Source organism: Xenopus laevis, chromosome 6L (genome assembly GCF_017654675.1).
Source record: "Xenopus laevis strain J_2021 chromosome 6L, Xenopus_laevis_v10.1, whole genome shotgun sequence".
NCBI lineage: Eukaryota > Metazoa > Chordata > Amphibia > Anura > Pipidae > Xenopus > Xenopus laevis.
Window position 1 is genome coordinate 131,100,199 of NC_054381.1, and position 144,179 is coordinate 131,244,377.

At 39.2% G+C, this 144,179-nt stretch overlaps 2 protein-coding genes across 2 annotated transcripts in view; one reads left to right on the plus strand and one right to left on the minus strand.

Moving 5' to 3' along the window:
- The first annotated feature begins 38,258 nt into the window (after positions 1-38,258).
- crispld1.L (cysteine-rich secretory protein LCCL domain containing 1 L homeolog) lies at positions 38,259-102,087 on the plus strand. Its single transcript, XM_018268083.2, has 15 exons — positions 38,259-39,093; positions 39,717-40,045; positions 61,398-61,516; positions 61,592-61,724; positions 63,851-63,966; positions 64,196-64,296; positions 69,021-69,206; positions 71,515-71,575; positions 74,617-74,683; positions 77,514-77,644; positions 79,075-79,118; positions 79,220-79,292; positions 91,060-91,135; positions 99,768-99,901; positions 101,543-102,087. The coding sequence occupies exons 2-15, from the start codon at positions 39,788-39,790 to the stop codon at positions 101,592-101,594; spliced, it is 1,551 nt and encodes a 516-aa protein (XP_018123572.1). The 5' UTR covers positions 38,259-39,093; positions 39,717-39,787; the 3' UTR covers positions 101,595-102,087.
- Positions 102,088-143,618: 41,531 nt separating this feature from the next.
- Positions 143,619-144,179, minus strand: part of LOC108718586 (protein kinase C delta type) — a 16,720-nt gene continuing 16,159 nt past the window's right edge. Inside the window, exons 10-11 of the mRNA XM_041565667.1 lie at positions 144,092-144,179; positions 143,619-143,936 (exon numbers count right to left, since the gene is read on the minus strand). The exon at positions 144,092-144,179 is cut by the window's right edge and continues 46 nt beyond it. Of these exons, the coding sequence (XP_041421601.1) occupies positions 144,115-144,179 (65 nt within the window). The 3' untranslated portion in view covers positions 143,619-143,936; positions 144,092-144,114. The remainder of the gene's footprint in view (positions 143,937-144,091) is intronic.

A 144,179-nucleotide genomic window follows, 5' to 3' on the forward strand; every position in this document is an offset into this window, starting at 1 on the left:
AGATGACAGCCCCCTGTGGCCAGCTTTGAAAGCATAAATCATTTGTTTGATTAGGCTTGTGGTGCAGTAAGTTCATGTTTATTTTTAGTATACAAAATAGAGCATTTCTAGCCTTATTCTATTTTAGACTTTACTTCCCATTTAAGGAGGCAATACTTGCAAGCATCACTTTATAATGACTCCTAATGACTTTTCCCTGTGAGAGGGGTAAAGTATTTTTTATGAACGTGTTTGTACTTGAGATGCAGCTTCGGTTGCACATGATTTGTACCTATAAGTCTTGACACCTGTGTTTAGTGCAGTCGCATTCAGTTGAGCACAAATTGTGTGTGTTTGAGGCATGTTCAGAATATATTCAAAATAGAAATGATTGTTGAACACACAAATATAATTGGACCCTCTCATTCAATATGATTGCAATGAATAGGGCTTTCTGTCTATTGTTTTAATTAAGAAAAAACAAGCTTTTTGCTATTTCTGGAGCTAAACAAGGAAATGGAAAGTACTCCATGTTTGGTCCTTGCGAGCAGTAGTGTATCGATAGAGGAAGCAGACCCCCTGCAGCTGTGGGGGGCTGGGGAACAGGGGGGCTCAGACCATAGGGTCCACTTCCTATAGTGCTGAAGAATCTCTCCCCAGCTGCTCACCCCAAGGCCAGAACTAGGGATAGGCAGAAGAGGTACATGTCTAGGGCGCAGTGGTGGAGGGGAGCTTGGCACATACCTCTCCTATTACTTACCCCTAGTCCTGACCCTTGTCCTCTCTCTGCACGAACACACACTTGTACACACGTGCAGTCGAATATGGTGTCACTTCCAGTTTATAGCTTTATTGTCTGATTCATTTGGCTCAAGGCATTAGTGCCTATTGATTCAACTTGGACGTGGAACACTGGTACACAGAGTACTGTTTTATTATTATTATTATTATTATTATTATTATTATTATTACAGAGAAATAATAATAATTGTTAAAAATTTGGATTATTTAGATAAAATGGAGTCTATGGGAGATGCCCATTCTGTAGATGATAAATATTTATCATCACTATGTCAGTATGGTCCATTGTACTCAGCCCTCATTGGCTGGTCTATCTGATTGCGAGCATGTCTGCAATATGGTAATAGGATAAAATGATATACATCACATATCTGTGATCTGCTGTCAATTTCCATTTAGAGTTTTCATTTGCAAAGCCCCTACATACTGTTCTCTGTCCTGCCTATAGTCTGAATTGGCATTATTATTCTTGCCAGTAATAATACTTATTTTTAATACAGGTATGGAACCTGTTATCAAAAATGCTAGGTACCTGGGGTTTTCCAGATAAGAGATCTTTCCATAATTTGGATCTTCATACCTGAAGTCTATTCGAAAATCGTGTAAACAGTTAATAAACCGGATAGGGTTGTTTTGCCTCTAATAAGGGTTAGTTATATCTGAGTTGGGATCAAGTACAAGGTACTGATTTAATGTACTGGAAAAAGGAAATACATTTGGAAAACTGGAATTATTTGATCATAATGAAGTCTATGGGAGAGGCTTCCCATTATTCAGAGCTTTCTGGATAACATTTTTTCCAGATAACGGATACCATACATTTACCACATTTTGTCTTTCCCTTAAAATGTATTAGGGATTAAACAGCATACAAGCAGTAATGTGAATGGAAAACATTACTTGTTATAAAGTGGAAGTAAAAAGATCATATATGTGAATATATACCAAAAATGACCATTCATCCCCCTTTATCCGAAAAAAACCCAACTTTCTTTAAATAGTTCCTTTAGTCTTATCACTTGCTGCCATCTGTTGGTACCATAATACTTCTGCAGTCTAAAGCATTTAGAGATATTTTATTTAATTCGGAAAAAATTAAAGCTTAAGCCTTGTTTTTTAAAAAAATAATCCGTTAATAGGAAATGTGTTGCTCTAAAATATATAACATTACACCCACCTAAAAAAGTATAAAGGTGTAAGAAGGTAAAGGTAATAATGGTGAATTGTCATTTACAGTAATGTACTCTCTTCAGCAGTTCCCACTCTCTTTATTCGCGTTTCAAACAGGCCCTGCTAGAATGAAAGCATTATCATAATTTCCAAACTAGAGTGGAAGGTTGGTAGGTTGGGAGGGAAAGGGGTTCACGTGCCGTTGATCCCCCCTATGAATTCAGAGTGCTGCTGGTTCCATTTGCAGAGAGTTTATACCGGAGTGATTGGCAGTTCATTATAATGATGCCAAAGTCAGTAATATGGTACTGAAAGAAAAATGCAATAAATTGCTTTATTTTTTTTACTTTTTAATTTATAAAAATGTTAAAATACACCAGCACCCAGTGTATACTCTACTGCTGGTCCTTCTACATTACCAACCTATTGCTTGTACTTCCAATTGCTTATGTACATGGCTCTATCTATACCTGTTGGTGTTCTCTCCTGCCTCTAATGCCGACCATTGTCAAACACACAAACCGGCATTGCCCCTTATGTTGCTTATATCATACACCAGAACACATAATAAAGTGCGTGTACCAGCCTCAGCTCATAATCCAAAAGAGTCCGTGTCATTATGCAGAGGTGCAACTATTTACTTATTTACTTCTTTCTTTTGGCGTAACCCTTCCTTTGCGCCATCATCTATAATTTCCTGTGTGCAATGCCTACTTTATCTATAATCCCCCACAACAGTATGGTAATAAGCAGATGCTATTGAATGTCCCAGAACAAACATCAGGATAAAATTCAGTGGCTACTGTAGCTCTTTGCAAACTGTCGACTCTGTACAATAATATACATATAACAACAGGGGTGTCAATCATTAGCTTCCAATTAACTAACTTTCCACTACTGGTCAAACAATAAATTGGATAGTTCCTGCCTAGAGTAAAGGGTATCCCTCTGTCATCTGGACTTTTCTAGGCCTCTTTATAAATACTGTAAGCAGGTATGAGATCCTTTATCCAGAAAGCCCCAAACTATGGAAAGGTCATCTCCCATAGCATTCATTTTATCCAAGTAATCTAAATTTTTAATAATGATTTTCTTTCTCTCTGTAAAAATAAAACAGTAGCTTGTACTTGATCCCAACTAAGATTAATCCTTATTGGAAGCAAAACCAGCTTATTGGGCTTATTTAATGTTTACATGATTTCCAGTAGACTTAAGGTACAAGATCCAAATTATAGAAAGATCCATTATCTGGAAAAACCCAGGTCCCCAGGATTCTGGATAACGGGTCCCATACCTGTATAAAGCTATGAATATCTTGTGAATTATATCCTTATAAACGGTGAGTTCTGATGTCATCAGTTGTAAACGGTGAGTAGTGATGTCATTTCTGTCACATGAGCCACTAAAACTTGTGTATTATAATAAATAAAGTACCCCTAGTTGCAAAATATGAGGATATTAGAAGTCACCTCGGCGTTCGGCTTCGTGTTTTTATATGGTTATGAAACTCCTCGGTAACTTATAATATCCTTATATTTTACAAGAGGGGGTACTTTATTCACTATATATTTATTCTCAATCAATGTCTCTAACTCTTCCCGGGGGCTTATTGATGTGATGTTGTACAATCAGTGATCATGGAGTTGCACTTCTGTGATCCAGAGGAGATGAAAGATTAGGTTACTGGGGGTATTAACTAAATGGTGGCTGAGAAAAGCTTAAATATTCTAAAAAAAAGCCCTTTTCTATACTACTCACCAAGGACAGTAGTTTTCCACAGACATGTAAAAGGCTCCACGAAACATTGAAGTGTTTTAATATTCATCCCTGAGTTCTTTTTGAAGACGCTTGTACTGCAGTTCATCTTTTTTTTTTTTCCTAAAGCAGTTTTGGCCAATATTTTTCCTCGCATGACAAGTCAAAAAGCAAATAGAGTTCTGTGAATACAAGTACTGTGGTTGTGCCACTGTGGGACTGTGGTTGAAGTGGTGATGGGTATACCATTTCACTGCCCAATATGACTCTCTGACTAGTTAAACAAACAGCCTGATGTTGTGGTGAGGCCGGGAGCCAACTAGCGCAAGTTAAATTCATTACATGAAAAGTCATTCTGTTTGCTACCAGCTTTTGGCCATAGTTAGATTCTAATAAAGAAAGAAAAAAACCTTATAGGCAAGTGACGCACTACAGAGTGTCACCAAACTTGATCCTTTTATTTAGTGATATTGCACATTTGTGTTTTATTAGCAATTTCCTTTCCTTATTAAAGACAGAGTTTGTTTGTTCCTCCAGGATCAATTTTGAAATGTTTCCTTATAATAGACCTTTACCGATAGATAAAGTCAATATGGTTTCCAATGCATCTACAGAGCTCATTTCCAATTGTAGCCACAGTTGCAGTCAATTAAAAATGGAAGCAGTTGTAGGGCAAATTGATTTAAGGGCTGAACTCCACGGTGCGACGGCTTCAGATCAAATGCGCTGAGAGAATAGAAATAGAAATATCGCACCTACAAACTGCACGACATGTTGAATGAAGACTGAACCTGTCGCGTTCCCATACGAAAATCGTGTCGGATGTATGCAGTTTGTAGGTGCGATATTTCTATTACTTCGTCGCATCCATCTTGTCGCATGCACTTCCTCCCAGCGAGGTCTCAGCACCATGGAGTTCAGCCCTACAGGTACAGGTATGGGACCTCTTATCCAGAGTGCTTGGGATCTCCGGTTTTCCAGATAATGGATCTTTACGTAATTTAGATCTTTGTACCTTAAGTCTACTAGAAAGTAATTTAAACATGAAATAAACCCAATAGGCTGGTTTTGCTTATAATAAGGATTCATTTTTAAAATTTTTAATTATTTGGATAAAATTGAGTCTATGGGAGATGGCCTTCCTGTAATTAAGAGCTGTCTACATAACAGGATTCCAGATAACGGATCCCATACTCACTTCCCTATTGTTGTGCTTGTTGATGGTGCATCTGTTCTGCCTCCTCTTCTGAGTCTTGCACAATTGTGTCTGTGATAAAGCGGAACCCTGGATCTATGCCACACTTAATTTGGTGCAGACGCGTTGCAGCAATGAGGCGAGTTGAAAAAAGCCACTCCTTATAACTTTAAGAGTCGAATTTTAATTATACAGCTTTATTAAGGAACATCAGTATAGGTGTAAGTGAGACCCCATGCCTTCTTACTGTGGGTCAGACTAAGCTTCATTACTTTTCATCATATTTTTGTCCTTTTTCTACATTGACAGGAGAGGGCGGTACACCACCGTTGCTCAGTGTGCATGTGCTTGTCATACAGTATGTACTGAATCTAGTCAGTTAGAAGAATATATAGCAGATTCTTCAGCAAATGTTCAAGCATAAGTTACATACATAATTTATGTTGAAAAAAGACAACATTGAAGCATAGAATCTTGTTCAACCCCTTCTTTCTCTCTCTATGGGGTAGATTTACTAAGCGGTGAAAATGACGGCTTCGAAGCCATCAAAACACTTCTCCAGGCAAACATTCGCTCAGACAAGGCTAATTTACAAAAATGCAAAGTTGTGTCCAGGGCGCCGAATGCTGGCAAATTTTTGCTAGCGTTACTTTGGCAATGCGAGCAAATGAAACCAAAGATGCGCTAGCGTTCAATTCTGCGAGGTCCTTGAAAACGGTAACTGTGGCAAATCTTTGCCAGCGTTGGTCACTTCGCCCTTTAGTAAATCTGCCCCTATATATCCAAATATCATACGCAAGAACCACTCTTTAATGCATTTAAATAATCAGCCATCACAGCATCACATGGGGTTAGGGAATTCTACAACCAACCTCACTGCCCTCACCATTAAGACCCATTTGTGCTGCTTCAAATGAAAGTTCTGTTCCTCATGTCTAATGGGGTGGACTCTGATTCTTTTTCCTTTCTATGTGAAAAAATAACTTCTACTATGTGTCTATAGTGTCCTCTAATGTACTTGTAAAATGTAATTGGGTCCCTTAGCAAGCACTCCATGACAGTCTTCCTTCATAGTTTAATAACATTCTTTTTACCAGTTTAGTTGCACCTGCCTGCATGTTCTCTAGCTTATTAATATGCCTTTTAAAGACCGAAGCCCAAAGCCTTAGGTGAGGGGAGGTGAGGCCTTACCAGGGACATATAAAGAGGCAAAATAGTGTTATAATCCCATAATGCCAGACTGTATATTATTGACTTTAGTAGCTGCCAACTGACACCGCCAAGAGTTGCACCGTCAGTTGTCCACAAAAATCAATTCACTACCATGTATAACTAACAGTAGGTTATTTCTACTGAAGTGCATGCCCAAGCATTTAACAAGATTGAATAGTTACCAAGGAAAGACACCGTGACAAATATAAAAACATAAAATTACTGAATATGGTATACAAAAAATTAATAAAAAACATTTTTTGATATTATCAGAGATACCAAACATGTATATATTGTCCACAGCATCCTATTGAAAGGACTTAATGACCAGTAATGGGTGTCCAAGACACTAAGGGGGTTATTTACTTAACTCCGAATGCAAAAATCATGGAAAATTTGTGATTTTTTTTTTTATAAAATCTGACTTTTAAAAATAATCACAAATTTTTCGGAATTTCTTAAACCTAGAGGATGGAAAAGTCAGAATCTGAAAGTGTATTAATAAAAAAGACCAAAAAACCCATGCGGATTTGGTCTGAGTTTTTTCCAGAAAGTATTGAGATAAATTCGGACTTTGATAAATATCCCTCTTAGTCTGCAGTATACAATGGTTTTCCAAGAGAAAGTGAGGTTGGCCTTTATGTTTTATTTTTTGTGGTTTGAATGATTTCACTTTTTTTTTTTTACAAGTCTCCAGTTTGAAACTTCTGTGCCTATTTCGTTTTAGGGGTCCCACTTGCCTTATCAACCAGGCAGTGGTGCAGAAGTCAGAACAGATGTACGGAGAGAACCATTATAGAATAACAAGTATGACAAAGTATTTGTCCCTCACCTACTCTTTTCCTACTCTGCCTTGGTGTTTGTACACAAATAGACAGCTGATCTTAGAAACAGATGCGAACTTCAGACAAAAATTGATCAGTCTATATTAAGTAGTGATGGGCGAATTTGCGGCGTTTCGCTTCGCCGAAAAATGTGCGAATTTCGCACGAAATTCGCAAAACGGCGAAATGTATTCGCTGGCGGCAAAACGCGCAAATTCGCCGCAAATTCGCGCCTGGCGAATAAATTCGCCCATCACTAATATTAAGCAATAGTGTGGATATTTTATTATGCATGAATTCTTTTATCCCTTTTAGCCATTAAACTTATAGCTCAGCATGGAGACCCTTCCTACATTATGTCTATGAGGTTCCAGTTTGGAACCCAGGAGTCACATGTTATAGAACTGTACCCTTAAAAGCAGCTGGAAAATGTGCCTCTAAATATCTGTAGCGCTGTTTATAGATGCTCCTTTCAGTGAGGCCGTAGGTCATAGTACAGGTATGAGATCCGTTATCTGAAAAACTGTTTTCCAGAAAGCTTCAAATTACAGAAATTCCAGCTCCCATAGACTCAATTTTATCCAACTCATTAAATTTTTTTCAAATGATTTCCTTTTTCTCTGTAATAATAAAACAGTACCTTGTACTTGATCCCAACTAATATATAAGTAATCCTTACTTGTTTGCAAAATTGGGTTTATTTTATGTTTAAATGATTTTCTAGTAGACAAAGTATGGAGATCCAAATTATGGAAAGATCCATTATCTGGAAAGCCCCATGTCTCTAGCACTCTGGATAACAGGTCCCATACCTGTAGTTTCTTTTGAGTAAAGAACTATTAGTTATAGCCACGTACAGCCTTATGCTGCCACAGTATTCAGACATTTAACTACAAGCCTTAATACCACCAATGTAAATATAAGACATATCTAGTATAGGTAAATCTAAAAACAACTGGACTTGCTGAGTAATCAATGAAGACGTTCATTGATAAGACACGTACTCTTAGGGGGTTATTTATCAAAGTCCGAATTTATCTTTTTATCCGAATATCCGAATATATATTTTTTCTGCGATCTCCGATCAAATCCGCTCAGGGTTTTTGCGCTTATTTATTTTTACATTTTCCAGGAAATTTGCTTTGCAGATTTTCGAGATTTTTCCGGATTTTTCATCCGATTTTCATCCGAAAACGTTGGGGTATTGCACAAAATCCAGCTCAAAACCCAGATCAAAAAAATCAATAATTGGGACTTCTCCCATTGACTTATTTGCAACCTCGACAGGTCTGAGATGCGGATTTTCAGATTCTGACTTTTCCATCCTTGATGTTTAATAAATTCCTAAAAATTCGTGATTTTTGAAAAGTCAGATTTTATAAAAATATAACAAATTTTTCGTGATTTTTGCATTCAGAGTTTAGTAAATTACCCCCCGTAAACTGCACTTTCATGCAAAGTCAGGTAAAAGAACAAAAGAGAGGTCTCAAATGACAGAATGCAAGAGGTGGAATAATTGTGTAATTACAATTTTTTTCACATTTCCGATCTGCCCCTGATTTCATAAGTAGCCGAGTTTCTATTTTCCAAATTCAATTCTTTTAGTGTAGAGGGTACAACTGTGTTCTCTGCATAAGTGATTCCATCCTCATTCTGGTTCTAGCAAGTGCTGGAGGGGTGAGAGGGTGGAATCGGGAGAAGGGCCAGAGGCCATGATTGTATAATTAAGAAAGAATTACTTTGCATGTGTTCCCCTTAAAGGAGAACTAAACCCTAAAAATATATATGGCTAGAATTGCCATATTTCAGCATCTCTATAGTAGTAATGATTCAGGCTTTCAAAGTTATAACAGGAGTTTCCCATCTTGGATTTTGTTAGGACTGTCAGTGTCTCGATTCCAGTTTTCGAGTCAGTACAATTAGTCCGAGTTTTAAATATTCTATTTTTTTTTATAAATAACCCCCAGTCGAATTTTCTCCGAAAAAAACTTGAATGTCAAAAATTCTACTAACATGTCCAAATTAGTCCCTGAATGTCTCCCAGTGACTTATACGCGAACTCGAGAGGTTTTAAGTGGCGAATAGTTAAATTCCAGTTCTTAAGGGCCAGAGTATGATAATTCTTGAAATTCAAATTAAAACTCAAATTTAGTTTTGATAATTCACAATTCGAATTTGAGAGTTTTGACCATTTTCAATTCGACCCTTTATAAATCTGCCCCTACTGTTTTCCGAGCTGCCATGTACCAATAAGCTGAATGAATGATTAACTAATCAGACTTTTTTTGTGACATTTATATTATATATATATAATGTATATTGTGAGTGGGTCCCTAAGCTCAGTAAGTGACAGCAGCACAGAGCATGTGCAGTGAATCAGCAGAAAAAAAAGATCGGGAGCTACTGGGGCATCTTAACGGACAAAGATCTCCAGTGCTAAAGAGCTGGGTTAAAGAACTGGTTGCCTTGAGCTGATACAGAAGTCCAAAATATAATGTACAACATTTTTGCCCTACTTCTTTAGTTAAGTTTTAGTTCTCCTTTAAGTAGTTAAAGTAAAAGTAGCAGCTGCCTATGTAAATGGTTGGGCAACCCCCTCATGAGAGCAGCGGGCCTTTTGTAAGGCAACTAATGGTTAGTAATGTTAGTGCCCGTGCCAGGAATCTTTTTAAAGTGATACTGGCACATTTCTGAAAACACCTGGAACATGTCAGCATCACTTTAACTCACACTCATATCCCATTACTAGCTCCTGTTTCAGTGGCAGCCGTTTCCAGGTTCCCCGTTGATTTGTTTTGAGAAAATGCTGATTCATGAACTAAACGGTCATTCCCTTGTAGCAGCAGCTCTGTCCCATTCGGGTTGGATGTAGCTCCAGATGTGGAACTGAAATTGTTTTTTGTCTCCATAAGCTGTAAAGAAAACTTCAGCTAATTGTTTTCTGTTCTCTTCACACCTCTGCAGGTTTCACGTCATTTTTATTATTTCATTATTTCCATAAACAGTTTTTGAAAAACCTCTTGGGATTGAAAAGGGATTTTTCTAAACAGCCTATTCTTCCTTTTATTAGTCAACATAAACTATTTACCATTATATCCAAACTCTGTTTAAAATAAATGTAAACGTTCTTTGCTTTTCACAACCAGTTTGTTGGTACCATTTCTGAAGCTCCACGTCACAACAGTAGAAAATAAATATTTACATCAGTTGCCCCTTTCACTACTACAGGTATAGGACCGTTATCTGGAAACCCGTTATCCAGAAACCGAATTACGGAAAGGCAATCTCCTATAGACTCCATTTTATCCAAATAATCCAAATTTTAAAAAAGTATTTCCTTTATCTCTGTAGTAATACAACAGTACCTTGTTCTTGATCCCAACTAAGATACAATTCCTTATTAGGAGCAAAACCAGCCTATGGAGTTTATTTAATTTTTATATGATTTTCTAGTAGACTTAGGGGCAGATTTATCAAAGATTTATTCAAAAAAGTCAAAAATTGAAATTTATCATGTACTGTCTCTTTAAAAGTTTGACAACCATTTGCCATCTAAAACCTGCCGAATTGCTGTTTTAGCCTATGGGGGACCTCCTAGAACCTATTTTAAGTTTTTTTTGGAAAAAACTTTGATTGGAATTCGATTGAATTCGATATTACTTCAATTAGTTCGATTCGAATTTGGCCGAATACGGACCTATTAGATCGAAAACTGACCTATTCGGCCAAAAAAGACTTTGACTTAATTTCGGTTGGTCTTTTTGAATTCAAATTTTGAAGTTTTTCAAATTTGAAATTCGATCCTTGATAAATATGCCCCTTAATGTATGAAGATCCAAATTACAGAAAGATCTGTTATCCGGAAAACCCCTGGTCCCAAGCATTCTGGATAAGAGGTTCCATACCTGTACTACTATTGTCTTGTGCTGTTCCTGACTCATCAAACACAAAAACTTCCATATATTTCCATCTTGCTGTGTTCCACATATCTTAGAGTTCTGACATTTTTGATTCCTGAACTTTGCAGTGTAACATTTATAAAAAACATTCCGCTATTTGACCAGGGAAGTGTGAAATTAGTTTGTCTGCCCTCAAAGTGTACCTCAGGAACCAAAACCCAGACAAGACCCCAGCAGTAGTTACATTACTGGGTGCTAGTGATGTGCGGGTTGGGTGGATTCGGGTCGACCTCGCACTCCTCTGCATGAGTGGCAGGTGGGTGTGGGTTGCGCTCCTCTCCTGCTTTCCCCTCCTGCCACCTTCAACTGCGGGCTTACGGCTTTAAAGCTATGCGCCTGCTCGCCCCGCCCCTTTTGTGCTGTCATTGGCGGGGCAGGTCAGCGCGGGTCTATAAAAGGAAGCTGGTAGGCAGGTGCGGGCGGGCGCGGGTGGAGGGAGACCGGGCTTTGGGCTCGATGTGGGACGGGAAAAACCTGACCCGCACATCACTACTGGTTACTGAACTGAACTCTTTTGTGCAGGGGAACCCTAGCCACTTTCTCGCTAATGTTTGGCTGTTAGAGAATGGCTCACCCAGTATCCAATCACCACTTCCCTAATACAGGGAACACACTGACAAATTTGCCCTCCCAGCAATCTTGTTTTTGCATCTCACCCCAAATCTTGCCCTAAATGGCCGCAGACTGACACTATTCACTATTTGAGAAGGAGGCATGAAAGTGATATACAGCAGTTCTAAATGGATTAAAGGTGGCCACATATTATAGGATCTGTGTGTAGATGAACCGCACCTCTCACCCTTTCCACGATATTTCCTGCCCTGGTGGTGCAGATCTCTCGGTCGTCACTCATCACCAGTACAATGTAGAAGATTTTAGAGAATAGCTCAACGCCATGTATGTTGCAGGTGGGGAGCTTACCCCTTTGATTTAAATTGACCACCTGTGCATCAACGTTTCGGGGGGGGGGGGGGTTAACCTTCCCTTCGTCAGGATACAAACATTTTTAAAGCATAGGGATACATAGATTATCTTTGCCAGTGGGAAAAATGAATGATAGAGGTAATGGAAAAACTCCTGCTGGTCGTAAGTAGTAAAACCTAATATTTGGTAACCAAGTGTGTTTATATATAGTAACCAAATTGGGATAGAATGGTTCAAATATGCATTTATGCTTGTTTTTTGATGTGGAACTGGACATTGGACAATAATACCAGGACATGGACTTTGAGTGTCAAACCTCACTTTGGAACACCCTGGTGGATTATGGGTAATTGGGCGGAACTCTATGTATCCCTATGCTTTAAAAATGTGAATCAGGGAGATTAGTTGCCCACCGATAAATCTTCTCGGCTAAAATGTAAATAGCCGGCAGGAGGCACTCGCCGCAATTCATTTTCCGAAGTCCCCCGAAGTTTCCACATCAGGCAATTTTGGGCGACTTCGGAAAACGAATCATGCCAAGTGCCATCCCGCAATTTACATTTTAGCCGGCGGGAAGGCAGGGGGAGGCAGTTCGGGGAGATTAGTCGCCCCGAAGAAGAGGAGATATGTCACGGGCGACTAATCTCCCCGGATCTGACTGAGTGCCCTGACCCTAAAGAACCCAAATCAGCATCTTAAATCTGCCCATCTATCACCACCTTTAGTTGAAGGCTCCTGAACTGCCCCTTTCTCACTCTCCTCTGCACTTTCATTGGCATAAAAATCCCCATAAATACTTGTACAGATACATTGCTAGCTGCCTTTATACATGGGACCCACATCTTCAGTGCAAGGGAGGTGTTTGGTCAGAAGGCCGAGAACTTTAACTGTGAATACCTGGTAATTGAATGTCAAAATTTTCATTTAACACCATTTAAATCAATAGGTAGAAGACTAGTAGGAGGCATACAAATTTAAAATTTCATGCTAAAATGCCGCATATAAAGATCTTGCACTTATTCCATCTATTACCATACACAAGACAAATATCTCTAACACTGAGGCATGCAACATTTTGCAGTGTATTGCAGTAGGTGCAAAACTGCATTATGGGAAAAAGATTTTAGACTGTGCCACTTTATCCCTTCAGCACAATGTCCCGTTAGTCAATGTTGCCCGTGATCTCTTCTACATGCTAAGAGCATGGCTAACGTTTGAGCTTAACTGGCGGCTTCAATCTTGTGTTTTACTAGAAAGTGGTCTGGTTATGACATCACTGAAAACCACAGCCGATTGAGGTAATTCATGGGCTGCCCTAAAAGTAAAAACAGGTGCACAAACAAAATCGGGTGACCTAGAGAGCACATTGAACGTAAAAACTCTGTTCATTCATTCCCTGCTAAATTAAACAGCTTCTACTGAGGTCATATCAGCTTCCCCAATGCAATTTCCTTTATTTATAAAAATGTTTTTCACCAATGCAGGCACTGAAAGAAAAAGAGCTGCTGTGTTCTTAAATGTCTCAGGGCAAACAAAGCATTTTTTTAACTCGTTCCGGGTAATAACAGAAAGAGGGAGAATCTGTAGCACATGCCTTGGACTAGTAATCCTTCCTTGAAACTTCCTCTTGGGGCAGTAAGGTTTCATACTATTCCTCATATGAGTTTTCCTAAAGGATACTTTTTGCTAGTGATGGGCGAATTCGTCCCGTTTCGCTTCGGTGATTGAAGCATCAATTCGCGGGCGTCAAAACTGATGCCGGAGAAAATTTTACATGCATCGAAGTCAATGGGCATCTGTTTAATTCTCGACGGCGTCTGAATTGTTGTCAGGGTTGGAAATCTCGCTGGCGTCAAAAAAACTTTGACGCCGGCGAGTTTTCACCGCTGAATTTTGTGACAAATTCGCAAATGTATTCGCTGGCAGCGAAACACGGAAATTCTATGCGAATTTGTGTCTGGCGAATAAATTCATCCATCACTACTTTTTACATCTTGTTTGTTCTATGGACCATGCTTATTGGATTATTGGATGTACGCTTATTGGATTATTGGACGAGATACAGGAAATATATTATTGAATTTTATACTGATACAAAAGGCCAAAACCCAAATCCTATCCTGGATTCTGTACATACTTATTCAATAGTGATGAGCGAATGGTATCCCTTTACTTCACAGAAAAATCTGAGAAACCTCCAGCAGAATTTGAGTCAATGGGAAAATTATACTAAGGTTACAGCGTTTTTTTAGGGTTGATTGGGATGGTGCGCTGGGTTTTGCTTAGGCTTCCTCTTCCTCTGCTTGACAATTGGCAGACAACAGTATGAAAATGGCCATTTATATAAAAATCCATTAATTTGGTGAGGTTGCCAATGGCGATGCACCGAATCCAGAATTTGGTTTGGGATTCAACCAAATCAGAGCCTTTTCACTTGGGTGAATGTAAGAATCTGGCCAAATCAAATGTGTGTTAAAAACGCATGTCTGTTCAGGAACATGTGTGTCAATTCTTTTCTGCAGAACAGTGGTGTAACTTTGGTGTGTAACCCCTGCCCCCCCCCCACACACACATACAAAACAATATACTGAGGGGGTCCGGTGTGAATAGTCCACACCCTCAGTCCTCACCACGCACCACTTTTTTAAAGATATGAGAAGGGCTGGGGAGGGGGGACTACGATGCACTAGACTCCATGGACTGGGCCCCCCTACAACTGCGGGGTTTGTGTATAAATAGTTACGTCACTGCCACAGAACACCTGTTTGCGGCCCCAGGGAAAAGATTCGGATTACGTATTCCTGTGTTTTTGGATTTGACCAAATCTGGAAAAAGTAGAATTTGGTGCATCTCTAGTTGCCAAACAAGCAGATATTTCACCAACATGTCCACCTTGAGGTGGCTGACCATGGGCTGATCCGATTGTTTGGTCCTTGGTGGGAAGATTGAGGCTGCACTGTAGAACATATGGCCGCTCACACATCTGGTTATAAAATGTCTTCTTATATTTGCCAGTAGGCCTCTGCTTACATCTTGCAAGGCCATTATAACACAACTGCAGAACTGTGGGATGTGATCAGGAAGGAATCAGACAAAATGGGTTCTTAAAGGTAAAGTATACCCCCCAAACAATGTAGGTCTCTATAAAAAGATATAGCATAAAACAGCTCATATGTAAAACCCTGCTTCATGTAAATAAACCATTTTCATAATAATATACTTTTTAGTAGTATGTGCCATTGGGTAATCATAAATAGAAAATTGCCATTTTAAAAAATAAGGGCCGCCCCCTGGGATCGTATGATTCACTGTGCACACAAACACACAAAACAAACTATACTTCACATGAGCCAATTAACAGACAGAGTTGTGTCTTTTGCTTCCACACTTCCTGTTACAGTTAGAGCTGCAGTATTTCTGGTCAGGTGATCTCTGAGGCAGCAAACAGACCATCATGAAATGGGGGTTCAACGCAAGAGATGTAAAAGGGCAAGATTTACTTAAATATATATTCCAGTTTGATAAGATTCTTTAATGTGCCACTTAATATGATATAAACTGTTGCTTAAGTATTCATTTTGGGGGTATAGTTTTCCTTTAAGCAAGGTTAAAACATCATGCTAAGTCAGCAGCACCTTAACAAAAAAAGGGAAAAGGAAATACATGTCCACAATTAGCAAAGAAATGAATGTAAAGCAGCAGCCCTTTAAAAAACATTGGCTATGCTGCATGGTGGCCCCTACTGAAATGCAGTATTTTTGTTATTTCAGTTATGTGCGTTTTTTTTCTTTTTTTACAACTGAGTAATATCATATGGCACGCTTAAGCTTCTACATGGTTTTGCAGATAAATGGCAGCTATATAGCCGTTCTATAAACTGTTTGGAAGCTTTATAAGTATATATGGAAACATAGCACAGAAGCCTATTCAGTATAGATTTTCTTTTCCTATATTTACTTTTTATGCATTCTTGTACTGTAGCCCTGTCTGTCCTTTTGCCTGCTTTTATTGATTTTTGGTTTTAAATTTAAAAAAAAAATTATAGGTCAGCCCTGGATGCTGCAGGGTGTTGACCTTACATTGTTGGCCCAAGACAGACATAATTAATATTACTGAGCATAATTATTCATAAGTAGCGTATGCTGCAAGTTTTGTATGATTTACTAGTGTGAATGCTAATAGTTTCTGTGTGTGTTAAAGGGGATGTTCACCTTTAAATGAACTTTTAGTATGACATAGATATTGCTATATGGTTGCTCGGGTCTTGAATAAGGTTGAATGAGTGGTTTGAATAAGACATTCACATATAAATAGGCCTAAATAGAGAAATAAAGATTAAAAAGAAACAATAATAATAAAATTGTAAGCTTAAAAAACAATAGTTTTTCTACTGGCAAGGTTAGGGACCCCATTTAAAAGCTGGAAAGGAGGAGGAGAGGAAGTGAAATTGTTAGACTAGTGTGTGTACACTATCAGTTAGCAACAAAAACCTTCACATATACTGTGTTATACTGTTGTTTGTTTCTGCCAGTAGGTGTCAGTGTTCATATTGTTGTGTGTTCATAAAGTTTTATTAACATGTGCATTCTGGGAATAATCTCCATGAGGTGATGTTATATCCTGTCTTCTTCTGCATGTTGTGAGGAGAATAAAGTCTCAACCATGCTTGCAGCATCATACTGGTAAGAGTCCTGACTGTCACTGCAACTCCAGATTACCCAGTTACTCTGCTAACAGGTTATGGGCCCAGATACAGCCTGCAGATAAAAGCTGCTAGATAAAGCCTGCAGATAGAGCTCACAGATACAGCCCACAGATACAGCTAGCAGATACAGCTCCAGCTATACATCTGAATATTGCTGCAGTTACAAGCACAGCACAGGCACCCAGCAATCAGTCAGCAAAAAAAAAAAAAAAAAAAAGGTCACAAGCATAAGTGATGGCTGCTAACAGCGCAAAGTTTTCAGTAGCTAATCTGACTAACCAGAACTACCAGTCTTGGAAGTTTAAAATAAAGATGCTGCTTATCAGAGAAGGGACATGGAAGTGTATACAGGAGGCCAGACCAAATCCACCCACAGATGAATGGCTAGAGAAAGATCAGAAGGCACAAAGCACTATTTCTCTCAGCATAGATGATGATCAGATTGTGCATATATGCAAATGTGAAACTGCAAAAGAAATGTGGGAGGAGCTACAGAAAGTGCATGAGAGGGCAAATCTCAGCAATAAACTGTACCTGATTAGAAAGCTGTACCAGACTAAGCTGATGAAAGGCCAGCATATGCAGGATTATATAAGATGCACCTTAGAAATGGTAGAACGCCTGCGAGGAATAGGAGAAGAAATTAAAGACTTTCATGTTGCAGCATTGCTGCTTAGTGGTCTCCCAGAAAGTTATGAGACACTTGTCACAGCACTAGATGCACGCCCAGATGATGAGCTAACACTGGAGTATGTTAAAGGCAAACTTGTGGATGAATATAAGCGGAAAACAGAAAGTGCAAATGACAAATCTGTGACAGAAACTGTACTAAAAACTAAGGATCAAACTAAAAATCCTAATATTCAGTGTGAAACTCGTGAATGTTTTGTTTGCAAAAAGCCAGGTCATTTAAAGGCAAACTGCAGAGTCTGGAAAGCTAGAATGAAACAGCAAAAGAGTAAAGTTAACCAACAGCAAGCCAAAAGTGTTAAAGGAGAAATGGAAAACACAGATGCAGAGTGTGCTTTTCACTCCAAAGAGGATGGATCATCAAGCCACAGCTGGTGTATCGACTCAGGAGCTACAAGTCATATGACCAATGATAAGGAATTCTTCACTCAGCTTGATCAAAGCAAAGCCGAAAGAATTGCTACAGCTAATGGGCAGTTCATGGTCTCAGAGGGAGTGGGGGAAGGTTTTCTTCACTGCCCTGTCTCCAAAACAGTCACCAGGAAGATACCTGTCAAAAATGTCCTATATGTCCCAGCTCTTGAAAGTAACTTGTTGTCTGTGAAAAAGCTAACTAAGCAAGGAAATACAGTTACATTTAAAGGTGATGACTGTGTTATCACTAAAGGGAATCGCATACTCGCAAGAGGAAATATCAGAAATGAACTCTATCAGCTGAACTCTAAGGAAATGGTTAAGGCTGCCAAAGAGGAAAGACATGGTAACTGTATTCACACATGGCACCGTCGCCTTGGGCACAGAAATCCTGAAGCAATTAAAAGGCTAGTTCAGGACCAGCATGCCAGTGGTATAAAAATTGATGCATGTAGTAAGCTATTGAAATGTACTAGCTGCATAAAAGGAAAAATGACAAAGAAACCTTTTCCAAAATCCAGCAACAGCCGAGCTCAACAGCCCTTGGACCTAATTCACACAGATCTATGTGGTCCAATGAAAACTCAGACCCCAGGAAAGAAGAAATATTTTCTTACATTTATTGATGATTTCTCAAGGTACACAATACTCCACCTGCTGCATAGCAAGGATGAAGTTCCAGAGAAGCTTGAAGAGTATCTTGCTCAAGTAAACAATAAATTTAGCAAAATGCCAAAAGCACTCCGTGCAGATAATGGGACTGAGTATACAAGTGGCAAAACACAAGCCATTCTGAGGAAACATGGAATTATGTTTCAGACTACTGTACCATACAACCCAGAGCAAAATGGTGTTGCAGAGAGAATGAACCGCACTTTGTGTGAAAGTGGAAGAAGCATGATTTTCGATGCAAACATACCAACCACATATTGGGGAGAAGCAGTTATGACAGCCTGCTATCTCCAAAACCGCTTACCCGGCAAAGCAACAGAGAAAACTCCATATGAACTATGGAATGGGAAGAAACCAGACCTGAAACACATAAAAATCTTTGGAAGCAAAGCCTATGTACATGTTCCCAAAGAAAAACGTACAAAGTGGGAAGCGTGTGCTGAGGAAGGTATACTTGTTGGTTACAGTGAATCTCAAAAAGGGTACAGAATCCTGCACCAAAGCACCAACAAAGTAACAGTCAGCAGGAGTGTGGTTATTGACGAAAACTCTGTATGTCTAAAGTTTCATGACGTGACATCAACTGCAAAATCTACAGAAGAGCCCCAATCAGTACTAGAGAGCACTGAGACTGTGGTCAGTGTAAGTGATTCAGAAACTGAAAAGGGAGAAAGTGAAACCTCCACAACTTCAGTCAGAAAGTCTACAAGAAGCAATAAGGGCATCCCAGCTAAACGTTTGTCCTATATGGTTCGTCCAGCACCACAGCCTGAACCAGCATCATGGGAGGAAATTCAAAAGTTGCCTATCCCTGAGAAGCAAAAGTGGATTCAAGCAGCTGATGAAGAGATGTCTTCACTCAACCAGCTTCAAACTTGGAAACTTACTGAGTTACCTCAAGGTAAACATGCAATTGGATGTAAATGGGTTTTTAAAGCTAAATGTGATTCTGAAGGTAAAGTCCATAGATACAAGGCAAGATTGGTTGCAAAGGGATTTTCACAAAAGTATGGAGAAGATTATGATGCTACTTTTGCTCCTGTTGCCAAGCAAAGTACTTTTAGAACTTTAATGGCTATTGCAGCTGTAAAGAATATGATTGTGAGACATCATGACATCAAAACAGCCTTTCTCAATGGTGACATATTAGAGGAACTGTACATGACACAACCAAAAGGTTATGTGAAAGAAGGAGAGGAACATCTTGTGTGTAAGTTAAGCAAATCACTATATGGGCTGAAGCAATCAGCTAGGGCATGGAACTCAAAGATGAATAAAGTCTTGTTAGATGAAGGCTTCACAAGAAGTAAAGCTGATCCATGTTTATACTGCAAACACACAGGTGAGGAGTGGATGTATTTACTACTCTATGTTGATGATTTGATAATTGCTCACAAAGAGTATGAGGAAATTTCAAAGCTCAACAGAACTCTCAACAAGCATTTTGAAACCAAGGACCTAGGAGATGTGACCTACTACCTAGGAATCCATATACAAAGAGAGCATGATGGAAGTTTTCTGTTAAATCAAAGTAACAAAGTTTGTGTTATTCTCAATCAGTTTGGCATGACAGAATGTAAAGGTGTGAGCACACCAATGGACACAGCATACTTAAAATTGGAAGGAGAAGAAGATCTTCTGCCAAACAATGAAAAATACAGACAAGCAGTGGGGGCACTCTTGTACATTGCCACCACTACACGTCCAGATATATGTGCTGCCATGTCAATTCTTTGCAGATGTGTAAGTAAACCTCGTCAAAGAGACTGGAATGCAATAAAAAGAGTAATGCAATACCTCAGTCAGACCAAAGACTTAAGTTTAAAAATATCTTCAAGTGGTGACCTAGATCTCACAGGATATGTGGACTCAGACTGGGCAGGTGACCCCAGTACTCGCAAATCTACAAGTGGCTACTTGTTCAAGTTAGGTAACAACCCAATATCCTGGTCTAGCAAAAAGCAAATCTCTGTGGCATTATCTTCTACAGAAGCAGAATACATCTCAGCAGCTCATGCTAGTCAAGAAGTAATTTGGTTACGCCAACTTCTAGAAGACCTTGGTGAGCCCATGCATCAGCCAACAGTTCTATATGAGGACAACCAAGGGTGTATAAAGCTTGCAAACAGTGAAAAGATCAATGCCAGAACCAAGCACATTGATGTTAGACATCACTACCTGCGGGATCTACTGGAACAAAATGTAATTGAGCTTGTCTACTGTGAGACTGATAATATGATAGCAGATGCTATGACAAAGCCACTACCAAGACCCAAATTTGAGAAGCTCAGAACAAGAATGGGACTATTGTGAGAAGTATTTGTTGAGTGGGGGTGTTAGACTAGTGTGTGTACACTATCAGTTAGCAACAAAAACCTTCACATATACTGTGTTATACTGTTGTTTGTTTCTGCCAGTAGGTGTCAGTGTTCATATTGTTGTGTGTTCATAAAGTTTTATTAACATGTGCATTCTGGGAATAATCTCCATGAGGTGATGTTATATCCTGTCTTCTTCTGCATGTTGTGAGGAGAATAAAGTCTCAACCATGCTTGCAGCATCATACTGGTAAGAGTCCTGACTGTCACTGCAACTCCAGATTACCCAGTTACTCTGCTAACAGAAATAATTCAGAAAACTATTAACAAATAAGGAAAACCAATTGCAAGTTCCTAGTGTCTGTGACACTCACATGCTCAGTGGGCTCTGAGCAGCTGTTGAGAAGCTAAGCTTAGGGCTCGTCACTAATTATCCAGCAGAAAATGAGGTTGGTCTGTAATATAAGCTGATGCTACAGGGCTGATTATTATATTTTGATGTTAACTGCCCTGGTTTCTGTGCTGCCATTAGTAATTTATTCGCCAGGCGCGAGTTTGCGGTGAATTTACGAGCTTCGCCGCCGGCGAATAAATTCACGAAATTGCCGCGAAAATTTGCGGTCGTCAAAATATTTTTGATTCCAATTCCGACACCGGCAACAATTCTAGGCGCCCATTGACTTTAATGGGCGTCAGAATTGTCACCAGCGGTGGAATTGGCGCCGGCGGCAAAAATATTTTGATGCCGGCCTCAAAATTCACAAAATCTTTGGCGAAACGGGAGAAATTCGCCCATCACTAGCTGCCATGTATTAAAGGGGTTGTTCACCTTTGAGATGATAGAGAGTATGATAGAGAGCTACATTTTGTAATTGGTTTTCATTTTTTTATTATTGAAAGTGTTTGAGTTATTTAGCTTTTTATTCAGCAGATCTTCAATTTGCATTATAAGCAATCTGGTAACTAGGGTCCAAATTACCCTAGCAATCATGCACTGATTTAAATAAGAGACTGGAATATGAATAGGAGAGGCCTGAATAGAAAGAGGAGCAATAAAAAGTAGCAATAAAAATACACTTGTAGCCTTATAGAGCATTTGTTTTTTTAGAAGGGGTCAGCGACGCCCATTTGAAAAGCTGCAAAGAGTCAGAAGAAAAAGGTAAATAACTATAAAATTATAGAAAATAACTCATGAAAACCAACTGAAAAGTTGCTTAGAACTGGCCATTCTATAAGATACTAAACGTTACCTTAAAGGTGAACCACCCCTTTAATTGTCTGTATTAATTACTAATCAGCCTTATATTGTGACATTTATATTGTATATACACATTGTCTATTAGTCTATTGTTGTTTGTCCCTAAGCTCAGTAAGTGACAGCAGCACAGAGCATGTGCAATGAATCAACAGAAACAAAGCAACTGGGGCATATTCGGAGGCACCGATCTTCACTGCTATGTGGCTGTGGTTGCCTCGGGCTGTTACAAAATCTTAAAACATAATGTGCAGCATTTATACCCTACTTCTGTCTTAAACTTTACTTCTCCTTTAGAGAATCAGTTGAAAGTGAGTGTGGGACTGGCCAAACCAGGGATGACTCTGATGTCATTGGCCAGCTTGAATATATGGACAAACAATCCCACAAAACCTTTTTTGGTAGCTTAATATACATAATATCTTAGGGGAATATTCAGGGGGCTGTTTTCTTGAATTGCTCGAAGTTTTCGAGATTTTGCCCGAAAACCCTGAAAAATTTAGATTTTCGGGCTAAACCCAACGCAGACCGCGCAAACTTCAAAAGATGGTGGATTTTCAGATTCTGGCTTTTTGCAGCATCATGGTATAATATACTCGAGTTTTCGAGTGAAAAAAAACTAATTTTTTTTGGGGGATTTCACAATTCGACCTTTAATAAATTACCCCCTAAATGTCTTAGGGCTCTTACTGACGAGCGGTTGAAGCTGCGCTCCCTTGCGTTCCGTTTTTCAGCGTTCAGCCGCAGGGGAGCGCAGGAATAGACACATTACGCTTTTTTCAATGGGGCTGTACTCACACAGGCGCGTGTAGGCGCCTACACGCGCCTGTGTGAGTACAGCCCCATTGAAAAAAGCTAAATGCGTCTATTCCCGCGCTCCCCTGCGCTGAACGCTGAAAAACGGAACGCAGGGGAGCGCAGCTTCAACCGCTCGTCAGTAAGAGCCCTTAAACATATTGATAATAGGTGAATACAAACAACTAGTGATGTGGGAGAAAAACTCGACCCACACCTGAACCTTCCCCGACTCGCTTCCGCCTTCAATTTATAGACCTGCTCCCGCCCCACCAATGACATCACAAAAGGGGCAGGGCCTATAGAACCGGAAGCCATCATTGTAAGGTCACAGGCAGGGAGAGCAGGCAGAAGAGCTCAATCACACCCACCCGCGACTCACAAATATCACAAAGAGGTCAACTTGTACCCACCCACCCGCAGGTATCAGATCGGTCCGCACATCACTACAAATAACCACTTGTCTTTGTCTCTACATCTTCCTGCTTCTTTCTTCACACAATGAACATGCACAGTAGAGTGAAGAAAGAAGAAGTGGAAGAAGAGTTTCACTCCGTGGTAATCACTGAGAGGAACCCCGGGCTAAGAAGCATTGGCCCAAGGTATCAGGTAAGCAATTAAAATCACTGGGGTGCCATATTGATTGTGACTTTCCTTCTCCTTTAAGTCATCAAAGTTCATTTTATACAGATATGAAAAGGCAATAATCACCTGTTTCCATTGCAAGAGGCAGTGTAAGATTCCTGTCCTTCCCATTATGTGCCAGGAAAGAAGTTCCTGCAAGGACATAAATAATGATTTCCTGGACTGGACTCAGCCTTGTACTGACAGTTGATTTACGCAATTTTCAGCATTTTAAATTCTTTCTTTTGCGAAACCACCATGTTCATCAGTGGTTATTTTTTCCAGGTTTTCTTGGAAACCCGATCCCAACTATTTCAAGTGTCTATTTTCCATGTAAAATATAATAAAGCTGCCATACATTTTAACATTGTGATACAGTGAATGATTCTGTCCAAAAAAACTCTTTCCACACCATGAGATAAAACCCCTAAAGTATTGACCTCCTGTAATGAAAAAAAGGTCTCTTAAAGGGGTGGTTCCCCTTTAAGTTAACGTTTAGTATCTTATAGAATGGCTAGTTCTAAGCAACTTTTCAATTGACCTGCATTTTTAATTTTTTTTTTATAGTTTTTTTTAATGATTTGCCTTCTTCTTTCCAGCTTTCAAATGGGGGCCATTGACCCCATCTAAAAAACAAAATAAGGTTACAAATCACTACTGGATAATGAACTGAACTCTATTGTGCAGGGGAGCCCTAGCCACTTCCTCGCTAATGTACGGCTGTTAGAGAATGGCTCAACCAACTATGAGGGCATCACCCAGTATCCAATCACCACTTCCCTAATACAGGGAACACGAGTGGGACACTGCTGCCACACTGACAAATTTGCCCTCCCAGCAATCTTGTTTTTGCATCTCACCCCAAACCTTGCCCTAAATGGCCGCAGCCTGACACTATTCACTAGTTTGGGTATCTGCTTCCCTCTGTGAGCTTACCTCAAAGTCTAGTTTACCCATAAACCCAAATAAATGTGGGCCCCATTGAAAACATGAAAGTGATATACAGCAGTTCTAAATGGATTAAAGGTGGCCACATATTATAGGATACACATACTATAGGATATTGGGCTAATCCGATCAATTGGCCCTAGGACAATGATGGGAATAGGTGTTGATGGGACAAGGACTGCATCAACTAGCCGAGACAGTCCTCAGTTGGATAAGAAAATCAGACCTACCCGATGAACATTTTTGGCCAGATATTGGTCGGGATGGATAGTCAGAGGGCTCAGTAGATGTGAAGATGAGCTGCTGAATCAGTCTAAGGGTCAGGGCACACAGGCAGACGACAAATCTCCTCTTCTTCGGGGCGACTAATAAAAACAAATGCCCTGTAAGGTTACACATTTATTGTTATTGGTACCCATTATTACTCATCTTTCTATTCGAACCCTCTTCTATTCATATTCCTGTCTCTCATTCAAATCAATGCATGGTTGCTAGAGCAATTAGGACCCTAGAAACCAGATTGCTTAAAGAGATACTAACACCAGAAATTTAAATCATAATATCGCCTTTGAAAGCTACTTATAACTTTGCCATAAAGTATTTACTCCATTACTTTTACATTACCTGTCTGATGCCCCATGTTCCTGTATGAGGGGGCTGCCATATTTGTGCAGCAGGAGTCCGTTAGCATTAGAAACTTTAACTGACAGGCTGAGATGGGACAGTCAGGTCAGCAAAACAGTCAGGTTTACAAACTTCAAGTAATAATTACTTACAAAAACAAACCTCTCAGCAAAAAACGATCAACATGACCTATAGGCAACTTTCAGGGGGTAATTTATCAAAGTCCGAATTTATCTCAATATTTTCTGCTACAAGCTCCGATCAAATCCGCTCTGGGTTTTTGCGCTTATTTATTATTACATTTTCCCGAAGATTAGCTTTGCGGGAAAAAAATCAGATTTTCACTATTTTTTCAGATTTTTCATCAGATTTTTTCAGATTTTTCACCCAAAAACTAGAGGGTATTGCACGAAACCCAGCGCACATCAAAAAATCATTGGGACTTCTCTCACTGACTTATATGCAACCTCGACAGGTCTGAGATGCCGGATTTCCTGATTCAGACTTTTCCATCCTCAAGGTTTAATAAATAATGAAAAATTCGTGATTTTTTTAAAAGTCCAATTTTATTGTAAAAAATCAATTAGTAAATAACCTCCTTACATTCACATTTTAAAAAGTATTTTTTTAGTGTCAGTATCACTTTAAATTGTATACCGGGCAAATGCAGAATACAAAGCTAAATAAGTTCGAAAACTACAAATAATGAAAACCAATAGCAAGTTGTCTCAGGATATCTCTGTCTGTACCATACTAAAAGTTAATGTAATTTAAATGTGAGTAACCCCTTTAATAAAAAGGAAGCAAACATTAGAGTCCCTAATATGTACTCATTCGCAGTCACACTTCCTAACACATCTCTTTTCTAAATGTGAACTTGGAAAGCCAACAGTAACTTGATAATATCCAGAACACGACTTCTTGCTTTCCAGCTCTCTAACTCTGAGTTAGTCAGCGACTTAAAGGAGGGGCCACATGGGACATAACTGTTCAGTGAGTTTGCAATTGATCCTCAGCATTCAGCTCAGATTCAAAAGCAACAGTTATGATCCATGTGCCCCCATTTTGAATACGTTTTTTGGGTGACTCTTTAATGTTTACATGATTTTCCAGTAGACTTAAGGTATGAAGATCCAAATTACAGAAAGATCTGTTATCCAGAAAACCCCAGGTCCCGAGCGTTCTGGATAACAGGTCCCATACCTGTATGTTACATCTAGAAACACAAACAAGCTTTTTTGTGTACAAGAATAAATAACATTTAGAACAGTATCCAAGAGAAATCTCACTTAACCTTTCACGTTTTATGTGGTGTTTGAGAGTGAAATTGCAACCATGTGTCTCATAGGAATTATGTCTGAAATGCAATAGTACTTCCAGTTCTAACTAGTGAGTAATTGTTAGTGACACGTCAATAACAGAATGAATGAACGTGGTCTGTAGTAAAAGTTCTACTTTTAAGAGCTGGATATCCTCTGCTTTACACATGTTAAATGAAGGGGGCATTTCTAATTATATATAGGTATAGGATCCCTTATCCAGAAACCCGATATCCAGAAAGCTCCGAATTACGGAATAGCTGTCTCCCTAAAGCTGGGCATAGACACACAGATCCTATCGTACAAATCGAGGATTCGTACGATTTTTGGATCGTGTGTGGTAAATGCCGACATCTTTCGTCCGACGCGTATCGGTCGTTTGGACAGGTTTGATTTTGACCCGACCGATCCCGCCGGAGCCCATCACGCATCGTAATCAGATCGTTCGGCCCTACGGCCGAACGTTCAGATTACCCACTATATAGCCATGCTCGTTAATGGCATATCGGGGAAAGATCCGTTCTTTTGGCGACATCTTTGCGTCTATGGCCACCTTTAGACTCCATTTTATCCAAATAATCCACATTTTTAAAAATGATTTCCTTTTTCTCTGTAATAATAAAACAGTAGCTTGTAATTGATCCCAACTAGGATATAATTAATCCTTATTGGAAGCAAAACCAGCCTATTGGGTTTATTTGATGTTTAAATGAATTTCTAGTAGACAAGGTATGAAGATCCAAATTACGGAAAGATCCGTTATACAGAAATCCCCAGGTCCCGAGCATTCTGGATAACAGGTCCCATACCTGTATATATATATTGGGTACATTACATTTATTCCAACTTTGTCCTGGTTTGATGGACTAAAACACGTTTAAATCAGAGCAGACTGAAGCCAAGGGAGATTAAATGTGAGAAATATCCAGTAATCTCTACTTGTCTGCTTTTGGGAAAACCAAAACAAAGGCCTAGTTGTGTTTGATAAAGGATTTTAACAATACATTAGTGACTACTCCTCTTAATATATAATACCCCCTGTTGTACAACAAGGCTCTACTGTCCAGTTTCATCACCGTGATGGGATTTTCATTGATGAGATTGCACTTTATACATCTGTACACTCAGTTAATGCCCGGCAGACGAGGCTCCAGTTTCAGCTCAAGGACAAAGCTCTAAGATTACCGAGACGGAGCTTTGAAAGCCTAATTGTTTTCTGAAAAAAAACCTGTGGATGAACTACTGACTCAAAGGGTTTCTTTTCCCTTTTGCAAATTTATTCTGGGTCCCTTCAGCAAGAACCAAAGATGTTTCTCAAAGTACAAATGTCATATAATATTAAAACTAGTGATGGGTGAATTTATTAGTCAGGAGCGAATTTGCGGCAAATTTTGCGTTTTTCGAATTCACGTTTTCTAATGCGCCAGCATCAAGCGTTTTTTGATGCTGGCGACAATTCCAACGCAACAAGTAAACGGACGCCCATTGACTTTAATGCGAGTCAGCATTTATTTTGACACCTGTGAATTGACCCCAAAATTAGCGTTTCACTAATTTTTCGCCTGTCACTAATTAAAACATATAATTGAAAAAATCATGTCAACTGGACATACATCACATTGTGCAGGTAACACCTTGACTTTCTTTACTCTCCTAGTTTAGTTACCATATTGTATTTTATGTCCCCTACACTCAACACTACCCAACATAGTATGATGTAGATATTGATATTCTGAGACAATTTGCATTTGGTTTTAATTTTTTATTATTTATGGTTTTTGAGTTATTTAGCTTTTTATTCAGCAGCTCTCCAGTTTGCAGTTTCAACTATCTGCTAGGGTGCAAATTACCCTAGCAACCATGCATTGCATTGAATAAGAGACTGGAATATGATTAAGAGAGAACCTGAATAGCAAGATGAGTGATAAAGTTTACAGAGCATTTGTTTTCAGATGGGGTCAGTGACATTTGAAAGCTGGAAAAAGTCAGATGAAGATGGCAAATAATATAAAAACTATAAAAAAATAAATAATGAAGACCAATTGAAAAGTTGCTTAGAACTGGATATTCTACAATACATTAAGGGGCAGATTTATCAAGGGTTGAATTTCGAGTTATGGGAGTTTCTAAAAACTCCCATCAACTCCTATAAACTCGAAATTTGAAGAAAAAAATGATCGAAATTTAATAATAAAAACAATTTATTTTAAAAACAGGTGAATATTATTACATATATACTCGAGTATAAGCCGTCCCGAGTATAATTTTACCTCCAAAACTGGGAAAGCTTATTGACTCGAGTATAAGCCTAGGGTGAGAAATGCAGTAGCTTCTGGTAAGCTTCAATCAAAAATTTAAGGGTTTCTGCTCCCATTGGAGGTGCCGGCGTCTCGTTTTTGGAGGCCGCGACCATTCTTGGACGCCGGCGACTATTCTTAGGCGCTGGCGACTATTCTTAGGCGCCGGCGACTGTTTTTGCGCTTAACCTGAGTATAAGCCGAGGTAGAGTTTTTCAGCATATTTTGGGGGCTGAAAAACTCGGCTTATACTCGAGTATATACGGTAAGATGCAAACTCAAATTGAATTCAAAATAGTTCAAGTTTTTTTCACCAAAAAATAAATTTAAAAGTCCACACAACTACCCCAAATTGTAGTAGGTCCCCAATAGGCTAAGACACCAATTCAGCAGGTTTTAGATGGCGAATAGTCGAATTTGAACAGTACATGATAAATTTCGAATTTCAATTTTTTTTTACTCTCAAATCGAATTTGGACTATTCCCTAGTCGAATTACACTAAAATAAACTCAAAATTCTAATTTAATAATTCAAGTTTTCAATTCGACCCATGATAAATCTGCCCCTAAAATCTAACTTAAAGGTGAACCACCCTATTAAGTGTTTATGAAATTGTTATGAATTTAGTATTAACAGTAGCATGCTTACTATTTAGTTAATTAATATGGATTTGGATTAACCTAATTTTCAACTTGTGTCACAGTTTCTGCACCAGGAAAATGTCCTGCTTTTTCTGCAAGAATCATATAAAAACATTCATTTTAAGTTGAGTGTGTTAAAAGAAACCCTTATTGGTTGTTTATTTACATCTGTATATAATAGGACTGCACAACAGGTTCACAGTCACTGCAGCACAATTTGCTCTAGAACTTCAGCACAAACATTCTGGGCACTAGGTCATCTTCTGCCTTCCCACTTTCGCTTTGCCATTAAACATTCACACATGGCACCTGCACCTCCAATAAGTGAACTTGATTTAGTGGGCCTTGGATAAAATGCAGTAGGTGCTACTGAAAAGAAACATGAAAGGAAGTGTGAGGTTATGGGGGTTATTTATCAAAGTCCGAATTTATCTCAATATTTTCTTCTACAAACTCCAATCAAATCTGCTCGGTTTGTTTACGCTTATTTATTATTACATTTTCCCGAAAAAAATTTTGTGGGCAAAAAATCTGATTTTCACGAATTTTTCAATTATTCATCCAATTTTCACAATGTTTTGGATTTTTCATCCGATTTTCACGTTTTTTTTTGGATTTTTCACCTGAAAACTCTGAAAGCTTCGGGGGTATCTCAGGAAACCCAGTGCACATCAAAAAATCATTGGGACTTCTCCCATTGACTTATATGCAACCTCCACAGGTCTGAGATGCCAGATTTTCTGATTCTGACTTTTCCATCCTCTGGGTTTAATAAATTCTGAAAAATTTGTGATTTTTTAAAAACAATGGTTTTTTTCTTTGTTTTCTTTTTTACATCCACTGGCTTAGTTCGTTTTTCTATTAAATGTTAATTAATGTCATACTTTTTTGAAAATAACATGCTATTATAGCAATTGCAGCACATCCTCTAAGTCTGCATGGTATTTGCTGTCGTGTAGTGATGGGCAAATAATTTCGCCAGGCACAAATTCGCCGCAAATTCCTGTGTTTCGCCACCGGCGAATAAATTCGTGAATCCCTCCCGAAAATATGCCGGTGAAAATTCTCCTGTGGCAATTTCTGATTTTCACGTTTTTTTCGTGAAAAGGTTCGAATTGCTCGATTTTGCGTGAAAACGTCCGAATTTCACTCATTTTTCATGAACTATCCGCTTTCACGATTGTTCGCAAATTTTTCGCCATTTCACGAATTTTGCCATCACTGCTGTCGTGTTGATTTCTCTTGTTTATGTGAAAATCAAATCAAATATTTTAAACATGAACATTGGCCCAGGACCTAGTAAATAGATCAGCCTGATTTGTCCCAATACTTGGGTTGATCTGCTCAAAGTCAGGTTGTGCCTCACCATTCATTAATAGCTCATAATATCTCAAAACTGCTGATTCTTGGAGTGAAAGTAACAATAAAAAGATCCATTAGCTCTTTTTAATAAGATAGACTAAACACATTTTCATTTAAATTTATTTAGTTTACAGGGATGCAGTACTGTTAGCAAACCCCTTGCCAACTCCTGATGGAGGAAACATGAGTAACTGCAAGATATTAAAGGGATACTGTCATGGGAAAAAAAATTTTTTCAAAATGAATCAGTTAAAAGTGCTGCTCCAGCAGAATTCTGCACTGAAATCCATTTCTCAAAAGAACAAACAGCTTTTATATTCAATTTTGAAATCTGACATGGGGCTAGACATATTGTCAATTTCCCAACTGCCCCAAGTCATGTGACTTGTGCTCTGATAAACTTCAATCACTCTTTACTGCTGTACTGCAAGTTAGAGTAATATCACCCCCTCCCTTTTTTCCCCCAGCAGCCAAACAAAAGAACAATGGGAAGGTAACCAGATAGCAGCTCCCTAACACAAGATAACAGCTGCCTGGTAGATCTAAGAACAGCATTCAATAGTAAAAACCCATGTCTCACTGAGACACATTCAGTTACATTGAAAAGGAAAAACAGCAGCCTGCCAGAAAGCATTTCTCTCCTAAAGTGCAGGCACAAGTCACATGACTGGGGGCAGCTGGGAAATTGACAAAATGTCTAGCCCCATGTCAGATTTCAAAATTGAATATAAAAAAATCTGTTTGCTCTTTTGAGAAATGGATTTCAGTGCAGAATTCTTCTGGAGTAGCACTATTAACTGATGCGTTTTGAAAAAAACATGTTTTCCGATGACAGGATCCCTTTAAAGAAGGAGTGGCATTTTTTGGTACTTTTTAGGGGGGTGACCCCTCCATAGTGGGATCCAGGGTTACATCTATGACTGTTCCTTCTAGGAAGGATCACACTGGCACAATATATAATAAATCAAAGTATTTTTCTCTAAAGTACTACAGGCATATACTCCAAATAGACACATCTTTGTGACATTGGTACCAAACTCTGTAACTGTGCCCAGTTGACAACTCACTAAAGCTAATGGCACATGGAGCAGCAGATTCTCCACCAGCGGAGAGAGCACTTGGATAAATTAAACTAGGGGAAAAAAACAAGCTACAGAAAACATGAGAGGAGAAAAGGTTAAAGGAGAAAAAAAAGGGCAATGAAGATGAAAAGGAAACTGTAAGTAAACAAAAGAAAGAATGAAATAGCTGAAAAAGTAAAGAAAAAAGAAAAGAGGAAGAGAATGAAGTATGAAACTCAAACTGAGGCTGTTGTAGCTACAGATATACATATGTAACTAGAGCATCACCCCATAAGTATGGAGGGCCAATACCACAATAAAATCTGGCAGTTTGTCTGTGTATATGTGTAGGATTGGGGGTTTTAAAAAATGTAAGGCTTTCAAAGGGCAATAGGATTGGAAATGATGACTGTCTCTCCCTTCATATTCCTTCCTTCTTCTCTGTTTCATCCACCCTCTCCTGCTCTGTCCATACAAATAACTGCACATTAGTCTGTGCACAAAGAGACGGACAGTGGACTTGAAAGCCGAAAGGGATAAAATAGAATATAATGTAATTTGTACCATTAATCCCAATATTAAAGGCTGGATACACTTAATCTCACAATTTCCGTTGCAGATTTATGTCACTCACAGTTACTGTATGAATCTCGCGCCACTGGGAATTATCATTGGCTAAGCTGATGCTAGTCTGATGCTGATCTGTTTGCTAGGGTCCAAATTACCCTAGCAACCATGCATTGATTTGAATAAGAGACTGGAATATGAATAAGAGAGGCCTGAATAGAAAGATGAGTAATAAAAATGCAGCTGTGCAGAAGAAGTGCAGTGTAAAATACAGAGAAGTGAGGCTTTCCTGTAGTTAGTGACTATGGGATTGTGCCATGTTATACCGGAAGGACTTCAGGTTCCACAATGACAAGTATCATGGTCACTTGCAGAAACGTTGGGTTCTGAAATATTTTGCTGTCTCCAATTCACAGTTAGAGAAGCATCTTTAAAAATGGCTTTTAGTCACTGCATTCTGAGTCCTGGAGACATTTTATCAGTTAATGAGAAAGATTACAGTCATTGGTGTTGAACATCTGCCAACAATCTGGGAGAACATACAGTTATAAAGTCCTGGTTGCATTTCCTAGCTGATTTTTGAAGGGGCACATATGATATCGCCCAAAGTGTCCCTGCTGGTGCTGAGTCCCATTCAATCCCCTCTCCAGTTGTGTGAAGTGCTGGGGAACTTGCTGTCATTACATAAATAAATCATGATAGGGATGAGCTGCTAGTTGTCCTAAGTGTGCAAAAGAATGTTTTTATACAAACTCCATGCCTGCAGCCACTCCATTAGATATCCTCAGCTATGAGGTCTATGTATTTATACATGTATCACTTTATTTGTAAAGCCCTGGTAGGGAGCAACGGCGCCATATAATGCATAAAAGTACAATATATAAAAAGTACAATATAAAAAAGTACAATATATAAAAAGTACACACAGGGAGGACAAGTCACATAATAGATACAATAAAAATACACCGTACACAGAACTTACATAAGGACATTGAGCTGTGTGGTAAGAGCCATAGTAGGAGGGAGGTCCCTGCCCTATAGAGCTTACACTCTAAGTGGGTGGATAACATACAGGCACACATTGGAGGGTGCACAAGGTAAAGGGATTGTCCAATAGTTGCCAGGACTAGACTCATATTCTAGTGCTCCAAAAGGTAGACTCTTAGTTTAGAGGATTGCTTACGGAGGAATTCAGGCATAGAATTCCAGAGGTAAGGTAAAGATGGAAAGGTTTAAAGGAACAGTCCAATATAAAAATAAAAACTGAGTAAATAGATGGCTGTGCAAAATAAAAAATATTTCTAATATAGTTAGTTAGCCAAAAATGTAATGTATAAAGGCTGGAGTGACCAGAAGTCTAACCTAATAGCCAGAACACTACTTCCTGCTTAGTGACTATAAGGGGGGCCACATGGAACATAATTGTTCAGTAAGATTGCTTTTGAATCTGAGCTGAATGCTAAGGAGCAATTGCAAACAGTTATGACCCATGTGGCTCCCCCTCAAGTCACTGATTGGTTACTGCCTGGTAACCAATCAGTGAAAGCTAAGAGAGCTGAAAAGCAGGAAGTAGTGTTCTGGCTATTATGTTACACATCCAGTCACTCCAGCCTTTATACATTATATTTGTGGCTAACTATATTAGAATCGTATTTTATTTTGCACAGCCTATCTATTTACCCAGTTTTTATTTTTACACTGAACAATTCCTTTAAGACAAGAGGTGGCAGTGAATGGGGATGGTGTGGAAAGACAGTAGCTCTAAGAGGAGAGGAGGAGATGGCCATGAATGTACAGTGAGACAAGAGAAGAAATGTAGTGAGGAGCAGAGGAGTGAAGGGCTTTGAATGTTAGTAGAAGGATTTTATATGCTACTAAAGCGTAACTAAATAAGTAGCTAGAAATGTTGTACATTATGTTTTGTGCTTCTGTACCAGCCCAAGGCAACCATAGCCCATAGCAGTATCTGTGTCTCCAAAGATGCCCCAGTAGCTCCCCATCTTCTTTTCTGCTGATTCACTGCACATGCTCTGTGCTGCTGTCAATTACTGAGCTTAGGGACCAACAGTACACATAGAATATAAATGTCACAATATAATTATTAATATAATTTGTGACGACCCCTAAACTTAGCTTCTCAACAGCTGCTCAGAACCCACTGAGCATGTGAGTGTCGCAGACACTTTCCAGGATGGTGACCCCCTGTGACAAGTTCGAAGTCCTGGATTCCTGGATTCAGCTTTGAAATCTGACATGGGGCTAGACATATTGTCAATTTCACAACTTCCCCAAGTCACGTGACTTGTGCTCTGATAAACTTCAATCACTCTTTACTGCTGTACTGCAAGGACTTCAGTGGTTTGACGCTGTCAATGGGGGCCCTGCTAATTCTATAAGTGCAGCACAACTGAACCTTTAGATCTGGGCCCAGTACAAATTTACTCCCTGTGCCCCACTGATGGTGGCCCTTTAGATGGGAGTCAGGAAGACCAATTAGTAGGAAATTACAATAGTCAAAATGGGATAGGATAAGGGCATGGATTAGTGTTTTGGCTGTTATGTGTGAAAGAAAGGGAGGTATCTTGGCTATATTACGGAAGAAGAAGCAGCAGGTTTTAGCAGTATTATTAATATGATTAGAGAAGGAGAGAGAGTGGTCAAAGATGACCCCTAACCAGTGTGCTGAATTACTGGGATAATGGTTATGCCATAAATGGTAATGGTGAAAGGAAGAGTTGGAAGAGGCTTAGGTGGGAAACCATGAGCTCTGTTTTAGCCAAGTTGAGTTTGAGATGGCGTTGGTTCATCCATGAGGAAATAACTAGTAGGCAGTTTGCAATCTTGGTCTAAACATCAGCAGTTAGTGAAGGGTTGTCTAAATATATCTCAATGCCATCGGCATACGGGTGATATTTAAGGCCAAATAAAGATATAAGGTCTCCTAAAGAGAGAGTCTATAAACTTATAGGAGTATGTGGGAAGCCCCTTTTGGAGGAAAGAATTATAACAGAGCTGTTGATATTAGCTGGAGTGTTTAACCCTTCAAGAGTCGTACATTTTTATTGTGGCTAAAGAATAGCATAAGTTAACCTTTAAGTCAATGTTTAAAATTTTATAGAGTGGCCCATTCTAAGCAACTTTTCAATTGTTTTTTTTATTATTTATAGTTTTGTAATTATTCACTGCTGTCTTCTGGCTCTTTCCAGCTTTCAAATAGGGGTCACTGACCCCATCTGAAAAACAAATGCTCTGTCAGGCTGCAAATGTATTGTTATTGCTACTTTTTATTATTCATCTTTCTCCTATTCATATTCCAGTCTCTTATTCAAGTCAATGCATGATTATTAGAGTAATTTGAACCCTAGCAACTAGATTGCTGAAATTGCTGCGGAGCTGCTGAATAAAACGGTAAATTGTCATAGAATATCACTCTCTACATCATACTAAAAGTTAACTCAAAGGTGAACAACCCCAGCTCTGATTAGGACAGAAGTTCGTGTAAAAGGAGTGGAATTGCTGTGGAGGTGTTGGATTTTCAGCCCTGTAACATGATTGCTACAGCAGCAGAGAGAAGCAGCCAACCATGTGTGCCAAATATTTGCTGCTTGGGTCATTTAAATGTGTCCATCCTCACCCCACTGCCACAGATCACCCATGGGAGCCCTCCTGATTTTGCTAAATGCCTTCCAGCTGCCTGACCCACTGCCTGACTGCCCTTGGAATGTGGAAGTATTACATTCAAACTTTTTTTACATTCTTTTACTTTTTTTTTTTTACTTTTTGATGCACTCTGGCAAATTTGACACTACACTTTTCACACCAGAAATTCTTTGCCACCTGGGTTTTTCCTGTTAGCTTCCATGGGTTATGCCAGGTACAGATCGCTGTAAAAGAATAAAGTAATTTTAGCAGGTAGCCTGGTGTAAGCATATAGAGACATTTTTATAAATACATCAATTACCACTATGTAATGGATGAGATCCATGCCTGGGAAGCAGAGTGCTGAGTAATGGCCAGGCAGGTTCACAGGTGGCCAGCAGGCGGCATGTCACCTCCACATATTTGCCACCCCAGCAGCTCTACTAGCCATCGGCCCCTCTGCAAAAAAATAATCAGAGGGCCCAGCACTAGGGTAGCCACCTGTCCAGTCGCATAACTAGATGTTACTGGGCTCCACAGCAAAGTAATTTTAGGGCCCCCAAAATCCAGAGGTTGTCCTGTTTTACCAATTTATATTAAAATTACTCATTAATAAGGGTGCCACCGTTTCTGGAGAAGAATAACGGCTTCCTATATATTTATATTTTTTCCCTGTTAATAACATTGGGATCAACCATTGTGGCAACCCTAGTTGTGTTTATAATGACCTTTCTAGTTTGGAAACCTAGTTAGGTGGGTAGTAGCAGTACTATTTGGTCGCATTTTGCCCTTAACTGCCCCCTGTGGTGTTAAAGGAGAACCAAACACTTAATTATAAAAACCCCTACTAGGGTTACCACCCTTTCTGGAAAAAAATACCGGCCTTCCTATATATTTATCTTTTTTCCCAATTAATAGCATTCGAATCAACCATAATCTTTACTGGCCAGGTGGCAAACCTACTTATTGATTAGGGCCTCATGAGGCCCCTATACCTCCTGGCCCCAGCCGCAGGGTCTGCTTACTCTTTATTTACACCCATGTACCTGGCCTGTGTTGACCTGGACAGCCAGGTTTTTTGGTCAAAACTGCCTTCCTGTTTTTTTTTTAAAATTAGGAAAACTGAACAGGATTCCCAGTGATTGACGTGGCGAGCGTCCAATTGCAACATCATAGCTCCGCCTCCTGATAACCCACTCCACAATGTCACAGTCCCGCTCCCGCAAAGTCACAGTTCTGCCCACGCGACATCACAGTCCCACCCCAGTCCGGAGTTAAACTCTACCTGGCACGTGGAGGCTTACCATGCAGTAGACCCCGCGGTCCTGACCCCCTGTACTGTGGGGTCGGCTTCCTCTAGCAGAAACTCCTGCACCCCAGGCTTGGGCCTTTGTGTCCTGCCCACAAATCTGGGTCTGATCATCTGAACGTGATCCTTACGACTTTAGCGTAGAAGCACAATTGCGCACTTGCAAACACAGTCGGCTGGCCAGTTGCATTAAAACCTCGTTCATTCAGGTGCTCTTGTCAAATTTTACTTCTTGAACTTTCCTATTGTAATTGCTGATGCTCAGTTCTTCCAGCATTCCATTCCAGATCAAGCACAGTTGCACGGTTAATGCAGATTCTAAAGTTACCATCATATCTGAAACAGGTGTTAGTTGCCCGGATTCCCTGCACTTCACTCTACATCAGATGCAACTACGCTGAAAGTTTTCCAGTTTTTTCAAGGGGCAAAAAGCCCCTATGTGACCACAATGAATTGTGGGGGGGAAATATTGCATTATGGGAAAAATGGCATTTGCACTGGAAATGGCACTTTGTTCACTGCATTTGTAGCTGTAATGACCCTTTTTTAAGGGGACGGATTAAAATGCACAGACTACCCTACGCTATTGGCTAGAGGCTTAGTGTGATCAGGGGCCCATATAGCTTTTTTCCAATTATTGTTTTTATTTTCTTCTCTTTTAATATCTACTTTGGGTCTGCTGGGAGAAGAAAGCAGGCAAGGGGCATGGTACAGACATCCGGCCATTACACTAGAAGGGGGCCCTGTGTGGATGTAGCCTAGGGGCCCCACATTGCATACCTCCCAACTGTCCCTTTTTTTGCGGGACAGTCCTGATTTTGACAGCTCAGCCCACAGTCCCAGGTTTGTTACTGAAATGTCCAGACTTTCTCTTTGATCTCCTGCACTGAACATCCAGAAAAAGATACCAAGTTTATAACTTAATTGGCTTTTGGCAGAGAGCCCGGAATAGATACTTAGATACTTTTGTAACCATTTAAGATAAGCAGGTCTCTTGGGGGAACTGAGACTTACAGCTTTAGGGCAGAGACACAAGCTCATATTCGGGGAGATTAGTCGATTTACATTCTAGCTGGCGGGAGGCAGTTCGGGGAGATTAGTAGCCCCAAGGAAGAGGAGATTTGTGGCTGGGCGACTAATCTCCTCGAATCTGAGTGTGTGTCTCACTCACCTTCATAAGCAAAACTGTAATAAAACATAAAAACTACAGAAATGTGTACAAACTTTCATAACGTGCTAAATGGGCATGGTGATTGGGGGTGTGGTCACACAAGTGGGCGTGGTGATTACGGGCGTGGTTGCACAAATGGGCGTGGTACCAAAAGTGGTACCTGGACTATGGAAATGTGTCAGGCACATGATTGAGAGAAAGTAGCGACTTGTACAAACAGCTCCCCATAGTCTTGCGCTGCTATAGTTACTGCTGTGACACTCAGGCAAGAGAGTTGCAGTTGGACAAGCTGTAAGGAATACAGGGGTCAGGCTGGTGGATAGGGATCAGTAAAGAGCAGCCTCAGGATAATAATATACAGCATTAGCCACTGGGAAGGGACTGGAGACAACTGTCACACTGTGTATAACTGTGTCACACTGTGTATAACTGTGTATAACTGTGTATTACTGTGTATAACTGGGTATTACTGTGTATAACTGTGTATTACTGTGTATAACTGGGTATTACTGTGTATTACTGTGTATAACTGTGTCACACTGCAGAGTGTAAATGTGCCCGTGGAATGAGTGTGACACACGTGACTAATAAAGGTCGGGCAGCTCAGCGCTATGTTTGCGCAAGGAAAGCAACGACCTGGCAGCTCCTCTCGCTCGGGAACAGTTTGAGCCCATGAACTCCTCAAGCTCCTCCTCCGAGGCTTTCGCTGATACAAATCTAGTAGCTCCGCGCCGGTACTGAGTGACAGACACTTCTGCTGCAGCCGCTGCCCGACACCAACACTCACTGAGGAGGAGAAGCGACTGAGCAGCAGCTGTCTGTACCCAGCGCCGGGCGCAAACACTTAGCACCGGCAGCAACAGTAAGTACCTTACACTTTCTCTCTAGTTTTAAGTCTCTATCCAGTGGCCCCACATCCTACTGTTGCATTTTGGGGAGTGTACCCTCATTTCTTGTGATCTGTATTATAGAAAGCAGTTCAGATTGGTTCTCTTTTACATATTGCACTGATCTTTAATCCCAAGGAAAACATTACAGAATCCCAGATTGGATTGGCATTGGAATCTGCCTCTTTCTTTCTTTCTTTCTTTCTTTCTTTCTTTCTTTCTTTCTTTCTTTCTTTCTTTCTTTCTTTCTTTCTTTCTTTCTTTCTTTCTTTCTTTCTTTCTTTCTTTCTGTGCCCTGTGACTTTCCCCAGTGATAGCCCTTACCCACAGTAATTGATTTGTAGCATTAGAATCTCTTCTTTCTTTCTTTCTTTCTTTCTTTCTTTCTTTCTTTCTTTCTTTCTTTCTTTCTTTCTTTCTTTCTTTCTTTCTTTCTTTCTTTCTTTCTTTCTTTCTTTCTTTCTTTCTCTCTTCCCCCACACACTTATGGTGGAATGTGCTTAGCCTGATGCCCTGTGACTTTCCCCAGTGATAGCCCTTGCCCACAGTAACAGTCAGTTCCAGCAGTGCATCCAATTGCCAACTTCTTCCCTTGCAGAGAGAGAGAGAGTATTGCCAGGAATAAGGAATCTGGCAGTTGGTGTTAAAGCCCCAAAGAGAAGCAGTACAATGCAGTTTGCAGCCCAGATCTGGCTGAGAGCGACTGTCTCGCTGTTCATAGCTCAGTCAGTCGTTACATTGGTTATTCCCAATGCCACGCAGCTGGAAGGTCTCCTGGAAAAATACATGGATGAAGATGGCGAGTGGTGGACGGCCAAGCACAGGGGCAAGAGAGCCATCACTGAGAGTGACATGAATCTTATACTGGATCTGCACAATAAACTGCGCGGGGAAGTGTATCCTCCAGCCTCCAACATGGAGTACATGGTAAGATTTCTGTTATTCCTTCCACATCACACACTCTGCCTGTCCCTTTCAACTTCAATGTTTGTCTCTGCAGTCACTGAGTAACAATATGCTCTGCAGAGCTGTGTTTTGTATGGGAGAGATGGGGGAGGTGGGGCTGAACTAGTCAGTAGGAAGGGGTAGAATGCAAAAGAGAGAGAGAATCCACTTTTCCAATTTCATCTTTTATTTACACCATGGAGGAGAATCCTGTGTAGGATCCATAGTCTGCAGTCATTATTCACATCAGCTCCTCCCCCAGTGGAGCTTACAGTCTAAGGTCCCTATCACATTTACACACATAAATAAAATTCTATGCGAAGTTGCTCAATCACATCTGCCAATATGGGATACACCTTACGGGTGCTCAGATGAGATATGGGCAATGCTGTGTGGCTATGGTGGTGTTATTTGGCACATACAGTAATTTCCTTGCTTGTAACCCATCTTAGATGCACATACAGTTCCTCACATGCTCAACAGTAAAGAAGGGAAATCATAGATATGTTCAAGGTGTTGTGTGAGCTGGAGTCTTGGCTGGAGGACAGCAAACTACTGCCACATTGTTTCAGAGGTACCTGTAGTCAGGAAAAGCAGTGGAAGGAACAGCAACGGTGATATCGATTCTGCTCGGTGGCATAAAATTCATGGTACCCTCCCCCCGCACCCCCACAAAACCAAGGGTGACCCATGATAAAATTCTGAGTCACCTATGACCCCTTCACAGGCTCCCTGTTTCCCTGAGTCACCCTGCAGCCACTGGGTCTGCCCCCTGTATAATTATGCCATTGATTACTAATACATTAATGGAACATTAGAACATTGCTAACAATTACATTTGCTTTAATTATGCAAAATGTTGTATTTGATGTATTTGACTGTACTGTCAGGGGTTCCAAACAATGCCTGTGCCTGGACCACAATCAGAAAAAAACTAGGGACTGAATCCTAATTTGCATATGTAATTAGGGGCGAGAAGGGAAATCACATGACTTTTCATCACAAAACAAAGAAGTAAAAAAAATGTTTCTCTTTTTTTACTTTCCCTCTCATCATTTACATTTGCTATAATTAGTGCTGCACCAAATCCAGGATATTCAAATTAGGATTCAAAAGGGTTCGGCCAAATCCTGCTGAAAAAGGCCGAATCCTTCTGCCTGGTTGAACGAATCTGAATCCTAATATGAGTGGGGAGGGAAAACACATGAGTTTTTGTCACAAAACAAGGAAGTGAAAAATTTTCCCGTTCCCACCCCTAATTTGCATATGCAAATTGGAATTCATATTCAGTCTGTTTTTTGGCTGAATCTGTAGCGAAGGATTCGGGGGTTTGGCTGAAACCAACATAGTGGATTTGGTGCATCCCTAGCTATAATATTATAATATAATATTATAATAATATATGACTATAATTAGGATTCGGTTTGGTATTTGGCGGAATCTGTCAAAAAAGGATTTGGGGATTCGGACGAATCCCAAATAGTGGATTTGGTGCATCCCTAAAAAAACTACTGCCTTCAGCAGTGAATCTGTTAATTGTTCTGCAATGTGCTGGGAGTGAGTCAGGGTTGGACTGGGCCGGCGGGACACAGAGAAAAAACCCGGTGGGCCCAGGCTCTTTTGGGCTGTTTTCGATGCTGATGCTCACTAGAAAGAGGTGTGCACGCTCACGCGCTAGAGAGAGAGGTGAGCGAGCTGGAGGAGAGGAGTGCGGACACTGAGGACTTTGCAACTGGGCGGCCCAGGCGATGGTGTGGGGGGCCCCTGAGGCTGCGGGCCCCCCAGTCTGACACTGGAGTGACTGTATGAATAAGGCTGAATAATATAAGTGCTTACCGCAGGCAATGCTTTGGCCACTTAAAAATCAGAGATAATTGTACCATTGCTGAGTATAACAACGCCTCAAAGGAAAATTCTCATTATCAAAACCACTTGCATTTCTGAGTTAAATCCGTAACAACTCTGTACAGGCAACCTATGTGTACTGCTGGTTCCCCTTACTGCCCACTTTGTTCATGATTCCTGTCCTGTATTGATGATGAAACTCCCCTCCCTCTATTGACTGTGACCAACTGGCCATTGAGCCAGCCCAGCTCCATCGTTGAACAGGTGAACCAACCTGCCCTCTGAGTAATGGAAATAAGAAAAGACACTTGCTGCCTGCGGAACAATATTTCGGTGAATACAAGGGGTCAGTGCTTGTCACACTTAAATGAGTATAAGAAACCAGGGGAAAAAAAAGTGAGATTAATGTGTCTGAACAGTATTACTTTAACTTTTACATTTCTATACAGTATAAGCCCCAGTAACATCCTCGTAATAATAAATACAAGTAGTGCTTCATTTTAAAGTGAAATTAATAACTTACATTTACTGTAAGAGACACATGCGAGACTCCACCTAGGGGCGGAACTACAGAGGTCCTTTAGTACAGGTATGGGACCTGTTATCCACAATGCTCGGGACCTTGGATCTTTCTGGATCTTTCCGTAATTTGGAGCTTCATAACTCTACTAGAAAATCATGTAAACATTAAATAAACCCAATAGGCTGGTTCTGCCTCCAATAAGGATTATAATTATATCTTAGTTTGGACCAAGTAGAAGCTACTGTTTTATTTTTGCATAGAAAAAGGGAATCATTTTAAAAAATTTGGATACAATTGAGTCTATGGGAGACGGCTTTTCCGTAATTCGGAGCTTTCTGGATAACGGGTTTCCAGATAACAGATCCCATACCTGTAGCAAAGGTTGAGAGGGCAAGGGCACCTTAAAGGAGAAGGAAAGCCATCCTGCACTTGGGGCTGCCAAATGTGAGGCACCCCAAGTGATTGTATTGACTTACCTGCAGGTCCGGACTGAGAATTAAAATAGGCCCTGGCGTTTCAGGTACACAGAGGCCCAATCAGCCCACACAAGCCCACTAAATACTGACTTTCTATGGCACCTTATAGCAGCCCCTCTGGGCATTTGCCAGAACCCACAGATTGCCAGTCCGGGCCTGCTTACCTGAAAACCCGGGCCGGTGCTCCCATCAGCAGAAAACTGGACCCGGGGTTATTCCAGTGAGCACCACAGAGCGATCCACTTCCGGCTTCTTCTTGCTTTAAATTTCCCGGGGCAAATGCATACGCAGTTATGAAATAGCCGACTTTTTAGTTAAAGTTCGGCTTTTTGTTCTAGTGCGCATGCACAGCCGCGAGAAGAAAACCAAAGCCGGAATAGGATCGCTGCGTGGTGCTCACTGGTATAACCCCGGCCTGGTGCAGTTTTCTTCTGATAGGAGCATCGGCCCGGGGTTTCAGGTAAGTCAATACAATCACTTGGGGTGCCTAACATTTGGCAGCCCTAAGTGCAGGATGACTTTCCTTCTCCTTTAAAGCTCCAAAAAAAAGAGTGTTATTGAGGTCAGTATCCTTGTGACTGGTATCTATGTGGGGCCCCAGGGACAGTTAAAAGCATGGAGGATTATTTATATAACATATGCTTTGTTTTTTTAGAGTAGTTCCTTTCCAGAAGCACAGCATTTGTGTGTGTGAAACAAAGAATACTCCTCCCGTGAGGGCCCAGAATGGGTGTAAGGGTCCCATCACTTGTAATATATGTCTCTTTCTGCACCAGCAGCTTTAAGCGAAATAATTTGAAGGGGGAAATATTGTTACTCCTTTAACTTCCTGTATTAGCTGGTGTAGGAGTGCTTTGGATAAAGAGAAATTATTTGGATTGTCGTACACTGTAGCCTTTGTGTCATGGTCCAAAATCATTTTTTTTCTTCTCATTCTTGCTGTGAAGAGTAGGCTGAATTCTTTCATTATTCTCCATTTATACTCCTCTGCACAATTAATGTCATGCTGAAGAATTTTCTTTTACAGCTCACCACAAAAACACACATTATTACCCCCCACCTAGTTCCACTCCTGATGCATTGGATTTAAACTTCTCAAATGATCACATATCCATTACAGTGTGGCTACACAGCAGAGCACCTGACCCTAACCTGTAGGTTTAAAACATTCCTAGATAAGATACATCTAAGTATAGAGGGCAGACATACCAATATGTGCCCCAGGCAGGGGTATTGCTCTAAAGAAGTGACAGGTCTGCCTGGACAAAAATAGTAGGGAACAAAGCGTTGTCTCATCTCTCTATATTTGGATGCATGGATGGTAAGTTGGTATGTTAAACCAGAGTGTGTATTGTAGGGATGCACCAAATCCAGCATTCGGTTCGGGATTCGGTCAGGATTTAGGCTTTTTCAGCAGGATTCGGATTTGGCCGAATCCTTCTGCCCAGCCGAATCCAAATCCTAATTTGCATATGCAAATTAGTGCCGAGGAGGGAAATCACGTGACTTTTTGTCACAAAACAAAGAAGTAAAAAATGTTTTCCCCTTTCCACCCCTAATTTGCATATGTAAATTAGGATTCGGATTCGGCTGAATCTTTCGTGAAGGATTCAGGGTTCGAATCCAAAATAGTGGATTCGGTGCATCTCTAATGTATTGCACACGCTGTAACTAGTATGCGATTGTTTGAGAAATCACAATCAATTAGATAATTCTTAGAACTTTATAAGTATGCCTCCTATTCCTTTAGCGATAGGCAGTGTACAAAGTTCACAAAAAGGTCTTAGGGGCAAATTCACTAAAGGGCGAATTGTCGCCAGCGACCGATTTGCACACTTCGCAGCACTTCGCCAGACGCAAGTTCGTTACCACTACGCTAATTCACTAAAATGCGAGGTTGCATCCTGACCGCTGAACGCTGGCGACTTTTCGCCAGTGATACTTCTTCAGTGCATTTCATAACGAAGATTCGCGAGCGTTTGTTTGTGCCTAGCGAAAATCTGCTAGTAATCTTACGCTTAGGTCAATATGACTAGGGGAGGTGCATAAAAGTCATATACACGCCTTTATTAGAGATTTAGGTGCAAATGCTTGAAGTGGCCATTTTTTATTACAAATGTCCAAGGGAGCTTAATAAAGGCATAAAAGCTCAAAATGCCCTAGACATGAGCCCACCCTAAAATATATGTGGAATGCCCCTCAAATGTGTTAAAAATCTTTAATAGTTTGGACTTTTGAAGGCAATCCCGCTTTAAAAATAGAAAAGTCGCCGGGGTACAGGATATAATGTCACTGACATCAGATTGAGGAAGATCTAGCTTCGTTTTAGCAGTTCGCCTTGTCTGAGGTTAGATGGAAAGTGAGTTTATGAAGATATGGATAATCCGATAAAGACAATTAGTCATTGCCCTGCTGTGAAAGGCCTATAATAAAACCCTAATACATGATGGGGAACATGAATGTCGAGATCTAGTCACTCCTGTTAATTAAAATAAAAGGAGATGACCTTGGTGGGTTTGTTTTTAGTAGGATTAAGCCCCTTCCATATTCAGTATGGAAAGTGATACAAAAAAATTGGCATATAATAGAAACCAATGAGCTTTTGGGTCCACATCTGATGCTCCAGCTGTGTATAATGAAAAGTCATGAATGTTTGCTAACTATATAACTCCAACTGATATATTTAGGATAACGTTAAGGGGCCGATTCATTAACTTCGAGTGAAGGATTCGAAGGTAAAAGCTTCGAATTTCGAAGTTTTTTTGGGCTACTTCGACCATCGAATGGGCTACTTCGACCTTCGACTACGACTATCGCAGGATTCGAAGTAAAAATCGTTCGACTATTCGACCATTCGATAGTCGAAGTACTGTCTCTTTAAAAAAAATTCGACCCCCTAGTTCGGCAGCTAAAAGCTACCGAAGTCAATGTTAGCCTATGGGGAAGGTCCCCATAGGCTTGGCTAACTTTTTTTGATCGAAGGATATTCCTTCGATCGTTGGATTTAAATCCTTCGAATCGTTCGTTTCGAACGAATTTAATCGTTCGATCGAAGGAATAATCCTTCGATCGTATGATCGTACTATCTGCGCTAAATCCTTCGACTTCGATATTCGAAGTCGAAGGATTTTAGTTCCTAGTCGAATATCGAGGGTTAATTAACCCTCGATATTCGACCCTTGATGAATCAGCCCCTAAATGTTACTACAGGTAGCAGTAAGTAATTCAAGTGTAATAGCACTTTACAACCCAAGACTTGGGTATTGTTATCTAGTGGCACCTAAAGAATCTCAGATGAGATGTTCTTCAATTACAAAACAAAGTATGTGCTCCATGCTATTCTCTGCCCATGCGATAGAATATAGGAAAAACGAAAGGGGCCATTGGAACTTGAAGAAATATTAGTTATAAAGTAAAACCACATGGAGAGTCAGTGCATCACAGTAGCGAAGGCTCAAGTTTATGTTTTTTTAGGATTTCAGCACATTCCACATACCAACAGGGGAGGCGACAGATTTATAAGGCTTAGACAAAGAGAAACGGTTTGTATCCATAAATTAGATACTATGGAACCTGAAGGACTGGATCTTGCAGCTTCTTATAAAACGTCCTCTGTAATAGATATAATAAAATATTCATGATTTTTTATATACATTTGTTTGACACACCTATATAATTCATTTAATTGCTTGTATGTGTATTTCATGTATTACTGTTACTATTTAGGAGGCTTTAACTTATGCTTCTAATGTTTTTATCAATGAACTTGGATTTGGGGATCTGTCATTTAGCTCTGTGATACTATGCTCTCAGTGACTATATAGTGAGGTTTTCTGCCTGTTGGGGGTATATAATAATGGACAAACAAACTTCCCACGGAAAAGTTATCATGTGATTATTGATCTGAGCAACAGATAGTTACATAGTTAATTTGGACTGAAAGTCCATCAAGTTCAACCCCAACAAACACAAATATGCACATACTTATTTAGACCTATATATACACTCACATATATAAACTATATATACCAGCATCTATACTAACTAATTGTAGATCTTAAGATCAGGATAGATATTGTTCAAGCCATTCTTAAAGGAAAAACAAAAAAGTAAATTGTTCTTTTACCTGCAGTGTTCCTGTATGCCAGTGACCTATCCCAGGTAGTTCTCTTCCCCCTCTCCTCTTCTCCCTGCTCTTTACTAATCACTTTTCGTCTTTCCTTTGTACTCCTGTAAAAGAAATATTGTTAAAACACCTGACAAATTGTTAATAAAAAAAAAAAAAGTCCCTCTTAAAGGCATTAACTGAATCAGCCATCACAACATCACCCGGCAGTGCATTCCACAACCTCACTGTCCTGACTGTGAAGAACCCCCTACGTTGCTTCAAATGAAAGTTCTTTTCTTCTAGTCTGAAGGGGTGGCCTCTGGTACGTTAATCTTTGATACCCCAACCTTGAGAGTCAACCCTTATAGTTTAAATTTTCCATCCCTCTAACCAGTTTAGTTGCAGGTCTCCACACTCCCTCCAGTTTAGTAACACCACTCTTAAAGGGGATGTAAAGGCAAAAAAATACAATCCCATTTTTACTTTAATTAAAAAATGTGTACTGTTTTTATAATAACCCTGACTGTATTTAGTGAAATTCCCCCTTCGTTTTACTTGCTCTGACTGCTGCGGATAGCAAACGACCCCTAACTGCTCTGCAGGGAAACAATCACACTTTCAAACAGCAGGGGGGAGCCCCCCACCTTACTTCCCAGAACTCAAGCAGCTTTGTTTGTTTCCCTATAAAGCAGCCGGGGACTGTGTAGAGATTTGTATTCACAGATCCAGCTCAGTCTGCATATTCTGATTATTAATCAGTCTTGCTGTATCAGCTTCTATGGCAGATATTATTTGACTTGTGCTGTTTTGATCATTTATCATGATCCCTAAGCTTAACTTTCCAACTGAAGCCCAGACCACACTGAGCATGTGCATGGTCTTGGTCTTGCAAAGCTGTTTAACAAAGTTACAAGATGACAGCCCCCTGCAACCAACTGAAAACATACATCATTTGTTTTATTAGGCTTCTGGTGCAGTAAGTTCATGTTTATGTTAAGTATACAAAATACAGCATTTCTAGCTTTATTCTATTTTAGATTTTAGTTCCCCTTTAAGGACTGGAGCCCAAAACTGCACTGCATACTTAAGGAAAGGCCTTACTAGGGATCTGTAAACAGTCAAAATGATATTTTCATCCATTGAGTTAATGCCCTTCTTTATGCTAGACAGCACATTATATGCGTTAGTAGCCACAGAATGACACTGCTTAGAGTTACAAAACATGTTATCCCCAGAAATCCCCAGACCCTTCTCAATTAAAGGGGAAATCCGGCTTCCAAACCAAAATTTGATAAAGAAGCCCACATAACACATAAACCACTAATATATACATCACAGTTACCTATTTCTTCAAAAAGTATGAATAAATACACATTTCTATGCTGAAATCCAGCTGTTTAACAGTTCTTCTCTTTCTGCAGCATTTGAAATCCTGGCAGGGAAGGAGGGACTAAACACAGATGTTAATAATAAATTGTAACAACTTCTCCACAGCTTACAGACAGCATGCAGGAACTACATAACCCATAATGCATTGCACTGTGATGTTCCTTTCCTTATTGAAATCATGTGTGCAGGGAATTGTGGGGTTTGGAGGATGCAGGCTAAGGACAGATGGCCGTTGATACAAAGTAACAGTAGTCAGCCAGCTCAGCAAAGTAGTCAGACAGATCAGCAAGAGAGCAGGGGGCTAGGCTTAGGGAACTGTTCCAAACCATGAAAAATCATGAAAAGTCTGCATGTTTTGTAATTGATATATTTTGCAAAGTTGCTTAAAATAGGGTTTTCTTTTAAAAAAGCTTAAATTATGTTTTTGTGGAGTTCCCCCAACCCATTGCCATTTAGTGTATAACTTGCATTTACATTATTTCTGCCGAAGGGCATAACCTTGCATTTATTAACATTGAACCTCATTTTCCAGTTTGCTGCCCAGTTTTCCAGTTAAGACAAATCTCTCTGCAAAGTGGCAGCATCCTGCATGGAACCTATAGTTCTGCACAATTTAGTATCATCTGCAAAAATAGAAACAGTACTTCCAATGCCCACCTCCAGGTCATTAATACAGTAGTTGTACCAGATACAGAAGTCAGTTATTTGTCCCTGTATAACGATTGATTCATGATTAACTGTACTGGGACATAACAAACGCTTTGTTTATTTTTCTACTGATTATTTAACTTTTCATTAAGCTTAGCAGAATTTATTATACACTGCATGTACTGTTCTTGGATGCTTTGTGATCCCTACAGATATGGGATCCATTATCCGGAAACCTGTTATCCAGAAATCTCTGCATAACGGGAAGACCATCTCCCATAGACTCAATTTTATCCAAATAATCCAAATTTTTAAACATTATTTTCTTTTTCTCCGCAATAATAAAACAGTACCTTATAATTGATCCAAACTAGGATATTAGTAATCCATATTGGAAGCAAAACCAGTCGATTGGGTTTATTTCATGTTTACATGATGTTTTACTAGACATAAAGTATAAAGATCAAAATTACGGAAAGATCCATTATTCAGAAAAACTCTGAGCATTCTGGATCACAGTTCCCATACCAGTATCATAAATGGGGTTTCTCTGCCTTCTTTTTAAATCATATAAAGAATAGTTTTTAAATCTTTTACAGAGCAATATAAGATACAACGCTTCAAAGTTGGGCAACCCTTAGCGACCAATCAGGAGGTGGCATTTACTGGTTACATATTTAAAAACAACCATCTGGTTGCTATGGCTCATAGACCTGGGCAAACTTTTCGCCTTTAAGTCCATTTATTACATTAAAGAGCAGAGGTGAAACCAGCAAGATATTTGAAATAGTTTTCAGCTTTCAGCTTTTGTAACACGCCATACATTTAGCACTGCTCCGTCGCTGGTTGTAAATTGAAATGAAAATATTATGGTGGTATTTTCCTTAATTTGCTCTGAAACAAAATACTGCCTAATTTTTTTCTAAGAATGTTGGCAACTTAGTTTACACAGGCGTAATTGTCAGCTGCCTGACTTTGTTTGATATGCCGTATATGCATATTAATCTTCATTTAACAAAGGCCTCTGTCACTTAGTGCTCAGCAATTTCACATCCCTCGCATAAACAGAATGTACAGTTGTTACTACAACTGAACACAGATAACTGGATAGGATTATTAAACAAATACAATGCCATCTTTATTAGAAACATTTACATGTGTGCAGAACTTTCACAGTTGACAATGATGTTCCCCCATAAATCATGTCATTGAAATTGTAGGGTAGGGATGTTTGCTCATTACATAATAATGGAGACATTGCCGCAACTAGGTGTAGCAGCATCCTAGGCAAAAGGTGCCCCACTCCTCCCCCATCTCTGTCTTTTAATAATTTGGAATATATGTATATAGAATTTTTTTTTTCATTTGTTAGAGGAACTAGGGCATGACACTGGGATCCCACATTGATACCAGGAAAACTCCTAATGGGGGCAGGTGTCAGTGGGCCCTCCTGCTTCTAAACATTTGGCCTGTTTCCTTGTCAGTCCCTATTTCTGTTGGGGAAAAAAGCTAATTAGATGGAAGAATAGATTAAAGTTGCCAAGGACAAAGGCCCTTCCCTGGGTTGAACTTGAGACCAAAGAGGAAGCAACAGTTAAGACAGGCAGGAGTAGTCCAAAGTGTGGAATCCAAAGGATTGAGAGGCTCAAAGTAGAATATCAGGCACAATCAGGGCAGGCAGCATAATCAGGATCAGAAAAGATGGGCTAAGAACCAGTAACTCAAGTCAAAGTAACAATTAAAGCATACCCAGGAACTTACTAAGACCTATATTCAGGCAGTGAACTTGATTCCTCTTATTTAAAATTTTGTGCCAAACCGCAATGTGATGTCAAATGGTGGTGAGTGGCACGCCATGGTCACTGCCATATTGGATCTGCAATTGAAGAGAGTGCACTGTTGTGCTTGTAAAAATTGAATGGAAAGAGACCAGGAGGTTAAAAAGATTGAGTGAGGAAAAAAGGAAAATTGTATGTAGATTTGGCCTGTGGTCTAAGGTTTTCTGGTGGGTCACTGACATCCCAGTCAGACAGGGCTCATTATATTATTCACCAGATGTAAGTGGGCCCAGGTGTAATCATCAGTATAAGCTGAGCCCTTAAAATAGACTTAGACTATAGGTTCAATGATAAACCTCACATCCCTTGTTTAAAGTTGTGAAACAGGGCAGTTGACGGAAGGAGTGCTGGCTGTCTGGATGTTGTTTGGTGAAATAAATTACAAATAACACTTCTCAAAGGATCTACCACCACCCCAAGGCTTCTGCCTTGTCTGGTGCTCCTATCAGCAGAAAACCACACCGGTCCGGCAAGCGCCATGGAGCAATCCTTTTCCTGCTTCTTCGGGTCTTCTCAGGGCTGTGCATGCACAGTAGAGTGGAAAGCCAAACTTTAACGGAAAAGCTGACTAATTAGCTCTTCTACGCATGCGTCTGCCCCGGGAAAAATTTAAAACCGAAGAAGCAGGAAGAGGATCGCTCCATGGTGCTCAATGGAAGAACACCAGGCCAGTGCAGTTTTCTGCTGATAGGAGCAATGGCCCGGGGTGTCAGGTAAGTAAATGCAATCACTTGAGGAGCCTAACATTTGGCACCCAAAGTGTAAACTGGTATATCTTTTCCTTTAATGTCATTTTGCCTTTTTTAAGTTAGGGTACATGACTGTTATTTACATGTTGCTAGTTATAGTAAATTCATACATTTGGATGTATACATCAAACACATAGATTACACACAAATACTGACTGATACAGGAGATAAAGATGCCCCTGTTTATTTCAGTTTACATTTGGAACTGATAGTTCAAGGATATGATTCTTCCTTTGGAAAAATCCAGGGAACAGGGTTGTAAGTTTGCCCCGGGTGACTTGGCTGCGAGAGAAGAAAAACTCAGTGTTAGCTGAACAATTTGGTTTACATCCTGCTGATTTGTTAATGAATTTAGTGGCGTTTATATCCACTTTTTTAATATAATTTTGTTTTCACTGAAAGTCAAAGCAAACATTTACTTAGCGAAACCTGTGATTTCCTTGCTTAAAGGAAGAGCATTGAAGTAGCGGAAGGGAAGAATGATCCTTTCAATCAGTAATTCATGCACAGGTTGTTCTTCTGAAAACAATCAGGCTTTCAAGCGTCAAAGCTCGTTCTTAGTAATCCTAGAGCTTTGTCCTTGTGCTGAAACCGGAGCCACTTCTGCCGGGTATTAACTTGGTGTACAAATGTATAAAGTGAATCTCCTTTAATGAAAATTCATTGCAGCAATGAAACTGGACAGAAAAGGCCTTTTGAGATATATATATGGTATGAAATAGGCACTCTTGAATTTCTAAAATCCTTTATCAAGCACAAACATGATTTGTCTTGATTTGCCCAATGTGCAGACAATTATTTGTTACTATATCTTGCTCACATTTAATCTCTCTTGGCTCTGTGCTTCCATGATTTCTCTTAAACCATCAAAGAAAGATTTACACAGATAATATGTTCTGTATATACAGTGCAAAATATGAAATTCCCCTAACTCTTACATGTACCACAACCAGCAAACTGTTTAATGCAGCACTGTGAAATACTTACATTTTCAGCCTCATTTATGCCGGCAAGTGCAATGTGCAAAACGCACCAGTGCATCCATCCACACTCCTTTAAATTCAGAGAGGGCCAATGTTCCCCTTCATCCTGCTCTAATGATGCAAAAGTGCACACACTGGCAAGGGAACCCTGTAATTACCATCCAGCCTTATTATGTATAAATATGCCAGGGTACTTCACATTCCTTATGCTATATACCCAATTTTGAAATACAGAAGCAGGAAAGGTATAATCACTGAGTGAGTGGGAATACGTAAGTGATCATAAGCATTTACCTGAGACCCATGGCTGGTCACCATGTTCTTCTGCCTCCCAGGAATCCCTTGTAGCAGTTACAGTATGTGCATGTGCAAAAGCCAAAAACAAAACAGCCAAACTTTTAAGGAAAAAACTGAGATTTCACTCTATTGCACATACACACCAGATACAAGGCTGTACAGGAATCTACAAGGAAGGAGGAAGAAGATGGTGTTGTGATGCTCCTACAGTAGAACCCAAAGTTGGTACAGTTTTCAGTAAACAGGAGCACTGGCCCAGTCTTTTTTAAAAGAGATGGAAAGCCTTCGTGCATTTGGGGGTGCCAAATGTTAGGCTCCCCAAGTGATTGTAGTTACTTAGCTGAAACCCCCGGCCAGTGCTCCTATCAGCAGAGCACCAGTGAGCACCATGGAGCGATCCTCTTCCGGCTTCTTCTTTCTTCAAATTTCCCCGGGGCAGACGCATGTACAGTTGAACGAAACAGCTGACTTTTTATTTAAATTTCGACTTTTCGTTCTACTGTGCATGCACAGCCGCGCAAAGGAAAGACGGAAGAGGCTGTTCGCCAGAAATCTCACTAACAGGCGTAGAGGACAATTCGCTAGTGAACGAGACCGTCACTAGCGTTCGTTCGTTCACACTCTATCGCCAGGCGACTTTTCTCTCTGGCAAACCGGCCGTTACTCCACAAATTCACTAAAACTTGACTGAATTTGACTGAACGTTACCTCTTTCGCCAGAGTTTACTTCACCACCTCAGACCTGGCAAACTGATAAAACGAAGCTACATCTTCCTCAATCTTATGTCATTGACATAGTTGTAAAAAACGCTGGCGACTTTTTTTAAAGCAGGATTGCCTTCAAAAGTCCAAACTATTGAAGACTTATGTGCGAACAAATTTTCTTGACTAATTTGAGGGGCATGCCACATTATACATATAAGGGTGGGCTCATGTCTAGTGCATTAGACAATCTCTTCTGTCTTTTCCAGTGTTCGGCTGCTGAGACGCAGTTTCCCATTTCAGTGAATTAGCGCAGTGGTAACAAATTTGCACCTGGCGAAGCATAACTTTAGTGTATTAAATTACCTTTATGTGGCTTTGTTTTTTGCTCTGACGTTTAGGTTTGACGTTTGGCTTTCATACTTTTTTTCTTTAAGTCCCGAATGTCTGAATAGAGAGTTGAGGAAAGTCTGAATGAGATTTGAGGAGAATTTGGTCTGGCCTGGGTTTAGATGCACTTCACGAGGGGAAATGGGTGTTAGAGCATTAATATAATTTATTTTCCTGCTAATGTATACTGGTATTTAACTACTTTTCAAAACCAAGGAGCATTGCATATTTTAAAACACAGCCCCGCACAGGCACAGTGCATTTTCATAGAACAGAATGTATTTATATTGTAAACATGTAAAATGTTCTTCCATGTAAATATGTGTAGCACACTGTACTAGTTTCTATACAGCTGAGCAGTATGCATTTGCTAGTTAGTCATACTTTGTATATTATAGGAAATACATACCTTATATAACAGTTAACAAGCCTCTGTTTTGCCTCTAACTGTGCAGTTTTCCCAAAGCCTGTACAAAAAGATACACAATATGTATCCAGACACCTGCCCACCCAATATCTCATCCTGGAAACAAAGAGTTTTGTAGTTGGTCATCCCAACTCCCACCCCATGGCTCTATCTGCTCTGCTGTACTGTTTTTCATTGGATGTTGGAACATTGTTTGCTTCAGTTCAGCCTCAGGACCATTTTGAGGTTCACAACTGATGCTGGGTGATCAGGGCTAGCATGCACTTGGTGTTCCAGGTCAGCCCATAGGTGTGTCAGGGCTTAGTGCAGGCTAGTCAACTTCTTTCACTTCCACCCATTCTATACAGATCTCAATTTGTGCATGGGGGCAATATTGTGCTGAAACAGAAATAAAAGTCTTACCTAAACTGTTGCCACAAAAGTAGGAAGCACAATATTGTCACAAATGTAATTGTATGCCATAGCATTGAGGTTTGCTGTTATGGACAACAATGACCTTAGCCCAAGCCATGGAAATCGTCCTCAGGCCTTTATTCCTCATCAAATTAACTTTGCAGTTGGTCTAACACATTCAGGCAGGTAGCTGTTTTCTTGACATTTTCCGACTCTGACTCATCTGCCAGGTGTGAAGCGTCACTCTAAAGAACCCATTTATACCTTTCCAGGGGCATAGATTTGTACTCTGCTCCCCTACCAATGCATGGCATGGTGTAGGCTAGTGTGCAGCTACTCATCCATAAAGAAGCCCATGCATCTAAAGAATAGTTCTTGAACTGACATTGCTTCCAGAGACTTTGTTTGGACTCAGCAACGAGTGTTAAAACTAAGAAGATGGCATTTTAGAAGGATACTTTTGGACATAAAACTTGTTTTTTTCTGGAAAACGGCTGGAATTTGCTTCATAGATATGTATAAAGCAGAACTATGGTTCATTTTATTTTATTTTTTCAATCTACTTAATCGTTTCTTTACATTTTAGAAGAACAAGTCATTGGGAACTTTGGATTAATGAAAAAGGAAATATATACAGAAAAGAACTCTTGCTTTGCTTGACGTTGTTCTCAGCTGCCTCTTTTCAATGTGACAAGAGTATAAACATTTAAATCATTCATAGGTAGAAGTGACTGTAGAACATTCCTATGTAGTAGAGACATCTTTGCCATTAGAAAATATCTGCATTACGTTGATTTCTCTGAATCAAGGGACAGGTCACTTTTGGCAACAGAGCTGCTATCAAACGGCAACTTAAATCATCATCACCCAACCCACCCAGCTAGTGAGTAGGATGCTGGGAATTGTAGGTCTGCAATAGCCGACACATACAGGTACAGGTTCTATTATCCAGAATTCTCAGGACCTGGGGTTTTCCAGGGGATCTTTCTGTAATTTGGATCACTATACCTTAAAGGAGAAGGAAAGTTGTTAACCACATAAGGTGCCAAATGTTAGGCATGTATTTACTTACCTGAAAACCTTGGCCAGTGCTCCTATCAGCTGAAAACTGCACCGGCCCGGGGTTATTCCAGTGAGCACCACAGAGCACTTCTCTTCCAGCTTCTTCTGTCTTCAAATTTCCCAGGGCAGACGCATGCGCAGTAGAATGAAAAAGCCGAATTTTTAGTTAAAGTTTGGCCTTTCACTCGTTAATAATAACATTAAATATACCCAGTAGGATTGATTTGCCACCAATGGATTAATGTAGCTTAGGGACCGTGAAGTACAAGGTACTGTTTTATTATTACAGAGTAAAAGGAAATCATTTTTAAAAATTAGAATTATTTGCTCAAAATAGAGTTTGGAGCTTTCTGAATTGTGGTTTTCTAGATCAGCGGTCCCCAACCTTTTTTGCCCCAGGGACCAGTGCAAAGCCAGAATTTTTTGCAAGGACCGGAGGGGGCATCAACTGCGTGCGCCATGGCAAATTTGGTGCATCTGCGTCAAATTCGTTGCGTCCGTGTCAAATGCAGACTCAGCTCGGGGGCCTAGTTCAGGTATGTCCACAGCCCGGCATTATATAATTTACTATTTTATTTACCTTTTGCTCTAGATTTAACTGGCACCAAATATGCCATGTTTTTAGCACAGTGTTTCAAACCAATGGGAAAATGAATGGACAGCAAAGGCAAAGATAGTCAGAAGGCTTCAGACTTGTTGACATGGAGTGATTGATGACTACTGAAAGGATTATTTCAGACAAAAGGTTTCTTGAATCAGGGACATATTTATGGCATGGTATTTGCTGTGGATATCCAGCAAGAGTCTGCTAGTAGTAACATAGGAGAGTAAATCTGGGAGAGGATGCCAAAACCTATCTCTCAAGCGCAAAAAAGGTAAAATCAAGAAGGATAAAAGAATTTGGCTTTACAGTGTGTATTTGTCTTCTCTGCATGTGTGTGCATTCATCTCCAGAGGAAGCATTTCATGCCTCATGTGCAGGCATTTATATAAATGGGACATTCTTGGAATCCTGCATATCCAACGGGAGTTTTACTTCACTTAAAAAGTGTAATAAACAGAAAATGTATATACATGTATTGAAGTACTTGGACTGCACATGAGCCACAATTTATTTTTTTGTGTGAAGGAACATTTTATTACAGACATTAACCTTGCTCTGTTTTGTGTGTCAGTTCCCTCTTTAATATCATGAAAAAAGACTGGTTTTAGCAACAGTCGCAGGGTAAGGTTTGGGCCCCTACCATCAGATCTTTGATCTTAGATAAAAGATACAAATAAAGTGTGAGCTGTTTAATTTATAAATCAGGGAAGTTTACCTTGTGGCCCTTTTATACTGCAAAAGCATAGTCTTGAATCATATGAAAAATAACCGTTTTTTGTGGTATTATTGTTTATCTGGCAGTTTACTCATCATGCATAAATACTTTTTCTCTGCAATTGTTTTGTGTATGCTTGGAATAGATTCTAGTGCAGGAGTTAAAAATATGATAGAGAAATTTTCACCAGTCTACACGTGGGGTCTGGATGCACATGTCCCAAACCTAAACCTCACGAATGAGGTATCAAACTATGGAGAGAAAGGCACTCACGTATAGACTTCTTTGGTTTTAATACCCCCCCTGTCTTTTTTATTGGTTCATTAAAGGGGAACTATCGCGAAAATGAAAATTTTAAATAAGCTTCAGCATACTGAAATATGAAACGTTCTAAATACAATCAATTAAAAATTCGGTACCGTTTCTGAAACAATCAAGTTTATCTTCACTATTTCTCTCTCAGCATCTGTTTCTCCTCATTCTGTCTTCGTTCAGGAGTTGGGTGTCAGATGAATGATCCAATATATCTTATAGGGGGGTTCCTTTTGCCTAGAAGATGTATTAGAGCTCACTCTATTAAAATCACCAAAAATCCTGTCTCTCTACATGCAGAATTTGTGCAAAAGGCAGTTATTTCGTTAGATTTTGTTTGTACTGGAATCAGTTATTTGAATGAGCTCTACTATATCTGCTAGGAAAGGAAGCCCCTATAAGATATATTGGATCATTCATCTGACACCCAACTGCTGCATGAAGACAGAATGAAGAGAAACAGATGCTGAGAGAGGAATAGTGAATATAAACTTGATTATTTCAGAAACAATGCCGAATTTTTAATTGATTGTATTTAGAAAGTTTCTTACTTCAGTATGAGGAAGCTAATATTAAATATTCATTTTCTCAATAGTTCCCCTTTAATGTGCTTTACTGATTGGTGGGTCCAGTGTATACATTTGATATATCACACCATGCCTGTTTAGCCTACATGCATGAAATGCATAAGGCTTTGTCATGCACAATACTTGGCTAAAATAAAGTCTGAAGCTCATTTACTATGCCTGTCTGTGGGATCTGAGTCTCTGCTGTTCTCTCCATAGTGTTCAGGAGTTGGACATGAAGTCATATGATCAATGAGCTGTGGATGGAAATAGTACAAGGATCTTGACATTTTTTTCATCATGGGTTATACCCAACACGCTTGGTAGCAGAGGCTATTTATGAATAGAAATGTGCATGAATTTAAAGAGCTCATCAAGTTGGCAGGTGCCTTGTCATATGGATTTGGACATAATTCCAATCCAAGTCAGCTGGACTAAACTTTCATGAAATGACTCAGATCGGTATTGCACCCAATGGTTTGCAATTCCTAAACTGTCAGACCAGAGAAGTGGCAGGCAGCAGTCTGGTTCAGCTACTAATGGTGGAACTTTTCTACCAGAATAATGAGTGATCAGCATTTCTGGTACCTCCTTGGCTCAAAGAGAACATCTCCATTCACCTCAATTAGCATAAAGGCAGCTGTGAAGGTATCCCTGAGTATGCAAATATATCCCGTAGTTTTTTCTGGCTAAATTGAATCTGGAAGCATTTTTAAAGTAAATTATACTGAGTTTTTCCACCTGATATTTATTTTTATTCTGGCTTCCTTTATAGGCTTAGAAATCTGGCTGTGACACTGGTCTCCTGTGTTAATACATTTGTTGCTTCAGGGAAGTCACTATATCTACTCGGAATTTTCTTAGAACCCAACATGAAAAGCTTTTTAGGGTTCCACAAACCTTTAGAAACATGCCAGGAAATATTAAGCAGGACCTCATTGGGTCCCCTGCAACCTACAAGTCTACTACCATTACTGTTATTCCCCTGCCCAGAGGAAACATGTATAAGACTTTTAATTTTACAGCATTTTTAAGCAAAACCAGTCCAAGGACTTCAAGTTCAACGATTACTTCTTATATTAATACAAGATACATAAATTAATAAATTGTTTCTGAAAAGAAACTTTCCTTCCAGGAGTAAATACTCTAAAATATATATAGTTTAACACAGTCAGTATATTGCTACACAACAAAACAAGAAGCCTTGTTTCTGTCCCTATAATTTAGAACGACAAATACTTTTTTTTAAGTCAAAGTAACTGGACTGAAGAGGTGAGAGAAGTTCCTCAGAAGCCAAGGTGGCAAGCCTAATGTAAGAAAGAAGGGCCAAAATAAGTACAGAGGAGAAAGTAAAACCTCTTCCTGGACGAAAAGAGAGAGAGAAATCGACAAGCGGGAAATTTCCTAAGGTAAAAATATTTGTGAAACAACAGAAGAAAGGAGTTTTATAAGGTAACGGTATAAAGTGAAATAAGGTGACAGTAATGCAGTGGCGCAACAGTAAAGTAAAATAACAAGAAAAGGCTAATTTACAAATACAGTACAATAGGCAAAGTGTTACATTTTGGTGTAAATCACATTGTTGGTAATGCAGCATTTTTCCTAAAATTTCAGCATGAATATTACAGGCTAAGTGTTGTCCACCTTGATCAGGGCCGGAACTAGGGGTAGGCAGAGTAGGCACGTGCCTAGGGCGCAAAGCTGGGGGGGAGCCAGGCACGTACCTGCTCTGTCGCCTACCCCGTGTCCGGTCCCGTCTCTCTCAGATTGCCGAGTGTAACTTTCACAAAAATGCGCACACTGAGCCGGCGCCGTGCCCGCCTGGTTGCCTAGGACGCCTGGCGCGGTTGGCCCGGCTCTGACCTTGATGCACCATTTAGTGACAGTTTTGAAAAGTCATTTACAGGTTGTGGCATGTTGTTTTTCACCCCAGGCATTTGTGTTTTAGGGGCAGATTTATCAAGAGTCGAAAATTAGAATTTTCGAGTTTCTTTTAGTGGAATTTGACTAGGGAATAGTTAGAATTCGATTCGAGTTTTTAAAAAAATTAGATTTTCGAAAATTATCATGTACTGGCCCTTTAAGAATTCGAATTTGACTATTCGCCCTCTTAAACCTGCCGAATTGCTGTTTTAGCCTATGGGGGATGTCCTGGGATCAATTTGGAGTTGTTTGCAGCCTTTCTGAAAATCAAGTTTTTTTTGGAGAAAACACTCGATTTGAATTTGATTCAAATTTGATTCGAGTTTGCGGGTCGAATCCATCCACCCGAATTTGAAAAATTCAATATTTTTTTTTAAAAAATTTCGATTGGTCAGTTTTTTTCTCCGAATTTTGAGTTCATGGGAGTTTATGGGAGTTTTTACTAACTCCCATGAACTCGAAATTTGACCCTTGATAAATCTGCCCCTTAATGTTGTCACTTCCAGCACGTAACATCAATTAGAAGTATGGCTATTTATTCTGTATAGGTATAAGATCGGTTATCCGGAAATAAATTATCCAGAAAGGCCATCGCCTATAGACTCAATTTTAATCAAATAATTACAATTTTTAAAAATGACTATTTCCGCTATAATAATAATTATAATAATAAAACAGTGCCTTCTACTTGATCCTAACTAAAATATCATTAATCCTTACTGAAGGCAGGTCCCATACCTATATTTGTTATTGTAAAGTAGATATTGGTAAATTATATTGATTCTCTCTAGCTATCTCTTCTGCATTTTCTTATTTGTTTCTTCTTTATTTTACTTGGTGTTATCCAGAGTTCTCGACCGAGCTGATCTTTTGATATATAAAATATAACAATCGGTGCATCATAGATACATCATAGGTACAACCAAAAGTAACTGTCTTATAGGGGCACTGAAGAGGGCTTCTTACTAAATATACAGTTATAAAAAGCGTTACATGAAATGTGGATTAAACATTTTAACACAGTATGGTTTACATCAGTGATCCCTAACCAGTGGCTCACAAGCAACATGTTGCTCACCAACCCTTTGGATGTTTCTCCCAGTGGCCTTAAAGTAGGTGTTTATTTTTCAATTCCTGGTTGCAAGTTTTGGTTGCATAAAAACCTCCTGTAGGCTGCCAGTCCACATATGGGCTACCAAATAGCCAATCATAGCCCTTATTTTGCACCACCCAGGAACATTTTTCATGCTTGTGTTGTTCCCAAACTCACTTTACATCTGAATGTTGCTCACTGGTAAAAAAAAGTTTGGGGTCCCCCAGCTTATACTTTTTGGACATGATCATAAAGAAACAAAGCTGAAATTATATATTTATGTTTCTTTAGGTATGGGATGTGGAACTTGAAAGATCTGCAGAAGCCTGGGCTGAAACATGTCTATGGGAACATGGGCCAGCTGATTTACTTCCATCAATTGGGCAGAATTTGGGTGCCCATTGGGGAAGGTATGTGTTATCAGTTTAACTCTTAAGATGGAATAAGATACTTTCACATTATAACATCTTTGTTTCTTTTTAAAGGTACAGGCCACCTACGTATCATGTCCAGGCTTGGTATGATGAAGTGAGAGACTATACATTTCCTTATCCACAAGAATGTGACCCATACTGCCCATTTAGGTGCTCGGGTCCTGTCTGTACTCATTATACACAGGTATGGTATGTACATAAAATTAATAATTTGAATTATTTGATGAAAATGGAGTCTATTGGGGGCTGTTCTGTTAATCAGAGCTTTCTGGATAATGGGTTTAAGGATAATGGTCGCCATACCAGTATGACCATAAGAATGCTACCCAGAGGATGGGTAATGGCACAGGAGGAAAGTTACAAGATGGAAACTAGCATTGTCTGTGTTGAAGTCTGTATTACAGCTACTGTATATGCAATGTTCTTTAGTTCTGAGGCTACAGGTAGTGTATGATAAATATAAAGTATCTACACCATGCTCTTATATACTTTGTAGAATCTTAAACTTTGATTTAAGATATATGCCTTAAATACATATATGATATATAATATTTGCATACAGTAGCCCAGTGTGGCCAAAATCTTTTTAGTTTTATCCCCCTCATTGTACACGATGCATTGTAGCACAGAACACCACCTGGTGCTGAAGGTGCACATTGACTTTAGGGTTCAAATATGGTCGACCTGTGGCATTTGCACCGCTCCTGATGAACCCTTTCTAGTGTAGCCGTAGGGTAAGAAACAGTTCATGGAGTTGTATTAATGGAGTGATAAATAATTTACTTGCCTTTAATAAAGGGGGCAAAGGGTGTTTAATGATATGACAGCTTTGTACATTGCAATAAATGCCTCTACAATGCATATTTGCATACAATGCATACCTTAAAGGGATCCTGTCATAGGAAAACATGTTTTTTTCAAAACGCATCAGTTAATAGTGCTACTCCAGAAGAATTCTGCACTGAAATCCATTTCTCAAAAGAGCAAACAGATTTTTTTTTATTAAATTTTGAAATCTGACATGGGGCTAGACATTTTGTCAATTTCCCAGCTGCCCCTGGTCATGTGACTTGTGTCTGCACTTTAGGAGAGAAATGCTTTCTGGCAGGCTGCTGTTTTTCCTTCTCAATGTAACTGAATGTGTCTCAGTGAGACATGGGTTTTTACTATTGAGTGTTGTTCTTAGATCTACCAGGCAGCTGTTATCTTGTGTTAGGGAGCTGTTATCTGGTTACCTTCCCATTGTTCTTTTGTTTGGCTGCTGGGGGGGGAAAGGGAGGGGGTGATATCACTTCAACTTGCAGTACAGCAGTAAAGAGTGACTGAAGTTTACCAGAGCACAAGTCGCATGACTTGGGGCAGCTGGGAAATTGACAATATGTCTAGCCCCATGTCAGATTTCAAAATTGAATATAAAAAAATCAGTTTGCTCTTTTGAGAAATGGATTTCAGTGCAGAATTCTGCTGGAGCAGCACTATTAACTGATTCATTTTGAAATTTTTTTTTTTCCATGACGGTATCCCTTTAATAAAATGCTTTACCAGAATTAATTGTAGCTAGCATAAAGAGTACTAGGTAGCTATGTTGCCCACTAAGGTGCCATCGCTGATACCCAAACAGCTACTCAAAATTGGATTCATGGACATTTAGCAGCTTGGTCGTAAGCTTGGTATAAGTCCTCAGTTTCCACTTTGTCATCAAGTTAAGACCATGACTAGAAGACTCCTTGGGCTGTGGATATCACTGTGTTGTCTACTCTAGGCCATGTGACCGAGTACCTTTTTGATGTCTAGATGTCTAATGGCATGGCCAGAACCATTTATAACTGTTTTTTAAAGGAGAAGGAAAGTCATCCTGCACTTGGGGGTGCCAAATGATAGGAGCACTGGCCTGGGGTTTCAGGTAAGTAAATACAATCACTTGGGGTGCCTAACATTTGGCACCCCCAAGTGCACGATGACTTTCCTTCTCCTTTAAGGCAATCATATCAGAGTATGGTTCTCCTAACAGTCTCATATTTTCATCTGCAGCTTTAGCCAAGCTTCTATTGCAGCTTATGGATTTAATAAGTAACACAACTGCATTGGAGGCAATTTAAAATCCTGCTCATCTATATAGCCCAAAATATTTATGTTTCGGATCATCTACTACATAGGTATAACACAGTCATCACGCTTTCTCAAATCCATAAATTGGTTTCATTAAACCTGTAAACCTTCATAAGATGTACATTATTTGTTGTTATTGCAGTTTGAACCTGAACACAACAAAAGTCAGTGGTATAGTCATATATTTGTTTTTCCCTGCAGCTGGTATGGGCAACAAGTAGCAGAATTGGCTGTGCTATAAACTTGTGTCATAACATGAACGTCTGGGGACAGATTTGGCCAAAAGCAATATATCTTGTGTGCAATTACTCTCCAAAGTAAGTCATTATTTATATATGCATGTGCAATGAGTGAAACATTTGCTTCTGGCACCTGAAATTGTTCTAATGGAAATAACACATATATACTGTTTTAGCGATACTGAAACTTCAGTTTAGACTGGAGCAAAGTCATTTTAGCTTGCTACCTACCCCAGACAGTTTGTGTATCTGATGCATTGGGAATAACAAATCATTACATTTATTTATTTTTTATCATTTGTTTTAGGGGTAATTGGTGGGGTCATGCTCCATACAAACATGGGTATCCTTGTTCTGCTTGCCCACCCAGCTATGGAGGAGGCTGCAAGGACAATCTCTGCTACAGAGGTATAGTATTTCTATGGACATATTTTACTTTTCAACCAAAGAACCTTAATAAAGCTTTATATTATAAATAAGCAATCAAAGGAAGTGGGTGCTACTGTCATATGTAACAACAAACACAGATATAGAACAAATGTCAAATGGAAACACGCACACATGACAAATGGAAGGAGTAATTAAAAACTGAATAAAAGAGTTTGCCTCTTTTTTATGTGTGTAGTATCTATATTTGGACATGTACAGCACTGCTAGATGGTTTAAAGATCTTTGTATTTGTCGGCTTTAATAATAGTGATGGGCGTATTTATTCGCCAGGCGTGAATTCTAATGCGTCTAATTTGCGTGATTCGCAGCATGCGAATAAATTTGTGAGACGGCCGCGAAAATTCGCTGGCGAAAATCTAAAAAATTATCGAATTTCCCACGATATTTGCGAAAAGGCTAAAAATTTGTGAAACGGTGCCGGCATCTCGTTTTTGACACCGGCATCCGTTTTTGACGCTGGCGTCTGTTTTTTCAACACCGGCGTCTGTTTTTGATGCTGGCGTCCGTTTTTTTTCCAACAACGGCGTCGGAAAAAAAAGCACACCGGAACAAAAAAAACGGACACTGGCGTCAAAAACGGATGCCGGCGTAAAAAACGAGACGCTGACGCCGTTTCACGAATTTTTAGCCTTTTTGCGCATTTTGTGGGAAATTCACTATTTTTTTGGTGAAGCGAAACGGCGCAAGTTCGCCCATCACTATTTAATAGGTAAAAAGTTATCCTAGCATACACGAATGAATTGCAGTTTTCAGTTCATTATTGTGTAAAAAAAAAAATGATTTAAAGAAAATCAAAAAAGTTGATGGACTAATTAGATCTTCTTTACGGCAAAAACACGAGCCTTCTGATGTGACCGACATTGGTGTTGATTGTTGTTCTGTCTGCTTTCAACAACCATAAACCCTGTTATGACTGAAAGTGAAGATAATTCACTCTTGCAAAACACGGGAATGCCATATACTATAGATCTCTAAATGCTTCTTCCTGTGAAAATCATCTTCAGAAATGGAAATTACCCAGAACTACTGAAGTCAAAGTATGATCCGGCTGAGCAAGAGATACCTCTGGCAGAAGAGCCTCAAATAGATCATATCTCCAAAGCACAACCCAGAAATCAATGCAAATGGAAACGGTTAAAAGTTTAGCTGCCACTGGAGTAGTTTATCTTTAAGGAAAATGTGTTGGGCTGTATATCATCTTCTCTAGCCTCATTACAAAAGAAAATCATTTAAAAACGGCAAATACAAACTTGATAAGCCAATAACATTTTAGGTCAAAGTTCTTTGGAGTGATGACATAAAAAAGTAAACTGTTTGGTCACAACCCTGCAGAATACGTCTTGAGAAGCAGTTAATGAAATCTAGACTGAGAGAATCTGTCAGGCTTGGCATATCACCAAGGCACGTTCAATAAATCATTGAGTGTCAAAGTCTTTAGGCTGATCTACAATCAGAAGTGTAGATCACATATATGGAATAAACACTTGCACATGGCATAAAAAAATTGTTAGGATAGTACTTGCCACGTAGGAATGCAACTATTATGCTGAAAACACACATGAACCGTAGGTTGGGTGGAAGGAGAAATGGATTCAATCAGATATAGTAACATATTAAGTAAGGGTGAAAAAAAGACACATATCCATCAAGTTCAACATTTTATGTCTATATATAACCTGCATAACTAATAGTTGATCCAGAGGAAGGTAAAAAGCCTCTGAAGCCTCTACAATTTGCCTCAGAGGGGAAGAAAATTTTTCCTGACTTCAAGATTGAAATGGGACTAGTCCCTGGATCAACTTGTACTATGAGCTATCTCCCATAACCCTGTATTCCCTCACTTGCTAAAAAGCCATCCAATGTCTAATGTATCTGCCTGTACAACTAATTCAGGGAAAGAATTCAACATCTTCACAGCTCTCACTGTAATAAACCCTTTTCTGAATATTTAGAAGGAATCTCTTTATTCTTATTTAAATGGGTACCCATGTGTCAGCTGGAAGGACCTACTGCATTAGAGAGATTATTATATGATCCCCTTATATATTTATACATTTATCATATCACCTGTTAAGCTCCTCTTCTTCAACGTAAACAATACCAGCTTGGCCAGTCTTTCTTCATACCTTTTATCAGCTGGACCCTCTCCAACTCAATACTATCCCGTTTGAGCACTGAAGGCTAAAACTGTGCAACATAGGGGCACATTTACTTAGCTCGAGTGAAGGATTCGAATGAAAAATACTTTGAATTTCGAAGTTTTTTTTTTGGCTACTTCGACCATCGAATTGGCTACTTCGACCTTCGACTACGACTTCGAATCGAACGATTCGAACTAAAAATCGTTCGACTATTCGATCATTCTATAGTCGAAGTACTGTCTCTTTTAAAAAAAATTTGAAAACCGAGCATCAATGTTAGCCTATGGGGAAGGTCCCCATAAGCTTTCCTTGCTTTTTTTGATTGAAGGAAAATCGTTTGATCGTACGTTTTTTCCTTTGATCGTTCGATCGAACGTTATTTCCTTCGATCGTTTGATCAAACGAAATGCGATAAATCCTTCGATATTCGAAGGATTTAACTTCGATGGTCGAATATCGAGGGTTAATTAACCCTCGATATTCGACCCATAGTAAATGTGCCCCATAGTATCAATACATCCTAGAAGGTAGTGTCCTGCAACTGAAACTGAACATTTTTCAAACTCTATTGGACAGAAAGATGAATGTCAAGAGACATGACTATTTGAATAGAAGATTGTGAGAGCCTTACAGAAGGGAAAATAACCCTCTAATCCATATTAGTGATACTGATTACAGCAAATGTTTGAAAGCTGTATTTCCCCTGGATAGTAAGTGGAGAAATATTAGAATACTGAATAAAAGGGTTGTGAAAGTATGTACAAAGATGGGATGACGTTTGTTCCACCTGCGATATTGTTGCCATTTTTGTTGCTGAGAATAATAGTCTACCAAGACATATTATTTTAAGATATACTTATATATTTTAAAGACGAAATATGTGCAGGTTTGGATCTGTTATCCAGAATACTATGGATCTGATGTTTTCTGGATAAAGGATCTTTCTTTAATTTGGGTCTATAGGCCAGATTGAGTTCAGTGAGAAAAAGGTATCTCACAGTTTATCAAGTATCTCGAGGAGAAAAAACTTTTCTTCAAATTCAGTTCCAGTTTTTTCCAATAGACTTTGATAGAGGACGTTTTCACGTGATAAACTGCGAGATACGTTTTACTGAAATGAATTGCAATTGTTGTTTTCACCTGATAAACCTTTTTCTCGCTGAGTAGAATCTGTCCCATTGTACCCTAAGTTTGCTATAAAAAAAAACAACTAAACATGAAATAAACCAAATAGGATTGTTTTGCCACCAATATAGATTCATGCAGCTTAGTTACCATCAATAGCAAGCTACTGGGCAAATCGTTTTAAATTTTTTTTTATTATTTGGTTAAAATGGACTCTGTGGGAGATGGGCTTTCTGTAATTTGGATCTTTCTGGATAAGATATCCCCCCCCCAAAAAAAACTGTTTTTACATTGAAATATACTTAGGTTTTAGGACATGTCAGGGCAGCTCAATGCACACATGCAAAACTCCAGAAGACTTTGGCCATGCTGGCGACCCACTGAAGGTAGCTGTGAGTGCAGATGTTTAATCAGTGATTCAGTTGAGACACACACTGCTATTTCAGGAGACTAGTCGTCCAGCGACAAATCGCTTCTTCAGGTGACTAATCTCCCCAAACTGCCTTCCTGTCTCATGAGGCAACTTTAGGCAACTTCGGAAAACAAAGCGTGCCAGCCATGCCGCCGATGCCACTCTGAGCGATTTGTTTTCCGAAGTCGCTCGAAGTTGCCTCACGAGGCAGTTCGGGAAGATTCGTCGCCCGAAGAAGAAGCGATTTGTCGCTGGCTGACTAATCTCCCGAAATAGCAGCGTGTGTCTCTGCCCTTAAGCAACTTTACTTAAGTTTTAAAAAATGATAGGGTTTTCATGAGCTACTGTATGTGACCAAGTCGTTGTAAATGCACCAACTTAACACATAGTTAAACACGCATTTAAACGTGCATGGTAACCATTCATGTGCAAAATGAATAACTGTACTGTTAAATACGGTTTTATTGCGACAGATATACCTTAAAAATAGCTTTTGAGGCATTGTTTTTCTCAAGAGCTTGGCACTCAGTTTAGATTATTTACCCATTGCTGTGAAAGGTCTGTGTATTTTGTACTTCTGTGTATTCATACGGAATAACATATGTTTGTAGCACTCTTCAATCCTGGAGTCATGTCTCCTGACACAACGATTAATGGCCATCTTGATGTCCCTTGGATAAACAGTTTGGTGGTCTCACCTCAGTCTCCAGTGAACTAAAGTCTTCTTTCTTAAACCACAACTAGCAATTAGGCAGAGCGTTACGATGTTGGCAGCCATGCAGGGAAGATGATTATTACTGGTCTGTTGGGCTTTTCCTAGAGATCAAACAAGGTCACTTGAGTCTATAAAGTCTAATGCAGAGACATTACAAGCTCAGTTGTCAGGTTTCTTTCTATGCATATGCATATATTTTTAAGATGAATCTATTTTTTCTTCTTTATTCTTTATATAATGTACAGGTGAACTGCTTACACGTGTAGTTGCTTTGTCTTCACATTTACAGATGGGACAGATTTGCATTATCCCCTTCCTGAACCCGAACCTGAAGAAGAAACCAATGAAATTGAGAGGCAAAGTTCAAAAGTTCTTGATACCACCTCCCAAAGCAGAGCTCGAACCAACTCCCCAACTTCTTCTACCAGGGTGGAGAGTTTCGATAACAATGAAGTCATCAGCACCGAACAAATGTGTAAGACGTTTTCATTTTAAATAAACTGAAGTAAACACTCACACTCATTTTGAAAAGGTTATTATAAGCGAGGCTTTCAGACGAAATGCATACATTGATCTTAGATTATTTGAAATGTATATTTTGAAGTTCTGCAGATGGACGGCAAGATTTTTTTTTTTAAGAAAGGAAACACTAGATGGTTCCCCTTTACTGAAACTGGAAACAGCAGTGCCAAGAGCTTTAGTCATTTGTTTGATTTGGAGCTGTCAAACATTGTGTTTGAATATCACACGTAGTAACTACTTAAATGCTATATAAATAGTGCAGATCAAATTTTTTTTTATGGTAATAGGAGTGAACATAGGTAGTATTGATGTGCAACAATTTTATTGGCCAAAAGGGACACTAGTATAAATAAAGGCTAGTGGCACTGGGGCAGGTTACAGTACAAAATAAAATTTGATTTCTATCAATTGCGAAAAATTCAGAGCAAAAAGATTCCAGGCAAACAGGTTGAACAGAATCTTTTTATTTATGAGAAATCGGGTAGATTTTTATAAAAGGAAGTACTACAGAACAGGTGGGCAACAATATATACCAAAGTGATTGGACATATATAAAATACTTATATATTAAATACATGAATTGCATAGAAAGTTATGCAAAACCTACAATTTGCAGAGAATGAATATTGGATCTCCTGTTAGATTACAGTGCAGATTTACAAGGGCTTCAATGATGCAACAAATAGGGGATTCATTTAGTTAAAACCAAAAGCACATGTTTAAAATGTACAAGTACACTAAAAAAAAATATGTTACACAAATTCAGTAAGCCTAATTTATGTAGGTTAAACCCAAAGTGCATAAAGTCAAGACTTTTTAAATCCCCGGTGACAAGCTGGCTGTGTGTACACATAATTTTGGGGGGAAATTAGCTATGGTAGGCAGGTAAGCAGAGAATCAGGAGCATACAGACAGGGACACAGCATCTTCAGGAAAAACACAAGTTAGTTTATTCAGGCAAACTTTACGCAACATAAAGTCACTGGAACACAGTTCATTAGCGTTTACCAGCACACATTCAAGACTTTTCCCCACTCTGGGGTCCTCACCATACAGGGTGGCTTCCATACTCTGGAATATTCAGGCTTCTCACTAAACCCTGCTGATTCTCCCCTCCTGGGATATCAGCTTACCAGCCCCTGACCTGGCTCACCTTCTGGCCTGACTCACCTTCTGGCTTTCTTCAATCACTTTAGTCTCAATCGAAATCACCTAGTCACCTCTCCCTCTGCTCCTTGCAGTCGCAGCAGCACCCCTGCCCCTCTGGGAGTTCCTAACACAGACAGGTAACCTTCCTGTTCTGTACATTGCTTTGAGACACCATCCTAACACTTGACCATCCTAAAACTATGATTAAATACTTTTCCACAGGACAGCATGTGGATTGCCTATCTTGCCTGTTCTTTCCAGAACACTATAGCTTCCAGGTCCACAATATCCTTTGAACAAAGAAACCATTCCCTGTTTAGGAACATCTCCCTTGCAGCGTTCATCTCCTATTGGGGAGATATTAAAGGCAAAACTCACCTTTTTACACTTCTTTGGTCATTCTACCACACCCCTTAATAACATAAATAATGTGGTATACAAGTCATATGAAAAAGTTTGGGAACCCCTCTTAATTCTTTAGAGTTTTGTTTATCATTGGCTGAGCTTTCAAAGTAAACCATGATACTGAACAATCTTTGTTTTCAGATCTTTAGAGAGTTCCCATGCTGACACTCTTCATAGGAGAGTCAAACAGAAGCACAACTTGCAATTGGCCACCTTAAATATCTTTTCTCACGATTGGACACACCTGCCTATGAAGTTCAAGGCTTAACGAGCTAATCCAAACAATTTGGTGTTGCCAGTGATCCATATTGACCAGTTTCATGCATTCAAATTAGACAGTTTTTCACATTTATACAACTGAATACTGCTTCACTAAAATCTTTGTTCAGAAACACCGAAATACTCAGATGTTCCTGGGAAATGAAAGACATACCACTGTTATATTTTTGTTTATACCCACAAGACATATTCTTCTCACCTTTAATTTGATACTACCTTAAAAGCTGTATAATAGAAAAGGTATATATGCCCCCCAATTACAGCTACAAGTGGGGTTTGAATTGTTCTAAATGTAGCAATCACATGGATATTATGTCAAATTAATGCTGAAATAAAATTGCTTCTCTATGCATTCCAGTATGCAAAATAAAGCATCAGAGTTCTGTCAATGTGTTTTTTTAAATGTTTTTATTATTTTCAAATTATAGCTCAAATTGTGTCGTGTGAGGTGCGGCTGAGGGATCAGTGTAAAGGGACAACATGCAACAGGTGATTTTCATTCTTATGAAAAATGTTTAAATTTGAGTAAACACAAAAATATGTTGCCGTCTTACACAACTGTCACTTAGGGGTCCGTTTACTAAAGTGCGGTAAATCTGACTTTAAGTTTCCGCATGTTATTGCTGAGAATATTTTTACGCCAGTTTACTAAACTGCGATGCGCTCAGAAGTCATTGCGATCACTTGCGGTAACTACGTTAAGGAACCAGCTTACGTTAGCAATAATTTTAGCGAGTTGCAAGTAGCAAGTTTTTGTGAATATTTATGCTATAAAATAGTCTTGTTTTATGGCGGTTATTATGGCAATTTTTACTGTGACATTTATGGCCAGAAATGCATCTTCAAAACTCATAAACTTTATTGACTGATGATTATACCATCGAACAACATCACCAGAGTAACCCCAATCAAACATGTCTGCATCATATAAACCCTTCTGCCAATAGAATCATATGAACAAGAAATGATACCAGTCAATCTCTTTGCTTCATAGAAATGCACAGTTTAATGTAGCCAATCACAATGAAACCAAAAAAGTGTAGAGGCTGACGAATCCTTGGACTGTGATACCCGCTGCCAATAATACGCCTCTGAGCTGAAACTGCTGCTGTTGCACCAGATAGAAGCAGAAGCCAAAACATCCTGTCAGCAATAGCTACAGATCTGTCTCCTGTCAGCAAAGAATTATGGGTAAAAAAAAAAAGTATTATGGGATATTTCCTGCCCCTTGAGAATTTTCTGGCGAAAAAAATACTTTTACGCCACTACATAGGTGGCGTTAAAAGTTTGCGAATATTCTGGCGTTAATTTTGTCTTTAGCACATTTCGCTGTTTAGTAAACCATGTGTTAATGTGTACGTAGCGTTATTTTCAGCGAATGCGATAACTGCCGAACAATTATTCTTGCACAAGAAAATTTGCAAATCTATATTTACTGCAGGTTAGTAAACTGGCGATAACATATTTGGCGAAAATTATGTCTATATATTGTGCGAATATTTTTAACGCACTTTAGTAAACGGACCCCTTAGTACTTATAGTTGCTTGTGCCTTTAGTTCTGCACTATACACAGGGAGATTTGTAATCAATTCATCACTCTGAGGAAGAGCATCAAAATGTGCTTTCCTGTCTTTTGACAAATGTTTATTGCTTGAAATATACACTATGCTACCTAAGGACTGCACAGCAGATTATAGTAAACTCAACACATATACCATACTGTGGATGCACCTGTCCAGGATGGTGGTGGGGGGTACTTGGGAAACACGGCGGCACCACATTTTATTAGAAAGTAAAATTTATATGGGCTACATAGTTAGCAATTTGCTTCAATTGGGGGTGCCCAAGATATAGGCATGTATAGCCAGTATTTTAAGCTTTAGTTTTCCTTTAATTTTCGCAATTGTGTCTTGTTTTTATTTGCTTTCCAACCTGGTCTACTGTGCTACTATACAAAATGTGGTGATTTGGCCTCAGTTGACTAGAGCACATCATATCTGTTGCAGGGCTACAGCTTCAGTTCTACAACTGCCATTGAACTTGATCTATCAACCTTCCAATGGTGGTTTAACATTAAAAAGTGACAAGGAAAATATTAACTGTGGGAGGTTAAAGGTGGCCATACATGCACAGATATTATATGATATTTGGTGCATGTATTGCAGGAGACAGGCCGACCTGCATCGTCCAAAGACTTTGAGATTGGTAGGCTTGTTGGTCGTCCAAGATGAAACAGGCACCTTTAAGGGGGCCCGACCATCGGCCAGGGGATACTGCTGAATTGTCAGATAGAGGTAGAACTCTTTTTTTCTACTTGTTTATCTGACGATTCATCTCTTAAAGGGGCAGATTTACAAAAGTGCGAAGTGGCTAACGCTGTAACCTGCAGGGAAATTGCCAATTTACCACCAGGCGCAGGCGCCAATTCGCTAGAAAGAGACCATCACTAGCGGTCACTCGCACTCTATTGGCAGGCGAATTTTCACCCTGGCGAAGTCGTTACTCCGTTGATCCGCAGATTTTACTGTTACATCTTCGCCAGAGTTGCCTTTGCCACCTCAGACCAGGAGAAGTGCTATAAAGCAGCTAGATCTTCCTCAATCTTCTGTCACTTACATCATATCCTTTGAGCCGAAAATGCATTAAAGTTCCAAAAACTCTGGTGACTTTTCCTTTTTTCAGCGTGATTGCCTGCAAAAGTCCTAACTTAAACTTTTTTGGGTAACCGGGTTTCCCCATACATTTTACAACATATGGAACATTAATTTTACAGTGGGCTCATGTGTAGGGCATTATATTAACTCTCTTGTCTTTATTAAGGTTCCATGGACATGTGTTTAAAAAAGTATAATTTGTAAGTACTTGCACAAACATATAAAATAAAGATGTCCATACAACTTTGAATTTCCCGCCCTATGCAAATTGACCTGAGCGCAAGATCACTAGGCACAAATGAACTCTAGCGCATCTTCACTATCAAATGCCTGCATTACCGAAGTACCGCTAGCAAAAAGTCACCAGCGTTTGGCGACCAGGACGAAACTCCGCATATTAGTGAATGGCATATTCTGAGTGAATTTGCGTTTGGCGAAGTGGCGTAGCGATGGGTGCGAAGCTGATGCTGGTGAAAATTCGTCAGTTAGTAAATCTGCTCCATAGTTTGTAATGAAAATGAAAGATCTTTCCTGCAACCAATGGTCGCAGAAAAGATCGTAATTGTTACGTGTATGGCTACTTTAAAAGTAGGTAACCTAATGGCCTATGACCTTAGTACTTCGTATAATGGCCTCTCAGGTATCTTCTGAACTACACTTCATCAACAGCTGCTGAGCCATGGGTTAAAGAAATCTTCCTCTTATTAAACAAAAGGGTCAAATGAGGATTTTTAACATCTTTAAGATAAGGTCGTATCTAAAAAGCAGGGAACAGCTGGCACTCTGAACCTTCTGAAAAGTTTTCATTTTCTTTTCTGTTGTATTATATTTATATCCTATATATATATATATATATATATTTTTTTTAATTACAGATATGAGTGTTCTGCTGGCTGTTTGGAGAGCAATGCCAAAGTTATTGGAAGTGTACATTATGAAATGGTAACTATATACTGCTTCTGGCCCCAACTGTACTCTGTACAAACATCCATGCATATGGATCTTATTTTAAGTGAGTCTGTGAACTGTGGAGTAATTAACAATTGGTCTTCAGGATACTCCTGGAATTTTACTTTACATTGATATTTAAAGACAGATGTGTGGCTTCTGGAGAAGCAGAATAGCCTGAATTTCAAATGAAATATGTCGTGTTATCATTACTGTCAATATGTATCTGTCGTCCTGCAGAGGAGAAAGCATTAGGGGTAACTATTTTACTCACCATGTTTGGTTTAAAGGAGCTTAGGTCTCAAGGCTAAAAGACAGTAACCACTTCAAAGTCACATCAGGGGTGCCCATAGAATGCACTGTATCTGCCTGACAGGCAATATCTTATTCACATCACAAGGCTAGATTCTACAGAGGTCCATTCTTACAGTTTAATTGTTCGCTTAGCTGCAGATTCATTAATATTGCTCTGGCTTCACTCCAATGTCTGTGATTCTTGAGCACATTTGGGGGCCGATTCACTAACTTCGAGTGAAGGATTCGAAGTTAAAAAACTTCGAATTTCGAAGGTTTTTTTGGCTACTTCGACCATCCAATGGGCTACTTCTACCTTCGACTACGACTACGAATCGAAGGATTCTAACTAAAAATCATTCGACTATTCGACCATTCGATAGTCGAAGTACTGTCTCTTTAAAAAAAACTTCGACCCCCTACCGAAACTCAATGTTAGCCTATGGGGAAGGTCCCCATAGGCTTTCCTAAATTTTTTTGATCGAAGGATATTCCTTCGATCGTTGGATTAAAATCCTTCGAATCGTTCGATTCGAAGGATTTTATCGTTCGATCAAAGGAATAATCCTTCGATCGTTCGATCGTATTATCTGCACTAAATCCTTCGACTTCGATATTTGAAGTCGAAGGATTTTAATTCCTAGTCGAATATCGAGGCTTAATTAAGCCTCGATATTCGATCCTTAGTGAATCGGCCCCTAGGTCTACTGCAGACAGTTATACCTGTGACATATGTGCTTACTCCCTAAATCCAGACACATCTAAAACAAATGTATATAGACACATTATAAAGGACTTATTGGCAGAGTGGCAGAAAAAAAAATCCCCAATGCGTATAATTCATTTGTGCAGATTCATGTTCAGGGGAAGACATAAAAGTGAATGTGCTAATGGAGAGGATAAAGCTCTAAATTATGTGTAAAAACCACTAGATTACAGTTACAAAACACGCAAACAGCTGGGGAAAAACCCTGAAAAACATTGGCGATACCAACTATCTCATATCTTAAAAACGCATCCCAACCGTTTGAAAATTGACAAGAACAGTACAGGTATAGGATCCTTTATCCAGAAAGCTCCGAATTAGGGTATGGCCGAATACCGAACCAAATCCAAACCCTAATTTGCATATGCAAATTAGGGGTGGGAATGGGAAAAAAAATTTACTTCCTTATTTTGTGACAAAAAGTCACACGATTTCCCTCCCTGCCCCTAATTTGCATATGAAAATTAATATTCGGTTTGGCTGGGCAGAAGGATTCGGCCGAATCCGAATCCTGCTGAAAAAGGCTGAATCCCGAACTGAATCCTGGATTCGTGCATCCCTACTTTAAAACACTTTAATTTTTTTGGTGTTACTGTTCCTTTAATCCTTATTGGAAGCAAAACCAGCCTTGTGGGTTTATTTAATGTTTACATGATTTTCTAGTAGACTTAAGGTCAAATCACAGATCTTTTAATCGGAAAGCCCCTTGTCCTGAGCATTCTGCATAACAGATCCCATACCTGTGCAGAATTATGCTTTGTGCATTGCCCAATAAACTACTAAACATTTTGGTGGCAGCAGCAACAGTCATTCATAGTAAAGGGGTGTCTCTGTCAGGAAAGCCTGGGGGTCAGACCTTCTACTCTCAAGATGCAGCTCAGAAATAGATGGAGGTCAATAGGTTAGGCATCTCTGATGGAAATACTAAAGTTGTTGAACCATTTTTATATAATGCAGTTACACATAAATATACCAACCCTAACCCTAATAAACCCTAATAAAAGCAGTGGTATATTTGTTGGAAAACAACAGACAGAGATTGTTCCAGTGGATGTTACTTAAGAGTTCGTCCACACGAGGAGATTCAGGGAGATTTTGTCGCCTGGCGACTAATCGCCTCGTCTTCTGAGCGACAATCTCCCCAAACTGCCTCAGCGTGTTTTCCCATAGGCTACAATAAAAAGTCGCCTGCGCTAAAGCACACGTGGCGATGCGTTTTCAATAGTCGCCCAAAGTTGCCTCACGGAGGAAACTTTGGACGACTATTGAAAACATTGCAACATGTTATGCTGAAAGAGTTTATGCTGAGTTCTATAAAGCAAACAAGTTACATATTAAACTTCTGATCTTAGTGTGAATCTAAGCACCAAATACTTGCACATTATTTAAGTACCTGCAATCTAGTCCTGGGTCACTGAGGTGCACCTCTGATTCAGAACCTTTGTAGACCTGGCAGCAACTTGAAGCTTGGCCTTAGCTAATTAGGAAGGAAACAGACCAGTTAAAACTTAGAGCACCAGGATCTTCAAAAGTAGTTTTAATTGTTTTACCGTCAGTAGCCACTGGATTGTTCAGATCTCAGGGTGGATCATCAGATGTTTCGGCCATTTTTGAAATATCATTTTTGCTTGCCCCTCTCATGTTTTCAGTGCATCAAAACACTGTAATTACTCTCATTATATACTCGCAGTAAAGAACGATAGAGATGCGCATGTTTTGCACCTAACCAAGACACTGAGCCTTTTTTTTTTTTGCGTATTTTAGCAATCAAGTATCTGCAGAGCAGCAATACATTCTGGAGTTATAGACAATGATGGTGGATGGGTAGATGTCATGCGGCAAGGAAGAAGAAATTACTTTATAAAATCGTTCAGAAATGGAGTACAATCCATAGGGTAAGGGCCCAAGCAGTTGTTGCTTTTCTCTGCTGTATCATAATGGTGTTTCTACTGAATATTGGGACTACCTTTATTAACGTTCCCACTTTATGCCCCCTCAAACATACCTGTGGATACCATTAAAAAAAAAAACTATTCATTACTCATTAGCCCATTCCCCTTTTTTTTGAAAAAGGTGAATGTGGAATTTCCAAATACCTATTAGAAGCCATTTATGAAGCTAACATCGGCTAGATTAGCATTTACTAATCCCTGTACGTCATGTGAGTACAAGATATCAGTGTGAAAATTGCAATAAGGTCAAAGAACATTTTTTAACTTCACTTATTGACAAACCTACCATACAAACTCATTAAAATTTAAATTCAAGCAAAAAAAACAAAATATATTTCCAAATTTGAATTATTGAAAAAAAAAGATTCATTGTAAAAAAATTTTTTAAAAATTAATGTAACAATATGATTTTTGTGGTGATTCATTTTTGTCACGGATTAATGTGTTTGAGTTTTCCCGATTCACTTTGTATTGTAATTATGCAAGCAGTTAAAGAGATAATGACGCCAGAAAATAATATTTTTTTATATCCATCATAACATTAACATTGAATACTATTTATAAGTTTGCCATAAAAGTATTCGCCTGATGCTTTTATTTTACCTTTCTTACCCCCATGTTGCTCTATTATGGGGGCTGCCATATTTGTCCATTAGCATTAGAAACTCTAATTGACAGGCTGAGATGGGACAGTCAGGTTTACGAACTTCAAGTAATAATTACTTACAAAAACTTGAAAAAAATTATCAACATGACCTATAGGTAACGTCTAATGTAGATTAATATTTTGAATAGAAAATTTCGGTATGTTGGTATCTCTTTAAGAATAAAAAAGGAACAATCTTGAAAAAAAACGTGACCTAGGTTGATCACTGCTTTTTCATTTTTTAAGCAACTAAGAATTAAAAAAAAAAGTTGAATTTGTAAATTTATGAATTGGCCTCTGTGTATGGGATCGATTATCCTTAAACCTGTTATCCATAAAGCACTTAATTATGGGAAAGCCAACGCACATAGATTTTATTTTAATCATATAATTTACAAGGAAAAAACCTGGTGGGCCCGACTCTCATTGGCCCCCGTCGGGCCAGAGCCCCTCTCCCGATGCTCATTTTTTTTTAAAAAAAGGATTTTCAGTGCAGCGTAGTGTGCGCCTGTGCGCCAATGGGGCGTCGCATGCGCGCCGAGGGGGGCGCAGCACGGCACTGCGACGCCACAGTAGGGGGACTGGGCCTGTAGAGGGGCCCTAGACTACATTCCCGGTGGGCCCTGGGCCCCCCAGTCCGACCCTGTCCAGATGATGAAGCATTATGCATACAGCAGCACAATACACAAAAATAAAAACATTAATTTTTTTTCCTTTATTTTTGCAGAAAATATCAGTCTGCTAATTCCTTTGTGATCTCCAAAGTCTCCTGTGAGTATATTCTGTGGGATTTCTTTTCAGAGGGGGATTTCGATGTCATTATGTGGTAAAATGACTAATTTGGGATTATTTGCACTTTCCTTCTGTTGCAGTTCAGGCTGTGACATGTGAAACAACAGTTGAACAGCTGTGTCCTTTCCAGCCCCCGACCACACACTGTCCCAGGTGGGTTCCAGTATTTGCTACTAGTTATATCTTGTCCTAAAGTAACAGAAACTTTGCTGTAATAACCTCCTGACAATCTGATGTTTTTTCTTGAGGACATAAAGGGCCATGACCATGTCACATGCCAACAAAACCGAATGTGATTTTTCACACCCCCATTACCCATCTCTCCTCTACACATAGCAATTACTTGAAACTGAATTTGGAATAGATCTCATAATAAAACTGTTTCCTACAGATCTCAGAATGGTAGGTCATACTATAGCAACCCATCCTCCAACCGCATTACCGGCCACACTGACTGCACACGGTGACAAGTCATAGCAAGTGCCACATTCTGGAAGAAGGCATAACATAGCCAAAAATAAATGAAAACCCCTAGCTCCTTCCTAAATGAAAAGATTGTTGGAAGCTGCTTCATGTTGAATGTGTAGAACATAAACAAATAACAGACACTAACATATTCATAGCATCATTTAGGCCCACTTTCCTATTCAGAGCTCTAGATATATTCTGATGGTCAGAACTAATTATTTTGTGTTCACAGATATACAGGTATGGGATCTGATATCCGGAAAACTCATCTTCCAGAAAGTTCCAAATTGCATTCGTCTCCCATAGACTCCGTTATAATCAAATAATTCAGATTTTTAAAAAACTATTTCCTTTTTCTCTGCAATAATACAACAGTAGCTTGTACTTGATCCAGACATGATATGTATGATGAATCCTTATTGGAAACCAAACCAGCCTATTGGGTTTAATCAATATTTACATGATTTTCTCGTAGACTAAAGTTATGAAGATCCAAATTACAGAAAGATCCATTATCTGGAAAACTCCAGTATTCTGGATAAAGGTCCCATACCTGTACTAAAAAAGAATAGTACATGAGTGAATAAAATGTCATGGTCAAGGAAAAATGAGGGACTGATGGCAATGAAAATGAGCTGCAGCTAACCTTATAATGAGCTGTAATGCCAGTGAAAAAGAACTAGCAAAAATGATGATGATATTATAAATGACTATGAAATTATAGGGCTCATTTACAGCCAATACCCAAGTTGTGTTCATGCAAATTTACCTGCAGTCAGTTTCCTGTAAAACCCCCTTCATTAAGGGGGTTATCTACTAAAATCCGAATTGAGCTCATATTTTATTTATCGGATCACGGAAAACCTGTATCGCTTGATTTTTTTGGGCTTTATTTCCATAATCATTCAAATGTTTTGCGGTTTTTGCCTGAAAACCCAGAAAAAGTTAAATTTTCAGGCTAAACCTTAAACAGGTATGGGATCCATTATCCGGAAACCCGTTATCCAGAAAGCTTCGAATTATGGAAAGGCCATCTCCCATAGACTCCATTTTATCCAAAGAATCCAAATTTTGAATAATGTTTTCCTTTTTCTCTGTAATAATATAACGGTACCTAGTACTTGATCCCAACTAAGATATAATTAATCCTTATTTGAAGCAAAACCTGCCTGTTAAGTTTATTTTATGTTTACATGCTTTTCTAGCAGACTTAAGGTATGTAAATCCAAATTACAGAAAGATCTGTTATCCAGAAAACCCCTGAGCATTCTGGTTAACAGGTCCCATACCTGTATATGTTTTTCAAAGAGCGTAATCTAATAGTATCAGTATGTTAACCTGCCAAAGGCATGTGGTCTCAATTTGAATATTCAACTGATACAATGAAGACCACTTAGTGCGTGTCCTCTCTGCTGATCAGGCATGGATTGATTACATCTCTAGAAATGATGGGGTTAAGACTGGCTACAAAGTCTCTCAGCCTTAAATGGATTATATGAAATTATACTGCTAAATTGTTTAAAGAATCAAATCCATAAATATGGGAATTAGCTATAAATGGTTCCTGGTACAGAGGCAGGACTTAGAGTGCCTGTCAGTGAAAGCCAGAGCATGGACAACTGACATTTGACTCTAGTTCCTGTTACTTAACGTTATCTACTTGTTAGCGAAGAGATAACTAAGAACCCTGCTTAGCCTCATCTTTCAGAAACCTTGTATACTCTGCCAACATGTTTTACTATGCATTGCCTACCAAGAGTGCAAAATGAAGGCTGTGCTGAAATATGTATCCAAATAATTCAGAACTAAGGGAAAAAACCCAAAGGAGACATTGATATTGAACCTTCTCACTTGTTGGAATGCAGTTGATTAAACTTTTGATACAATTAAACTTAAAACTAAAACTAAAGTAGATCACGAGAGAATAAAAATGTTCTTATGGGATGAACACGGAAAAAACCAAAGGACTGGTGACAAACAAACTGAGATTTGGATTAAAGTATAATTAGCCGTAGTGTTGGCAAAAAAGAACTAGCGACAATTACAATTTAAGGGGACATCTGTATATGTGCAAAACACTAGAGCATATAAATACAAGCAATAGACGATGGACAGGACACGTGACCACTATCTCACTATGATGAGATTAATACCGAAGTTTCCTTACAACCTAAGTCTTATGCATAAAATATTGTAACCCTGAAGGGTAACATAAATGTGTCAATGAATAAGCACAATTTCTCAGATTTTAATCCAGTGTGTTGAAATTGTCTTCAATAAACATAGAAAGTCCCAAGTCAGATGGCAAAGGGCAGAATCCTAGATGTGTCCAAGTTTAACGGATGTCGGCCATAGTCAGGGATCAATTTAGGAAACACGTTTACTACGTTTACTAATGGAGCCGCATTTTTTATGCCTCTCATTTCTTAGCAGACCATTTATTTTATGGAAACCACAAGCCAAATTCACTGGGGGGGGGGGCTGTCTACTTGTTAGACACCCCCCAGAGATTTTCATCTCTAATCTGGGATTTTGGACATAAAAAAAGTCAGGAAAAAAGGGCCAGTATGTATTTCCATCTTTTTCATTTTTGGAAAGTAATAAGTTGATGTGGCAAAAGCACAGACAATGCCAACAATACCAGCCATAAGCATACTGCCAAAATAAAGTATGTGTGAATGTTAGCTTTAACCTGTTCTTAATTAGGCAATCATCAGACTGCTTCAGATAAATAATGATTTCTATCCGGGAATTCTTGTGCATTCCACAAGGAATGCTTGCCGTTATCATCTGCATGCTCTGAGTTTCTAACATTCCCTTCCCTCTCACCAAACTTTATCAGCATATAATTATGCACTAGCCTGACCTTAAATACTTCTCATAGAAAAGGAAAGTCAAAAGCCACAAGTTATTCTGACTTTATAGAAGTTTTTTTTCAGGAAAGGAAAGTCCATAACCATGAGTTTAGTCAGACCCAAGAGTAGTGGCAGAAAAGCAAAGCCTATAATATATGCTACTCAGACCCTTCATTAGTCCTTTCAGGAAAAGAAAGTCCATATGCATGACTTGTTCTGACTATACAGTAGCTCTGGTAGGAAAGGAAAATCCATAAGCATGAGCTAGTCTGGCCATACAGCAGTTCCTTCAGAAAAAAAATCCATAGCAATGAACGTGCCAGATGCTATAGAAGTCTTGCAAAAAGAAACACCACGAGCAATCAGACTTTACAGTAGTCCTTGCAGAGGAGAACATAATGAAATATTCAGACCCTACAGAAGCTCTTGCGTTTCTTGCATCCCTTCCTTGAGTTAACTTACCTATACAGGTCTGTTATTCAGAATGCTTGGGGTGTTCCAGGTAAAGGATCTTTCCGTAATTTGGATCTCCGTGCCTTAAGTCTACTAAAAAAATCATTTAAACATTAATTAAACGCAATAGGATTGTTTTGTCTCCAATAAGGATTCATTATATCTTCACTGGACTCAAGTACAATGTACTGTTTTTATTATTACAGAGAAAAAGGAAATAATTTTTTAAAAATAGGGGTATTTGTTTAAAATGGAGTCTATGGGAGATGACCTTGCCATTGTTTGGAGCTTTCCGGATAATGGGTTTCCGGATAACGGATATATTCCTATACCTGTACTGTGGTACTATGGTAGTGCAACAAGGGAAACATCATTAGTTACTCTGTCTAGGCGGAAGTAGCAATATCTATAACCAATAACATTACAGCATGCAGTCCTCAGAAAAAAGAAAGTCCATAACCATGAACTTGAGAGTCCCTGTATTAATTCTTCCAGGACATTCTCATTGTATTTTACAGCACTTTGCAGTGGAGCAAAGAAGGGCAAATAAAATTATACTCAGGGCCGGATTTAATGCTGGTGTGCCCCTAGGCCATTTGCACCCTATATTATCGAGAAAAGCTTCAAATTATGGGAAGGCAATTTCCATTAGACTCCATTTTAAACAAATAAATGTAACTTTTAAAGCATGATTTACTTATTTCTCTGTAATATTAAAACAGTATCTCATACAGGATCCTAACAGAGATGTAATTAATCCTTATTGGAGGCAAAACATTTTTATTGGGTTTATTTCATGTTTAAATGATCTTTTAGTAGTCGCAAAGTATGGAGATCCAGATTTCAGAAAGATCGCTTATTCAGAAGCCCCCAGATCCTGAGCTTTCTGGATAACAGGTCCCATACCTGTACATTGATTCGATTGTTTTAAATTAAAACTCCCATCATCCTCAGTAAAGCGAGAGAAAACGCTAGCGTTGAGGTCAAGGACTGCAACCGCTAAAGGGCTTTTGTAGGAGTTTTTACAGAATGTATTTGTTATTTAGTGCAAATTAATACAGCAAATAGGGATTTTCATTCAAGGCTTATTTGAAGTTCTGGGGAGAGACGGAACTTTCTGATTTTATCTTTTTTACACAAAAATGTGTAAATTATCCATGAAATGCCTTTGCGGTATGGTGGAATCGCTCCAAATTCCACAGCAGATGGAATCTGAAACTGTGTTATTTGTTATGATTATATGTCTACTCAAATCCCCTCCTACGCGCAGGTTATTTTCCCTGCGGCTATTTTATGTATTTTGACTTACGGTTCACTGTAGAATGAAGTTTCAAATTAAGTCATTTGATACCCGCTACACTTTCTGCTGTGTTGGAATATCTGAACCATATATTACGCCAGCATGTTCTGTTTTCCCCCTGCAAAATAAAAAACCCCAGTACGTTGCTGTGTAAAGCCTGGCTAACCTAAACACACGCTCATTTACACGTCTCCTATTCACAGAAAAGTAATCCAACGGCAATTATCCGACGCTGTAGGTAATTGCTGCCATTCACCTTTCCTCCTCTAGAAATCCTTTTAACCTATCCAAATATTAGAAGGGACTGTGCTCTGGTAATGAAGAATTGTCAGCAAGTGACCTCTAGAGATGTCTTGTAATGAGATCTCTGTCAGTAAGCTGGAAAGTGATAACAAGTAAAGGATCTGTCCTTTCAACTCGGCTCAGGGCATCAGAAATCGCTATGAACAAATTAAACTCTCTCTGTATTACATAGCGCAAAAAAAAAAATTATCTGTTAGAAATAATAAAATAAGTGGCACTTTTTAAATAACAGTAATAGTACTGACACTTTTTTCATCAGCCATGGATTTGCTGTAAAATTCCACATTTCAGTATTGGACAATATTTTCATTAAATCGTTGCAACGAAACAAAATGCCTAATGTAAACGCCAATGTATTTTGCGTGAGAAAAGCCCCGTAGGCTTTAATGTATTTTGCGCTAAAGAAAGGTGTTACGGAAAAAGCAGCTGCAGAAAAAAAACTCCAATGTAATTTGCAGTCAAGAGAGTTGATGGAACAAGAGAGTCGGTGCAACAACAGAGTTGGTGGAACAAGAGAGTCGGTGCAACAAGAGAGTCATGCAACAAGAGAGTCGGTGCAACAAGAAAGTCGGTGTAACAAGAGAGTTGTGCAACAAGAGAGTCGGTGCAACAAGAGAGTCGGTGTAACAAGAGAGTCGGTGCAACAAGAGAGTTGGTGGAACAAGAGAGTCGGTGCAACAAGAGAGTCGTGCAACAAGAGAGCCGGTGCAACAAGAGTGATGGTGCAACAAGAGAGTCGTGCAACAAGAGAGTCGGTGCAACAAGAAAGTCGGTGTAACAAGAGAGTTGTGCAACAAGAGAGTCGGTGCAACAAGAGAGTCGGTGTAACAAGAGAGTCGGTGCAACAAGAGAGTCGGTGCAACAAGAGAGCCGGTGCAACAAGAGAGCCGGTGAAACAAGAGAGCCGGTGCCACAAGAGAGTCGGTGCAACAGGAAAGTCGGTGTAACAAGAGAGTTGTGCAACAAGAGAGTCGGTGCAACAAGAGAGTCGGTGTAACAAGAGAGTCGGTGCAATAAGAGAGTCGGTGCAACAAGAAAGTCGGTGTAACAAGAGAGTTGTGCAACAAGAGAGTCGGTGCAACAAGAGTGATGGTGCAACAAGAGAGTCGTACAACAAGAGAGTCGGTGCAACAAGAAAGTCGGTGTAACAAGAGAGTTGTGCAACAAGAGAGTCGGTGTAACAAGAGAGTCGGTGCAACAAGAGAGTTGGTGGAACAAGAGAGTCGGTGCAACAAGAGAGTCGTGCAACAAGAGAGTCGGTGTAACAAGAGAGTCGGTGCAACAAGAGAGTCGGTGCAACAAGAGAGCCGGTGCAACAAGAGAGCCGGTGAAACAAGAGAGCCGGTGCCACAGAGAGTCGGTGCAACAGGAAAGTCGGTGTAACAAGAGAGTTGTGCAACAAGAGAGTCGGTGCAACAAGAGAGTCGGTGTAACAAGAGAGTCGGTGCAATAAGAGAGTCGGTGCAACAAGAAAGTCGGTGTAACAAGAGAGTTGTGCAACAAGAGAGTCGGTGCAACAAGAGTGATGGTGCAACAAGAGAGTCGTACAACAAGAGAGTCGGTGCAACAAGAGTGATGGTGCAACAAGAGAGTCGTGCAACAAGAGAGTCGGTGCAACAAGAAAGTCGGTGTAACAAGAGAGTTGTGCAACAAGAGAGTCGGTGCAACAAGAGAGTCGGTGTAACAAGAGAGTCGGTGCAACAAGAGAGTTGGTGGAACAAGAGAGTCGGTGCAACAAGAGAGTCGTGCAACAAGAGAGCCGGTGCAACAAGAGTGATGGTGCAACAAGAGAGTCGTGCAACAAGAGAGTCGGTGCAACAAGAAAGTCGGTGTAACAAGAGAGTTGTGCAACAAGAGAGTCGGTGCAACAAGAGAGTCGGTGTAACAAGAGAGTCGGTGCAACAAGAGAGTCGGTGCAACAAGAGAGCCGGTGCAACAAGAGAGCCGGTGAAACAAGAGAGCCGGTGCCACAAGAGAGTCGGTGCAACAGGAAAGTCGGTGTAACAAGAGAGTTGTGCAACAAGAGAGTCGGTGCAACAAGAGAGTCGGTGTAACAAGAGAGTCAGTGCAATAAGAGAGTCGGTGCAACAAGAAAGTCGGTGTAACAAGAGAGTTGTGCAACAAGAGAGTCGGTGCAACAAGAGTGATGGTGCAACAAGAGAGTCGTACAACAAGAGAGTCGTACAACAAGAGAGTCGGTGCAACAAGAAAGTCGGTGTAACAAGAGAGTTGTGCAACAAGAGAGTCGGTGCAACAAGAGAGTCGGTGTAACAAGAGAGTCGTGCAACAAGAGAGTTGGTGGAACAAGAGAGTCGGTGTAACAAGAGAGTCGGTGCAACAAGAGAGTCGGTGCAACAAGAGAGCCGGTGCAACAAGAGAGCCGGTGAAACAAGAGAGCCGGTGCCACAAGAGAGTCGGTGCAACAGGAAAGTCGGTGTAACAAGAGAGTTGTGCAACAAGAGAGTCGGTGCAACAAGAGAGTCGGTGTAACAAGAGAGTCGGTGCAATAAGAGAGTCGGTGCAACAAGAAAGTCGGTGTAACAAGAGAGTTGTGCAACAAGAGAGTCGGTGCAACAAGAGTGATGGTGCAACAAGAGAGTCGTACAACAAGAGAGTCGGTGCAACAAGAGTGATGGTGCAACAAGAGAGTCGTGCAACAAGAGAGTCGGTGCAACAAGAAAGTCGGTGTAACAAGAGAGTTGTGCAACAAGAGAGTCGGTGCAACAAGAGAGTCGGTGTAACAAGAGAGTCGGTGCAACAAGAGAGTTGGTGGAACAAGAGAGTCGGTGCAACAAGAGAGTCGTGCAACAAGAGAGCCGGTGCAACAAGAGTGATGGTGCAACAAGAGAGTCGTGCAACAAGAGAGTCGGTGCAACAAGAAAGTCGGTGTAACAAGAGAGTTGTGCAACAAGAGAGTCGGTGCAACAAGAGAGTCGGTGTAACAAGAGAGTCGGTGCAACAAGAGAGTCGGTGCAACAAGAGAGCCGGTGCAACAAGAGAGCCGGTGAAACAAGAGAGCCGGTGCCACAAGAGAGTCGGTGCAACAGGAAAGTCGGTGTAACAAGAGAGTTGTGCAACAAGAGAGTCGGTGCAACAAGAGAGTCGGTGTAACAAGAGAGTCAGTGCAATAAGAGAGTCGGTGCAACAAGAAAGTCGGTGTAACAAGAGAGTTGTGCAACAAGAGAGTCGGTGCAACAAGAGTGATGGTGCAACAAGAGAGTCGTACAACAAGAGAGTCGTACAACAAGAGAGTCGGTGCAACAAGAAAGTCGGTGTAACAAGAGAGTTGTGCAACAAGAGAGTCGGTGCAACAAGAGAGTCGGTGTAACAAGAGAGTCGTGCAACAAGAGAGTTGGTGGAACAAGAGAGTCGGTGGAACAAGAGAGTCGTGCAACAAGAGAGTCGGTGTAACAAGAGAGTCGGTGCAACAAGAGAGTCGGTGCAACAAGAGAGTCGGTGCAACAAGAGAGTCGGTGTAACAAGAGAGTCGGTGCAATAAGAGAGTCGGTGCAACAAGAAAGTCGGTGTAACAAGAGAGTTGTGCAACAAGAGAGTCGGTGCAACAAGAGTGATGGTGCAACAAGAGAGTCGTACAACAAGAGAGTCGGTGCAACAAGAAAGTCGGTGTAACAAGAGAGTTGTGCAACAAGAGAGTCGGTGCAACAAGAGAGTCGGTGTAACAAGAGAGTCGGTGCAACAAGAGAGTTGGTGGAACAAGAGAGTCGGTGCAACAAGAGAGTCGTGCAACAAGAGAGTCGGTGTAACAAGAGAGTCGGTGCAACAAGAGAGTCGGTGCAACAAGAGAGCCGGTGCAACAAGAGAGCCGGTGAAACAAGAGAGCCGGTGCCACAAGAGAGTCGGTGCAACAGGAAAGTCGGTGTAACAAGAGAGTTGTGCAACAAGAGAGTCGGTGCAACAAGAGAGTCGGTGTAACAAGAGAGTCGGTGCAATAAGAGAGTCGGTGCAACAAGAAAGTCGGTGTAACAAGAGAGTTGTGCAACAAGAGAGTCGGTGCAACAAGAGTGATGGTGCAACAAGAGAGTCGTACAACAAGAGAGTCGGTGCAACAAGAGTGATGGTGCAACAAGAGAGTCGTGCAACAAGAGAGTCGGTGCAACAAGAAAGTCGGTGTAACAAGAGAGTTGTGCAACAAGAGAGTCGGTGCAACAAGAGAGTCGGTGTAACAAGAGAGTCGGTGCAACAAGAGAGTTGGTGGAACAAGAGAGTCGGTGCAACAAGAGAGTCGTGCAACAAGAGAGCCGGTGCAACAAGAGTGATGGTGCAACAAGAGAGTCGTGCAACAAGAGAGTCGGTGCAACAAGAAAGTCGGTGTAACAAGAGAGTTGTGCAACAAGAGAGTCGGTGCAACAAGAGAGTCGGTGTAACAAGAGAGTCGGTGCAACAAGAGAGTCGGTGCAACAAGAGAGCCGGTGCAACAAGAGAGCCGGTGAAACAAGAGAGCCGGTGCCACAAGAGAGTCGGTGCAACAGGAAAGTCGGTGTAACAAGAGAGTTGTGCAACAAGAGAGTCGGTGCAACAAGAGAGTCGGTGTAACAAGAGAGTCAGTGCAATAAGAGAGTCGGTGCAACAAGAAAGTCGGTGTAACAAGAGAGTTGTGCAACAAGAGAGTCGGTGCAACAAGAGTGATGGTGCAACAAGAGAGTCGTACAACAAGAGAGTCGTACAACAAGAGAGTCGGTGCAACAAGAAAGTCGGTGTAACAAGAGAGTTGTGCAACAAGAGAGTCGGTGCAACAAGAGAGTCGGTGTAACAAGAGAGTCGTGCAACAAGAGAGTTGGTGGAACAAGAGAGTCGGTGGAACAAGAGAGTCGTGCAACAAGAGAGTCGGTGTAACAAGAGAGTCGGTGCAACAAGAGAGTCGGTGCAACAAGAGAGTCGGTGCAACAAGAGAGTCGGTGTAACAAGAGAGTCGGTGCAATAAGAGAGTCGGTGCAACAAGAAAGTCGGTGTAACAAGAGAGTTGTGCAACAAGAGAGTCGGTGCAACAAGAGTGATGGTGCAACAAGAGAGTCGTACAACAAGAGAGTCGGTGCAACAAGAAAGTCGGTGTAACAAGAGAGTTGTGCAACAAGAGAGTCGGTGCAACAAGAGAGTCGGTGTAACAAGAGAGTCGGTGCAACAAGAGAGTCGGTGGAACAAGAGAGTCGGTGCAACAAGAGAGTCGTGCAACAAGAGAGTCGGTGCAACAAGAGTGATGGTGCAACAAGAGAGTCGTGCAACAAGAGAGTCGGTGCAACAAGAAAGTCGGTGTAACAAGAGAGTTGTGCAACAAGAGAGTCGGTGCAACAAGAGAGTCGGTGTAACAAGAGAGTCGGTGCAACAAGAGAGTTGGTGCAACACGAGAGCCGGTGCAACAAGAGAGCCGGTGCCACAAGAGAGTCGGTGCAACAAGAAAGTCGGTGCAACAAGAGAGTCGGTGCAACAAGAGAGTCGGTGCAACAAGAGAGTTGGTGCAAGTGCTGTGGAAAAAGTCACAGCGAAAAATGGCCATTGACTTCAATGCATTTCACAAATTTTCGTGTTTTTGTGAATTTTGTAATGGTTTCAGAGATGCAAAACTGGACCAATTAACTAATCACTAAGTACAAGAAGACATTTGCATTAATTTGTCGAAATGTATTATACCAGTTAACACAAATTGCTTTTTGGGTGCTTTGTGTTACTTAAAAAAATACGGACATCAGAAAAAAACCTTTTTTAATATCTATCATAACATTGTCTTTGAATGCTACTTATCATTTTGCCATAAAAGTATTTGCCTGATGCTTTTACATTACTTTCTTGCCCCCTTTTTTCTCTATGAGGGGGCTGCCATATTTGTGCAGTAGTAGTCGGTTAGCATTAGAAACTCTAACTGACAGACTAAGATGAGTCAGGTTGGTAAAACAGTCAGGTTTAGGAACTTCAAGTAATCAGCGGAAAATGATCAACATGACCTATAGGTAACTTTTCATGTAGAATAATATTTTGAATTTTTTTTTTGCAGTATCAGGATCATTTTAAATGTTGCAAAACTGTGCCAATATTTGTATAGTCACTGTTATGAGGAAGACATCATAGTTCAAATTGCCAAAAACCAGTTGCAAGCTGCCATACTTTTCACACTTTGCCCCCTGCTCTACAGGCAGTGCCCATGGAAACTTTCTGGAAGACTTTCCCTTTCAGGACCTTTCCATGGGTGCTACAAGGACCTTGGTTTTCATGATTAATACATTGTATCTGTACTGATGCATCACATGCAGGACCTGCAATATTTATCTAGTTATTGTGTATCAAAATGAAATGGTGCACATAGAGCACCATCTAGGCAAAATTCATATTAGACATACCTGAAGGCAAGGCTAACAGCGATCTGTAGCCAATGAGATCATTAGAATAATTCGAATTCAAAGATCATCTACTAACACCCATAGGATCGGGCTCTAAATACATGAAACTGTGATATTATTGAGAGTTCATATACTCAGTTTGGTTGCTTTCTGTTTGGCTGTCGAGTAATTAAATGTGTTTTATTTTTTAGGGTCTATTGTCCGCGCAGTTGTGAACAAGCAAGTCCACATTATGCACGTGTGTTTGGAACAGGAATTTATTGTGATGTAAGTTTTCTCTTAACATATATTTTGGGGGTATCTATATATAGTGCCTTATGGGGAAAAAAGTTTCCAGTGCTATTCATTTCAATTTCAGGTGCATTAATTCACCTGGATGCATTTGGGTGCATTAATGAGCAAGGTTGTCTCTGATGTGACGCAGCAGTTTCCCATTCCTACTGGCCTACAGAACATGAAGTTCATACACATTATTAGTGGTCCAAAGCTTACCAATGGGGGTCCTGCCTCTGAACTTCACCTTCCTACATCCCATGCCTGGTATAGTAGTGTATGTAGAACTATAACGGGCACTTGTATAAATCCAGTGTGTATTCCATAGCACTCTATTGCTGGCAGTTATTTATAGTTCCACTTATCAAGATCATGTAATAAGATATTCTCTTCAATCAACCAACTAACAGGATACCTTTGGAGGATGAATGCTTATAGTATATCAACTCATTTAATGACAGATTAATATCCTCAGTTCAGAGGAAAATGCACTGTGCTCCTGTTGGCAGAAAACTGCACTGGCCAGGGGTACTTGCTAGTAATTATTTCCCTCCTTTTCCTCAAAATCCAGCAGCCAATGGCATAGAGCAAAAAAGGCTGCTTTTTTTTGTTAACGTCTGACTTGTAACTCTACTGCACACACCAGTGCGAAAAAAGAAGGGAGGAATAGAATCGTTCGCAAGTACTCCAGGCCGGTGCAGTTTTCTGCTAAAAGAAGCACCAACCTGGGGTATGAGGTAAGTCACTACAATCCTTGGGGGGTGCCCTTTGTTTTGTCACCCACCCCCCATAGATTGGCTCTTTACTTCTCCTTTAAGGTGATATTAGCATCCAGAGAACTGAGCAGTTGTAGCAACCAGTTACAGGTCCCCATAGACACAAAGATTTTTCGTTGGTGAATGATTGATTTCAGTGCAATCCGACCAATCATAAGTCAAATTATCGTGAGGTTAGTGGGAATTGAACGATCGTGAATCTTACGATTTTTTGGCCGATATCTGTCGGCCGGGTAAATGTATCAGTCCCAGTGCAATCTATCTATGTTTGCAGGCAAGCAGGCAGCTACCCTCAGTTTTCCTGGCAAAATCGATTGAAATGGTCTTTTTAGTTGATGGACAAATCGTTCATTTAACCGATCGTTTCTAGATAATCGTGGTCTCCGATAACGAAAAGATCTTTTAAAAATCTTTACATCTATGGCCAGCTTTACTCTTAACCTGATTGCCCTTCCTCTCTTCATAACCCCTTTCTGCAATTTTAGCAAGGGCTTTACTCTGTTCTGATCCATTTTAAATACTCTTAGAAATTCCTTTGGCAACTTAGGGTACATACTATACTATACTATATCATACATACTATACTATAATCTCAATCAGCTGTTCTTGTCCAAGGCTATAATATATAGATCTGAACTAAATTCTCAATTCTGTGGCATCAGCTTGACATCAAGGTAATTTGGGACAAGCCTCCATAACTTCCCAGTCTCGTGTATAGTATAAAGAAGTATAAAAAAGAAAATTTTAAAATGCTGGAGGGTGCAGTCCAGAGGATCAACATACTGTATTGTCTTCTTAGCATTTCCATGCTTGACAATAACATGGATGCCCCAAGATATTTCCCCAAACATATATAAACTGGTTAGTATAGGTTAGTCCCATATTGGCACCATACTCGTACTCTGGACCTGTATAAATAATATGCTTTCCCAAAACTTAGATCCACCTCTGAACGTTCACATACAACTTTCACTTGTAGGGAATCCTGTTTTGTGGGTGTAAAGATCATTTACATCTAATGTAAACATAATGGCAGAATCATCAATTATAACAGTTTTGTAATTACTTCTGTTGAAGCATTGTCCTTTACAACTGTGTCAGTCTATGGCAGTATTCCATGCAAATATGTCAGAATAGACAATTACAGTAATTAATCCAAACCAGACTCTATGAGCTTCCCTGATGCCATCTCTTTTGTAGCATAACCTATGCCATAATGTTTTAATGAACTTTTATAGAAAAAAAGCAGAAAGTGAATAGAAAGCCTAGCCATATATAATGTATATTTGTCCTTACCTGTGTATATACATTCCCTTTTAATAGCTATACAATGCTACCTTTTGTAGATCCGTTTTCATAATTTGGCATTTGGCTAAGATGTGAATAGAAGGAAACCATTAGGCAGCTGGATATTTAAATCCCATGACCTGTGAAGCACAGACAAATAAAAGAGGTTTACAACATTGCACTAATGCAAAGTCATGTAATACTCTATGAAATGTTTATACGTACTTGCAAGTACATTAAGCTGACTCTACAGGCTTTGGACTAATCAGTGAAAAGTACAGACTGGCCCTGCATTTGTTATGGAATGTTTTACAGATGTAGCTGCCTTTCCTGAATTGTAAAGACTGTTAATGAGCTGGCACGCAATGTGACGTGCTTCTGTTGAAAAAACATTCACATATATATACCTGCATAAAATAACTGCTACTATGTATCCTAATATTTGTCCATTTGATAATAAATATTTCATACCCTACAATTACCTTTCAGCAAGGCCACCTTTCCACGTCCCGTCCGCACTTATGTGCAACTTCAATATTGTATATAAGGAAAGGATACGGCCAAAGGCAGAATAACGGCAATGTGCATTTATTCACACAACATGTTTCGGGTATAACAACACTTTATCAAGTGTCACACTTATACCCGAAACATGCTCTTGATGCAATATTGCTGAGCTTTTTGCAATTTGTGACCAAATCACGCACAATGCTTCCTGTAAATATACATGGGCTTCATTGCAAATTGGGCACAGTTGCACCTAATGTTTTCAAAGTCTGCCTGGTCACTGTTTACTGGTGTCATCTCCAGTGTTCAGTGTGAGTGATGTATGTGACCTATTCTTTCAGTGATTGGCAAAAGTTGCTGAGGAAACCCTGGAGCTACAGCCTGGTCCATAGGTGCTGGTAGCTCCATGGTTACCCTCTATCAATAGGCACAGCAGCATTTAGTTCGGAATGGAAGGCAGATGGGAATGAGTGGTGCAAGTGCAACCATATAAGTGCAAGGAGTGCATTTTGACACAAGTGCCTTTAAAGGAGAAGGAAAGGCTAAAATTAAGTAAGCTTTATCAGAAAGGTCTATATAAATACAACAGTAAACCCTCAAAGTAATGCTGAGCTGTGTCCTGGGTCAAAAGAAACACAGATTTTCTGTCCTTTTATTGCGTACACATGGGCTTCTATGTCACATTACCTGTTTTCAGCATAAACCTCCAGGGCTAGGGCTTGAGCATGCTCTGTTTTTCTCTCCCTGCTGTAATCTGAGCTCAGAGCTATGAGTGAGCAGGGAGTGACTCAGGCAGGAAGTGATGTCACACCAAGTTAATATGGCAGCTGTCATCCTAAACAAACAGATAGAGCTTCTAGAGCAGTTTACTCAGGTATTAGTGATGTGCGGGTCGGGTTTTACCCACACCCACCCTCCCTCCACCCGCATGACTTCCGGGTTCCTTTTATAGACCCCCGCAGCCCCAAGTCACAAAAGGGGCGGGCGAGCAGGCGCGGGGCTATAAAATAGGAAGCCAGAAGCGTAATGGGGGTGCAAGGTCAGCCCAACCTGCTGCTATTGGGCCCGCACCGCACATCACTATCAGGTATGGTAAAGCATTCTGCAGAATAAATATAGTGTTATAGCTTGCACTATTGTGGCTAATTTATTGCCAATAAACTACCTTGTTAGCTTTCCTTCTCCTTTAATGAAAGTGGTGTTAACTGCACTTGAGGATGTACATGAGCCCTAAGGGCACACACAGTTGCGTTAATTTTGTCAAATTGAATGCAGTTTTCTTAGGCACAGCGCAATTGCATCAAGTGCATCTCCCCCACTTGCGACCACTATGAAGTTGGAATTCTGGGAAAAAACACTGCATGTCGATTGTGATCTGCTCTTACAGATGTACATGTGTCCTCTAGAGTGTTTGTATTTTTATAGCTAAATTCTATGATATCTATGATTATATGGCATTCTATATCAGACTAAAATTCATGACTAACATTAAGGGGTCTATTTATCATGCCGTGTAAAAAGTGGAGTCAAGCATTACCAGTTATGTTGGCCAGAGCAACCAATCAGCAACTAGATTTCAACAGCAAAGATCTGATTGGTTGCTATGAGCAACATGTTTTACTCCACTTTTTACACAGCATGATAAATAGACCCCTAAATGTTAATAGCAAATCCTTTCTTTCATTTCATGTGTAAACTATTCACTCAGCATGTGAAAAGATGAAGCTAAAGTGACAAATCTCTATACTAGTAATCAGCTCATGTAGCCAAGTTTTGTTTTGAGTTGAGTCTGATAATATGTACAGTAAGAAATGGGTTTATTTATACAACATTGTGAGCAATGCTACTGGAACCATTAAAGAGCAATTTAGGGCAGTCAGACATTATACAGGGAGGGACAAGTTAGTATTCTGTATGCACACTTAGGGGCAGATTTATATAGGGTCGAATATTGAGGGTTAATTAACCCTCGATATTTGACTGCCGAATGTAAATCCTTCGACTTCGAATATCGAAGTCGAAGGATTTACCGCAAATAGTTTGATTGAACTATCGAACGAAAAGTTTGATTTGAAGGATTTTTATCCAACGATCGAACGATTTTTCTTCGACCTAAAAATTGGTACAAAGCCTATGGGGACCTTCCCAATAGGCTAACATGGCACCTCGGTAGGTTTTAGGTGGTGAACTAGGGGGTTGAAGTTTTTTTTTTTAAAGAGACAGTACTTTGAATGGTTGAATATTCGAACGATTTTTAGTTAGAATCGTTCGATTCAAAGTCTTAGTCGAAGGTCGAAGTAGCCAATTCGATGTTCGAAGTAGCCAATTCGATGGTCGAAGTAGCCAAAAAAACCATTCGAAATTCAAAGTTTTTTTTATTCTATTCCTTCACTCGAGCTAAGTAAATGGGCCCCTTAATATACAACTGTCACTTCTCTACTGTTGGCAGTGCATTCTTGCCTGACATATGGATACATCTTGGTCCAAGTAATAATGCTCTAGAGCTGCAGATCCAAAGGTTTAGTTCCAAACAGTGAGTGATATTCAATGAGTAAGGCAAAGTTTGTGAGTTCTTGACAATGTGTCATTTGGTTTAACAAATTTGAGGTTCTTCTCCATTGAGCTATGGTTTTCCTTTACCTGCACGTACCTGTTTACATGGAGATTATAGTGTGAGTGGGGGAAAATGGGTAGATGGCCATAAACCAACATCAAGGCCAAAGGATTGAGAGAGTAAAATGAATATTTCTATTTTTTTTAAAATTTGATTAAAGCTATTTAATTCCATCAAATGATGCTCTTTTAGCTACAGTGAGAAAATAAAATATTGCATCATATCTTATGCTGTGGAGATGGGGCAGCTGAATAAGTGAAACAAAGGTGCACCAATGTTCACCTGGATATTCTACACCCAAAATTCTACAGTCAACAGGTTTTTTTATAAAGCGTTTGTTTAGATACCTAACATATACTTAATATAAACTCTCTAAAATCTAGGGCCTGTTGCGTAAGTGTAGCCAGACTCAAGCATGTTACATGCTGAATCTGCATTATGGTATAGATTTAAAATAGCTGCTTTAAGCGTCAACAAGTGGGCTAAAAATATCGCTGACATGTTTAAAAGAGACATGGTGGCCCGTGGCACCTGTTTTGTTAAAATAACAGCTTCGCCAAAGAGAAGTGCAGTCCAGCGATATGTGATATGTGCGCCTGATCGGAAATTTCTTTAGGGAAATGCATATGCCACAGCAAATGCCTGTAGAGGCCTAGTACAAAGTTCCTTACTGCTGACCAGGAATCAAAACATCCATTGCCCATGACACTGAGCTGAAAAGCTCAAAGCCATTTTATTAGGCTTAAAGGGAATGTCAACCCCAATATTTTGCCTAATAAAAGAAAACATAGTTCTTAGCACCTTTGCAATATAAATTCATTACACATTTTCTATGGTTTTTAAATTATTTGTATATGTATTGCTATTGAAAGCAGTGTCTGTCCCTTTCTATTCTCTGCCCTGGCGAATCAGACTGGTGATACAATGTCAGACAAGGCGGCTGATTAACAACTGATTAACAAACCTGTCTTTGCTGGGGAACTAAAACTTTTGCAAAATTTTGATTTGAAAGTAACAACCAGGAGTTGAGCAAATGCTGCTTTCAATAGCAATTGCTTTTACAAATAACTTTAAAATCACCGAAAATGTTAAATGAATATTTATTAGAAAGTTGCTTAGAATTATGTTTTCTTTTATTGCCCTTTAACAGTTTAATATAGTATAGGTGGAGATACTAAACAGATACAATGGCAAGTATATCAATGTTCTAAAAACATGACCTTGCCATGCAAATTGATAGTCACTGTGAAAAAAAGCCCAAGGCACGAGGCAGGTATAACTGTAGTCAGAAAGTATATAAAGAAAGAATTGTTCAGTGTACCTTCCTAAAAAAGCAATACGTTTTCCGAACGAAAGAGGTGTGATTACCAAAATAATGTGTTATAGAAATGAAAAGAAGTAAAACCCCTCTCTATTCAATTGACCACCAATTAAAGAAAATTCAAGTATTAGTGCAGCAGTGTCAGAGTTTATTAACAGTTTCGTTAACGGTTACTAACCCAGTGTTGCTTCAATTATTGGGCAGCCATTGCTGGGTTACCCAATAAAGTGCTATGTGCTAGGTGCTAATAATTCATTAGCAATTAAAAATCATGTAACAGGATTGATTAATATTGTGCTATAAAGTGCTAGTGCTTCAAATGAAATTAAGAAGTTAACTTAAATAACCAGGATTAAATTGACCCAGGTGAGATTAAAGTTAATTCATTATTATATATCACACATTAAAATCCATTCATTATAGAAGATTGTAAATAACTGATTAACTGTTAAAAAGTAAACTTTACTAAATTCATTAAATTAAATTTTCATTCCAAAATATGCTTTCTTTCATTATTTTGCAATAGTAAAAATAAGGAAAGCGCCCAGGAGACTTCACAAAAAGCGCTTCCCAGTGTGCCAACACGTGTTTCGCCTGCTGGCTTTGTCAAGGCAAAATCTAAAAGAAGTCTCCTGGGCGCTTTCCTTATTTTTACTATTGCAAAATAATTTCCTATTGATTTTAAACCTTTGCGACCGCATTGATTCTTCTTTTATAATCTTACCTGTTATCCAATGGCACTGTGGGATTTGTAGTTTTATAGGGAAGATTAGCTCTCCGAATTATAAGATAGCAAGGTAAAATTGAGACTACAGTCCCCAGTGACCTACTTTCTCCTCCGTGTGGGGTCCCAGACTTAGAAAAATACAGGCAGCTAGAACTTGGGACTTCTCCACCTCTAACAATTTTCCTATTCCTCCTTTCTCTTTCAATGCTGGTCTCCTTTGAATAATTTTATGCAAACGTTTTTTAACACCCTATAACTTTAACGGGGGTGTATGGATTAATTATTACTCACCAATTTTTATGCAGTCTTCAAAGATTACCTTAATTGATTTGCAGCAATTTTAATGAATTTAGTAAAGTTTACTTTTTAACAGTTAATCAGTTATTTACAATCTTCTATAATGAATGGATTTTAATGTGTGATATATAATAATGAATTAACTTTAATCTCACCTGGGTCAATTTAATCCTGGTTATTTAAGTTAACTTCTTAATTTCATTTGAAGCACTAGCACTTTATAGCACAATATTAATCAATCCTGTTACATGATTTTTAATTGCTAATGAATTATTAGCACCTAGCACATAGCACTTTATTGGGTAACCCAGCAATGGCTGCCCAATAATTGAAGCAACACTGGGTTAGTAACCGTTAACGAAACTGTTAATAAACTCTGACACTGCTGCACTAATACTTGAATTTTCTTTAATTGGTGGTCAATTGAATAGAGAGGGGTTTTACTTCTTTTCATTTCTATAACACATGTAGTCAGAAAGTATCCAAAAAAGTGCCTGGAGCCCTTTAGTGTCACAAGCAGAAGCTGGGCATAATATGTGGGTTGGTATTAGATTCACTGCTTTGTAGCTAGTTCCATTCAAGCTTTGTATGTCAATGCTAAAGTATATTTAGTCATTTGTTTCTGGGGCAACCCTCTGTTGTTTGGCTCTTTTGGTTGTTCACCTTTAAATTAGCTTTTATTATGAGTGATATTCTGAGACAATTTGTAATTGGTTTTCATTTATTGTTGTTTGTTTGTAGTTTTTGTGATTTAGCTTTTTATTCAGCAGCTCTCCAGTTTGCAATTTCAGTCAGATTACCCTAGCAACCATGCATTGATTTGAATAAGAGACTGGAATATGAACAGGGCACTGGATAGAAAATGAGCAAAGAAAAGTAATAATAACAATAAATATGTAGCCCTAAAGAGCATTGTTTTTTTTAGATGGGTCGGTGACCATTTGCAAGCTGGAAAAAGTCAGAAGAACAAAATAATGAAGCCAGTGGAAAAATTGCTTAGAATTTGCCATTCTATAACATACTAAAAGTTAACTTAGAAGCGAAGCACAGCTTTATCAAATATTTGAAGCAGTTCAACATAATTTATATGTTTTCAGATTTCAAGTATCTGCAAGGCTGCTCTGCACGCAGGGGTACTTCGCAACCACCAGGGAGGCTATGTGGATATTATGCCAATGGACAGAAAGAAACATTATTTTGGATCAACTCAAAATGGAATAACATCTGAAAGGTACAGTACTGATACCCTAGCTCCTGGAAGTACACATCTGAGGCTTTAGTTGCCTGGATGTAATTTGTCATTTTGGTGTTAGAACTATGAAAACTGGAGACATATGGGGTTATTTACTAAAATCCAAATTTATCTCAATGCCCCAATAAAAAAAGCTTGACTGCACTCCCATGCCTGATTTTAGCTTATTTATTATTATTAAAAAAAAATAGATTTAACCAGATTGTGAAAAAACTCGATAAAATTGAGCGAAAACTAATGATGTGCAGGTCGGGACTTCCACTCCCTTAGCTCGCACAAATCCGGATTGCTTTTATAGACCCACGCTGCCAATGGCATCACAAAAAGGGGCGGGGTGAACAGGCGCATCGTCTATAAAAGACGAAGTAGGAAGGCGGCATTAGACCCGGTCGCAGGAGGGGAGAGCTGGAGAACAACTCAAGGAAGAGTGTGAGGTCGGCACGAACCCGCCTGTCCCACGGGAATCGGGCCGGCCCGCACACCACCAGCGAAAACCCGAATTGCTCTAAGTTTTTGACCTTTTTTTCCCTAAAGGCTCGATTTTTTCAAGAAAACCCTGTAAAAGTCGGATTTTTGGGCTTTTTTTTTTTTGAGATAGGTGCCTCTCCTATTGACTTATACAGGACCTCCATAGGTCTGAGATGGCAGATTTTCAGATTCTACCTTTTTGCAGCATCGGAGTATAATAAATATCAAAAAATTAAAGTTTTTGTTTTTTCCATAATAAAATTGAGTTTTTGCTCCAAAAATCAGATTAATTCGAGGTTTAGTAAATAACCCCCTTAAAGTCAGCTTCCGTTGTCTACATATCAGTGTGTAGTTTACTTTTCCCATGTCTTGGTCTTACATCTAGAAAATGATGGATGAAACCGCGACTTGATGGTTCTAAAATCAGTCTCTAACTATTGTGTTAAATGAATGCGATGTAGTGTGTCTTCAGCCTATTGAACACCTTCCCCCTGGGACATAAAAGCAAACAAACGTTGAATGCCAATACTGATAGTTGTCCATCCTACCAAAAAAGGTCAGCAGTGATGCAGTCCTCTATGGTGAAATCAGGGATGAAGTCACACCACAAATGGTGCAAGTATGGGGATCATTTATAAACACTGGGCAAATTTTCACCTGGGTAGTAACCCATAGTAACCAATCCAATAATTCGATTTTTTTCAGCCAGCTGTAGGTAGAACAGTGAAAGCCAACATCTTATTGGTTGCCATGGGTTACTGCCCCGGTGCAAATATACCCAATGTTTATAAATGACCCCCAGTGTGAGCTGTGGAAGGTAAGAAGCTCCCAACCCAAACCCAATCTACATGCACATGCTGCAGTCTGGGGTGCAAGCTATTAAAGAGGGTAATTATTTTAATTATCTATGCATTTTAATAACCCCTGTATCTTTAGAAACAGCATTTGCTTAACAATTCTAATCCTTTCCTTCTGTAAACTCTTTTTTTCTATCATTGCTTTGAAACATGTTGCTAATCCTGATGCTTTCTCCCATATTTACCTTCAGAAAAAAAATACAATTGTTATCATATACTGCTGGGTATGACACAGGATTACTGTTGTTTAATTTAAAATACAACTATCCGGTAATCTCTCTCTTCTTTTTTCCAGTTTGCACAACCCAATAGAAAGCAAGGCATTTAGAATATTTGCTGTAATATGAAGGCCGGCCTGAAGATAAGCAGGAACTCGAAAAGATGACAAATCATGATGTATTTGTTTGTATAAAGATGTATTGTTAATGTACAGAAAAAAATGACCTATACTGTCCTAATGCAAAACTAACTGACGCTAGTAATTAACACTTTATTTAAAGAAAGCATATTTTGGAATGAAAAACACCATGTGGGTAATGTTTTGCTAATTCTGCCTGTATTATAGCATGTATTGAGTATTACTTTTTTTCTATTTTGTATCTATGATTGAATGCATAATGTATAGTTTTTAGATTTTGGGAATTTCAGTGTCTTTAGAGTTTGCTGTGATGTCATATTACTGCTTATAGATCTGATTTACCCAGCACTGCCTTCATAGGCTGTTCAGAAGTCAGGCGCTGACATCACAATGTGGTCTATCCTGAAATTCACATATTAAAGGGGTTGTTCACCTTTAAATAAACTTTTAGTATGATGTAGAAAGCGATATTCTGGATCAATTTGCAATAGGTTTTCATTTTTTACTATTTGTGTTTTTTTAGTTATTTGGCATGAAGACAATATTTCAAAAACTATAAAAAATATGAAAAGTTACTAAATGTTAACTTAAAGGTGAACCACCCTTTTAACTAAGAGCAATGCTGTACCTTTAAGGACAGGTTAAACACCTTAAATATGATGTTTATTTATAAACATTTTAGAAATGTAAAGAACTCCTGCTATGTAGATGCAATACGATAACTGGAATATCCAGGATTAATTTAGGGATGCACCAAATCCATCATTTTTGGATTCAGCCGAATCCCAAACCAAATCTGAACCCTAATGTGCACATGGAAATTATGATAAATTGTGAACACAATGTTCAGATATTCAGAAAGTTTAAGTCACATGATTCAGATTTGGTTCTGCAGAAAACTTGGCTGAATCGGAATCCTGCAAAAAGTGCAGGAGCAAATCCTAGATTTGGTGCATCCCTATTTTGACGGGATATCTGGAATCACTGATCAGTATTTTGCAACAATGCACTTTTACAGTATAAATGTATGAGCTAAAATATGGCCCATATGTATTTCTATACTAAACTACATGTGGAGCAAACCTCGAAACATTTGGCTCAGATAGCTCGCTATGTCCCATATTGTCACTTAATTAGATCAGTTTTTTCCATTGAAATCGATGCCATGTGGTGCCATGTAGTGGTGTACCATGTGATGTTAAAATAAAGTTTGCTCCATCTTGATCTTGCAACTATGATAAGTACATCATTAAACCTGGCACAGAAGCTGGCTTCGCTAAGCATGGCAGGCACCCAACTGTCAGTTCATAGAACCCAGGCACATTGATTTAACAATACTTTAACAAATGCATTTGTTATATAATACCAGACCCAGGAACTGATTTGGCATCAACACAATTCATGGTGTTTCTAAGGAACTAATATTCTATTTGGGATAGCTTTAATTTCTGTATGAGCTAACACAATGCACATACTTGCACAGCTCTACAAGGGGGTCAATATAATCATAGGGGTCATTTATGAATCCCCTGCCACAGAAAAGGGGTCAAGATCTAATAGTACACAGCCTGCTCCTTGTACCTTAGTGCAAAATTATAGGTAAAATGCAAAGGCCCTCCTTAGTAGCTGTTGCTAGGTGGCCAGTCCTTAGGGGATATTGCTCTCCCCACGAGTATAGGATTCTTCAAACTAGGGATGCACTGAATCCACTATTTTGGATTTGGCCACACCCCCGAATCCTTTGCGAAAGATTTGGCCGAATACCGAATTCCAGGTGGGAAGGGAAACAGTTTTTACTTCCTTGTTTTGTGACAAAAATTCATGTGATTTCCCTCCCTTCCCCCAATTTGCATATGCAGATTAGGATTTGGATTTAGTTCAGATGGGCAGAAGGGTTCAGCCGAATCTGAATCCTGCTGAAAAAGGCCGAATCCACAACCGAATCCTTGATCTGGTGCATCCCTACTTCAAACGAAGTACTGGCACACAATAGCTTTGCAAAGGGGTAATTCCCCTACGTGTTTATTAAGTCAAACAAAAGGTTCACAATGTTTCGGTGGATGGCGCCTTCATCACCTGACAAAAGGGCCAGCCCCGGAAACATTGTGAAACTTTTGCAAAGCTATTGTGTGCCAGTACTTTGTTTGAAGAATCCAAGTAGGTGGTAAGGACAGAGCTCTATAACACCATGTGCCCAGCAGTGCTTTCTACTTGTGTATCTCAATGATGTACAAGGTAGGGGGCGGGATAGGGAATACCTTGGTTTATTTCCCAGCCCAACCCTCATGAATAGAGGGCTGTCAAACCAGGTAGAGCTTTATTCATCTGGGACCTGCATCTGTGGGTGCTCACCCGGTGTTCCATATCTACAGTTGTTTCATATCTCCAGTCTAAAAGAAACTCTATAGATTTACATGGAGCAACCAGACATGTCCATGTCCATGTCCAATAGCCCCTATTGAAGGATTATATGCTCTGTATTTACAGACGATTGACTTGTATACTGAATAAACTCCAACATCTTAGCCTGATAAAGGCACTCGCTCTCCCACACAAACCAAATCTTTTTTTTTTAAGTTTTTCTAAAGGCTTTTCTAAAGGCTTCTTAGTAACAGTGGAAGGGCTGTATTCTTTATGATTCCCAGATGCCCAAAGTGCATATTTCCTTCTCTCTCTCTCTCTCAAAATTCACAAAGTACAGAGACTCCATAAAGAACTGTGTAGCGTATAAAGATCTTCATTGCAGTGATGTCATTTTTAACCTGGAAACAATGTACCCTAGTTTAACCCTGCATATGACATCACAAACTAAATGAAAAATGCTTTGGAGCAGGCACTCAAATAAAGGCAATCTTCCACCAGGTTGTGGAAGCAAAGTAAAAAAAGATGTATTGTGTCCAAAGCCTGTAGCTGGGCCACATCAAAATATGCCTTAATTGCATTGTATGTTTCACATTTGTATTTAAAAAGGAATATCATTGTAGAATTAAACGGGTTGTTCACCTTTGAGTTAACTTTTGGTATGATGTAGAGAGTGATATTCTGAGACAATTTGCAACTGGTTTTATTTTTTTATTATTTGTAGTTTTTAATTTATCTTTGTATACAGCAGCTCTCAAGTTGCAATTTTAGCAATCTGGTTGCTAGGATCGAAATTACCCTAGCAACCATGCATAGATTTGAATATTAATAGGAGAGGACATGAATAGAAAGATAAGTTATAACAAGCATTTGTTTTTTTTAGATGGGGTCAGTGACCCCAATTTAAAGGCTGGAAAGAGTCAGAAGAAAAAGGCAAATAACTAAAAAATAAATAAATAAATAAATTCATGAAGACCAATTCAAAAGGTAATGTAAAGGTTATTTTTAGACAATGTGCAGTTGGTTGTGTGTCTCTGTTTTTTGTTGTTTTTTTATTGATTTACCTTGCTTCAAATGTAAGACGCTACGTTGTTGCTGTGATCAGTGACTCCTGGCAACCAGAAAGCAGTTTCATTCTTTAGGTTCAATTTTTATGGTTATCATTTTATCTTTCTGGTCAAATGAAGCGGGACCATTGGGAATATATGGAATAAAAACCACAACAAACAAAAACCATAGATCAGCTGTGAAATGCCCTACAATTCTTGTTTATATCATAATAACAGTTCATTTTATCTTGAAGACACATGGGGTAGGACTTCTGCAGACATTTTTGTAGGGTAGTGCAGCTATGATCAGTCACTTCTCCTCTGATTTAAAGGGGTTGTTCAACTTTAAATTAAGTTTTAGTATGATGTCGTGATTTTCTGAGATCATTTGTATTTGGTTTTCATTTTTTATTGCTTGTGGTTTTTGAGTTATTTATTTATCAAGTTCCTGGGCCCAATTTACCTTAGCAATCATACATCTATTTAAATGAGAGAATGGAGTATGAATAGTAGAGGCCCTAAATATAAAGATGAGTAAAAAATGTAGCCTTACACAACATTTGTGTATTAGATAGGGTCAGTGACCCCCATTTGAAAGCTGGAAAGAGTAAAAAGAAGAAGGCAAATAATTCAAAAATTATAAAGAAGAAAAAATGAAGGCCAATTGAAAAGTTGCTTAGAATTAGCCATTCTATAACATTCTAAAAATTACCTTAAAGGTGAAAACTCTAGTGGACAAATGTCCCAAAAGCACAGCAGGCGGATAGTTACAACAACAAGCGATTATGTATAAAATGTTGTTAATTGCATTGTAAGTGCCAAATAATCTAATCCATGCTAGTCTAAAGAATCAAGGTGCTTTATGTGAGCAGAGAGCTTTCATGTAAATGAATTTGAGGTGCTCGGATCCATTCTCCTCGTGGATCTGTAACATATCGCCAGTAACTGGCGTACTTTTGCATTGATTGCAGAGGGGTTGCATTTATACGAAAAGAACTATGATGAATAACACGCATTCTGAGTATATTATTCTCAGCTATGGAATCAGTCTTAAATAGTTTTACATGTAGTGTATCATTTATTGCTGCTAATTCATATGAAGATTAGAATTGTTCTGATAAATTGCTGAGCAGTAGGAATCTAAGCTGTGTAAATATTGTTTATATACCAGAAAGTAACCCAAAGAGTTATGCGGCTGTTTTTAGTCTTTTAGTGAGTGATGCCACTTATAGGAAGGTTAACGTTTATAACTGCCTGGCAAAAATTCCTGCAGGCCAGGAAAATGGAAAGCATCGTGCAAATCATATATGTTTTTCCCTCTTAAACCCACACCAGATAGAGAAGAAATGCGGCGTTGAACTATATATATATATTGCCGCAGGGTTGGTTTTATGTACAGGTATAGGATCCGTTATCCGGAAACCCATAGACTCCATTTTATCCAAATAATCCAATTTTTTAAAAAAATCACTGTAGTAATAAAACAGTAAATTGTACTTGATCCCAACTAAGATATAATTAATCCTTATTGGAAGCAAAACCAGCCCATTGGGTTTATTTAATGTTTACATGATTTTCTAGTAGCCTTGAGATATGAAGATCCAATTATCAGGAAAACCCCAGGTCCCGAGCAATCTGGATAACAGGTCCCATACCTGTATTTGTACCGTTCTGAATAAAATTAAGGTTTCTATCTGCAAACAATGTTTGTATTTTGTAGAACTGTGCAAATTCAATCGAACCTACTTGTTTGTTGAGTATGTTTCTGTAAATGTTTTGCTATGCCTAATATTCCAGAATATTATTTTTATGCCAAATACTTAGAGATGTTTTGTAATTAGTTAGGTTTATAGTGTTGTCTGTATTTTTTCCAATTAAATATAAAGTAATAAATGATATTATGATATATAGTACTGCTTTCTCGTTACTCTTTGTTTGAAATGTTGAAAAGTCTATGTCCACCAGCCATAACACATGGCTTATTGGTTAAAGGAGAAGGAAAGGTTAAAAAGAAGTAAGCCTAGAAAGGTCCATCTACATCAGGGGTCCCCAAACTTGTGAGCCACATTGAAAATGTAAAAAGATTTGGAGAGCAACACAAGCATGAAAAAGTCCATGGGGATGCCACAAAAGGGCTGTGATTGGCTGTTTGGTAGCCTCTATATGGACTGGCAGCCTACAGGAGGCTGTTTGTACAGTACCTGGTACACCTGGTTTTTATACAACCAAAACTTGCCTCCAAGCCAGGAATTCAAAAATAAGCACCTGCTTTGAGGTCACTGGGAGCAACATCCAAGGGGTTGGAGAGCAACATCTACCTTTCGCTATTAGTTGGGGATCACTGATCTAAATATACCAGTAAACCCTCAATCTAGTGCTGCTCTGAGTCCCCTGTCAAAAGAAACACTGCATTTTTTTCATTCTATTGTGTACACATGGGCTTCTGTATCAGACTTCCTGCCTTCAGCTTAAACCTCCTTGCCCCGGGCTTGAGCATGCTCAGTTTGTTCCTCTCCCCCCCTTCCCCTCCCATCCATTCTCTGCTGTAATCTGAGCCCAGAGCTATAAGTGAGCAGGGAGAGACTCAGGCAGGAAGTGATGTCACACCAAGCTAATACTGCAGCTGCTATCCTAAACAAACAGAGAGTTTCTAGTGCTTTTTACTCGGGTATGGTAAAACATTCTACAGAATAAATGTAGCATTTTAGTTTGCACTATTGCAGCTAATCTAGGCTAATCTAGGCAATAAAATGCCTTTGTAGCTTTCCTTCTCCTTTATGTGACAGATAAATCTCACATGTCTGTTTGATGAAATAACAAAATTCACTTCTAGCCATATTTGTTTATAGGGTTAAGTTCTCCTTAAAGGAAGATCTTAATCTTGATTGTGGAAAAAACCCCACATGCAAAAAAACAAGTAATGCAGCTGTACAATATATAGTTTTTTTTTATAATTTCTACAAAGTGTATAAAAGACATTTATCTTATATGTCATTTGAGTGATGTTTTTCTATTATGTGCCTCATCATACTGATAAACAATGCGCCCAACTGCAAAGAAAGGACAAATAAAAAAAAAAACATACATGTAAGATTGTTCTTTCAAAATAGCGGCAACTTTACTAGTGTTTCTGATTTAACATTACTATTAGATGCTGCATATAAGTTTACGGGCTTTGGAAATGTTATACCAGAAACATTTCCTCTCTGTGGAGCTTCAATGACATTTTAATTAGTCAAAAGTACCTACAGGTTGCAAAGAAAAATTGCAACAGATGCACTGAAGCCCTGCTTTGCAAATAGACTTGGCAGTGACTCACTTGAGCGTAACGCACTTTGGAAATTCTTTCTAATGTTAATTGTGTGGTTTCCACAGAAAAATACATCAAGCCATCTGTTTAAAATTGTGTCAGAAAACTCTATGTGCCAACATTAATACAACTATAGCCAGTTAAACTTTCTTAAGAATTCAGTAATCAGGGCTGTAGTATACGTTTCAGCTGTACCATATTTCATTTGGAACACTCGGGGACTTTGGCCAGCATCTTACTCCAATTAAATAAGTATACACTCATTAAACATTTGTGTTTAATCCATTGAATTGCTTCAAACAAAGTATTCACTTAAAATTCCTTTTTACCTTTTTCCTCGAAATCAACCTATATCCAAAACGCATCCCACTCCATAGATAAAGTTTCCTCCAGGCTTGGACCAAACCACTCGGTTTCAAAACAACTTCATGAAAGCAGCTGGAAACAAACAGGCATTGAAAGAGTAACAATTTTTTCTCTGTTATAAGCTATGAAAATACAGGGTTTTTCTATTGCAAAACGATGGTTGATTGGAATCATTTGCAATGAATATACTTTAATTTCCTAGTAAATGCTCAAAATCTCTCTGTGATGAATGTTTTTGATTGGGGGTTACACCTTCTATCATGCATTTTCTCTGCAAATATAGTAAGGGGCTGATTTATTAACATTCAAATTGCTATTTTTTTCACAAATCATATTTTTTCTGAACATTTGTTTTTTAATTTTGCTAAGACTTTAAAAATAGAAATTTATGTAGAAACCATGAAAAACTCTAAAGCAAAGCTTTGCCAAGTAAAAACAGCCGAGGTCTTATAGAATTCCATAGGAGCTGCACTGATCAATTTTGGACCTTTTTTTAGCCATTCAGACTTTAAGGGGCAGATTTACTAATCTCAAGTGAATTTTCGAAGTTAAAAAAGTTCGAATTTCGAAGTAATTTTTTGGATACTTCGACCATCGAATAGGATACTTCGACTTTGAATTTACTTAGATTTGAAGTAAAAATTGTTCGAATATTCGACCATTCGATAATCGAAGTATTGTCTCTTTAAAAAAGACTTCGACTTCATACTTCGCCAAATTAAAGCTACTGAAGTGTAAGTGTTAGCCTATGGGGACCTTCCAAGCAATAGAAATCCTTTGATCGATCTTTTTTTTCGATTCCATCGTTCATTCGATCAATCGAATACGCTAAAAATCCTTCGACTTCGATATTCGAAGTCAAAGGATTTCAATTCGAGGGTCGAATTTCAAAGTTTTTTTAACTTTGAAATTCGACCCTTAGTAAATCTGCCCCTAAGAGTTTTTCAGATTTTTTTTTGCTAGTACAGGTATGGGACCTGTTATCCAGAATGCTCCGGACCTGGAATATTCCAGATAATGGGTCTTTCTGTAATTTGGATCTTTATACCTTAAGTCTATCAGAAAACAATGTAAACATTAAGGGGCACATTTACTAATGGTCGAATTTCGAAGTGAAAAAACATTCGAAATTCAACCATCGAATTGCAGTACTTCGATATTCGAAGTTTTTTTTGATCTAATATGGCTATATTCGGTCGAAGTAAAATTATTCAATCGTTCGATTAAATCCTTCGATTCGAACAATATAATCGAGCGATCGAACGATTTTCCAAAAAAAAAAAAAACCTTCGACTTCTAAAAACTTAGCCAAATGTTGGCTATAGTTTGTAGGAGGTCCCCATAGGCTAACATAGCAATTGGGCAGGTTTAAGGTGGTGAAGTGTCAAGGAAGAAGTTTTTTAAAAAGACAATACTTTGATTTGCGAATGGTCGAATATTCAACGTTTTTTCAATTCGAATCTAAGTAGAATTTGGCCTATTCGATGGTCAAAGTACCCAAAAAGTTTTTGAATTCGAAAATTCACTTTGACCCTTAGTAAATGGGCCCCTATATAAACCCAATAGGCTGGTTTTGCTTCCAATAAGGATTAATTATATCTTAGTTGGGATCAAGTACAAAGAACTGTTTTATTATTACAGAGAAAATGGAAATCATTTTTAAAATTTTGGATTATTTGGATAAAATGGAGTCTATGGGAGATGGGGCTTTCTGGATAACGGGTTTCCAGGTAACAAATCACATACCTGTAATTGTCTTCAAAAGTCAAATATTTTTTAGCACATTGTTCAGTGTTTTTAACCGTTCTTACTTTTTATGTTTGGATCTTTAAATAACTTTCATGGCATGAAAGAGAAAATGAGTTTAATAGTAGTTTTAAAACCTAAAATGTGACTTTAAACAAATGGGCCTCCCAAACTCTGCTAATCTAAATGTGTCCAAATCTTTAAAAGTTAGTGGTGAATGATGCATTGGAGCAAATTTTCTAATATTAGAAAAATTTTAGGATAACTTAGAAAACTTGTGTTTGCCTGATTGTAAAGGGGCAAATTCACTAACCTGCGGAAATTCACCAGTGACGGTTTTGCTCACATCACCACACTTCGCCAGGCGAAAATTCACCAGGACAACACTAATTACTAAAATGCAAAGTTGTGTACAGGGCACCGAACGATGGCGAAGTTTTGCTAACGTTTATTCAGCAAGCAAAGCGAAGTTGCGCTAGCGTTGGCTAATTTGCATACGGCGGAAAGTTAAAGAGATACTGACACCTGAAATTAAACTTTTTTTTACATCTATTATAATATTGGCTTTGCAAGCTACTTCTAACTTTGCCATAAAGTATTTGCATGATGCTTTTACATTACCTGTCTGATCCCCCATGTTCCTGTATGAGGGGGCTGCCATATTTGTGCAGCAGGAGTCCGTTAGCATTAGAAACTGTAACTAACAGGCTGAGATGGGACAGTCAGGTTGGCAAAGTCAGAGTGTCAGAGAGTCAGGCTTAGGAACTTCAACTAACAATTATATACAAAAACAAACCTCTCAGCAAAAAATGATCAACATGACCTATAGGTAACATTTAATGTACATTCATATGCTAAAATTCATTTTTTAGTGTCAGTATCACTTTAAATTTCAATGGACGTATATGTTGCAGCAAATACATTACATTACACAAGCCCAGGGAACCTTAATAAAATAAAATAGAGTTGTTATATTGCCCTACACATGAGCCCAGTGTATAGTTTATGTGCCATATGTTAGGAAATGTAGGAGAGAAGCCGGTTACCCCAAAAAAAATTTACGCTATTTCTCAGCCTATAACCCTGAAAAAGGAAAAGTCGCCAGCGTTTTTTGGGACTTAGAAAAATTTTCAACTATTTTTTGAGGAACTCCTATCTACTCTATTGCACTTCACCTGATCTGAGGTGGCGAAGGCAAGTCTGCCGCAATTACGTTTGCGTAATTACGTCCATTCGCCAGAGTGAAAATTCGCCTGGCGTTAGAGTGTGCAGTAGCGATTCAGCCTCCTTCGCAAATTTATGTCTGCGCACGTTAGTAAATCGGCGAAGTGCCGAAATGACGTCACACTGGCGAATCCTTGCTAACGGTAGTCACTTCGCCCTTTAGTGAATTTCCCCCATAGACTTTTTCGTTGTCATGTTGGCAACTCCTGGAATGACCATTAGCATGCATGTCATTGAGTGAGGCTTTGGAACTCAATTCTGTATTATTGGGTTGCAACTTGTGCAAATGTCTGTCAGGATAGGACTAAGGAGAAATCAGATGCTAGGGAACAGGAAAAAAGTTAAATGGCGGAATGTAATAAAAGTCGGTAACGGAAAAACTTTTCTCAATGCATAAAGATATGCCTTTTTTGTGAACAAATTTTTCCGCAAATTAAATATAGCTTTTGCAAACCTGGAAACTGGTTAGCGACCACTGCCAATAGTGGAAGAAGATTTGCAAAGTTTATAGTTTGTACCAGTGCGCAGTGATTGGAATAAAACTTATTACTGAAAAAGTCGTTACGTTTGCTCCGAAAGATTCCGACATTTCTTAAAAGTGGGCAATGTGCAATGAAAATTTGCAATGTAATAACAGTTCAAAGATGAGTGTTACATTGCGAAATGCGAATTTGTGAAAATTGTTTTGCTCTTTGAGACTTTTATTACATTCCCCCAAAAGTCTGGGAATGGGGACATGCAGACTAGGTGTGGTAATCTATTTATATGCAGGGCCGGATTTCTTCCCCGCCCGCCCCTAGGCCGCGTGGCCGCCTGCCTTCCCAGCGCGCCGGCGCAAAAAACGCCGGCGCAGCTGGCGTAGTTGAATGGGGACGCGAACGTCCACATAATGCGGCTGGGCGGCATGCCGCCCCTATTTTTTGCCGCCCTAGGCCCAGGCCTATGCGGCCTTGCCGCAAATCCGGGCCTGTTTATATGAACTAATTGTATGAACAACTCATTATACTGTATAGTTATACAACTGTTCATATCGGGATTTACTTATTGAATTATATGAACGTCGCCTACATGAAATTTCCAGCAGTGGATTGACTAGTCATTGGGCCCCACAGTAAGACTAATCGGCCACTTAACTTTGGAAACAAGAAATTTCCCACAAACATCTCTTGTAGCTGCTTATCAAGCCCCAATGGGCCGCTATAGTTTCTGGGCCCCCCACCAGTTGCATGGCCTTTTTTCTTATAGTTACATTCTGGTTTGTAATATATTAGCTGTGGCTGCAAAAAAAAAAAAGACAACCTTTTTTCCTAGCATAAACCCACCTAACTGCCAGTTGACAATTGTATGCATACAGGAGGGGTGGCCAAAAATGTTGGTACTGCATTCTTGTGTTCATGGGGAGTCCCATAACTAATATGGGACATGAAAAAAGTTGTTTTTTTTCCCAGAAGGAGAGACTTGGTTCTCAAGAGAAGGAATGGCACTTTGATTCCCCCCAAATCCTGCGGTTGGATCTCTATGTAGGAAAGTAACCTTCCTAAACTCGGAACCGGAGACAAATAGGCAAAATGGAAAAGAAATAGTAAAGTACGCTGCTAACTTAGGCTAGTACATTTACTCAACCAATAAGTAATTCGTTTTGAACAGTTTAATACCAAAGGTTTGATTGGTTGCTATGGGCAACTAGATTTTAGTTAATTAACCCTCGATATTCGACTGGGAATGAAAATCCTTCTTCTTCGAATATCGAAGTCAAAGGATTTAGCGCAAATACTTTGATCGAACCATCGAAGGAACGATTAAATCCTTTGAATCGAACGATTCGAAGGATTTTAATCCAACGATCGAAGGATTATCCTTCGACCAAAAAAACGTAGCCAAGCCTATGGGGACCTTCCCCATAGGCTAACATTGGGTTCGGTAGCTTTTAGGTGGCGAATTAGGGGGTCGAAGTTTTTTCTTAAAGAGACAGTACTTCGACTATCGAATGGTCAAATAGTCGAACGATTTTTAGTTCGAATCCTTCGATCCGAAGTCGAAGTCAAAGGTCGAAGTAGCCCATTCGATGGTCGAAGTAGGCAAAAAAACACTTCGAAATTCGAAGTAGTTTTTCTTCTATTCCTTCACTCGAAGTTAATGAATTAGCCCCTTATTGTCAAATTCAGACATACAGACTAATTAGTGCTTATGTACTTTAATATAAGCTATGTTTTCAAGAGCTTCTAATTAATTAATATGTCATCATTAAAACAACTTTGTTTTGAAACCTCTTTCATTCAGTGGTGCCACAGTAGACTTTCTAATTGCTAAATTTTTCCACTTTCCTCGGGTCTGGCTTTATTTTAACATGCAAATGTTGAAAGCTTTAGTTTAGCTGAGATGCCAACAAAAATTCTTAAGAGCATTCAAAAATAACATGGCAAAGGTAATATGGCTAAATTTAATAACATCAAACACAATACTCAAATGGAAGAGACACGTTAATGGAAAAAGTAGGAACAATTATACAATTCCTTAATTGCTTTTCTAGATGTGTCAATAGGTTGATTTGTTGAACAGAAGTTTAATAGTAGAGGCTGAATATACTAAAGGGAAGTAAGAAAAATAGGCTGTGCTGTTTGTCTAAGGAGTATGAGGCAAATTAAGATACTTTCCAGTTGTACCTTTCCAGGTAGATATTATCCAAGAAGTAGAACCGCAAAATTATTTTGCCTAAATATTCACAGAATGTTTCCACAATATCATATACAGTATATTAAGAGTATATTAAAGATTCAGAGAATATACAGAGATATTTACATTTTTAAGAAGGGGCTCAGGCAAAGAAGAGCAACGTAGGACTAGAAAGAAAAACAAAGATGAGAAGTAAAGAAAGAGAGTATAATGCTTAAATCCCAGTCATGAGTTTCTTACATACATAACACTCTACAGGCTGAGAGCCATGCCAAATTAAAAGGTTGACATCTAAGGCCAGGAATAAAGTGTAATATTTGGGGTATGATAGGGTGAAAGTTTTAGTTTATTCTCAGCTTTATCCCAGTTTTATATGGTGATTTTAAAGGGGTAGTTCATCTTTAAGTAAACCTTTAGGATGTGATTGAATGGCTAATTTCTAGCAACTTTTAAATAATTTTGTTTTTTTAAATTTTTTTTTATAGTTTTTTGTTTTTTAAAAATTAGTTTTCTTCTGACTCTTTTCAGCTTTCAAATAACCTCTATTTGAAAGCTGACACTGGCAGCCAAAGCTCTGTGAGGCTATAATTGTATTGCCATTGTTATTTTTTATTACTTGCCTTTTTATTCAGACCACCTTGTATTCATATTCCATTCTTTCAGCCAAACCACTGCTGGGTTGCTAGGGTCATCTTGATAGCTGTTGAAATTGCAAACTGAATAAAAGTATAATTCATTAAAAAAAACACAAGTAATAAAAAAATAAAAACCAATTGCAAATTACCTCAAAATATCTCTACATCATACTAAAGGTAATTTTATGGTAAGCTATCTCTTTAAGAAACAGAATGGGGATATAAATGGTCTATGGAGCATGGTTAGTGATGGGCAGATTTGTCCTGTTTAGTTTCACTGAAAATTTTGCGAAAAATTTGTGAAACTCAAAAATTGACTTAAAATTTGGATGTGCATCCAAAAAGTTGCTTGCGTCAATTTACTTAGGGTCGAATTTACTTAGGGTCGAATATCGAGGGTTAATTAACCCTCGATATTCGACCGTCAAATTAAAATCCTTGGATTTTGAATATTGAAGTTAAAGGATTCACTGCATTTAGTACGATCAAACAATTAAATCCTTTGAATCGAACGAATGGCTAGAAAGCCTATGGGGACCTTCCCCATAAGCTAACATTGATGTTTGGTAGGTTTTAGGTGGCGAAGTAGGTGGTCGTAGTTTTTTTTAAAGAGACAGTACTTTGACTATTGAATGGTCGAATAGTCGACCAATTTTTAGTTCGAATCGTTGAAGGTCGAAGTAGCCAATTCGATGGTCGAAGTAGCCAAAAAAATACTTCGAAATTCAAAGTATTTTTTATTCTAATCCTTCACTCGAGCTAAGTAAATGTGCCCCTTAAAGTCAATGGGTGTACTAATAGTGTTGACACACAGCGATTTTGGCAGAGAGTGACTTTTTGGGAACGCGTCCAAAATTTTTTGACACTGTGAATTTTCACGGGAGTTTTACACGGCGGTGAAACACGGAAATTTGCCGCGAATTTATTCACCCATAACTAATTGTGGTGTTTTTAACAAAGGTACAAACGAGATTACTAGTGACAATTCGACTGCTCTGCGTAGTCCAGTGGCATTCTGATCTATATGATGGTAGTGCTCAGGCTCTACAAATCGTTAGGTAACATTAGGTAACATTTACAGAGGATCGATAAATAAGCCCCTCAGTTCTGTAGAAAAAAATAAACAGGTTTGGGATCCATTATCCAAAAAGTTCCGAATTACGGAAAGGCCATCTCACATAGACTCCATTTTAATCAAATAATCCAATTTTTTTTTAATTAATTCTTTTTTCTCTGTAATAATAAAACAGTACCTTGTACTTGATCCCAACTAAGATATAATTAATCCTTATTGCTGGCAATGTTTAAAAGGTTTTTTAGTAGAGTAGTATAATGTATGGAGATCCAAATTACGGAAAGACCCCCTTATCCAGAAAACATCAGGTCCCGAGCATTCTGGATTACAGGTCCCATACCTGTACCACCTAAAGCATGACTAGCACCTGTTGATTGTTAGCTCTTATGCACCACACATATCAATACTACTTAATGATCCTCTCAAGTTTAATAAGTGGGAGTCCAGGGTATAGGCCATGTTGTATCCTAGCTTGGCATGGAAAGTGTTAAACCTCCTCTTCTAGAGATATTTCTCTATTATAGTGCTATATTGTTCTTTCTGGACAGATAAACACAGCCTACTTCACATATTACAGCATTTGCATGTATTTCTTGCAGTATATTAACCACATGGATTTTATCAAGAATGTTAGCCATGTAATAGGAATGTTTTACAATTAGAGAGGCTTTATTTTCACTTTGTGCTCGTTTCTGTTCTGAGGCATCCCTAGCTAGACAATAACACTGAAGGACATAAGAAATTGCCTTCCTTCCCCTCTTACTCTCAAGCCAGTCAAAATAAACTGAAGTGTAGTAAATCATATAAAATGTATTCATTCGATAAAAATTCTTCCTTTAATATGTGACTGATCTTTACTGGAAACATTAGTACTTAAATTACATGCCCTAAACTCATACCTCTGTTTTTTTAGGTTAGGATCTCTCATTTACATAAACCAACTAACATTGGTGGTTTTGTCCCCTTGCAGAATATGCAAAATGATTGAAAGAAAATTAGCATAATTTAGAAATCTTGTAGTGAAAAGATTCAGATGCTAAAGTTACCAAAATATATATCCATAATACTCAAAGCGCTCACTCCTCCTAGCTCCCTACTGGGGAAATGGGGTAGAACACTAGTTCTCTCTATTAACTGATAATAATGGAGGAAATGAACATGTTTTCTCAGTCATTTTATGTCAAACCAGTCATCATGCCTAAAAATATTAATTTCAGTACTTTTTTGACTTGTCCTTTTGAAAGAGGAAGTATAACTTCCTCCTTAATATCGCTACGTGCAGGGCTGAAGGGGCCAACCAATGATGCAGTATAGAGAAGTTGCTCTTTGTGGTTTCTCTGGGTGTCATTGATGGGTTATTTATAATTCATTGGTGGAAATTAAATGGGTGGTTCACACCTTTAAAGGAGAAACAAACCCTTAATAAAAAAAACCTTACCCCCCTACTCTAGATAGACCCCCCTCCCCCCAGCCTAGCTGCCCCCCCCGCCAAATGCCCCTAATGCTTTACTTACCCCTCCGTGCAGATTCTGTCCAGCGGAGTTCACGGGCACCATCTTCTTTTCTTCAGTAATCTTCAGAATGAGACCGGCGAATTGGCGCATGCACAGTTGGAGAAATTTTCTGTTGCGCGACAACTGCACATGCACAGAAACTCACAAAAAATGCTGAAGCCCCCCGGGGGGGGGGGCAGCTAGGCTGGGGGGGTCTATGTAATGTAGGGGGTAGGTTTTTTTTATTATGTTATATAATGGCCAATTATAAGCAACATATCAATTGGCAGTTTTTTTTTTAATTATTTGGTTTTTTCTTCTGACTTTTTCCACTTTTCAATTGGGGGTCACTGACCCTATCTAAAAGACAAATGCTCTTTAAGGCTACAGATGTATTGTTATTGATACATTTTATTACTTATCTTTCTATTCAGGTACTCTCCTTTTCATATTCCAGCCTCTTTTGACCTGAAAACGGCAAAAAAAGTTGACAACTTAAAAAACACAAATAATAAAAAAATGTAAACCAATTGCAAATTGTCTCACAATATTACTCTCTACATCATACTAAAAGTTATTTAAAGGTGAACAACCCCTTTAACTACCTCCAGTTACCCCTGAAGAACTGGTCTATTATGGTACAATGTAAGGTATTAGGTCTACTCACCTGACCTGCCACTGGGTTACAGTCTACAACAGACTCAGATTTACATATACTAAAAAACAGACGTTATGGTTATCATTTATAGTAACATTACATTGATAAGAGATAATAATAGGTTCTTGATTAAAAGGGTCTCTGTCCCACCCACATATGATTACACTGTGTCTATCTAAACTTTTATATCAGGGATAAGCAACCTGTGAGACAGCTACAATTCCCAACATATTTATATCAGTTATTGGACATTTAGTTGTGTACAGTCATATGCAGTCTGTCTCTAGTGATGAGAGACATTTTTTCCACCAAGTTTCGCTGCAAAAATGATGCTCAAAGACTCCAATGGGTTAAAAAAACTGTTGCGCAACAAGAAAAAATGTTTCTAATGTTTGGTTCTTGATAGCAAATTGTCAAGACAATACTCCGTAGATTTCTCTCTACTGGTTAATGACTGGCCAGTAAGACAAACAAATTACCATAATAGACTCAATAGTGTATATTTTTTATAGGAACACCTACATTTGTTTAATTTGATGACAAAATCCCAAATTTGAGTATTGTACATTTATATAAATATATATATATATATATATATATATATATATATATATATATATATTTCTGACTGCTGTAAAAAAACTAACCAAAAAAAATGAAGAAAGAATGAGAACAGATAATCCGAATGAGAGCTAAGATAATAAATTTAATAGTCAAGGTATTAGTATTCAATGATACACTCTTTAGGTTATCGAATACATTTGCTTTAGTTCTAGAAAAGCTGACTGGCAATGAAATTCAATATATTAGCAGTCTTTAAAATCTGTAAAAAGTTGAGGTTACAAATAAGAATATATTTTCTGAATTTGGCCTGATCTGTGCAACCATTTAGTGTTTAGTGATGTAAATATCTAATGTTACATGGCAATCGTGGGCAAACTTGCGAGGGTACACTGGGAGCCAATGAAAATAAGCAATCGTTGTGCTAAGCCAAAATACTCTCCTACACAGTTTATAGTTTTACAGTATTTCTATTCACTGTTTTCTTCTTCTCCCTGTTTAATCTCCCCCAAAAAACAAACCACATTTTTACACATGAAGTATCACCTCTTCAGTTACTATGTTTGCTAGTTATATACAAATGCATGCATTTATTCCCCCTACGCCCGCCCCCAACAACTAAAGAGGAATCATTATAAGGTGTGACACAGAGGGTGTTTCCTGTGTCTCTTCACTTGTTTTGGCTGGTGAGTCACATCTTGGTTATATGTCCTTGCTAAAGGTCACAATCACAACATATATTTTAGAGTCCTAAAAAAATATACATTTACTGACAATATGGCTTGCTGGACAGTTAAATGAGTGCTGAATAAGGACATGCAAACTATTTCGCCTGGTTCAGTTTTGAGTCCAAATACGTGATAGAATTCGAATAGGTTTTCTAGGGATCCACTAAATCCAGGATTCGGTTCGGTATTCATCAGGATTCGGACTTGGCTGAATTCTTTTGCCTGACCGAACTGAATCCAAATCCTTAAAATCATGTGACTTTTCATCACAAAACAAGGAAGTAAAAAAATATTTAGCCGCACACACTCTTTTTCTCCCTCCCCCTCACTGATTTGCATATGCACATTAGGGTTCAGATTTGGTTCAGTATTCGGCCAAATCTTTCAAGAAGGATTCAGGGGTTCGGCCGAATCCAAAATAGTGGATTCAGTGCATCCCTAATGTTTTCTTTTTTAGCCAATAAATGCAATTATTGTGTGCTACAAAAACACAGGAAGAAACACAGAAAACAAAAGGCTGGGAAGACTACAATGCACGGTTATGACTAAGGGATAACTCCCGAAACGCGTAAGATTTTTTGCAGGAACACGAATAAAACCCAATTTTCAGAAGTGCCGTCTCTTCTTTGAGCTTTCGTAGATTTTTTCTACGCATTTTTTTTTATTATATCCAATGCATTTGGCAAAATTTCAGCTAAATGTCACCTTTTTGTGAATTTTTCTGCCGTTTTGTGAATTTTTTTTAGGCCAATTCTGGTAACCATAAGTGTTCAATTAACATGATTCTATCAGTGATAATAAATCCTGATAAAAATCATCTTTGAAAGCTTTCCCGTAAAATACTGTAACTCTTAACTTCCTGCAACATAACACTTAACTTCCTGCAACATAGCATAACGAGAGGGCTAGTTGATTGGCTAATAATGGTAGTCCATTTATTGTCACCATTTTTTTTTGAATATTTAGACAATAAAAAATTGTAGATATAAAGAATTAGACCCATGGTCTCATTGTTTCTCTATGTAAGCTTTTATATTCTGCATAACTTTTCTCCGGAGAGGTACGGTAGAACTTTGTATGAATTCATCCCATAACAGCCAATCATTACGAAAATTTTAAAATTTCCATTGTAATCCCGCTAGTCTGAGTGGCTGCCGGATCCCCACACTCACTCAGCAACGTGGATATGCTCTGGTCACAACCGCTTGTTTGGGTTTCAGCCGTCTGAAAGGAGAACAAACCCATGCTACTAAAATCCCCTACCCTACATAGACCCCCCTCCCTGGTAAGGTGGTACCTTTGGTAAATGCCCCTAACTCTTTACTTTACTCTTTACTACCTCGGTGCAGATTCAGGGCATCAGAGTTCCCGGCAGCCATCTTCTCTTTGGTAATCTAGGGAATCGAGCGGCATAACGGCGCATGCGCAGTTGGAGCAATTTTCTGTTTCGCAACAATTGCTGAAGCGCAGGAAGAAGACCCAAAGATTACCGAATCGGCTGAAGATGGCGCTCGTGAGGTGTAAGTAAAGAGTTAGGGGCATTTACCAAAGGTACCACCTAGGCTGGGGGGAGCAGGGAGGGGGGATTTTAGTAGCAAGGGTTTGTTTCTCCTTTAACCTCAAACAATAATCGGCCCAATAAAAACCTCTGATGTTAAAACCCCACCCATATGAGGCACAAACACCCCTCAAATGTTACAACCCTACCCCCATATGTCACAGCCCCTCCCCAATACCATTATCCCGCCTTCTTGTTCGGTTTTTCCTGGAAGTCAAAGGTGGCAACCCTAGGTATACTAGGTATCCTTGGAAACATATTACAGGATTTTTATTAACCTATGAAATATACAGTATAGCACAGAATACATTAAACAGTATTAGATAACAAACAATCTCATTGCAGTGCGATTAGAAAGTCATAATCAGGTAAAAGGGTGCTACTCAGACTACACAGATTTCCCATACAGCAGCCATTTTGGGATGTACCAGGTGCTCTGTAGGGGTTCACTATAAACTCCAGCTAATCAGCAGTGTAAACTCAGACGCTGCACAGCACTCAGTAACTACAGCACAGTACATACAACTTATTACAGATGAGTTTGATGATTAACTTCTAGAACAGAGCATTATACATTTTCATTAACAGAACTTTTACCTCTCCCATACATCTTAATGCATAGGGGAGGGACCAGACCACTTGGCAGTAGTCACTAGGGAGTTTAGGGAGAGCCCATTACAGAGATATAGGGGCAAATTCACTAACCGGCGAAAATTCACCAGCGCTGGCTTCGCCGAAGTTGCGCATAGGGTAACGAACGCTGGCAAAATTATGCTCAGCAGTTAGAAGTTACGCTGGCGTTGGCTAATTAGCATACGGTGTGCAGTTAAAGTACAATGGCCGTATATGCTGCAGCAAATACATTACACTACACAAGGCCAGGGAACCTTAACAAAAATATATAAAGTTGTTATAATGCCCTACACATGTGTCCACAGTATATTTTAGGTGCCATATGTTAGCAAATGTTGGGGGGAAGGAGGGTACCCCCAAAATTTTTTTACGATCTTTCTATCACACTTTAAATACGAAAAATGGGACTTAGAAACATTTTCTCACTTTTTTTTGAGGAACTCCTGTCTACTCTATTGCAATTCGACTGGTCTGAGGTGGCGAAGGCAAATCTGGCGCAAGAGGTAACGGTCAGTAAAATCAAAAACAAAGTGAATTTGAGTAGTAATGCTCTTTCGCCAGACCAAAAATTTGCCTGGCGTTAGAGTGCAAAGTTGCGTCAGAGTCTATCTCCTTGGCGAAATTACGCCATCGAATTTAAGGCAGCTACCGTTAGTAAATCGGCGAAGTGACAAAATGACGTCACGTTTTTCGCCAGCGTTAGCCACTTTGCCCTTTAGTAATTTTCCTCCATAGTCTCTACTGATTTAATCTATAATATTAAACAGTGAGGTTTAACGTCTGTCAGAAATCACCTGCAACCTGTTTTGATCCTAATAAACAGTAACATTAACAAGTTTTCATTGCAAATCCTCGTAAGAGTGTGTGTGTTGGTACAGCCCAAAGGTTTTCTTTCCTATTATTCCTTTAAAGGAGTTGACTTCGAGTTAACTTTTAGTATGATGCAGAGAGTTATATTCTGAGACAATTTTTGCAATAGGTTTTAATTTTTTGTTGTTTTTCAGTTATATATATTTGGAGCTCTCCAGTTTGCAATTTCAGATGGTTGCTGGGTTCCATATTACCATAGCAACCATGCCAAACCATGGATTAGAGACTGGAATATGAAAGGGAGATTATCTAAATAGAAAGAGGAGTAATAAAAAATAAATTTGTAACCGTACAGAGCATTCGTTTTTTTTAGATGGGGTCAGTGACCCTTGTCAGAAAGCAGGAAAGAATCAGAAGAAAAAAGGCAAATATTTAAAAACTATAAAAAATAAATGATGAAGACCAATTAAAAGATTGATTAAAATTGGTATTCTAAAGTTAACTAAAATGTGAATCACTCCTTTGACCGTTAGCAAACCAGAAATATTTGCTGAAGAGTTATATGCGTAAATTCACTGACATAAGCAAGTCAGTATTGTACAGCTACAGGTATAGGATCTTTAATCCAGAATGCTTAGGGACCTGGGGTTTTCCATATAAGAGGTCTTTCCATAATTTGCTAAAATACATTTAAACATTAAGGGGCAGATTTATCAAGGGGCGAATTTTGAATTTGAAAAACTTCGAAATTCAAATTCAAAAAGACCAACCAAAATGAAATGAATGAAAGGGTTTTTTTTGGCCGAATAGGTCCATTTCTGATCAAATTTGAATCATACAAATTGAAGAAATAGCGCATTTGATCGAATTCAATTCAACGTTTTTCCAAAAAACCTTTAATTTTTCAAAGTCCCCCAATTGACTCCAAATGGGTTCTAGAAGGCCCCCCATAGGCTAAAACAGCAATGGTGAATGGTCGAAGTCAAATTTTTAAAGGGACAGTACAATTTTGAAATCTGATTTTGGACTATTCCCTAGTTGAAGTACACAAAAATTAGCTCGAATTTTTTAAATTTGAATTTTCACTTCGATCTTTGACTTATCTACCCCCTAAATAAACCCAACAAGATTGTTTTGTCACCAATGTGGAGTCATGCAGCTTAGTTACCATCAGGCACAAGCTACTATTTTATTATTACAAAGAAAAAGGAAATCACTTTTTAAATTTCAAATTATTTTCTCAAAATGGATTTTATGGGATTTTTGGATCTTTCTGGATAACAGGTTTCTGGATAAGGGATACTATACCTGTTGTACCTAAACAGAATTATTTCCAAATAGATAACACTGGACTGGAGCTAAATATTCACAGTGACAATATATGCTGGATTCAGCTGTAGAAAACAAAAACATCGATGTGTTTCTATGTGGGTCTTATCCAATAGGACAGATGTATGAAGCATATCAGTATGACTACCGCAGCAACAACCTTAGCTACATCCATGCAAAATATAAACATTTGTGGCGAATATCTGTTACACAGAAGCCTGAACTCAGCACAGCCTTCCCTCTGTATCCATAGAGTTTCCTTTCTCAAGGTCTCTTTGGATTAAAAAAGCTTTGACGTAATGAGTCCAGGTCATGGCTCGTCTCCATGCTCTTTGTGTACCTGGTTCCCCTCTTCCTTGTCATGAATGTGTAAATTGCGATTTCCCTGTGTTTTCATTATTTTATGAATAAACAAAGCATCTGTATTTCATTTGCCCTTTTGCTCTAGAGAGAATACTCCTTTTCACATTAAGTGCCGTGTTTTCTAGAAAAATAACGTAATTCCATATCAAACTCAATATTTTGGGCTCCTGTCCTTTTTGTTATTTTTAAACTACTGGCAGGTTTTTTCTCCATGTTTATTAAGCAGTAATGAGTATAATTCAATTTCACTAAATTAGAAATAAAAAATACCCATTCCTGTCCTGATTAGCAATATAGAATATGGCTAGAAATGCTATATTTTATATACTGAACTTATTGAACCAGCCTAAAGGTTCAGTATCTTTATAGAAATAATGATTCGGGCCTTTAAAGTTGTCACAGGAGTTTCCCATCTTGGATTTTATTAGGTTAGTTGTGACACTCACATGCTCAGTTGGCTCTGAGCAGCTGTTGAGAAGCTAAGCTTAGGGGTCGTCACTAATTATCAAGCAGAAAATGAGGTTGGTCTGTAATGTAAGCGGATTGTGGTGTGGTAAATTCAGTATATAAAATATGGCAAATGTTGCATCTCTACCCACATTTGTTTGTATGGTTTAGTTCTCTTGGTATGCCTTTGTTACAGCTTATCTTCCAGGCTTCCAATCATTCATCTCAAAATCATAACCTATTTCTCAGTCTTTTACCTTCCTCCACAGAATGTATGGGAGATTACAATCTTACAAAATGAAAATTATATATATATATATATATATATATATATATATATATATATATATATATATATATATATATATAATTTACCATAGACTTTAGTTTTGTGCTACCAGAATATAAAAAAATGTTGGCACCTGTTATTATTCTAGGCTTTAGTGAATGTAATTCATTGTATCCCAGGGCAAATGCAGTTGTAGGTTTGCCAAGTGAACCAAGAGAATTGGGGGATTTGTGAAAAATATTATCTCATAATATAAAAATACCGAAACAAATGCCTCACCTCAGAAGTCTTATCTCTCTGATCTCTCTACTCAAGCCGTGCCCTAATCTCTTCAAAGAACATTTTTATTGTTTCGGTAATTCTGCTAAAATGAAAGGTAGAATAGATGTTTTGTATACCGAACATTAAACTTTCCTGTGTGTGATAGAAACGGGAGAGCAGAGCTGCTTGGACGCACAGCAGATGGCTGGCTTGAAAGGAAGAAGAGAAACTTCCCTAAGGCCAAGAAAAACAGAATGAAATTGTAAGCTGAGGCCCACAAGTTATGAATGCCACATCCAACTACAACTCTGTGAGCTGAAACTGTTTCTAATCAAATTGAAATCAATTGTAATAAAAAAAGTTGCTGTAAAATGTGACTGCAGCCTGTCTCTTCGTCTCTATCTTTCTGAATTGTTCTTACATTATCAACAACACAAAAACTGCTGGTTAAAAAAAACTGGGTAAATAGATAAACTGTGCAACATAAAAAAATGTTACTAATATAGTTAGTTAGCCAAAAATGTAATGTATAAAGGCTGGAGTGACTGGATGTCTAACATAATAGCCAGAACACTACTTCCTGCTTTTCAGCTCTCTTGGTTTCCACTGATTGGCTACCAGGCAGTAACCAACCAGTGACTTGAGGGGGGCCACATGGGTCATATCTGTTGCTTTTGAATCTGAGCTGCATGAGGATCAATTGCAAACTCACTGAACAGTTATGTACCATGTGGCCCCCCTTCAAGTCACTGAAAAGCAGGAAGTTGGATTCTGTTCTGCTAGACATCCAGTCACTCCAGCCCTTATAGATTACATTTTCGCCTAACTAACTATATTAGAAACATTTTATATTTTGCACAGTCTACCTATTTACAGTTTTTACACTGAACTATTCCTTTAAGTTGTCTGGCTCAAAAGGGCCTAGGGTGTAGGGGGTACAAAAGTGATCAATGGTGTAACTACAGGGGGAGCAGGGGCAGGCTGCTTCCTCTACAGCTTTAAGAAATTCCTTCTCCCCAGGAGCAGGGGAAACGGGCAGGCGGGAGGTGAAGGTAGGGCCGAGTAGGTGTGCACTGGGCCCCTTTGAAGATTATTTTGTGGGGGGAGGGGCTAGTGCGCCATTGTTGCTCCACTGGAAGTGATACATGAAATATGGGTTCATGGTGGGGATTTACAAATGTACAAGTATTTCAGCCACATTGTGCCACCTGAGCTAGAGGTGTGTAGAGATGGACACCTAAAGGGTTAGTTCACCTTTAGATTAATTTCTAGTATGCTGTAAACATTCATATTAAGACTACTTGCAATTGGTTCTAATTTTTTTTTGTTTTTTGACTTATTTAGCTTTTCGGTTTGGAATTGCAGCCGCTATCTGGTTACTTGAGTCTAGGATACCCTAGCAACCAGGCAGTGATTTGAACAACTGGTATATTAATAGAAGAGGGACTATCTAGAAAGATACGTAAAAAAAAAAGTAACAATAGCAATAAAATTGTAGCCTCAGAGAGTAATAGTTTTTGGATGATGGGGTCAGTGACCCCTATTTAAAAGCTGGAAAATAAGATGGAGGCAAATATTGAAAAAAAAAACTATACAAAATAAAAAAAAATGAGGACCAGTTGCAAAGTATAAGTCATTCAATAACCTAAAGGTAAACAACCCCTTTAAACCTTAGAAAGAAGGTTGCAGAAGAAAGGCAGATGTTTGGAAGCTATGGCTAGGCTTCTAAAAAAAAAGGTAGGCCTTAAAGGAATAGTTCAGTGTGAAAATAAAAACTGTGTAAATAGATAGGCTGTGCAAAATAAAAAATGTTTCTAATATAGTTAGTTAGCCAAAAATGTAATATATAAAGGCTGGAGTGACTGGATGTCTAATAAAACAGCCAGAATCCAACTTCCTGCTTTTCAGCTCTATAACTCTGAGTTAGTCAGTGACTTGAAGGGGGGCCACATGGGACATAACTGTTCAGTGAGTTTGTAATTGATCCTCAGCATTCAGCTCAGATTCAAGAGCAACAGAAATGACCCATGTGGCCCCCCCTCAAGTCTCTGATTGGTTACTGCCTGGTAACCAGGGTAACCAGTCAGTGTAAACCAAGAGAGCTGAAAAGTAGTGCTCTGACTGACTTGTTATACATCAAATCACTCCAGCCTTTATACATTACATTTTTGCCTAACTAACTATATTAGAAACATTTTTTATTTTGCACAGCCTATCTATTTACCCAGTTTTTATTTTTACACTGAACAATTCCTTTAAGGGACTGCTTTGTTATTGTCCATTTAGTAAACCCTTGAATACTTCTCTTAAACTGCCCATAATCAATGCCTCGTTATTATTACAGATGGATTCTTTACATTACAAAAGGATAGCCAGTCGAATAAATGGAACAACTGACAGGTACAATCATTTGGCGAGCAGTTATTTGCACAACGAGGGCTGTATGGCAATGCTATTCAAGCCATCTGTATTTTCAACAGTTATTAAATATCTGTGGTACTAATTAATCTTGCATTCGGACATTCCGGAGAAATGTAGTCCATATGCTCGCCAGGAGTCAAATCTGACTTGACAGCACTTGAGAATAATAATCCCTTAAATAGCTAAACATTAACAAACACAAGAAGATGATTGTGTAAACTGGGTCTGATATAGCAACATATTTCTACAGTGTCCATGAATGTTTGCCATATTCAAAGGCTAATTTGTTATTGACTAGTACCACGGTTACAATACATTGCTACATGTGAAATGCCAACCATATGAGTGTGTCATGGCATTGTCATTTTATAACCGCAATGTGAGACTCATGGTCGAATGTTTGTGAATAAAAAATGGATGCTGTTATGGATTTAAAAAAAAACAAACAAACTTGTTTCCCAGAGCTTGCCTGTAGTGTATAATTGGGCAAATTCGTTTTTAGGCCATAATTGTGATGATGTGCTCTAGGCATCTGCTTCTTTCCATCACAGCCCCATGAGACACAGGTTTTATTGGAGAGGGGTGAAAGACTAAGCTGTTGGGCTTCTGGCTTGCCCTTCAAATACACAGTACACAGAGAATTTTTTAATATTTCCAAGGCCAGTATATGTAATATTCTACTTTGCTTCAAAACCTGGACTGACAGTTATTTTGCATCTAGTGGGTGAAGTCCCATTTATTTAGGGGCATACCTTCCAAACCTAAAACCTTGGTAGCATTTTACCAGGGTGTAACATATCCCCATGGCTGGCACTGGCACTGGCAGAGTGTTGTTAGCTGCTCAAGGGGCCTTCTATCTTAATTAACCCTTTCCATCTGTTCCTCTGTGGTGTTCAACATACAGTGCCCAAGATTCTCCCACCTGTCTCACTACAGCCCATAGATTTCCTCTAAACTACATCTGAAGGTTCTCAATTCCCTAACACAATCGCACAGGGGCTCTACCCCAGAAACTCAATCCCTATTGGGACAACAGACTGCCCTTGCTAACTAGCCTACCCCAGTGGGAGAGTAGGAGAAGTAAGAAGGAACATCAGGGTCTGGCAAGCAGTGCTAAAGGTTCCACCAGCAGAAAAAAAAATAAAGCTATACAGCTGGCTTATGTATATGTGTCTTGCAAAATATCTTTAGCCTCTACAGATGCTCACGCACTGTGTTATATATATTGTATGCACATATAGTAAATAAAATATTAATACTGAAACAGTACAATAAGCTTGTTTTAAATGTTGCTTACCCTACTGTAGAATTGTCCTAGAATTGTTATTTGCTAATATAAAACATTAGTATTAAGGAATGTTACGCTACAATGGCTGGCATTCTTTGCATCACTTAGGTTTGTGTGTAATTTTATCAGCAGCGCTGCAGTTCAATAATTAAAATCACATGTTTCAAGCTGCAAACCTTTCTTTTTTTTCTACAATGGAGCATTTGTTAAGCAAATCTCAGAGACACAAAGGGGCCGATTCACTAAATTCGAGTGAAGGATTCGAAGTAAAAAAAACTTCGAATTTCGAAGTATTTTTTGGGCTACTTCGATCATCGAATGGGCTACTTCGACCTTCGACTACGAATCGAAGGATTCGAACTAAAAATCGTTCGACTATTCAACCATTCGATAGTCGAAGTACTGTCTCTTTAAAAAAAACTTCAACCCCCTACTTCGGCAGCTAAAAGCTACCGAAGTCAATGTTAGCCTATGGGGAAGGTCCCCATAGGCTTGCCTAACTTTTTTTGATCGAAGGATATTCCTTCGATCGTTGGATTAAAACCCTTCGAATCGTTCGATTCGAAGGTTTTAATCGTTCGATCGAAGGAATAATCCTTCGATCGTACGATCGTAGCATTTGCGCTAAATCCTTCGACTTCGATATTTGAAGTCGAAGGATTTCAATTCCTAGTCGAATATCGAGGGTTAATTAACCCTCGATATTCGACCCATAGTGAATCAGCCCCAAAGTGTATGGACCACTGTGCTGTAAATTCTACACATTATTCAATGTAAGCAAGGTTTAAAAACACTTGGGTAAGGTTTGTATACATAGTTCACAATCTTCTTCAAATCCCAGCCTCTGATACAATAGCTTTGTGTTGTCTTATGCTGCTATATGAAAAGTCCTAATTTGTACACAAATAAAAGACAAAACCAGGGGGTTAAACCAGGTAGATATAAACAAAAATAGTGCAGCCCGTGTAAACTGGATTGCTTGTCCTTTTAACATTTTTATTTTAGATGTACAAGTGCTATGATAAAGTGCAGATAAAAACTCTGATTGCAATGGAATTGTGTCAATAGCCCCAATATAACTGGATATCAGCATAGCCTATGTATTGCTCCCATAATTCTCCTGTATAATTGTACAGGAGAATTATGGGAGTAATACATAGTGTGCTCATAGAGGTGTACCATAAGTCTATGTTAGCATAATTATGCTAACATAGACTTATGGTACACCTCTATGAACACACTATGGCCACACCATACAGATCTCAGTCTACGGAGAAACGGAGGTCAGCAATCTGCATAGAGGTAATGTTTCCGGGTGCAGGTAGAGTAGTAGCAGAGGAGCAGCTGGGGAGAAGATACTTGGCCTGCTGTTCTCTGCTGGTGTGGCCCTAGCCTTAAAGGAGAATTAAAGTTTTCAAAAAAAACCCTACCCCCCACCCCACGTAGACCCCCACCCCAGCATAGCTGCCCCCCTGGGAAATTACCCTAACTTTATACTTACCCCTCGGCGCAGATTCAGGCACCGGAGTTCCACGCAGCCATCTTCCAGGTCTTCCTGTCTTTTTCCGGCACATCTCCATTTCGGCGCATGCGCAGTTGTCGCAAACCGGGAAATTGCTCCGAATGCCCATGTGCCGATTTGCCGGTCTCCCACTCAGCTTGCCGAAGACCCAGAAAATGGCTGCGTGGAACTCCAATGCCTGAATCTGCGCCGAGGGGTAAGTATAAAGTTAGGGGCTTTTTTTAAAGTTAAAGTTCGGATTTTCATTCTACTATGCGTGCGCAGCCGCGCAAAGAAATCAGTTTTCTACTGATAGGATACAGTGCAGTTGCAGGATACCTTTCATTTAAATCAAACAAGCTTCCCAACCATCCATGGACAACTTTAAGCAATTATTCTGCGCTTACTTTGCCTATAGTGTCAAAGTACAGCTATGCCATTCCCCACATATTAAATTTGTACTTTTTTCCCGACTAGCTTTTTTTTCCCCATGAATGATATCATGGTACAAAATGATCACAATATAATACCAAAACAATCAGATTGTTATCTGGAAAACCCCTTTTCCCAAGCATTTGGAATGATAGATTGCATATGGCTACTATAATGGTCCAGCTGATTGTGCATTGAACTTTTATGGATAATTGTAAGTAGGTTATCACAATATGAAAAGGAATAATGTGATAGGGCTGAGACACAATAATTCCCATTAGTAAAGGGTAGAATCTGCAAACAGAATTAGAAGCATATTTTAATAAGTTATTTATTTAACCTTTGTCAAAAGGCAATTTTAACATTTGTCTTTTAAGATCATTAGACAAATACAAAGAATAATAATAAAACTATCTATTTAATGTAGCACTAGAAGACTGGGCTTGATTTTAGCCTGCACAATGGAGAAACTTTCAGGACTAAGTGAGGACTGATGGGGTGAAGACCTGTAAAGTAGCACTAGGGTACCAAAAAATGATAGCTTTGGTACACCCAATTCCAGACACCATACATTCCTTTTGGCAATTAGTTCTGATAACAGTCGTCGTTTTTCACTCTTTTTTACATAGTAATCTGGGTAGAGAAAAGACACGTTTGTCAAATTCAACCTATTCACAGAGAGAGAGAGAACATCGGCTCAGTCCCCAAAATCTAAAATAAGGTTAACGGCTCACCCAGCGCAGAGTAGGACCCAAGTGTACAAACCCTGGGTCTATCGTAGCGGGGTGTAGCTTAGACCAGTATAAAGCATTCAAATCATGAATATCCACAATAATCTTGTATACGTGGAAACTCACCGAAGATGTTGGATGGGGGAGTAACTCAATGTAGATTGCGAAGAAGTGCTTCTTCGCTATCTAAATTCAACCTATTGTCTAAATGAAACCTGCCTAATTACAAGTTAGGAGGTTTAGGAGGTTTAAAAAAAACCTTTTTGCCACATTTTCTATAATACTGTACTTCAAAAGAGGTGGATGACTCAAGTTGTCAGTCGGTTATGTTTATGTGCACTATGGATGTGACTAGTAAATAGTATGCCACGTGAGGCTTGCAGGCTTAACTTTTTATGTGCAGAATTACAGACAGTGCTTAGCGAGAACTATTCCAAGAAGTTTCGAGTTTCAAGAAGAATAATGTTTCCCAAAAATACGGTAACTATATGGGTCACACCATAATACCATAATGACACCATAATATGCCGGATGTAGCTAGAAGATAAACTAATTTTACAGGCTGCGCTTTTTTTTCTTTGAATATTTTAATTACAACCATTTTTCTGGATAATATTTCTATGTTTGGGAAGGGTCATTAACTAAAGTTAAAATAATTTAGGGAATATATACACATCGATGATATAATACATTTTCCTTGAATTTTAACCAATATTCAATTCTTAGATGTGGAAATTAAATACTGGGATGGGAAACTTGCAACTAGAGACCACTGAAATCCCACAAATAGGAACAGCATGTTATTGCTCTCCAGTTTCCACCTCCCAGTTGTCAGCTACGTCTACAGGTAAAGTAAATGGCAGAAAGGAACATGTGTACTGTGTAACCCAGGGAATTCATGCTTATTAAGAAATAGATTTATCGATAAAGTACAATGTTTTGAAGAACTGTATGACGGTGAATACCAGTGAAGGTACATGTAGCAAGCAGTAAAGAAAAGCCATATAAATGGCCATTTTTTAAGGCTAGCAATAACTGTAAGACTTTTTGACAGGTCAGGCAGGCAGCAGACAAACTAAAGTCCTTGAGACAGACCTTATGGCTAGGCCAGGTGTCAGACAACAAGTCCAAGACACAGGCCAGGGGTCAATGCCAGGAAATCAAAATAGTAACTGAAAGGGAGGGAAACAAACTAAAAAAAGAGACTCACAGCAGCCAGGACTACTAAACTTGACCACAGAAATAGGGTTGTAGCTTGGGGTAGGCAGAAAAGGGACATGCCTGGGGGGGGGGAGGGCAGTAGGCACGTACCTCTTTTATGTGCCTTTCCTTAGTTCAGGCCCTGGCTAATGGAAATAGAGCTCTTGGAGACTCTTTGAACCAGCAGCCCTTCTTGTAGAGTCCTCCAGTTTCCCCATATGGCAAAGAGCAAGAGGGGAGAATATGATTGACACCTCCTTCACTTGGCCTAGTTTAGCTTAGCATCTTCAATGGTAAATTGCCTGCATCTGGGCCAAATTAGATGCAGAGGCTATAGTCATAAACTGCAAAGAAAGGAGCAAAAAGCGCTCTTGGGGTTATATTTATCAAAGAGTGATGTTAGAGATGGCCACAGTCCACTAGCGTGAAATACCGCCTCTCTCCATTCATTTCTATGGGATTTTTAAAGGAGAAGGAAAGGTTAAAACTAAGTAAGCCTTATCAGAAAGGTTCACCTAAATATACCAGTAAACCCTCAAAGTAATGCTGCTCTGAGTCCCCTGTCAAAAGAAACAGCACATTTCTTTCCTTCTATTGTGTACTCAAGGGCTTCTCTATCAGACTTCCTGTTTTCAGCTTAAACCTCATTGCCCTGGGCAAGAGCATGCTCAGTTTGCTCCTCTTCCCCCCCCCTCCCTCCTCTACTGTAATCTGAGCCCAGAGCTATGAGTGAGTAGGGAGAGACTCAGGCAGGAAGTGATGTCACACCACATTAATACTGCAGCTCCTATCCTACACAAACAGAGAGTTTCTAGAGCTTTTTACTCAGGTATGGTAAAACATTCTACAGAATAAATATAGCATTCTAGCTTGCACTATTGCAGCTAATCTATTGGCAGTAAAATGCCTCCGTAGCTTTCCTTCTCCTTTAAAGGCATATTTATCAAATGGTGAACTTTCACCCTTTGAAAATACGCCTTTAAGAATCCAATAGAAATTAATGGAGAGAGGCGATCTCTAACTTCACTCTTTGATAAATATACCCCTAGAAATGGTACTGAAAGAAGGCAACACCTAAATACTATTGGTCCAAACAAGCAAGAAAATGTTTGTTATGATGAATGACCCCTCGAGTCAGATTTTCTCTGAGAATCCCAAGGAAGTCCTTTTTATTTTGGGAAAACTATTTTACACTGCAACACAGAATCCTATAGAAATATCATTTGAGACGCCTCCTTTTCCTTGTTTTAGCTGTCAGAATTGTAGCAATATCATAAAATGTGATGCTCCCCACAAAAAATTGTCTTTAAAGCTTTTATTTGCACATCCATTCATCTATTAGCGTAGCCTGTTTAAAAAATACACCTGCGCTTAACATTTTGCACCTTACCCCACTTTAGTAGGTACTGTATTGTCATTTGAACCAGAATAACCTAAATCTCATGGAACACAAGAACTGTTCTCCTTGAGAGTTAGCTGGTCAGTCTACAAAAACAGTTTGTATTCTGTGCAATTAAGCTTTAGAAAACTTAAGCAGGTGTCGGGCCTCAGGGAAGTGAAGAGTATTCAACCAGTAGCACCAACATGCACCCTACATGCCTACACAACCAGATCTGGGCATGCATGGCCAGCTTTAGGCAAATGTTCTGTGCTTGCTTTGCCTTTAGTGTCAAAGTACAGCTATGCCATTCCCCACATATTAAATCAGTTTCTACTTTTTCCCTGATTAGCTTTTTTCCCGTGAATGATATCATGGTACGAAATGATCTCAATATAATGCCAAAGCAATCAGATTGTTATCTGGAAAACCCTTTTCCCAAGCATTTTGAATGATAGATTGCATATGGCTACTCTGTCTGGTATTGGTCCAGCTGTGATTGTGCATTGAACTTTTATGGATAATTGTAAGTAGGTTATTACAATAACAAAGGAAAAATATAGGAAATGAAAAGGAATAATGTGATAGGGCTGAGAAACAATAATTCCAAAGTATAGATTTCCAAGATCAGATGGAAATCTACAAGCAGGCAAATGTTAGGCCGTTATGTTTTTGTTAGGATCATCCCAAGGTCATGAATGCTAGGAATGGCAATTGTCCAGCAGAAACCCCCAAAAATACTGCTGACAAAACAACCACTCCTGCTAAATTTTTTTGTGACATTTCTAATTCTCCTGAAATGAAGTCTTAACATACTATTTGGTGCGAAAACTCACCAGAGTTATACATTAGAGGCCACACAGAAGGTGTGCAATCTGTGATGCAATTATTGCTTTTAATCTCGAAAGTTTGTATGTGGATATCAGTGTTAACAGGCAGTTAGCTGCATATCATACCTTAAAGAAATAGCTTGAGGCTACACAGTGAATTGATGAGCAGTAAAATGAGAGTTGCAAGTAATGCATGTGAATAATTGTTTAAAGGAGACCCCCCTACCCTACATAGACCCCCCTCTCTCCTCCCCCAGCCTAAGGGGTACATTTATTAAAGGGCGAAGTGACTAATGATGGCAATGATTCGCCAGCGTGACGTCATTTCGTTACTTTGCTGATTTACTAACAGGCGCAGTCGTCACTTTGCGAAGGAGATAGACGCTAGCGTTGCTTCGCAATCGAACGCCAGACGAATTTTCGTTCTGGCGAATGGACGTAACTCCGCAAATTCACTAAGATGAGGATTTTCTGAAGGTTACCTGACTTGCCATCACCAGCTCAGACCAGGCGAAGTGCAATGGAGTGCATAGTACTTCTTCAATTTTTAGTGATAGCCTGCAATGGTCCATAAAGTTTTTATGGGGGTAACCGGGCTCCCCCCCTACATTTTCTAACATATGGAACATAAACTATACACTGGGCTCATGTGTAGGGCATTATAACAACTCTATTTTATTTATTAAGGTTCCCTGGAATGTATTTGCTGCAACATATACGTCCATGTAACTTTATCATTTTCTGCCGTATGCAAATTAGGCAACACTAGTGCATCTTCTCTTTGATTGCCGAAGTAATGATAGCGAAAATTTGCCAGCGTTCGTCGCCCTGGACGCAACTTTGCATTTTATTAAATTAGCGTTTTCTGAGTGAATTTTCCCCTGGCGAAGTGTAGTGATGGGTGTGAAGCCGTCTCTCTTAGTAAATTTACCTCTATGCTTACCCCGGGCAAATGCCCCTAACGTTTTACTTACTCTTCTATGCAGATTCAGGCATTGGAGTTTAGCCACTTCTGTAGTCTTGAGACCGGCGATTCTGCAATTTCCGTGAGTTTCGGCGCATGTGCATTTGTCTCGAAACTGAAAATTGCTCCAACTGTGCATGTGCCGACATGCCGGTCTCATTCCAAAGAGAAGAAGATGGTGCCCGTGAACTCCGATGTCTGCATCTGCACCGAGGGGTAATTAAAACATTAAGGGCTTTTGCCCGGGGTAACACTTAGGCTGGGGGGAGGAGGTCTATGTAGGGGGGTATGGTTTTTTTTTTGGTTTTTTTTAAGTTTGGGGTTGAATTCTCCTTTAAATGGTAGAAAAGGATTTACACAAGGTACACAACTGCACTTGATATACACCAGTAAGCAACTGGGATGAGTATTACTGGGCTTGTTGTTGCCACCAAATGTGTGTCTGGGCATATGTAAGTTGTCTTGCACATCAGATCATTTTTTGTGAGAAATATAGATTTGTTTTCCTTTTGGAATCTGAGGTACAGAATTTAAATGGTCAACTTTCAGCACTAAAGAGGACTGCTAGCTCTGGGGAAGGGTAAACTGCTCACTGGGAAGGAACTGGCAGGGCTAACAAAGCATGAATATAGATTGAGCTTTTGATGTAAAAAAAATAAAATGGGAGGCAGGCTTGAGTTGCTACCATTACAAAGGGAAGTGGGGGATGGCAGGTTGGTTTATCCACAGCTTGTTCACCCAAATATTTGTCATTTCCTTGAATATTTTGGGGAGAACAGTCCTGAGCTGGCACATATTCAGCATTTCAACTCTTAAGATCATCCTGTGGGTTATCTGGTACAGGATTTGGGGAGAGGATCAGTGTGTTGTTTGCCTGTTTCTAGGGTTCAGTGTGTGATGGAGCTAGTGGACAGTCTATTAGGAGGGGCTAGGGAAAAGCAAGTGGTTGTAGTAAACATTGATACTAAGACAACATTCATGAACGGGAAGTCCTCAAGAATGACTTCTTTGGTATCTCCAGTCTAGTATATAACTATATTAGTATATAACTAACTAAATTCTAGCATAACTAACTAAATCCCAGCATAACTACATGTATGGAACATGTTGTCCCTGGGGTTTTCCAGATAATGGACCATTCTGTAATTTGGATCTTCAGAAGTTACTGTAAGTCTACTAGAAAATCATGTAAACATTAAATAAGCCCAATAGGCTGGTTTTGCTTCCAATAAAGATTAATTATATCTCAGTTTGGATCAAGTACAAAGTACTATTTTATTATTACAGAGAAAAGGGGAAATGGAATTTCTTACAAATTGGATTATTTGGATAACATATTTGGAGTCTATAGAATAGCAGATTAAAAACTAAAAGGTTGAACTTGATGGATGTGTGTCTTTTTTCAACCTTACTTACTATGTTACTAATACGGCCTTTCCATAATTCGGTGCTTCCTATACCTGTATTCTGTACATGGTATTATATAGAGCTCACCCAGAGCCTTTGAATACAGAGTTTATGGTAAAGCTTCATTTACTTACTTTTAGTCCAAGTTTTACTTTTATTGGTGTAAAATGAAATGTTTATTTTTTAATAAATATACCCCTCAGATAGTTTGTGTGAGAATTCCTGGTGGTCTAGTGGTGAGGTGGGGATTCTAGCAACTTCCTCTTATGTCGCTCGCAATTCGCATGTGGTGTGCCTTTGTGCTTTCACATCGGCACAAGCGCGTGGAGGGCCCGGATGCGATTGCACCCCCTAAATCCCCGATAGTTACGCCCCATGTATGCTCTGTGTCTGATCTTTTGTTCCTGACCCTTGCCTGTCTTCTGACCATTACTGTTTTGCCCCCTGTACAGATCTGTTGCTGCCTGTTTATTGACCATTCTTCTGGATCCTGTTTCTGTACTGCATACTGTTGGTTTTGACCCCAAACTGTGACCCGACTACGTCCCTGACTCTGCTCCATCTGATTGGTATTGACCCAGCCTGTCTCTCAACCATGTTCCTTATGTAACAGTTTGACTTTTGAACCTACCACCATACTGTCCACATTCCTCGGACTTTATATTAAAGGTTTTAAAGAGGTGGTTCATCTTTAAGTAAACTTTTAATATGTTATAGAATGGCCAATTCTAAGCAACTTTTCAATTGGTCTTCATTATTTTTTTTTTATAGTTATAATTGTCTTTTCCCTCTGACTCTTTCCAGCTTTCAAATGGGCATCACTGACCCCATCTAAAAAATAAATGCTCTGTAAGGCTACACATGTATTGTTATAGCTAATTTTTATTTTTCATCTTTCTAGTAAGGTCCTCTCCTATTCATATTCCAGTCTCTCATTCAAATATATATATATACATGTTAATAAATCAATGCATGGTTACTAGGGTAATTTTGACCCTAGCAACCAGATTGTTTATAATGCAAATTGAAGAGTTGCTGAATAAAAAGCTAAATAACTCAAAAACCTTAAATAATAAAAAATGAAAAACAATTGCAAATTGTTTCGTAATATTACTCTTTACATCATACTAAAATGTAACTCAAATGTGAACACCCCCTTTAATGGAGTGGTTCACCTTTAAGTAAACTTTTAACATGTTACAGAATGGCCAGTTTTAAGAAAATTTTCAATTGGTCTTTATTATTTTTTTTTTTTTTTATAGTTTTTGAATTAATTGCCTTCTTCTTCTGACTCTCTCCATTTTTCAAATAGGAGTCATTGACCCCACTTAAACAACAAATGCTCTGTGAGGCTACACATATAATGTTACTGCTACTTTTTATTACTCAGGCCTCTCCTATTCATATTCCAATTTATTATCATTTATCATTTAAAGAAATACATGGTTGCTAGGATTTTATGGATCCTAGCAACCAGATTGCTGAAATTGAAAACTACAGAGATGTTGAATAAAAAGCTAAATAACTCAAAAGCCACAAATAATAAAAAATGAAAACCAATTGCATATTGTCTCAGAATATCACTCTCTACATTATACTAAAGGTTAATTTAAATGTGAACAACCCCTTTAAGTAGATGTTCCTTCCATCTACTTATTACAAAGGCTAAAAAGGTTAATATTTAAATGCTTTGGGTTATGGGACCATTAATCCTAGTCATTACCAGAACCCCAAATTTCTACTTAATCTTCAGTTTCTGTTGAGATCCTGTTAAAAATAGAAAATTTTAAAACATTTAAGAAAAAAAGATTATAATTATTATTAGTTTGTCCTTAATTTATTTTCTATGATACAGTCTGGCAAATTCCTTGGTCTTCATAAGGAGCCAAAAACAATAATGAAAAATGAAAATGAACCAGTAGGACAGCCTGAAATTGTGAACAAAAGTAAACATCCAAGTTTGATTAAAATTCAGCAGGTGGAAAAACTATACTATACATCCACAAAAAAAGCTTATTTATCCAGTGACCAAAAGACTGATCTGACAGGAAAGCAGAATTAATTATTTTGATAATGTTAAGGCGTCGGGAGAAGAAGTTTAATTATTTTTTTAAAATGATTGTTAAACCTTCTAGATTTTATAAAAACATGATACTCTGTGCTTTATATATTGATAAATGAATATATTGCAATTCCTATTTATACTGTTCCTTAATACAAACCCATGGTTTTATTACTAATTAATTTTTTTAAAAAAAATTGCACTGCTTATATGTAGCACATATCTATAATATATTAAAAATGAGATTTTTCACATGCAGAAGCTCTTTATGGAGGTTTCTGAGCTAACTGAGAAAAATGACTCTGCACATGTTACAGACAGTGACGTCATCAGAGCCTGGGACCTGTATTATTATAACGCATTGTCTCTGACACAGAGTATTTTGCTGTGATTCAATTTGCCTCACTTGAATAAGAATTCACATATAGCTGTCTGGAATCTTTAAAATGTGTTTAGTATCTAAAGGTGGCCATACACGGGCCGATAAAAGCTGGCGACAGATCGAGTCGGCAGTTTATTGGCCCGTGTATGGGGCCCCCCGACGGGCTTCCCCGATCGAGATCTGGCTGAAAGTTGGCCAGATCTCGATCGGATGAGACTATAAATCCCGTCGGATCGCGGCCGCATCTGTTCGTTGATGCGGTCCCGCGATCCGACCACCCGCTCCCATTCGTTAGGATCCGATCATTGGGCCCTAGGGCCCACGATTGGATCAGCCCGATATTGCCCACCTCAAGTGTATTCACCTTAAGGCCCCATGTCGCCCCCTACTCTGCACTTACCCCGTTTGAGCTCCAAGATTGTTGCAGGCAGCACATCTCTTACACTTTTTACTGCCCCTGGTAAAGTTCTGCAGATACTTGTGCACTGTATTTGCATGTCATTTACACCAAAACTTGCCACATACATCTAGGGTTGCCCCTTAACCAGGAGTTATCTGGCAAAAATTATGTTTGATGCCACTGCTATAAATGGGGAGTAAATATTAAATAGATAAGAAGGACAGGCTGCGCTGGGTAATACAGGTATGGGATCAGTTATCCAGAAAGCTCTGAATTATGGAAAGCAGTCTCCCATAGACTCTATTTTATCCAAATAACCCATATTTTTGTAATAATAAACCAGTACATTGTACTTGATCACAACTAAGATATAATGACTCCTTATTGGAAGCAAAACCAGCCTATTGGGTTTATTTAATGTTTACATGATTTTCTAGTAGACATAAGGTATGAAGAGCCAAATTATGCAAAGATCAGTTATCTAGAAAACCCCTAGAGAACAGGTCCTATACCTGTAATACAACTGACAGGATGCTTGTGTTGTAGTTTAGTAAGTGATTAGTTGCTGTGCACAGTATAGAGACCACAGCCGCAGATCATACACAGTCAGGGTCAGACTGGGGGGCTCAGGGCCCACTGAGATTGCTTTCTCAGGGCCTCCCCTCATACTGCAAAGACCATTCAGGGGCCCCTGCCACACTCATTGGTCCACTCGCGAACACTTGTACCTTTCCCGACCAGGTTTATGGCAGCAGGGACTGGTTGCGAGTGCGTGCACCACCTCCCAGCACCATGTGCTTGTACCTTTCATTTAGACCAGGAGGAGTAGGAGCAAACATGAGCACTAGCGAGTGTGCGAACCCCCCCACACACCCTCAGCGCATGCTCGCTCACTTGTACCTTTCAACTTTTCCGACCAGGAGGAGTAGGCTCAGGGCAGTGGTGACAGGGAGCTGATCTGGGCCGGCTGGGCCCACCGGATTTTTTCCCGGCATCCCGTTGGCCCAGTCCGACCCTGTACACAGTGGTGTTAAGCCCTTTATCTGCCTATGTATCTGTTCAATTCCTCTATCATACAGCATGACAAAGTGAATAATATACAGATCTTTACCATGTAAACTATGAAAAAAAAAGTGTTGCTAAATTACATTAATTAAGGCAATTGGACAGCATAATCATTTATTTTACACTGCTTTTAATCCAGTTTTTCTGAGATAATTTTATGCAGCATAATAAATAAGAACCTGGTTACAGTATGTTGAGTTTTGACCCTATGTCATGTATAAGGCTAAACCCAATGCAGGAATAAGCAGAGCATTATCATTATAATTGATACAGTATCATGTACTGTACATGGAAGGAACAGACTTACTGACCTTTTTAGGAAATTAAGGATATTTCTGCTTATGGGACTGCTTGGCTTGGTTTTCAACTTAGAACTCCCCATTTCAATAAATACATGAATACAACATGGTGCAACTCAGTTAATCTGACGGCTTCTGCTAAATTGTTTCAGGAGTCAATACCAGCAGGGCAGAGATTCAGTTGCCATTAAATTTACATATAACTTGGAAACTGCTTAGTTAATATATAATGGAAAGTTGCTTAAATTACACAAAAATTACACAAAAGTCTGCTTTTGATTGGCTATCCTCTTTAACGAAGGCTAGTATAAATGGAGAAATGAAAAAAGAGACATATCTTGGGATCCAATTTTCTCAAAAGGCAGCAGTGCTACCATGCTTTAACTCTGAAAACTATAGAAAGATTCTTTCTTATGGTCAGGGTTTGTAATGAATGCTACTGAACCGAAACTGATATCAGAGAAATCTTTATTAAAGGAATATATTACAGAGTCTTACAATACACAAATGGAAAGTCATTAATTTCAGATAATGTGGGAAGAACCCACATAGTAATAGGACTGTCTTTGGTCTTTGATAGAGGCCTCCATTTTTTGCGCTGGTCCTTTGCTCTGTGCTCCATCTTGTTTGGTGTCTTCCAGGATTTTTTCGGTAGCCTAATCCTTTCCTATTCATGGTTAGCTGAAAAACAATTCTGTCTAGTAGGAGCCAATTACCTGCCGTTACTTACCTGAGATTTCAAGACTCAGAAGGATTGAGGCAGGACAGATTCCACCACTTCCATGACATTATTTATGCCTCTTTAAAGGGACATATACATTTAAAGCCAAGATAGGCCAGATAAATTCTTCTTGGTTTCAAGATAGGATTTATCTAGCCAAGTACCTTTGTAAATGCAGTTATCATAAAACGTGGAAAAGTTGTGCACAATAATGTACGCCCCTTTTTCTCACTTACTGTCAAGCCTAGTACTGAAATTAATCCTAATGATGAGAATTGTCTCTGATGGCATAATGGAAAGGCTGGTGTCAGAGCGAATATTGATGGTAAGGCAGGGGCAGGTGCAGTTTGTGATGTCATTAGAGGGGTACCATTGGTGGCTTGTGACTGACTAGAGAATGAAATTTAGCCAGTCACAGGCCACTAGCAATGCCCACCCCTATCCCCCCCTCTGGTGACATCATAAATGATAATAAAGCCTGGGGGGAACAGGCTGTGCTTTAAAAGGCCTGGGGGAACAGGCTGTGCTTTATAAGGCCTGGGGGGAACAGGCTGTGCTTTATAAGGCCTGGGGGAACAGGCTGTGCTTTATAAGGCCTGGGGGAACAGGCTGTGCTTTATAAGGCCTGGGGGGAACAGGCTGTGCTTTATAAGGCCTGTGGGGAACAGGCTGTGCTTTATAAGGCCTGGGGGAACAGGCTATGCTTTATAAGGCCTGGGGGGAACAGGCTGTGCTTTATAAGGCCTGGGGGGAACAGGCTGTGCTTTATATGGCCTGGGGGGAACAGGCTATGCTTATTAAGGCCGGGGGGGGGGGAGACAGGCAGTGCTTTATAAAACCTGGGGGGAACAGGCTGTGCTTTATAAGGCCTGGGGGGAACAGGCTGTGCTTTATAAGGCCTGGGGGAACAGGCTGTGCTCTATAAGGCCTGGGGGAACAGGCTGTGCTCTATAAGGCCTGGGGGGAACAGGCTGTGCTCTATAAGGCCTGGGGGAACAGGCTGTGCTCTATAAGGCCTGGGGGAACAGGCTGTGCTCTATAAGGCCTGGGGGGAACAGGCTGTGCTTGGCAAGGGATAGAAATGAAAGGATAGTTGAGCATGTAGTCTGTGATGTCATTAGAGGGGTACCGCTGGTGGCTTGTGACAGTCCACTAGCTATGCCCACCCCTATCCCCCCCTCTGATGACATCACAGATAATGATTAAGCCTGGAGGTCACAGGCTGTGCTCTATTAAACCTTAAGGAAAGGGGTTGACTTGGGAAGATGGGGGTAGTATAACTTAGGGAAGATGGGGGGGATTTTTTTTTTTTTTTTTTTTGCTTTTTTTTTAACTTTTAACTTAAAAGTTTTTAAAAGTACAATACTGTAAACATAAAAAAAGCTGCATAAGTTGGTAATGGCATAGAAAGCACTTGGGGATATTAAATGCAGCTGTAAGCGCTTTCTGCGGTGATGTTGGTCACAGTGCTACTAACCTGCAAGATGGTGCATTTTGGGAGGAGTACCTTTTCTGGTGTTGTAATTGTAAGGTAGAGCAGGACAGTAAGATGGTAATTAACATTATTTGCTCACCTTTGCTGTTCTCAGAATGTCATACATTACCAGATATGCAGGATGAAGCAGTGGAGGTGCTAGTGGTGTTCTGGTGGAATGTTGCACGGTACTTGGATGGGATGACTCTGAAAAAGATACATTTTCTGTCAGTGGGTACAAAACCATATTCGTTGGTGGTCTAGTCTGACACATTAGGTTCATTAAGAAATAGAGATTTCAGAACCATAGTCTACTCCTACCTATTGGTCCCTAGAAATATCATCTCCGTTTTAAACTTTACCTTGCCGACGGCACAGCTACTCATTACTCCAGCCAGCTCGGGTCCACATAATCGAACCCCTTGAGCATACGGGTCTCGCTGGGGTCCT

Coding starts and splice junctions, on each gene's coding strand:
- crispld1.L (XM_018268083.2), top strand. CDS start 39,788: ATGCAGTTTGCAGCCCAGATCTGGCTGAGAGCGACTGTCTCGCTGTTC. Junction 63,967..64,195: donor GTGTGCAATTACTCTCCAAA/GTAAGTCATTAT, acceptor CATTTGTTTTAG/GGGTAATTGGTGGGGTCATG. Junction 79,119..79,219: donor TGTGATCTCCAAAGTCTCCT/GTGAGTATATTC, acceptor CTTCTGTTGCAG/TTCAGGCTGTGACATGTGAA.